The following is a 144,179-nucleotide window of genomic DNA, read 5'->3' on the forward strand; positions in this document are numbered from 1 at the left end:
TTTCATCTGAAAACTGCACCATGTGGCAATGTGTGTGTGTGTGTGTGTGTGTGTGTGTGTGTGTGTGTGTGTGTGTGTGTGTGTGTGTGTGTGTGTGTGTGTGTGTGTGTGTGTGGTGTGTGTGTGTGTGTGTGTGTGTGGTGTGTGTGTGTGTGTGTGTGTGTGTGTGGTGTGTGTGTGTGTGTGTGTGTGTGTGTGTGTGTGTGTGTGGTGTGTGTGTGTGTGTGTGTGTGTGTGTGTGTGTGTGTGTGTGTGTGTGTGTGTGTGTGTGTGTGTGTGTGTGTGTGTGTGTGTGTGTGTGTGTGTGTGTGTGTGTGTGTGTGTGTGTGTGTGTGTGTCCTTTAGAGCTGCAGACAGTAATATTGTTTGGGTTGTTAAATGTCAGAATGTAGTGATGTCTTCAAATGTCCAAAGAGATTCACTTTCAGATCAAAGAGAGTACGATACGGAGAGGAAAGCAGATTGTATTGTCTGAACGTTAAAATACTTTTATCGAGCACGAAAGATTACCAAAATAATTTATGATTTTTATTTTCAGCTTTTTTGAGATTCCTCGCTTCAGCTTCAGTAATTCTGAGATTTAAGTCTGACTTTTTTTCCACTTAAACAGATTTAAGTATTTTTTTAAAGCCCGAAATCCTAAAATCAATGGAGCATTCACAAGAGGAAGAGGATAGCTTGATTTAAATGATAAATATGATTTGTTTGGTTTTAATTCCCTTCTTTCCTGTTTAATCATGTCGTGATTAATCAGATGTATTTATTTAGTCCTGTTCTGCTGAACGAGGTCACTAAAGACAAAACATCCAAACTCAAAGAGAATCCCATCTAAAGTGCAGTTTGCTGTCCACATGCTTTTGGCCATATAGTGCATGTTTTCAATAGTTTGCCACTTGTGATGGAGACTCTGATGATGTGTGTGCGTGAGCTTTCATGTTGAAGGTCTGAGGACGTCAGCACAGAATGTTTGCCAAGAGATTCAATATATATTTTTTATTTTCCACTGTCGTCCTGAAGTGAAAACACATGATTTTATTTGAATGTTCAGTTGTTCTGATCCTGTGTCTGCATCATTAATGAGGGGGAAATATGACTTTGCATTAAAAACAACTCATTTTTAACGACTGTCTCTGACTTCCTGTTGATTCATTTTAATTCATGCATCCCACTTGATTTATTTTGTTTCTTTAAATACATTTCTGACATTTGAAATCCTCTGGAGCAGAGAGAGGAGCTGTGGGTTGTTGTTATTGATTAATGCATCAGTTGTTTGGCTTTTTAAATGTCAGAAACTGAAAATAAATGTCCATCAGTGTTTCTTAAAGGTGGGGTAGGTAATTTTGGAGAAACCAGCTGGAGTGCACGAGAATTTGAAAATACACAGCCGGAAAAAATCACTTCCTCACAGAGCCCCTCCTCCAACACACACGAACGCACACATGACCAATGAGGGCACCAGATAAGTGTGTGCACAGATGGAAGGCTGACAGGCAGGTAGGCCATCCAGTTATTTTAGCCGGGCCGGCTCAGATGATTGGTCGTGCTTTTTACAGAACTACAGCTTCCACAGATGATATTTATTAATGGATTTATTGTCAAAGCACTTCTGATATTCATTGCTATCGGGATGTTAAGAGCATTCCATGGAATATAACAAAAAGTGTTTCTCAAGCCGGTTTCTCAAACTTACCTACCCCACCTTTAAATCCCAATATCATGACATCAACTGAAATATAGTCAGATATTTTAAAGTAAGTAAAGAAATATTAACTTTTAAGGACTTTTCAGACTTATTTTTCCACAATATACTGACTCAAACTAAAACGTTTTTAAATGTAATATCCATAATAATAACTTATCTGTTGCTTTTTGTTTAAAATGTTAGTTATATCTGCAGTGTCTCCTCTATATCTTGGCTCTGGAGTACGGTGGCCCACAGGTACAAAGAAATATATGAAAGAACTCATTTACAAAAATGGCAGAAAAAAAGTCTGCTATTTGCCGAGATTAAATTCACAAAAGGAGGAGAGAAAAAGGTAAAGTTCTGGGTGAATGGTCAGTGTGAGAAGGGGTGTAGTTCTGCTAGCTGTCCACTAGGTGCTGCTAACTGACCCTCTGATGAAACACAGGTCAGGGTGAATGGTCAGTGTGAGAGGGGGTGTAGTTCTGCTAGCTGTCCACTAGATGCTGCTAACTGACCCTCTAATGAAACACATCAGGGTGAATGGTCAGTGTGAGAGGGGGTGTAGTTCTGCTAGCTGTCCACTAGGTGCTGCTAACTGACCCTCTAATGAAACACAGGTCAGGGTGAATGGTCAGTGTGAGAGGGGGTGTAGTTCTGCTAGCTGTCCACTAGATGCTGCTAACACCCTCTAATGAAACACAGGTCAGGGTGAATGGTCAGTGTGAGAGGGGGTGTAGTTCTGCTAGCTGTCCACTAGGTGCTGCTAACTCACCCTCTAATGAAACACAGGTCAGGGTGAATGGTCAGTGTGAGAGGGGGTGTAGTTCTGCTAGCTGTCCACTAGATGCTGCTAACTGACCCTCTAATGAAACACAGGTCAGGGTGAATGGTCAGTGTGAGAAGGGGTGTAGTTCTGCTAGCTGTCCACTAAGTGCTGCTAACTCACCCTCTAATGAAACACAGGTCAGGGTGAATGGTCAGTGTGAGAGGGGGTGTAGTTCTGCTAGCTGTCCACTAGATGCTGCTAACTCACCCTCTAATGAAACACAGGTCAGGGTGAATGGTCAGTGTGAGAGGGGGTGTAGTTCTGCTAGCTGTCCACTAGGTGCTGCTAACTCACCCTCTAATGAAACACAGGTCAGGGTGAATGGTCAGTGTGAGAGGGGGTGTAGTTCTGCTAGCTGTCCACTAGATGCTGCTAACTGACCCTCTAATGAAACACAGGTCAGGGTGAATGGTCAGTGTGAGAGGGGGTGTAGTTCTGCTAGCTGTCCGCTAGGTGCTGCTAACTGACCCTCTAATGAAACACAGGTCAGGGTGAATGGTCAGTGTGAGAGGGTGTAGTTCTGCTAGCTGTCCACTAGATGCTGCTAACTGACCCTCTAATGAAACACAGGTCAGGGTGAATGGTCAGTGTGAGAGGGGGTGTAGTTCTGCTAGCTGTCCACTAGATGCTGCTAACTGACCCTCTAATGAAACACAGGTCAGGGTGAATGGTCAGTGTGAGAGGGGGTGTAGTTCAGCTAGCTGTCCACTAGGTGCTGCTAACTGACCCTCTAATGAAACACAGGTCAGGGTGAATGGTCAGTGTGAGAGGGTGTAGTTCTGCTAGCTGTCCACTAGATGCTGCTAACTGACCCTCTAATGAAACACAGGTCAGGGTGAATGGTCAGTGTGAGAGGGGGTGTAGTTCTGCTAGCTGTCCACTAGGTGCTGCTAACTGACCCTCTAATGAAACACAGATCTGAAAAAATGAAGAACTTTACACAGAAAAAACTCTTAAATTGGCTTGAGATAAAGTCACACATTTAGGAGATTTTCATTCATAGATACAGCTGTAAATATCAAAATAAAAAGTGAGGTTTTCATAAATACAGCCACAAATTTACAAGACAAAATAAATGTTGCTTAAATAAAATTCACAAATGAATGAGTAAACTACCTAAAAACAATAGTGAGGTTTTGGTCAAGGAGCCAGTTCGCTCTCTTGCAAATTAACCTGTTAAGTCCTGAGCCTGTTTTTCAGGTCTCAGGCTCGAAAATGACATTCCCAGAACAAATGACCATATCTTCCCTTCTAAAAGGGTTAAATTAATAATCTTTTTTCTCAAAGTAATGATAAACCTGTGAGTTGGATGTAGAAAAGTCAGAATCAAAATAGATGTTTTTAATTTTAAAGAAAATTCAGATTGAACATAGTAAAAAACTGTAAATTATAGTGTCCGTCCAAAAATTCTTTTTTACTTATAGTGAAAACTACCCTTGGATGATGGTAAGGTAGACTAAAAGCTTTAGGAATCCAAAGTACAACATATAATAAGTACCCTGTATCAAGATTGATGCAAAACAAGAGACATTTGACCTTTTTAGAGAGATTTAGCAAAAATAAACCACTTCTGGGGTCATTTGGGTGGATTTTCCATATCTCTGGCCCCCCTTGCTCGATTTTGATGGTTGACACCTCTTTCTGACCGTTAGAGCCAATAGAATCGAAGGGGGAGTCCACCACACACACACGTTGTGAAGAGAAAAGGTGGGGGCTTTGCGCATGCAGTTTTGCATCAGAGTGAGCCTATCTCTCGCTCTGACATCTGGAAACGGAAAAGCAGTTTTATTTCTTATGGATTATGAGAAATCATTTCAAAGGGACACAGACACATTGGATTAACCTATGGATTAACTTCAGCAGCGTTTTTATCATTTTAATGCCATTGAAGACCACTTTGGAGAGACTACAGAGACAAGGTAAAAATGTTAGCATTTTTAGCTACCTAGCGTCACCTGTTTTGATGTCTGTTTTTGCTTATAACGTCGCCATTTCGTATAATTCAGTGAAAATGAGGGTACCCATAGATTCTGTGTCACCTCACGATGTGAAACGATGTCATGGATGTGGAGAAGAGATAAATATAAGGTTTTGTGAGTGATTTTCGGTGCAGTAATCTGTTAGCATTTTTCGCTCGTTGCTAATTCAGAGGCTCAGTGTTAGCATTGTGGGTTTTATTTCGAAAAATAAATAAAAATGATCAGTTAGATGAGTTTCTTCCCGTTACATGGATATAAAACATTCATTGTTTATTAACCTGTTACGCACCTTCCGCCCGGTACCGGGCGGATAAACGCGTCATTTGCAGGAAACAACGTCTAAGGAATCTTAATATTTAATAAAACTATGAATGTGTTATATCCATGTAACGGGAAGAAACTCAGCTAACTGATCTTTTTAATTTTTTTTTTCAAAAAAAACCCACAATGCTAGCACTCAGCCTCTGAATTAGCCACGAGCGAAAACATGGAACGTAATGCGGCACTTAAACTCACTAATAACTCCCTTATTACTTATCCTAGATGCACAACCAAACACTCTTTTTTGGTGTCCTGGAGACACTGAATCTAACGGTGCCCTCCTCAACACTCAGTGATAAACATTCGCGACGCTATAAACGAAAGCGTACATCATCACATGTGGAGCTAAGTAGCTAAACATGTAAATATGGCTTACCTTGGTCAAAAGTGGTCTTCAATGGCATTAAAACGATAAAAAAACGATGCTGCAGTTAATCCATAGGTTCATCCTATGTGTCTGTGCCTTCTTTGAAATTATTTCTGATAATCCATAAGCAATAAAACGGCTTTTTAATTTCCAAATTCCAGAAGGAGACATTCCTCCACTTTGCTTTCGATTTCCACACGCGAAGCGCCCACATTTTTTCTTTACAATGTGTGTGTATGTGAGCCTCCCCCTTCGATTCTATTGGCTCTAACGGTCACAAGGGTGTGTCAACCAACCAAATCGACCAAGGGGGGCCAGAGATAGGTCAAATCCACCCAAATGACTCCAGAAGTGGGGGTTTTTGGCTAAATCTCTCTAAAAAGGTCAAATTTCACTTGTTTTGCATCAATCTTGATACAGGGTACTTATTATATGTTGTACTTTGGATTCCTAAAGCTTTTAGTCTACTAACCCATCATCCAAGGGTAGTTTTCACTATCTGTAAAAAATAATTTTTGGACGGACACTATAATTTACAGTTTTTTACTATGTAAAATCTGAATTTTCTTTAAAATAAAAAACATTTATATTGATTCTGACACTTCTACATCCAACTCACAGGTTTATCATTACTTTGAGAACAAAGATTATTAATTTAACCCTTTTAGAAGGGAAGATATGGTCATTTGTTCTGGGAATGTCATTTTCGAGCCTGAGACCTGAAAAACAGGCTCAGGGCTTAACAGGTTAACAGGTTAACAAGAAATGTAGTGCCTTTACAAAGAAACACGTCTAAAGTTCCCTGAGATTAAATACAAAATATACACAAAACACCAGGAAATGCTGAGATAAAGTCACAGGAGAGAACAATCAAAATATAACAAAAGAAAAGTGAAGTTAAAGCTTAAATAAAGTCACAAATTGACAAGACATTTTGTGTATTTACAAAAAAATAAATATGAAATAAAAAAATATTGCAGAAATAAATATGAAATAAAAAAATATTGCAGAAATAAATCTGAAATGTTATGTTTATATTTTGAAAAGTCATTCTCCCTCTCGTTTCAGGTCGCTGTGCTCCCTGCCCCCATGCGTCTCCAGCGTTTGTGATTGTCTACCCTGCCCTGATTGTTTCCACCTGTGCCCCTTACCTTGTGTGTATATATTGTCCTAGTCTCCCCCTGTCCTGTGCCAGTTGGTCTTCTCCCATGACTTGACAAGCCAGCGTACCTTCTAGCCTGATCCACGTCCATTGTTTTGCTTCAGCTCCTTTTCATAGTTATTAGTTTTCCTCGAAAGAGGGATTTTGTGTTTTTCCATAGTTTAGTTACGTTGCCCTCTTGAGAGTGTTTTTTTGTTCTCTACTTTGTTACTGTGTTTATATCCAGTAATATACTTGATTTTTGAATCGTCTGAGTCTGAGTTGTGCATTTGGGTTCATGCCTCTGAGTTCGCCCCTTGACAGCTTGAGATCAAGTCACACATTTTGGAGATTTTCATTCATAGTGAAAAGGAATCTAACTTCGATACAACCAACGTTAATATCTAGGTCGGCTCCGATACCGAGCTCCGATGTTGATAAGGCTCCGGAAAACGTCCGTCCTACCTTTAGGACTAAACCCCCCAGAATCTACACGCAAGATCACCGTAATCTGCTTAGGGGGGCACTAACAGCGTGGCCTCTAACACCAGCTGCCCGTCGTATCACTTCTTTCAGGCACTAAAGCATCGGATGTCTGACCGCCAGGATAGCAACTGAGTGTGTAGTGTGTAGGTGTTGGTGGGCTGGTAGAACCGGTTTTATTAAGGTTTTCACAAAAATAGAGGATTACAAGAATCCAAAAAATAACTTAACAAAGATACAAAAGTTTTACAAGGACACAAGGTCAAAGTACAAAAGCAACATGTTCCCAATGAACCCCCTAGAGCGCTCTAAAAGAGCCCAAGCTCTCTCCCCTCCTCCCTCTCTGCATCAGGTGGTTTCCCCTTTCCTCTCTTTGAGGGAGAAGGAGGTCACAGGTTCAATTCTTACTTAATGAATCAATTAACAATGTAAAGTTAAAATTAAACAAATGAAGACTATATTAATGATATGCAATTTTAACAAAAGGGAATATGAACATTTTTATGAAAGCAGAACACATTTTCAATGTCATGTTTAGAATTGAGTTTTTCTTTCAACTTCAAAATGTAACAAATATGCAAACTTTATACTTTAATTTATTAACAGAAACAACCTTAACACAACTGTCACTATTGTCTCTAAGATGTGTTGCTCCTGGATGTTGGACCTAAAACCATCAAGTCTGTACACAGTTCACTCTCATCCTGTGTGCATTGTTGTCCTCAATCGTTGTAACCACTCTCAAGGTGTCAAGGTGTCAAAAACCACAACGCCTTCCTAGAATTGTGGTTGGAACTTTTATGCTTTGCTTGCACCTTCTAAAATGCATAATGTGCATAGGTCAAGAGTTCAGGATGTTCTGTCTGGTTTCACATGTCTGGTTTCACATGTCTGATAAGACATTATTGAAACATACATCCTTTCCATCAAACCAAATTATAGCCAATATAGCATTTTTGATCAATGGTAAGCTTAATAGAGGTAGGTGAGGTAAAGGTGAGGTCTGTCACGGCCACTTTAACAGCAGATCTGTCAACAATAGATACAGCTGTAAATATCAGCAGAAATGTTACTGAGGACAACATATACCTCATTCACAACAACGCAACTCCGGTTCAAGCTCCGTGCTAGAGCTTTTCAGGTTCAGAACCGGTTCTTCGGTTTAGCTCCGGCTCTTTTCACACCGCCCAGAGTCCGACTGGTGCTGCGTCATTGCGTCATCGTTTGCGTCATGGGGTAACCGTTTGCGTGCCTGCTTCATAAAGCCAAACCGCGCGGAAACCCCTCACAGCACACACCGACAACAACAACAATGGCCGATTGTGTTGAAGCGCTACTCGTTTTGGTTTTGCTCCCCTCCAGTTTCCTCTGTACCTCTTTGGAAGACCAGATTCCCAGTAGGGAGCTGGTCTCTTCAGTGGACCACTGCTGCTTGTTAAGTTTCTCCATCGTTCTGTACAAACTGGATAAAACGCGGGCTTTTTGTTGTTGTTCAGGAGTTGATCCCGCCCCTGCCCACGCCTCGACGTAAGCGTGACGTATGCGGTGCTTTTGCTCAAGCCGGACCATTTTTTGGTGCTTGAAACGAACCGGATTCCGGAGCTAAGAGGCTGCTCCGCTGCGGTGTGAACAGGAAAACCCGGTGCTTTTCAAGCTCCAGCTCCGAACCGGCCCTGAAACACCGTTGGTGTGAATGAGGTATCTGAGGACACAGCCTTCAAAATAAAAGAATCTCTGAGGACACAGCCTTCAAAATAAAAGCCTCTCTGATAAAAACACTTCCGACAGTAAAGACATAATCAGTGAGCCAGATTTAAAACACCAACCCTTAAACCCAGGACAGGAAGTGATCTCCTCCTACAGAGGACACAGAGACACTGAGGAGTCAGCTGACACTGACCAGAACCCAAACCCAGCATAGAGAGGATCAGTGAAGGTGGTTCTGAAGGTGTGGAGGTGGGTCAGTGTGTCAGAGGAGACTCTGTAGAAGGAGAGAGAGCCAGCAGGATGATCCAGATACACTGCTACTCTACAAGAGGAGGAGGAGGGGGAGGAGGAGGAGGAGGAGATGCGTATTGATGTGTTATTGTGCCTGACTGAGTAACCATAACCAGAGCACTCCAGACTCCAGGACTGATCATTGTATCCAAACCAACAGTCCTCTCCGTCTCCTTTCCTGCTGATTCCTCTGTAAGTCACTGCTATAAAAACCCCTCTTCTCCACTCGACCTCCCAGTAACAGCGACCAGTCAGAGCTTCTCTGCACATCAGCTGTTTCCAGTAGTCAAACCTCTCTGGATGATCAGGATATGGCTGCTTCTCTCCTCTCACACATGTCACCGTCCTGTTGTTGTCAGACAGTTTGAGGTTTCTCCATGCTGTGTTTGAGTCCAGGGTGAGTTCACAGGAATCTGATGAGAGACACAGACAGCAGTTTATCACCAGACTCACCGAGGGCCGGTTCTGACCAAGTTTAATATTCTTATTTTATTGTTGTTGTTCATTTATATCTTATTTTACCTAGTTAACATTTATTTATGCATATTTTATATCAGAGCTACCAGCAAAGCAAAGATCTGCTAAAAACCGGCCCTGGACCCACCTGAAGGCTTTACTCTCTGTTAGTGATCCTTTCTATAATAGCGCTATATAAGTGTCATGTATTATTATTATTATTATTATAGAGTTTAAAGGCGATGCATGCCAGTCATGTTTTAATGAATAAATAGCACCTCCATCATCTTTGTCTTTAGAGAGAAGCTGACTGATCCACACTTACACTTCCTCAGACCTGGTTTTAACCTCTGCTCTCCACCATGGTCCAGCCTGGAGGAAGAAACACAGTCAGGATGATGTTTTTTACAAAGTGAGTCCACTTCTCACAGGTTGGAGTAAATTGACCAATGTATGATTGACAGATGCTGTTATCTTTCCCATATTATAAATATCCATTGAGATGTCCATCCATCCATCTTTTATAATAGTTTTCCACATTTTAAGAGAACATTTCACCCATGGATTTTCAATAATGTTTATGAAATTGTGTAGGTTATTGTCAGCTATAATTGCCTGTATGGGAGTACACCTTCTGTTCTATATGTTTCCATTGAGCATCATATGCTGGGTTACTCCAGCATATCATTGTTCTTATTTGTGTTGTGAAACAATAATCTCTGAGAGAGGGTAAACCCCATCCCCCTTCTTCTTTGGCCAGTTGTAAAGTTTTGAGACGAACCCTCGGTCTTTTACCTTGATAAAATGTTTTCCCATTCATAAATCATTTTAATCGATTCAATTCTTGAAGAAATATTAAAGAAAGGAATTAGGTTCCATCTTGCTATATCTTCCTTAAAGGACACCTATCATGCTATATTTGAACAATATATTGTAGGGCCATACCTATATAAAGTATATAAATATAGGTATTTTTTCAAAATACCAAACATCCTGCATTTTAGCCAGCCTCATTTCGCTCCATTTGCTCTTTCCAGCACTATTTTTGCAGGGGGCGGATTCTGTGAGCTGCAGCTGACCACGCCCCCCTGCAGGAGAGGGGAGCGTGCTCTGAACAGCTGCTGGGCTGTCAGAAGAGGGGGGAGATCTCCGTCCTCCGTGTTTTATTATATTATTATATAGAGTCGTTATTCATTTGTTTTAAAGCTCAATAAATAACAAAGAAGACCTTTGACCGGCACTTTTCTAATTTTGTCTGGAAGATTTCAACTTTAACGGACATCTTGACCGGCGAAAAAACTGAAACTCTGCCGCACGGTCCCCTCGTTCCTTGGAAGAGGCGGAGAGGTGGGTGTTTGTCATCTGCTGGTGGACTAACCGGAGAGAATTACAGTGCTTGCCTCGACGGGGAGGGATTGCATTGAATTAAAGCAGCGGGAGCAAACGCTTGCCTCGGGGAGGGAGAAAAAAAGCCACATCGGAGAATAAACAGAAGGGTAACCATGGTAACCATGCGCGGGAAGTCTTCTTCGCTGCTTTTGTGGCAGACTACAGCGCCACTTACAGGCCTGGCATATGTACTACAGCGTCTCCAGCGCTTTCGAGCGGCAATGGCCGGCTGTGGCCCAACCCCACATTCCCCTGATAGGTGGAGAGTTGGCCCAATAGCCGTAGCGCCACCGTCCTGACGTCAGGACAGTGTTCAAATCTGGATCAGTTTTTATCAGATCCGTTGCAGCCCCTTTTTTAGAGATTTGGGTATGGAGGAAAATAGAGAGGGTTGTGTTTTCTGACACTTGGTGAGTTCCCTGGAACACCGGGGACACATATTCATGTAGAAAAGATGTACAAAAGTGCATTTTGCATGACAGGTCCCCTTTAATTACTTGCTGTACAGGTAGGAAATTGCATTCGAATAATTTTGAAAGATCTTTAGGGATGTTAATGCCCAAATACTTGATGGATTTTGTGTGCCATATCAATGGGTATTTATTCCTAATGTCTTCAGGTGGATGGGACTTGTCTCCTGAAGGAAGTTTCTCCCTGATATTCCTCCCTCGCTCCTCTCCTCCCACCGTCTCCCAGGCGGACAGCTGCTCAGCCTCTCTCTCGGTGTGATCACGGTGACGGCAGTCCTCTGTCCTTCACGTCTCAGGATGCTTCCACAGCAGTCTGGTACAGCCTCGCCCCGTCCTCCTAAAATACTCGTAGTTTAGCAGGGAAAGGGGTCTGGAAGTGAATATTTCTCTGCCTTAGCACTCGCTTTGCCTCGGAGTAGTCTTTACGTTTTTGCAAAATAGCTGGTGGGTAATCTTGGTCGAAATATATCTGTCTCCCGTTCAAAAAAACTTGTTTTTCCCATGGCTTGCGTATAATATCGTCTTTAGTTGAGTATCGGAGTAACTTGATAATTATTGGCCGCGGCTTGTCCTTGTCACGATCTTGGTGTTATGTCACGGTCACTGGTAAGCCTCAGCCCCCTTGTTAGTTTCCCCCTTTGGATATAGCCCTGTGTGACTGTTTTTAAATTGTATTTTTACTATTGTACAAAACAAACTGTTCTATTTTTGATAATTGAAACATGTCTCTTGTTCCATGAGTAACCGAACCTGTGTGTTCTAGTGATTTAAAACTTGTTATATTTCCCTGGGTGAAATTCCCGGGGTGGCGTCTGTCTGTCCATACCTGAGAGTGTCCAGTGTCCAGAGTGGATCCTCACGTCCAGCAGACAGCAGCTTCTCTCCTGAGTCTCCTGGATGATTGTAGCTCAGGTCCAGCTCTCTCAGATGGGAGGGGTTGGAGCTCAGAGCTGAAGCCAGAGAAACACAGCCTTCCTCTGTGACCATACAGCCTGAGAGACTGAAACCAGGGAATACAGTAAACTCAGTGTTTTGAAAAGCAGCAGGAAAATCATACAGAGGTTGATGAACTTTATTACCTTGAACCAGAATCTGGGTTAAAAGGATTCAAAGTTAAACTGCTTAAAAATAAAATCCTGACCTGAGAGTCTCCAGTTCACAGTGAGGACTCTCCAGTCCAGCACACAGCCGCTTCACTCCTGAATCCGGCAGGTCGTTGTTACTCAGGTCCAGCTCTCTCAGACTAGAGGACTGGGAGCTGAGGACTGAGGACAGAGCTTCACAGCTTCTCTCTGACAGGTTACAGCCACTCAGCCTGGGGAAGGATTAGCATTGAACACAATTTATTTTATTTATCATTTAAAAAAACTGATCAATGTTGTTTGTATCTCCACTTACAGAGCTTTCCTGGAGGCTTTGACCACTGGCAGCAGCCTCAGAAGAGCTTCCTCTGAAGCAGAGTATTTCTTCAGGTCAAAGACGTCCAGATGTTTTCCTGATGACAGTAAGATGAAGACCAGAGCTGACCACTGAGCAGGAGACAGTTTATCTGTAGAGAGACTTCCTGAACTCAGGGACTGTTGGATATGCTCCTCTAGAGAACCATCATTCAGTTCATTCAGACAGTGGAACAGGTTGATGCTTCTCTCCGGAGACGGGTTCTTTCTTATCTTCTTCTTGATGTACTCAACTGTTTTCTGGTTGATCTCTGAGTTACTTCCTGTTTCTGTCAGCAGGCCATGTAGGAGTTTCTGATTGGTCTGCAGTGAAAGACCCAGGAGGAAACGAAGGAACAAGTCCAGGTGTCCGTTTGGACTCTGTAAGGCCTTTTCCACAGCTCTCCGGTAGAGATGTTTGAGTTGAGGCTTGTCTCTGAAGACTTTAGGCAGCCAGGAGGTTGTTGGTTCTTCTGCCAGCAGGTTGACTCCAGAGTTGATGAAGGTCAGATGGACATGAAGAGCAGCCAGAAACTCCTGAATGCTCAGATGGACGAAGCAGAACACCGTGTCCTTGTACAGTCCGCTCTCCTCTCTAAAGACCTGTGTGAACACTCCTGAGTACACTGAGGCTTCTGTGATATTGATGTCACACTCTGTCAGGTCGGACTCATAGAAGATCAGGTTGCCTTTCTGCAGCTGCTCAAAGGCCAGTTTTCCCAGAGCCTCCATCATCTTCCTGGTCTCTGGACTCCAGTGTGGATCTGTCTCCCTTTTTCCATGATACTTGACGTTCCTCACTTTGGACTGAATCACCAGGAAGTGAATGTACATCTCAGTCAGGGTCTTGGGCAGCTCTCCTCCCTCTCTGGTTTTCAACACTTTCTCCAGAACTATAGCAGTGATCCAGCAGAAGATTGGGATGTGGCACATGATGTGGAGGCTTCGTGAGGTCTTGATGTGGGAGATGATGGTGCCGGCCTGATCCTGATCTCTGAATCTCTTCCTGAAGTACTCCTCCTTCTGTGGGTCAGTGAACCCTCGGACCTCTGTCACCATGTACGCACACTCAGGAGGGATCTGATTGGCTGCTGCAGGTCGTGTGGTTATCCAGATGCGAGCGGAGGGAAGCAGCTTCCCCCTGATGAGGTTTGTCAGCAGCACATCCACTGAGGTGGACTCTGTGACATCAGTCAGGATGTCAGTGTTGGGGAAGTCCAGAGGAAGTCGACACTCATCCAGACCGTCAAAGATGAACACAACCGGGAACTGATCAAACCTGCAGATTCCTGCGTCTCTGGTTTCAGAGAAGAAGTGATGAACAAGTTCCACCAAGCTGTAATTTTTCTTCAGCCTATTCAGCTCTCTGAAAGGTAATAGAAATGTGAACTGGATGTCCTGGTTGGCTTTGCCTTCAGCCCAGTCCAGAGTGAACTTCTGTGTTAAGACTGTTTTCCCGATGCCAGCCACTCCCTTTGTCATCACTCTGATGGGTGCATCTCTTCCAGGTGAGGCTTTAAAGAGTTCTTCTTGTCTGATGGTTGTTTCTGGTCTGTCTGGTTTCCTGGATGCTGTTTCAATCTGTCTGACCTCATGTTCTTCAGCTGTAGTTTCTCCCATGGTGATGTAGATCTCCGTGTAGATTTCATTTAGAGGTCTTGAATTACCCGTTTCTATGATTTTCTCAATTTTTTTCTTCAGGTTGAATTTAAGGTTCCCTTGGCACTGAGTGAGAATCTCTGAATGAAGAAAAAAAATAATCCCTCAATTGAGACAATGATACTTTCCACATAAAATAACCATCACAAGTTTGGTTCCTAATTTTACAAATGTTTGACAAGACGGTAGATTATTTTCCTTTGATCAAGACGCCCTATCTTGTTGCTTTCCAAAAATGTTTTCGAAACCAGAATGAACAATCTGTTGTCCCCAGAGAACCATGGCCCTACACCTGACCGACTCTTATTCCTGCTGCTGGAAGACGAGGCACGACCCTGGCAGATCGACCTCTGAGGATGTGGACTCAGCTCTCACTCCAGTTATACAGGAAGTGGATTGCTCTTAGTAATTGTCCCAATACTGCATAATCCTGCAATAGCCTACTATCAACAAGACACCCTGGGGGTCACAGTAATAATCTTTCCCTTCATCCATAAGACAGGGTGGATGGAAAACTCTATTGACCCCTCCTAGCACATGTGGAGCCCCAGCCTAACTACTGAACGTATCCCCAGCTGGTGCCCTGACCCAGAGACTGCAAGAGAGCAAGTTACTCTGAACTGTTGGTCGACTTAACAGTTTCAGACGATTATAGAACAATATCAGTCTTTACACATCATAACAATTGAACAGTTTTAAAGTTTCTCTTTCTTTCCCTCTTATATTGCAGTCCCTCACTCACTTCTTTTTAATTCAGTGCGAGAATTGAGCTTGAGCTTGTCCTGCCAGGAGTTTAGATCTGGGCTGAAATGGTGTCAGGGCCATTCTCATACACACATGCAGGTGCTCATTGGTTAGCCTCGGTTAGCCTGCCCTGGAACGATATTTAGTTTTAATTTTGATCCTGGTGGACTGATCATTTCGGGCTCTGAGACTGCTTATTTTTTGTGACCTCAGTTCTGACTTGAGAGGGAATGTTTGGTCAAACACTTTGTGTTTTGTCTCATAGTGGCGTTTTGGCACTTTTAATCAGGGTTGGGAGGGTTACTTTGTAAATGTAATCGGTTACTGAATACTGAATACATGGCTCTGAAAGTAATCCGAATACAGTTACAGTTACGTGTCTTAAAAAACGTATTCAGATTACTTTTAGAATACTTTTGGAATACTTTATTTTTCCATAACAGATGGGTATGTTTTGGTGAACAGGAGACACTTATTTGACTGTTTTAATGGCTTATCAAGAGCACAACTCAAACACAACATCTTGGTGTCATTCTGGACAGCTCCCTCTCATCTGCACCCCACATAAAAAACATCACCCGGACTGCATTCTTTGTACTCTCTTAAACCTTTCCTTAGAATATGTTATGAATTGTCAGGTGTCCTTGGGTGCTTTGAAAGGCGCCCCTAAATAGAATGAATTATCATTATTATTTATTATCTGAAACGACGTAATAACTTTTAAAACTGTTTCCAGTCACTTGCCCCATGCATTCAGCAGCAGCAGGCCATTCACTTTGATTTGATCCCGTTATGAAATGTCATCATTTCGACAATAAAGAAATGCTACATAAACGTTATCTTGCACATTTTATCGAACCATCTCCGTTTCTAACTTTCAATATATTTTAAAAGAGATCTCTCTCTCTGATCTGCGTGCGGGGCCTCACAGACACGCTGCATCTCTCTCTCGCTCACAGACACGCTGCAGCGCTGTGCAGTGTGCACACAGTTCTGCTGGTAATGACTATTACATTTTATGAGGAAACTTTTCCACCAATAATTCCCATAAGTATTCCAAAATGTATTCACTTCAGGTTTACGAAAGTAACTGTAATCAGATCACTCGTTTTTCAAATATAACGCGAGCTGAATACAGTTACTTGATTTTTGTATTCTGCTTGAGCGCCACGGTCAATGAACAAATGAGACACACTGGCTCTGTGCTCCCAGTGGGCAGGATGAACATGAATGAGTCCGTCCACTCAGGGTTAAAAGCTCTGTTCTCACTTTCCTCTTCTTGGAGAGCGCCATGTGTCATTATTTGTCTCTCCCTGTCTGCCGCTAACACGCCTGTTCACTCTCCTCTCCGCTTCTCTGCCTGTATCGCTAATTATTCTCTTTACTCACTTTCCTCTCCGCTTCTCTCTGCCGCTCTCTCATCTCTTCTTCTGTGTTTCTCTCCCTGTATCGTTCACTCGTCTCTTCTTCTGTGTTTCTCTCCCTGTATCGCTCACTCGTCTCTTTCGCCCCGTCGGCAGCGGTTAAAATAGAATCGCCCCGTCAAAATTGAAATCCCCTATTAATGTATTGATTATAGGTCCGTGTCCGTATAGGTCGGCGTCTGGGTCCGGATCCGGACCGCGGTCCGCCTGTTGCCGACCCCTGCTCAATGCATTCAAACTTTATGGTCAATATTTTTATTGATTTTATGCATTCAAACTTGAATCAAAGCTTCACGCAGCGTTGAACGGGCCCTCACCCCCCCTGCACTCGTTGGCGTGCGCACCAGTCACCTTTACTATATTTTCCACTCTAAAAAGGCGTTGCTAGGACTTAGTCTGGGCATTGATGCTTGGGTAGCCTCAGGACTGGACCCTCATGTAAGATTTGGAGCAGTTTAGACAATGTTTAGCTGACGAATGTAAATTGTAAAAAATGGTTTGTTCTCTTTTGACCTACAAACTTGTCGTTTGAGCTACAGACTATTAATTTGCGATTTAGAGTTACATTTGAAATGGGGTTATTCCCTCTGAATACTTCTTTATTTCCGACCTACCCTCTAGGAAGAGTTCGTATTTGTTTGCTTTTGCCCGTTTCTAATGCTATTCAACAGAAATGTACACATTTTCTGAACGTTCTATTAAAGGTCATGAGTTGTGATGTGTGTACGCAGTTTAGCGTTTGTAGCTTATTCTAGATCAGGGGTCGGAAACCCTAGGCACCCTACCGTAACCAGTGGCACTCTAGGAATAAGTGGAATAAGTGTGCAAAATATTTAAATTATATTTTTGGATCCTGAACAAGACCGCCGCCAGAGCGCGTCTCACCGTTACCTGCAGAAGGAAGTCATGCACGCAACTCAGCGCAGAAGGCTAACTTCTAGGCCCTGCTAGCTTTTACTCCAGTCGACTTTCTGCTGCTTTCCTCTGTGGTGAAACGATCAGGGGTGTAGTGCTGCCGGAGCGCACCGGAACGCCGCTCTGGCACTTCACAAATTGCTATACACATTCTGCAGTTTTTGCGTGGCTGTGTCTTTAGGCAGTGGCGATCTGCCCATCTGTCATCAAAAATAATATGCTACAGTGCAGTACAACTATTTGTGTGTCATTCAAGCTTGGCATTGTGTGTGAGTGAGCAAACGAGCAAGAGAGAGAGAGAGAGAGAGAGAGAGAGAGAGAGAGAGAGAGAGAGAGAGAGAGAGAGAGAGAGAGAGAGAGAGAGAGCGAGAGAGAGCGAGAGAGAGAAAGCATGCACCGGTACCAGGGATTGTTGTTATTAGCATCTGGTTAGCTAGCTATGCTAAAGGATATAAGGAGCTTTTTCTACAACCAGGTGGAAGAGAGCTCTCTCCTGACAGACTGAGAGGCTCAAATAACCTCAGCTCAGTGAGGTAAAGGCACACCTTTATATGATCATTATAGTTATCAAAAAATAAGAGAATAAATGAAAAACAGATATGAAATCAGAGTTCCCGTTAGCCGGTAATTACCGGACTATGACCGGTAAAATATGCTGAAGACCGGCAAATCTAAATCTCTCCGGTCAAAATGTCCGGTCAAAATAATTTCCCCTTAGCGCAAAATCAGTTGCGCCACTTATGTGACAGACAAGAAGAGTATGTGACAGACAAAAATAGTCAATTCTAATGTCTAACATTTAATGTGGAGAAAGAGATGTCCTGCATGGGTTGATTGTGCGTTGATCTGTTGGTAATGCCTCTGGGTTCCGGTGGGCATGTAAACAAATGCATAATGCTGCGCTATACTTTGTGGCCTCACCCCGTTGCATAGCGACGCTTATTGTTTAGGTGTCTTTTAATAAGCAGGTAGTCATATCATTAGCTAGAACTAGCTAGATCTGATCGATATGGACATAAACGCGAGTGAAGTCTAATCTGACGGGAGAGAGAGATCAGCTGCTGCTGACGAGTCGACACGCAGCTCTGCATGATCACCTGCAGCGGTGAGCGGAGCAACACACACTTCAGGTTAGAACATCACACGTAGCTATTTTAATTCTCAAACTACCTAAACTAGTTATAGATACCTTTAGTTTTTCTGTCGGGTCACTCATTATTGGATTCGCGAGCTGCATGATACTGGCGGGCTGTCAGTAGAGGGGGAGGGCGCTCCGTTTATTATTCCCGTGTTATTGTAAGTTACTGTACACTTTTGAATAGTTAATTAATCTACTATAATTAGTTTGTTTAATATCGAATCATATCAATTTGTTTTAAAGCTCAATAAATAACAAAGAAGACCTTTGACCGGCACTTTTCTACTTTTGTCCGGAAGATTTAAACTGTAACGGACATTTTGACCGGCAAATAATTATTCTAATGGGAACTCTGTATGAAATACTATATAACAGTAAAACAAGAATAGTTTAAAAGTGGAGTGATTTATAAAATATCCATAAAGAAAAATAAAATCTGTTTACAGTTCTGTTTTATATGGGTGTTGAGAGATGTATCCATAGATCTCTTAATTTTGCTTTCAAAGTGCACCAGATTGATGCTTTAACCTCTTAAGCCCTGAGCCTGTTTTTCAGGTCTCAGGCTCGAAAATGACATTCCCAGAACAAATGACCATATCTTCCCTTCTAAAAGGGTTAAATTAATAATCTTTTTTCTCAAAGTAATGATAAACCTGTGAGTTGGATGTAGAAAAGTCAGAATCAATATAGATGTTTTTTATTTTAAAGAAAATTCAGATTTTACATAGTAAAAAACTGTAAATTATAGTGTCCGTCCAAAAATTATTTTTGACTTATAGTGAAAACCAGTGGCGTTTTCTCCCGGAGGCCAAGGGAAGCCAGGCTTCCCCTGTTTTTTCAGATTGTAGTTATAATTTAAATAAATAAATAAAAACACTTTGTTTTGTTTCGATAATTCTCCTTTGCTGTGTGTTGCTGCCGGCCCGTCTCTCCCCCACTCTCATTGAGTATTTATTACAAAGAGTGAAACAAACAGCGCCCCTCTAGATGTTATGGTGAAACAGTAGATTGCATTCACTGTTGCGAGAGGAGGCCAGTCAGATCGGGCTTCCCTTGGTGAAAAAAAATTGAGGGATTGACCAATCAGATGAGGCCCACGTGATGCCCCTGCCAACCTGTGATTGGCCAGGGCCATGCCAAGGGAAGCCAGCCGCCTCTGGCTTCCCTTCAGAGGCAGCTGGTGGCTGGCGATTTGATTGGACACTGCCATCCAATCGATCACCTGAATAGATGAGATTGTTTCTATTTTTTAGTTACTTTTGGACTACGGACTGAGCCAATTACAGAGACGAGGACTGTTGCTGCACTTGCCGTGTGTTAGAAAGGGAAGGGAAGAGAAGGTGGACTATCACATGCAAATGTTTCTGTACATAATTGTTTTTGAATTCATGTGTTTCATACACGCCTACTGATAACGTAAAACTTTAAAGGTCTCCTGATTTACTTTGTGAATGAATGCTTCTTTTTTATTCATTACCGAATCTGCATTGAGCGGCTGGTATTGCATTTGGGGGGGGGGGGGGGTTGTGTCTGCATAAATTAATAAGAAAATGCTTAAATTAATAAGACGAGAGAGTTTCGGCTGGAGAGTGCGTGCGGACCTGTCGGTTAGATAACAGGCGTGTGCAAGTCCTGCATCTGTGTGATACAAATATGTGTAAAATGATACCGGGCGCTGTAATCACTAATCTGGTTACGTTATTGACCACCCCCCCCCCCCCCCCCAACCCAAAAAAATGGGCTTCCCCTAAATTTTTCCCCACGCCACGCTACTGGTGAAAACTACCCTTGGATGATGGGTTGGTAGACTAAAAGCTTTAGGAATCCAAAGTACAACATATAATAAGTACCCTGTATCAAGATTGATGCAAAACAAGTGACATTTTACCTTTTTAGAGAGATTTAGCCAAAAAACCCCACTTCTGGGGTCATTTGGGTGGATTTGACCTATCTCTGGCCCCCCTTGCTCGATTTTGATGAATGAAATTTCTTTATAACCGCTAGAGCCAATGGAATCGAGGGAAAGTTATATACACACCAACACGTTCACAAATAAGGAGTGAGAATGACGCGTTACCAAAACCGGAAGCTGCATACACTCTGGTGGCTACCATTAGCAGCTAACTTTTCCGCTCCGATTTTTACATAAAAAATGGAATTATGGATTATAAATAATTTTTTCAAAGGCACAGGTACATTATCAACCTATGGATCAACAGTTGTAGACTTTTTTTTTTTCATTTTAATTCCATTGAACACGTCTTTTGACCTAATTGACAGCTACGGTGAGACGATCTGCCGTAAAAGCTCCGTAAAGGTACGTGTTGTGATGTCTGTGTTTGCTTCCCCTGTCGCAAGTTCGGATCGCTCAATGATGATACTATAGCTAAATAATCAGTGGAGTCTCAGCTTTAATCCGCTATATTGTATGTGCAGCTACGATAAGTAATAAGGGTATTTTTATCTTGAATTGTGTGCCGCAGTGCGTTAGAATCTTTTCGCTCAGGGGTCATTTAGACCCTTCTTATGAGACTTGTGTTTTGTTTTGGCAAAAATGGTTCATATCTTCAGTTAGCTGAGATTCTTCCCGTTAATCTGGTGCTACACATTAATAGTTTCATAAATGTTAAGAAGCCCTGAGACATTATCTCGAAAAAAAAACGGTGGGAGGGGTCCAATGGGGGGACCGCCGTGCTTAAGAGGTTAACAAAAAAAAAGCCTGCCTGTTGTGTGATAAATCGGATGTGGATGTTTTCATATCGATGGGAGTATACTTGGTGCTCATGTTTCTGTTTGTTACATTTAATTCACCCGTTTGACATTTGCTGTTAACACATTGCAAGTTTATTGCTGAAGATTGGTGCTTAATCATCATTGGTGATTAGTGATTTCAACTCAGATGTGAATGTTTTCATGAGCCAGAGGTACCGGTGGACCTGCGTCGCCCACGTCGCAATCCGCGCCTGCGAGACTGCGACTGCCGCGCACAGGGTAAGTGCAGTGCTAGCCGCCTTACCAATCTCCTCAGCCTCCACTGAGGACATGGTTTCGGACTGCTCAGATATTTTCACCATGGAGTTAGACAGCAACGCTATATTGTTTGCCGCCGCTGACGCCTGGAAAGCACAAATGTGCATCCGGTCAGTCTGTCGGGCGATAAACTGATCTCTGGGTTAGCCAACATGGGTCGCCGTCCGGCAACCGTGCTGGCCTGCTTAACCCCAAAGAATACCGTGAGGTTCGGCTCTAGAGGAGGTACGGTCGGAAAACCCACATCCGTAAATCCCTCCACCTTCTGAAGTAAAAAGATATGATTCTACACTGTATTGAAGTAAACATGTATTATTTTGAATTGTATTTTAGTGAACATGTATTGTTTGAACTGTTTTAGGTAATCACAACGGGTTTTGATAATCACTTAGAATAGGAATGTTATTCTCACTTTTAAACTCACTGACCCAGAGATCTTGTGTTATACACACACATGTCCCCTTCACCTCCACATACAGATGTTGTTTTAAGGTCGTTATGGACCTCTTTATATGGGTGCACTAAAGTTAAAATGTCGGAGGAGGGATGGTTTATGTGAAAAAACCCCATGGGAAGGGAATGTAGTGTAGATAGGGTGGAGATAAACGTTGACTTTTGACCTGGTGAAACTTAGGATCTCACGTTCTGGTCAGAACTCTGATTGAACCCGATCAGATGTGAATCCAACCAGTAAGAACACTTGGGGGAGGTGAGCAGTTTACACAGCTCCTCCCCAGGGGCTCTCTAATTCGCTGTCGAATAAAAGGGGGAGGGAACAAGTCAACACATCTCCGCCCCAAAATAGGGATAGGTATACTGTTGTTTTTGAGTGTAAAATGCTTTTTGGTTTGGTGAGTTGGTTGGTCCTGATATCTGTGTCCGCATCGCATCACAAACCTGAAGTCAATTTCTTTTTGTTTGATGAGTTGGATGGTCCTGACACCTTTATCCGCATCGCATCACAAACCTGAAGACCGGAGTACTCGAGTACTCTGTATAACTTGTATATGTGTTTGGTTTCCTACCAGAAGTAAACTCAGATAATTTGTTATAACTTTGATTCCGGTGTTTTCAATTCCTTTCTTAATTTAATAGAGATCCAGCCTCATCCAACGAACGGCGCGTAGCAGAGGTGTTCTGCTCCAACAAATGGTGACTTGCCCGACGTGATGAGAGCTGGTCTCTAGGAAGGGACACCGACAGCCAGGGGACGGAATCCAGTCCAGGGGGAGGACAAAGAGACACTGTTGACAACTGAATCAAGCGCGCTATACACAAAAGGTGAGCAGACACCTGTTTTGAATATCAAAAATCTGTGATTGATTATACTAAAACTTTAGAGTTGTCAGCAGCGTTCTCACTGTTCTTAGTCACGGTGGGAAATACAATACATATTCCAAGTTGGGGATATTGGGGAAGTGCTTAGAGAAGGGTATTCAGTCCTGGACCTAGAGCAAAAATAGTGTTTGAGAGAGGCGGGTAGGTCAGTCCCGGCCCTTCACTCACTAAGTACGAACGCTGCAACGCTCTAAAAGATGTATGGGTTAAATTCCCCGTAAGTCAAAATAACATTGATTAATACGGTTAGCTTGCAATGCTTCTATTAAAGGCTGCAAAAGGTGTAAAAAACAGATGGGTTAAATTCCCCGCAGATCATGATAAGATTGATTAATGCGGTTACCTTTCGTGGTGCTTTAAATGTATAAAATTACTGTAATTGTTATATGGTGGGTGATACAAGAGGAGAGAGACGCGACCTCCAACTAATTATTTGGAACGACCGAATCTCATCATAACTCTTGTTGTGGGGTTAATCAGGCTCATTAAACGTGACGATAAAGAGATTTTGTTGACTGAGTTTTGACTCCTGGCCTGAAGCCGCAATCGCCGTGAGGGGTTTGTAGAAGCTTGCTTCAGGAAGTCACGCTATCTGTTGAAATATACATCGCACAATAAAAATTTGCCTGACTGTACGTATGAATATATGTAAAACTGCAATTTTTTAAGTCAAATCTGTGTAAAATCCAGTAAAAAGAACTGTGGAGATACATATGTTGCAGACATAGAGACAGAGGCACTTCATTCGTGGTCAGCTGCTGCCCTCTGGTGGCGAACAGGGAGTGCTACAACATTCTGAAAAATTACGTATTGAACATTTAGAATTAAAGCAATAATTGCCCAGTATATTAAATAAATACAAACGAACACGTATCAACATAAGTCAGATAATATAAACGAGGTCAATCATGGAAGAAGGCTGACATTTAATGCCTGATATATAAGTAATAATAATATATGATATATAGCTGATATTAAATAACTAATGTATAAGGCTCGATATTTCTGAAAATAAGAACACCGTTAACGGCGTTCTATTTCAGAAGAAGGGGGAAAAGGATAGGATATACATCAGACAATATGTATGTGAGATTATTACGTTTTTAGGAGAAATTTATCAATTTAAAATACTAGCTTTGGCGATTTTTTGTTTTGTTTTGTTTTGTTTGTTGCTTTTAAGAGAAATTGATACATTTGAAATAATCTAGCTTTGGTTATTTTTCGTTTTGTTAGTTTGTTCCTTTTTTGTTTTATTTTTGTTCTATTTTTTATTTTGATTTATTTATTTTTTTTTTTTTTTGTTTATTATTTTCTGCATAGTCTCTTGTCCACACTCCAGTCTAGTTGGTGCCGCCAATAAACACTAAAGAAGTAGAAGAGATGATTTCAAAACCATATTTCCAGCAACTTAAGGGCTTGGTATGAGACTTCTCCACACAGGTTGCTGACGCCAAAGGGGGACCTGAGAAACACAAGGCCAACACAGCAGATTACGTCTGGTTGAAGGGGACCTCCCATGCCGTCCGCCTAGATGGAAAGGGAGACAACTGGTACCACTGGAGCCAGTGTGCGGTCGGGAAAAACAGCCGCGAGGACCCTAGACGACATCAGGACAGATTTGGCCCTCGTCGCGAGGACCCTAGACGACATCAGAACAGATCTGGCTCTCGTCAAGGCAGTCGACCCAGGAGGCGCCATCAGCGGACCAGAGGAGGAGGATCGGGAGGACATCTCTCCAGCAGTCGACCCGGAAGCCGCCATCAGCGGGCCGAAGGAGGAGGATCGGGACATCTCTCCAGCATCGACCCGGAGGCCGCCATCAGCGGGCCGGGGGAGGACAATCAGGCCACATCTCTCTAGCAGGCACCCCAGAAGCCGCCGTCAGCGGGCTGGGGGGACGAAGACATGGCAAACCAAGACGGCACAGGGAACTCCATTTCCCGCTGAAACAGGTTGATATAGCCGGTGTGGAACTTTGTCTGAAGAATCCATTTTTTGGAGGAACTTTCAACTTTATTTTTATATCCCATAATTTAAGGGATTTGTATTTTTTATTCTACAGAACTATGTGTTACCAAAAGAGGGAAAAGTTTAATAATGTCTTTTCTAATTTCTGTGGCTACTTTTATTGCCATTTTGGTGACATGTGGTTGTTGTTGTGTGCCTTGTATCCGCTCATTGTGTGTTAGACTCATCAGTTCCACCATTGAGGGAAAAGCTGCCCCTCCCCCTTCGTACCAGATGCCCTTGTTGGCCTATGCGTCGGAGGGGGAAGCGTACTATGACTCAGCTGACAAGGACTTTGCTTTTTAGACATGTTTTATTCTCCCTCCACTGTCATAAGAAGTTGTTGTTGTGGACTGTTCCTAAAGGTTTAAAGTGCTCTATATCCCAACTTCTGATGGGTTTATATAAATGTTGGGACAGACACAGTAAGAAAAAAATTGACAGTGGTAATGTTTCAAATGCTATATGTTGATCTCGTGAGGTGAGATCAAAAGAGGGATTGAAGTAAAAAGATATGATTCTACACTGTATTGAAGTAAACATGTATTATTTTGAATTGTATTTTAGTGAACATGTATTGTTTGAACTGTTTTAGGTAATCACAACGGGTTTTGATAATCACTTAGAATAGGAATGTTATTCTCACTTTTAAACTCACTGACCCAGAGATCTTGTGTTATACACACACATGTCCCCTTCACCTCCACATACAGATGTTGTTTTAAGGTCGTTATGGACCTCTTTATATGGGTGCACTAAAGTTAAAATGTCGGAGGAGGGATGGTTTATGTGAAAAACCCCATGGGAAGGGAATGTAGTGTAGATAGGGTGGAGATAAACGTTGACTTTTGACCTGGTGAAACTTAGGATCTCACGTTCTGGTCAGAACTCTGATTGAACCCGACCAGATGTGAATCCAACCAGTAAGAACACTTGGGGGAGGTGAGCAGTTTACACAGCTCCTCTCCAGGGGCTCTCTAATTCGCTGTCGAATAAAAGGGGGAGGGAACAAGTCAACACATCTCCGCCCCAAAATAGGGATATGTATACTGTTGTTTTTGAGTATAAAATGCTTTTTGGTTTGGTGAGTTGGTTGGTCCTGATATCTGTGTCCGCATCGCATCACAAACCCGAAGTCAATTTATTTTTGTTTGATGAGTTGGATGGTCCTGACACCTTTATCCGCATCGCATCACAAACCTGAAGACCGGAGTACTCGAGTACTCTGTATAACTTGTATATGTGTTTGGTTTCCTACCAGAAGTAAACTCAGATAATTTGTTATAACTTTGATTCCGGTGTTTTCAATTCCTTTCTTAATTTAATAGAGATCCAGCCTCATCCAACGAACGGCGCGTAGCAGAGGTGTTCTGCTCCAACACTTCGTGAGGGGAACGTATGTAGACACCGGAGCCAGTGCCCCAGGTTACACCGCCGCCCCCTCCTGGTACTTCCCAATGGCCAGGCGGCGTGGCCAGATCGGGTCACCCTCTGTACCCGGGAGAACACCCCGGATATGTCATCCGGAGGCGAGCTCTCCTGAGCTGGGGGAACGGGGAGATCTCGCCAGGCGGCTGCCTTAGAGATGATCTCCGGGAGTTCCAGGAGAATTCCGCCACTCGATGGCAGAGCCGTGAAGGCAGAAAGAGGGACCACCGGTTCGTCTGCCGGACCGACACCGGGACCCATCTCTGTCTCCTCCGTCCGGAGGAGAGAGAGGATGGGGGAACCACCTGGTGATCCATGAATGGGAGGGAGTCATCCGACTCTTGCCCGCCACTCGGATCCAGGAAGTCAAGGGATTTGTTCACGGAGTAAGACTCCTGGACGGGCCAATCATCCTCGGCCGCAGCAGCAGCGAGAGCGTCCGCTCTCTGCTGTCTGAGGGCCAGAGGGAGACGGACACACTGTGGGCATGACAACTGGGGAGTGAGAGCCGCGTTTGCATGCTCTAATCCCAATCAGGACTCACACTCACACATTTTATCAATAGAAACAAAGTTTTTAGAGGAGGAATGTTTGCTTTCTAGTGTGCAGCTCTGAAAAGAGCTTGTGCCTGACAGTGCTTCTGCTACTACGGAGTGCTGAAGAAAAGTGGGAGCAGATTGTCGGGCCTCCTTCCTATTTATACGAAAGTGAGTTCGTAGGTGGGGCCCACGTCGTAGGTGGGGCCCACGTCGTAGGTGGGCGTGGATTAAGTCTGTCAGTGCTGCACATGCGCAGTGGGATTACCCAATAGCGATAGCCTTAGAGGGCAAAGCCTATACAATAGAGAACACACACACACACACAGCTGAGCTTCATATCACATTATTTTTGTGTCATTATTGTATGATCAGTATGACCGATGAACATATCCTGGCCTCGTCAAAGTTGTGTTTTTGGTTAAAATAACTGCTGCTAATTCTTTTTGACTGACCATGTCCTCTTCCAGCAACTCTGGCTCCGCCCCCGGGTCTTCTGGTCTGCTTTCTGTCCCCAGAACCAGAACTAAACCTGGAGAAGTTCAGTTATTATGCTCCAAACATCTGGAACAAACTCCCAGAAACCTGCAGGTCCTTTTAAATCCAGGCAGAAGACCCATTCCCCCGCGGGCGGGGGAGAAACCACAACATCTGCAAGCAACAGCGTCTGAGGGCTTCTTAAGATTTAATAAACTATGAATGTTTCATATCCATGTAACGGGAAGAAACTCAGCTAACTGATGATATAAACAATTTTTAGCAAAAAGAAACACAAGACTAACGCTAAGCCTCTGAATTAGCCCTGAGCGAAAAAATGCTAACGCCGTTAGCACAGAACTCACGGTATAAAACCCTTATTACTTATCGTAAATGCACATCCAACCCATCGATTAGCATCGTGAGATTACACAGATTCGATAGGTATCCGTATCATCACTCCATGATCAAAACTCGTGACATGAGAAACAAAAACAGACATCAAAACACGTGGCATAAGGTAGCCAACACGGCAATATGTCTTACCTTTGTTGTTGTCTGATCAAAAGTTGTCTTCAATGGCATTAAAACGATAAAAACGCTGCTGAAGGTTAATCCTTAGGTTAATCCAATGTGTCTGTGTCCCTTTGAAATGATTACTGATAATCCATCATCAATAAACCTAGTTTTAAGTTTTCAGATTTCAGAGCGGAAGATAGGTTTCACTTTGGGCAAACTGCGTGCGCATAGCTCTGACTTCTCAATGGTGTGTGTGTGTGTATGTGGAAATTCCCCTTCGATTATATTGGCTCTAACGGTTCAAAAGAGATGTCAATCAGCAAAATCGATCAATGGGTTCCAGAGAAACGGCAAATACGCCCATTTCCACCCAAATGACCCCAGAAGTGTTTTTTTTTTTTGCAAAACCTCTCTAAAAAGGTCAAATGTCACTTGTTTTGCATCAATCTTGATACAGGGTACTTTTTATATGTTGTACTTTGGATTCCTAAAGCTTTTAGTCTACTAACCCATCATCCAAGGGTGGTTTTCACTATAAGTAATGGTTTTTTTTTGACGGACACAATCTGTTAAATATTTCTTTAAAATAAAAAACATCTATATTGATTCTGACTTTTCTATATCCAACTCACAGGTTTATCATTACTTTGAGAAAAAAGATTATTCATTTATGGTCATTTGTTCTGGAAATGTCATTTTCGAGCCTGAGACCTGAAAAACAGGCTTGGGGCTTAACAGGTTAATTGAACTATTCATATCTCACACTGCACTGTAACTGTTATTCATGTATTTTATACCTGTGTTGTTCTATATTAGCTTTTTTTATGTTTATTTAATTCTCTTTGCTTTTTAATGACTGTTTTGAAATGCTATTTTATAATGTGTTTCCACTGCACTATTTCTTAATGCTCTTAATGTCTTTCATTGTAGTAACAGACTCCTGTGGGAGGGTCCTCACCTGCTGAGCTCTCTTCAGGTCCACAGAAACCCTGCTGATCTAGTCCTCCTCAGTCCTGGTTCTGCCTGCTATTCCCTTATATCTCCTTTTATTCAACAGTTTGAACACCAACTGTCGCAGATGTGACTCACGTGAAAGAGGAACTCGGTACTTCCGCTCTGAGTGTCAGAGGAAATGGGGGGGGGGGGGGGGGGGGGGGGGGGGGGGGGGGGGGGGTTGAAGTGCTGCATCCACTCAGGAGGAACTTGTACACAAAGAGAAACGTATGATATGAGAGTGAGGTCTATGTCTTCAGCACTGACTGTCATTATATCTGTTTTATTCACCCACATGCCTTTGCTGATAAACACTCTGTTTCTAAACTGAGTTGTTCTCAGGACTGCAAAGATTCACTTCAGAGTGACTGAGCCCAGTCAGTGTGAGAGGGGGTGTAGTTCTGCTAGCTGTCCACTAGATGCTGCTAACTGACCCTCTAAAGCAGGGGTGGGGAACCTTTTTCTTCTCAAGAGCCATTTTAAAATGTTCAACATCCTCCGAGGGCCGTACAAATTATTGACCTCTGCTTAAAAATACTAAAATCACAGCCCATTCATTTGGCCTTTCTTTCATGCTGTGCAAGCAACCTCTTAATCCAGATATCTTACCATGCATTCACGTGCACGGTGTGGCATGACCCCAAAACAGAGAGATATGGACACAAGGTGTGTGCAAATGTATTTAGTTTCCTATCCATGTGAACATGATTTAAGTGGGGGGGGGACCTAACATCCTCTAGGGGGTCCGGGGGCATGGTCCCCCGGGAAGATTTATTTTTTCAAGTTGAAGTTAAAAGCATCAATCTGATGCACTTTGAGAGCAACATTAGGAGATCTATGGATACAGCTCTCAACATCCATATGAAACAGAACTGTAAGCAGATTTCTTTTTCTTTATGGATATTTTACAAATCACTCCTCTTTCAAACTGTATTCTTGTTTATTAATAACAACTTTTTTTTACTGTCATATAGTATTTTATACTATAATGATCATATAAAGATGTGCCTTTACCTCACTGGTTGTAGAAAAAGCTTCTTATATTCGTTAGCATAGCTAGCTAACCAGATGCTAATAACAACAAAGTTATTGACTGTATGATCAGTATGACAGATGAACAGATCGCCACTGGGCTTTCAGCTAAAGACACAGCCACGCAGAAACTGCAGCATGTGTACGGCTCCTTATGGGTACTGCATTGTTTTAAGTGCAGGAGCGGCGTTCCGGTGCTCTCCGTATAAATTACCTCGATGGCCGTATCAAATGGTCTCGCGTGCCGTATACGGCCCGGGGGCCGGAGGTTCCCCACCCCTGCTCTAATGAAACACAGATGAGGGTGAATGGTCAGTGTGAGAGGGGTGTAGTTCTGCTAGCTCTCCAGTAGATGCTGCTAACTGACCCTCTAATGAAACACACAGTGGCGACTGGTCATTAGGGGCACAGCCCCACCTAGTGTCAGCAGAAAGTATTACAAATAATGATTACAAAAAATGCAAAAAAAAAATATATATATATATATATCTAAAATATATTTTAAGATCATGTTTAATCATCTGATTCGTCTGTACATTGCTGTTTTAGTCTGTGTTCTTCTAATTAGTGTGTCTACAGTCACAGTGTGTGCCTATTGAGCTGTTTAGAGCCATGTGGGACAAAACCTGATCATGCCCCTCCCTCTCACTGTGAAGTGAACGGTGACTGTAAAAACTACACTGCGCATGCTCAGAGTATTTTCCTATTTAATGTGTGTGGCAAAAAAATAATGACCATAGGGGTACTGAGCTGCCATCCCCACCATACGTCATCTCACATCATTCAGAGCTGATTGGCTGTAAGTACGTGTGCCGCGAAAAGTGTGGTGTGTGAAGAGGAGACGAGAGAGCTGCAGTGACGCGTCCTAAAACCAGGAAGTAAGCTGCGCATGGCTTCCCTCGAAAAAAAAAGCAATGAGGTTTCTCCATAGGATTTTAGAAAATAGCTCGAAATAAGATCTGTGGGAAACGTACCTGTTAATCTATCGATTGGATTTATGATAGACTTTTGAAACTACAAGAAGATAAGGAGGACTTTTACAAAAAGGTTATAGAGATTTTTGTCCAGAAGGATAGCATGGACTTCATCTTCAAGTCAAGGTAAGACCGCAATTTTATTGAAAATGGGATCTTACTAAGATAAGGGAATGCTCTGGTTTTTGGACAAAATTAACATGGGATCACTCCCGTCACCGGACGTACTTCGTCTCACTGGAATAGTAACGGTCATAGTGAATATAAAATCGTCCCCATGTATCCGGCCAATGACGGGAGAGTTTTGAAAGAGACAAAACACTGTTCCATACATTTAAAAACACTTAAACAATTAAACAATGTTTACCTGCCAACAAGCAGCAGTGTGCTGTCATTTCAAACATGTTACCCCACTGTTTAACACAGTTTTACCTGTGTTTTGAAGACTCTTTCCTGGGTCAATGTGTCCTCTTTCTCCCCCCCCTGGGTGTGTGTGAGACAAGTCAAGTGAGTCAGCCTGCCAACCAGCAGCAGTGTGCTGTCATTTCAAACATGTTACCCCACTGTTTAACACAGTTTTACCTGTGTTTTGAAGACTCTTTCCTGGGTCAATGTGTCCTCTTTCTCCCCCCCTGGGTGTGTGTGAGACAAGTCAAGTGAGTCAGGCTGCCAACAAGCAGCAGTGTGCTGTCATTTCAAACATGTTACCCCCACTGTTTAACACAGTTTTACCTGTGTTTTGAAGACTCTTTCCTGGGTCAATGTGTCCTCTTTCTCCCCCCCTGGGTGTGTGTGAGACAAGTCAAGTGAGTCAGGCTGCCAACAAGCAGCAGTGTGCTGTCATTTCAAACATGTTACCCCACTGTTTAACACAGTTTTACCTGTGTTTTGAAGACTCTTTCCTGGGTCATTCTGTGCTCCAATGTGTCCTCTTTCTCCCCCCCTGGGTGTGTGTGAGACAAGTCAAGTGAGTCAGGCTGCCAACAAGCAGCAGTGTGCTGTCATTTCAAACATGTTACCCCACTGTTTAACACAGTTTTACCTGTGTTTTGAAGACTCTTTCCTGGGTCAATGTGTCCTCTTTCTCCCCCCCTGGGTGTGTGTGAGACAAGTCAAGTGAGTCAGGCTGCCAACAAGCAGCAGTGTGCTGTCATTTCAAACATGTTACCCCACTGTTTAACACAGTTTTACCTGTGTTTTGAAGACTCTTTCCTGGGTCATTCTGTGCTCCAATGTGTCCTCTTTCTCCCCCCCTGGGTGTGTGTGAGACAAGTCAAGTGAGTCAGCCTGCCAACAAGCAGCAGTGTGCTGTCATTTCAAACATGTTACCCCACTGTTTAACACACTTTTACCTGTGTTTTGAAGACTCTTTCCTGGGTCATTGTGTGCTCACCAGGGGCACGAGAATACCCTCCACAGAAGGGGTCGTGGTTCCGTGAAGAAGGCCGAATTTGGGTGCTCATAGGCAGCCTGCTGCAGAGTCATTTTCAGGCTCCTCTCCACAATTGTCCCCCTAAAATGATTTAAAATCATTATTTTTGCATTTAAATGCATTTATTCTATCATTTATATGGTTCCCCAACACAATGCACATAGTCTGGAGCTCACTGGGGTCCTGCATATAATTTAATCAGGCGTTTTAACACTTTTTCCCATGAAAATGATTTTTAATCACTATCATGGGGCTATGAAAATAAAATTCCGGGTAATGCAGAGCACAAGTGCACCTTTTACTATTTAAATGTATTTGTATTATATATATTTGGGCTAGAAAGGTGACCTCTCTGGGTGATTTAGTCAGTTTATGGAGCTTAGCCCACAAATCCTGGATGATCCAGGCCGAATTTGGGTGCTCATAGGCGGCCTGCCAGGCGCCCCCACCCGTGGAAAGCAAAAAAAATTGAAGAAAACGCTTAATTATAACTTAAAATAATCAAAAATGAAGTTTTGAAAAATTGTCAAAAAAATGACAGAGTGCCAACGGGAGAAGGGGCCAGACTATTGGCGCTTCAGGCCGATTTTTCCCCTTCTCCGATGGTTGGTACAACGGAGAAGGGGAAAAAGTCCCTGGGCTTCATTTCCACTTCTCTGTCAAAAAGATTCATCCATACTTTTCAAACTACCGTCTGCACGAAATCGGAAACCCAGTTTTTGGGTGCACTCAGAAAAATAACGGCTGTTGCAAATCATGGAAGAATGTATCCGCTCACCAAGCACTTTGAGTGGGCCTAATTTTGTGGCGCAAGGACCCCCCAGCCTGGTTCTCTCAATACTTAAAGTTTGACATGGAGGAATGCGAGGGCACTTTGCAGGTGACTCTACCCGATTATGAGACACTATTTTGGGACGTATTTTTTACATTTCTCTGGTTCTCCAAATAGTTTAAGTTCGACATTTTGAGCCATGGAGGAATGCGAGGGCACTTTGCAGGTGACTCTACCCGATTTTGAGACACTATTTTGGGGCGTATTTTTTACATTTCTCTGGTTCTCCAAATAGTTTAAGTTCGACATTTTGAGCCATGGAGGAATGCGAGGGCACTTTCCAGGTGACTCTACCCGATTTTGAGGCACTATTTTGGGGTATAATTTTTACATTTTGACCCCTTTGCCCGGTTATCACCAAAGTTGAGTTGGATGATTTCGACCATGGAGGAATGTCAGGGGAGTCCGCGGGGGACTCCTGCGGGGTCATGAGGCACTATTTTGGGGTACAATTTTTACATTTTGACCCCTTTTCCCGGTTCTCACCAAAGTTGAGTTGGATGATTTCGACCATGGAGGAATGTCAGGGGAGTCCGCGGGGGACTCCTGCGGGGTCATGAGGCACTATTTTCGGACACTTTTTTCCCATTTTCCCCCCTTTTGCCTGGTTCTTTTTATTTTTATTTTTTTTCCTGTTTTGGCCCGTTTGACCCGGTTCCTTCTGCCGGGGGCACTGCCCGGTCCCGGGTGCCCCCCCCAGGGCTCGCGTACAGCCGTTTCACCCCCCACATTGACGGATTTTGACCCCTTTGCCCGGTTCTCACCAAAGTTGAGTGTGATGATTGCTGAGTCATGATGCACTATTTTGGGGTACATTTCCCCCATTATCAACACGGACTAGAGATGTCTCGGAGATGGCTCGGAGCCCACACCCTGGTTCTATGTAACCCTGGAGGAATGTCACATGAGTCGACAGGGGACTGCTGCTGGCTAATGAAGGACTATTTTGGGGTACATTTCCCCCATTATCAACACGGACTAGAGATGTCTCGGAGATGGCTCGGAGCCCACACCCTGGTTCTATGTAACCCTGGAGGAATGTCACATGAGTCGACAGGGGACTGCTGCTGGCTAATGAAGGACTATTTTGGGGTACATTTCCCCCATTATCAACACGGACTAGAGATGTCTCGGAGATGGCTCGGAGCCCACACCCTGGTTCTATGTAACCCTGGAGGAATGTCACATGAGTCGACAGGGGACTGCTGCTGGCTAATGAAGGACTATTTTGGGGTACTTTTTTTTCATTTTCACCCAAATTTCCCTGGATGAAATATTTTTTAGTTTTTTTAGTTTTTAGCCCAGTTTTGGCCACAGCGTTGCCTGGAGGATAGGACCGAGATATGACAGACTCTCTGGCCGCCTCACAAGTCACTATTGTCGGACACTTTCTTTGCTTTACCCCGGTTCTATCACTCTTTCCTCCTTTGACCATACAACCCGTTTCCTGCTGGGGTGGTGCCTGGTTCCGGGGTACCCCAAACCCTCTCATGGTCGGGGCACCATGTATTGATGCATCGGACCCAATGTTGCCATCACCAGCCCCGCGTTGGTGCGGAAGTGGGACCATCTGACCCGGTGGTAACCCAATACTTCCCTTCGTCCATGCACCATGAATTGATGCATCGGACCCAGTGTCGCAACCACCGCTCACGCTAACGCATATAAACGGAGAACTATAACATAATTTTGATCAAAATCATTATGTGTGTTTCAGGAAGGATGTCATCTGAATGCCCGGTGTGCAGACTCTTCTATCTGGCATTGAACAAACACCTTAAGCACAAGCATGCAGTGCGGAACTTGGAGGAGAGGGGAATCCTCCTGAAAATAGCCAGTGGAAGGATAAATGTTCGGACCAAACCCTGTCCCATCGCTGGGTGTTCGTACGCTGGGAAGAGACTGGACCGTCATGTAAAACATGACCACCCTGAGTTGTCCCGACATAAGGCACATCAGGTCATGGCAAGGCTGAAGCATAGTGTGGCACTGCAGTTGCTCCATGACCTCCGTGAGACTAACCCCATCATTGGAATGGCTACATCATTGGATATAGACAATGAGGAGGAATACCCCGGGCACCCTCCACCCTTCTCCCCACATACCGAGTGTGACAACGAGGACTGCAGGCAGGTGATGCTGGAAAATGTGGCATTGAGGGCTCAGAAGGATGCCCTCAATGATGAGGTGAAGACCCTGCGCTCCAGGCTGAAAAAGGAGCTAAAACCCAGGAAGCAGAGTGCTGCTGTTCTTGAGGAAGAGGACGAATGTATACGATTTAAGGGCCTGGCAATCCCAAATACCTCCGGCATAAACACAGTAGCCTCAGGCAGCAATACCCCTGTGAAGAGCCCGGTGAAGACTGTCATGCAGTCCCCAGTAACCTCCGGTAGCGAGACCCCTGTGAGGAGCCCGGTGAAGACTGTCATGCTTGCAGTAGCCTCCGGTGGGAAGAGACCGGTCAAGAACCCTGTGAAGAGCCCAATGAAGACTGTCATGCTTGCAGTAGCCTCCGGTGGAAAGAGACCGGTCAAGAACCCTGTGAAGAGCCCAGTGAAGACTGTCATATTACCAGTTTCCTCCGGTAGCGAGACCCCTGAGAAGAGCCCGGTGAAGACTGTCATGTTTGCAGTAGCCTCCAGTAGCGAGACCCCTGTGAAGACCCCGGTGAAGACTGTCATGTTTGCAGTAGCCTCCGGTAGCGAGACCCCTGTGAAGACCCCGGTGGAAACTGTCATGTTTGCAGTAGCCTCCGGTAGCGAGACCCCTGTGAAGACCCCGGTGGAAACTGTCATGTTTGCAGTAGCCTCCGGTAGCGAGACCCCTGTGAAGACCCCGGTGGAAACTGTCATGTTTGCAGTAGCCTCCGGTAGCGAGACCCCTGTGAAGACCCCGGTGGAAACTGTCATGTTTGCAGTAGCCTCCGGTAGCGAGACCCCTGTGAAGACCCCGGTGGAAACTGTCATGTTTGCAGTAGCCTCCGGTAGCGAGACCCCTGTATGCCGGAAGACCCGTGCCTCTAAGCTGGCTAATGACTTGCCCTCTCCCTCAAATTACTGGTCCACTGGGTGTGGACGGGGGAATACCATGCGTGAAATCACGTTGCCTAGAAGCATGGAGGCGTACCTTCAGACATACTTGGATCACTGTTTGGGTGTCGCTCCGACAGTAAAACAGAAAGACAATGTTGTGTCGAAGATCAGCCGGATAAAGAACTTCATAGTATACATGGCCCATGGTGTTAACCGCCTGTCAGACTGGCTGTTCCTAAGAAACATGAAGATGATCCGTGGCTGGAGCGAGTATATTGTAAAGCCGGGCCGGGCAGTCACAACATCAGAGTTCTTCCTGAAGAATGTGCACCAGTTCATGGGGTACATGTCTGAGTCAAAGCCCCGGGGGTGCAAGCTCACCCAGTCTGATATGACCCACATAATGAGAGAGGTGAAAGCCAACATGAAACACTTGAATAAGGCAGTCACTCTACATCAGTTTAAGGTGAAGAGGAACAAACTGGATCGTCTGCCGAGCCAGGCGGAGCTTCTCGCCGCCATGGCGGCCGCTGAGAAGCGCATCCCGGAGCTCCTCGACCTGATGGCCGGCACGCCGACCTCAACCACCCAGAAGCTTCTCTATGGCTATCTCACCCTCCATTGGAGCCTCCTGTATGGCCACCGTACGGGCGTGTACGCAAACATGAAAAACAGTGAGGTCTTAGAGGCAGCCATAAGGGGAACTGCTGAGGGCTACATCATCCATGTGCAGGATCACAAGACGGCCAAGACATATGGCGAAGCACAGCTGGCGCTTACAGTAGAGGAGTTTAGCTGGGTCATGCGGTGGATGGGGATTAAAGAGGCATTGCTGGGTCCTCAGAATGAATTCTTCCTTTTCACAAGGGGGAATCGGGCCTCCAAGAACCTGAACGCTCACTTGAAGAGGGCATGGGCTGATGCTGGGCTAGAAACAGCCGTCACCTTCACAATCCTGCGCACTGCCCTGGCTGACAATATCAAGCATCACCAAGATCCAGAAAGCCGGTCGATTCTCGCCAGGTTTATGTGTCACGACGTAACCACGGCGGACCGGTTCTACGCGAATGCGCCAGGTATAAAGGAGGCATTGAGAATCCGCTCCATGTTCAGGGCGTCATCAGATGCGGCAGCAGCTGCATCATCATCAGAAGGATGTCTACCGCTGTCAGATGGGGAGACCTCCGAAGAGGGCTGCTATAACAGTACAGCTCTATCATCTTCACCTGATGGGTCATTGGAGCGGCAGCAGCAGCGGAAGCGGAAGCGGGAGGGAAAGAGGCCAATGAAGTCGGGACCGGGGCTGGTTGACACTCCTGATGATGGGGCAGGGGCCGTGGACTCAACCTGTTTGCCCTGGTGCACCGTAAGAATTAGACGCCTAATTTGGTCCCCTGAATCCCGCTAAACATTGTGAATATGTATACCGTGTATATAATTATTATTATAATCCTGTGTATACATTTTGTAAATAGTACAATATCTCCAGGGCGCATAACTGCACTTTACAAGCCAGGAAAGGTGCCAGAATCCTGGGCATACATTTTGTTAATAGTGCAACACCTCCAGGGCGCATAACTGCACTTTAAAACGTAGGTTAAGAAATTTAGTAGTACTGTTATAGTAGCAGTAGTACGTGTAAATAGTTTATGTTTTAGCCTCTCTGTACTGTCAACTGTGTTTTTTGTTCAAATAAAATAAAAAATAAAAAAAAAACAATAACCTTGATGGTTACCAGGGGCAGAAAAAGTGCCACTTTCCATCAGCACCGGGGAGGCACTCTCCTTGGTGCTGAACCCTGTGATGAGCGCTCAAGTGTTGGCGGAGGAGGTGTAAGCCAGAGGAGGGTGAACAAAAGTTAAAGTGTTTGAACCTCCAGCCCAGAAGGGGGGGTGATGCCGTGAAGAAGGCCGAATATGGATGCTGATGGGCGGACACAGAAGCACCATAAAACCACCCCCTTGTAAGGTCACCAGGGGCACGAGAATACCCTCCAGCCCAGAAGGGGGGGGTGATGCCGTGAAGAAGGCCGAATATGGATGCTGATGGGCGGACACAGAAGCACCATAAAACCACCCCCTTGTAAGGTCACCAGGGGCACGAGAATACCCTCCACAGAAGGGGGGGTGATGCCGTGAAGAAGGCCGAATATGGATGCTGATGGGCGGACACAGAAGCACCATAAAACCACCCCCTTGTAAGGTCACCAGGGGCACGAGGTTCTGGTGGGTGTGAATACCTGTGTTTAGTCCGTGGGGGAGTGCTTAACTGTGGGGGGCCCGGGGACTCAGGGTGTGCAAGGTTATGGAGGTCCCACTGTTAGGGGCCCATGCTGGAGGTAATTAGTCCGTCCTTGGGGCTCTGTGAGCGGGCAAAAAGAGGTGATTTCCCCCTGGTCTCTGCTGGAGGTGCAGAGTCCCACTGTTAGGGGCCCATGCTGGAGGTAATTAGTCCGTCCTTCGGGGCTCTGTGAGCGGGCAATGAGAGGTGATTTTCCCGGTCTCCGCCCTGGAGGTGTGAAATAAACAGAGTCCCCCTGTTAGGGACTGGTGCTGGAGGTCTCTAGTCCGTCCTTCGGTGCTCTGTGAGCGGGCAAAAAGAGGTGATTTCCCCCTGGTCTCTGCTGGAGGTGCAGAGTCCCACTGTTAGGGGCCCATGCTGGAGGTAATTAGTCCGTCCTTGGGGCTCTGTGAGCGGGCAGAGAGAGGTGATTTCCCCCTGGTCTCTGCTGGAGCTGTGAAAGAAAACAGAGTCCCACTGTTATGGGGACATGCTGGAGGTAATTAGTCCGTCCTTGGGGCTCTGTGAGGGGGCAGAGAGAGGTGATTTTCCCCTGGTCTCTGCTGGAGCTGTGAAAGAAACAGAGTCCCACTGTTATGGGGACATGCTGGAGGTAATTAGTCCGTCCTTGGGGCTCTGTGAGGGGGCAGAGAGAGGTGATTTCCCCCTGGTCTCTGCTGGAGGTGCAGAGTCCCACTGTTAGGGGCCCATGCTGGAGGTAATTAGTCCAGTCCTTGGGGCTCTGTGAGCGGGCAGAGAGAGGTGATTTTCCCGGTCTCCGCCCTGGAGGTGTGAAATAAACAGAGTCCCCCTGTTAGGGACTGGTGCTGGAGGTCTCTAGTCCGTCCTTCGGTGCTCTGTGAGCGGGCAAAAAGAGGTGATTTCCCCCTGGTCTCTGCTGGAGGTGCAGAGTCCCACTGTTAGGGGCCCATGCTGGAGGTAATTAGTCCGTCCTTGGGGCTCTGTGAGCGGGCAGAGAGAGGTGATTTCCCCCTGGTCTCTGCTGGAGCTGTGAAAGAAACAGAGTCCCACTGTTATGGGGACATGCTGGAGGTAATTAGTCCGTCCTTGGGGCTCTGTGAGGGGGCAGAGAGAGGTGATTTCCCCCTGGTCTCTCCTGGAGGTGTGAAATAAACAGAGTGCTACATTTTGTAAATAGTGCAATATCTCCAGGGCGCATAACTGCACTTTACAAGCCAGAAATAATGTTTAAATGGTCGGGGAAAGTATTTTTAAATGTCTGGAAGAGAGTTTTAGACAGTCATTTTGCACGAAATCATTTAACATAGACGCTCTCCTGAAAATGCACAGAATATGTGCTTTTTCAGGAGACCGTCAATGTTAAATGATTTCGTGCAAAATGACTGGCTAAAACCTCGGAATAAGTGTTTGAAAAGCGGGGAAAAGTTGTTTAAAATAGTCTGATACCTCCAGGGCGCATCACCAAAAATGTACAAGCCAGGGAAGATGCCTGAATCCCGGATACTTTAGGTCTGTCACTTAGGGTGACCGCACCACTCCGACGCTCCCGAGAGTGGACGTCCATTGTTTGTAAGGCACCTAAGAGGGAGAGAACAATTCAATATTTAAATGATAAAATTACATTTTTTGGGTATCCTTTTGTTGAACTGTCTGTTTAAAATTAATCGAAGCATCAGACAAAAAAAGCTTTTGAAAATAATATAATATTTTGGTTTAGGTCAAAATATAATATTTGTAAACCTGAAGAGTCAGTGCCAGTGCCTCACCAGCCATGAACCTCACTGCACAAGCTTATATATAGACATCTAAGTTTTTTGTGCCCCACCACTTTTGTACATGTAAAAACGCCACTGGAAACACAGATATGAAAAAATGAATAACTTTACACCAAAAAACCCTTAAATAGTCTTGAGATCAAGTCACACATTGAGGAGATGTTCCTTCATAGATACAGCTGTAAATATCAGCAGAAAGGTTACTGAGGAAAACACAGACTCTCCACACCGCGAGTGTTTCAGGTGAGAGTCACTTTTTAAAAACACAAGGTCAAATCAATCAGATCTTCTGCACTTTAAAGGGTTCTGCTGATGTTCAGGTGTATGTAACATTGCTCTGTAACACTCAACACACGATCACATGATGTATGTAGAAGGTTCTTTTCAATGAGGAGTAAAACATAGAAGGAACACAATCTGAAGTTGACGCCATTTTATTAAACATTAAACAACACTTTGGGCCCTCAGCTAATTCAGACAGTATAATGAGATATGGCCCACAGATTAAACTTGTCATATATTGTACTACTTCAATATATATGTACAAATATATATCACGGTATTCATGTGTGCCCACCTTTCTTTCTATCTGCTCTCATTATAATCACTCTGAAGTTTCTGTTTGAAGGAATGAGCTGCTAACTCAATAAAGTAAACCCTCTGGAGAGCTGAGATGAAGGCTGTTGTGTTTCTTAAAGCATTTTCAAGAATCAACAATCATTGACCTTTTGATTCATCTGTCCAACTTATAACTGAACTGATGAGGAGAGATTCATCACCCAATGAAAGACTCTCTGGGGACACAGCCTTCAGAATAAAAGACTCTCTGGGGACACAGCCTTCAGAATAAAAGTCTCTCTGGGGACACAGCCTTCAGAATAAAAGACTCTCTGGGGACACAGCCTTCAGAATAAAAGACTCTCTGGGGACACAGCCTTCAGAATAAAAGACTCTCTGGGGACACAGCCTTCAGAATAAAAGCCTCTCTGATAAAAACACTTCTGACAGTAAAGACACAATCAGTGAGCCAGATTTAAAACACCAACCCTTAAACCCAGGACAGGAAGTGATCTCCTCCTACAGAGGACACAGAGACGCTGAGGAGACACCTGACCATAACCATATCCCAAACCCAGCGTAGAGAGGTTCAGTGAATGTGGTTCTGAAGGTGTGGAGGTGGGTCAGTGTGTCAGAGGAGACTCTGTAGAAGGAGAGAGAGCCAGCAGCATGATCCAGATACACTGCTACTCTACCAGAAGAGGAGGAGAAGAAGGGGGAGGAGGAGGAGGAGGAGGAGAGGGGTGTCTTTCTCTTATTGTGCATGACAGAGTAATCATAACCAGAGCACTCAAGACTCCAGGACTGATCATTCCCTCCAAACCTACAGTCATCTCTCTCTCCTCTCCTGCTGATTCCTCTGTAAGTCACTGATATAAAAACCTTTCCTCTCCACTCGACCTCCCAGTAACAGCGACCAGTCAGAGCTTCTCTACACATCAGCTGAGGCCAGTAGTCAAACCTCTCTGGATGATCAGGATATGGCTCCTCCTCTCTCACACGTGTCACCTTCCTGTTGTCCTCAGACAGTTTGAGGTTTCTGTTCACTGTGTTTGAGTCCAGGGTGAGTCCACAGGAATCTGATGAGAGACACAGACAGCAGTTTATCACCAGACTCACCTGAAGGCTTTACTCTCTGTTAGTGATCCTTTCTATAATAGCGCTATATAATTGTCAGTGGCGTAACAAGGTTGTGATTGGCCCCGGTGCAAATATTGTTTTGGGCCCCCCATCGCCCCCAAACATAAGCACACGCTGATGCACTCACACACGCACGGACATACACTCTCTTTTGTCCTTTCTCTTTTGAGCGCCGCTCTTCTGCTTTGGTTTGCTGTACATTATAAATGCAAGCTATTACATTTTTTATAATGCTGCCGAACTTGCTGCTGCTAGCTACAGTACAGACATTTTTGAACATTTTAAAGTAAAATGCTTCAATCTGGTGCACTTTGAGCAGAATTACTAGAGACTAGATCTAGGGGGTACAACTCTAAAACACCCATATGAAAAAGATCGGTTTACATTTTAACCTGTTACGCACCGCCCCCCCCGGTACCGGGCGGATAAACGCGTCATTTGCAGGAAACAACGTCTAAGGAATCTTAATATTTAATAAACTATGAATGTTTTATATCCATGTAACGGGAAGAAACTCAGCTAACTGATCTTTTAAAAAAAAAAACACAATGCTAACACTCAGCCTCTGAATTACCCACGTGCGAAAAATGTAACCTAAAACTGCACCTAAACTCACTCATAACTCCCTTATTACTTATCCTAGATGCACAGCCAACCCATCGATTAGCATCTCCTGGAGACACGGAATCTGTGTAAAAAACCTCAACACTCAGTGATAAACATTTGCGACGCTAAAAACGAAAGCGTACATCAGGAAATGTGGAGCTAGGTAGCTAGAAACGCTAACATGGCTTACCTTGGTCAAAACTGGTCTTCAATGGCATTAAAACGATAAAAAAACGATGCTGCAGTTAATCCATAGGTTAATCCAATGTGTCTGTGTCCTCTTTGAAATGATTTCTGATAATCCATAAGCAATAAAACTGCTTTTTCGTTTCCAAATGTCAGAGCTAGAGATAGGTCCACTCTGATGCTAAATTACATGCGCGAAGCCCCCACCTCTTCTCTTCACAACGTGTGCGTGTGGGGGCCTCCCCCTTCGATTCTATTGGCTCTAACGGTCAGAAAGAGGTGTCAACCATCAAAATCGACCAAGGGGGGCCAGAGATATGGAAAAAAAAACATTTTCACCCAAATCACCTCAGAGGTGGGGTGGTTTTGGCTAAACCTCTCTAAAAAGGTCAAATGTCACTTGTTTTGCATCAATCTTGATACAGGGTACTTATTATATGTTGTACTTTGGATTGCTAAAGCTTTTAGTCTACTAACCCATCATCCAAGGGTAGTTTTCACTATAAGTAAAAAAGAATTTTTGGACGGACACTATAATTTACAGTTTTTTACAATGTAAAATCTGAATTTTCTTTAAAATAAAAAACATCTATATTGATTCTGACACTTCTACATCCAACTCACAGATGTAACCTTGCTTTGATAAAATAAAGTATTCATATAACCCTTTTAGAAGTTAAGTTGTAGTCATTTGTTTTGGGCATGTCATTTTCGAGCCTGAAACATGAAAAACAGGCTTGGTGCTTAACAGGTTAATAATCAAATAAAGTATGTGAACATAACCAATAACAAATAAATGTTAAATAAATAAATATTATTTTTATTGTTATTTTGTTGTTGTTGTTCATTCATATCTTATTTTACCTTGTTAACATTTATTTAGTAATGCACTTTTTTAGATAACTTAGACTAAAGTTAACTATCTAAACACTCAAGAGTCCTTTACCTCACTGAGCTGTAGTTATCAGCCTCTCAGTCTGTCAGGAGAGAGCTCCCCTCTGTGAGCTGCGGGCGCCAGATAAGCCAACATCCCCCACTTTCATCACTTACAGCGCCCATCGTACAGGACAAATGAAAAGTGTAACCGGGGTGAACAGGGTGTTACATTTACTTAACCTGTTAAGCCCTGAGCCTGTTTTTCAGGTCTCAGGCTCGAAAATGACATTCCCAGAACAAATGACCATATCTTCCCTTCTAAAAGGGTTAAATTAATAATCTTTTTTCTCAAAGTAATGATAAACCTGTGAGTTGGATGTAGAAAAGTCAGAATCAATATAGATGTTTTTTCCAGGTCCAAACATTATTTTTTACTCATAGTGAAAACTACCCTTGGATGATGGGTTAGTAGACTAAAAGCTTTAGGAATCCAAAGTACAACATATAATAAGTACCCTGTATCAAGATTGATGCAAAACAAGTGACATTTGACCTTTTTAGAGAGGTTTAGCAAAAACAACTCCACCTCTGAGGTGATTTGGGTGAAAATGGGGGTTTTACCGTTTCTCTGGAACCCATTGGTCGATTTTGGTGATTGACATCTCTTTCTGACCGTTACAGCCAATAGAATCGAAGGGGAATTTCCCCACACACACACATGGTAAAAAAAAAAGGTGGGGGCTTCGCGCGTGGAGTTTTGCATCAGAGCGAACCTATCTCTCGCTCTGACATCTAGAAACGGAAAAGTAGTCTTATTGCTCATGGATTATCAGAAATCATTTCAAAGGGACACAGACACATTGGATTAACCTATGGATTAACTTCAGCAGCGTTTTTATCGTATGCCATTGAAGACCACTTTTGACCAGACAACGACACAGGTAAGCCATGTTAGCGGTTTTAGCTACCTAGCGCCACATGTTTTGATGTCTGTTTTTGTTTATAAAGTCACGAGTTATTATCATAGAGTAATAATGTATGTACCCATCGATTCTGTGTCATCTCACGATCAGATCGATGGGTTGGATGTGCAGAAAAGATAAATAATAAGGTTTTATGAGTGAGTTTCCGTGCAGTAATCTGTTAGCATTTTTTGCTCGTTGCCAATTCAGAGGCTCAGCGTTAGCATTGTGAGATTTTAAAAAAAGAAATTAAAAAAAAGATCAGTTAGATGAGTTTCTTGCCGTTACATGGATATAAAACATTCATAGTTTATTAAATGAACATGCCCTCAGACACTGTTTCCTGCAAGATGTTGCGGGAGGGCCCCGGTACCGGGGTCTCTCGGGCTTAACAGGTTAATTATGAATGTTGTTACATCAAGGCCGAAAATTAGGATGAGCACCAACGGTCAAAAATGTTTTTCCCCCTCCCAGAGCTACCAGCACAGCGCCCCCCAGATCTGGCGCCCTAGGCGAACATCTATAACGCCAATGCTAAGGACCGGCCCTGCATGAAAGGGAGCAAGGTCATTGGACAGACAAATTACTAATTAATTTAGGTTGCTTGGTTACTTTGAAGACTGCGTGAACCGGTCAATGCCATTGGGGCCCGCAAAAATCTTTTTTCTTTTGCATGGGCCCCTGGCCGGCAGTGGGCCCCCAATTTGCTGCCCGAGGCAAGACATTAGCTTAAAGTTGTCAGTCATGTTCTAATGAATAAATAGCACCTCCATCATCTTTGTCTTTAGAGAGAAGCTGACTGATCCACACTTACACTTCCTCAGACCTGGTTTTAACCTCTGCTCTCCACCATGGTCCAGCCTGGAGGAAGAAACACAGTCAGGATGATGTTCTATCCAACATGAGTCCTAGCTGCTGGTACCTCGTGGAACAGAGTTTACTTTCTTAGAGCAAGCTTTTTTATTCTAATTTACTTTTTATTGGCATTTAGTGTCAAACATTGTCACAGCATATTGTACATTGCATCTTTACATGAAGGACATACATCTGTTCATAGCTCTTTTCAGCAATATACACATGATGACACAAAAAACACAGAGGAGATATTTGATACCTGGACAGTCCCAGAATACATGGAAGTGGTTTGCATTCTGGTCACCACAGTTCCTCCAACATATAGGGGGGGTCCTATCATAGTGGGACTTCTGAGAGGGCGGAATATAATATCCTATCAGGTTCTTCCAGGTATATTCCCTCCAGTTCTCCAGCTGGTACATTTCCATTGATATCTCCACATTGTTACCCATTCTTCCCCAGATATATGTATCCCTCCTTCCTGCTCCATCTTCTTTATTATGTAAGTGAGTGTTTTTTAAGGTTTGTCAATCCTTTGTATACACATGATACGGTTCTACCGTTAACATCTGCGTTATATGCTTTCCTAAACATTTCTATCAAACCTACACTTGCCTCTGACACTTTTTCCACTTTCAAATGAACATAATGCCGTACCTGAAGATATCCATAAAAGTCCTGTTTCTCCAAAGTGTATTTCTCTTTGAGGGTATCCAAACTGAGCAATGCTCCCCCTTTCATCAGCTTGCACAGAGCTGTTAGACCTTTTAGAGCCCAGTCCCTAAATCTAGTATCCAATCTGTTAGGCATGAAATCTGAGTCATATGCACACCATTTGAGAAAGAAACTTTTCCCAGTATAGTTCCAATATAGTTCCGAAGATTTGCGTTCACACCAAAAAAATCCGGAACTAGAATTGATGGCGCATTTCCACTACACAGCCCCGCTCGGTATGGCTAGGCCTCGTTAGGACTGGCTCACTTTATGGCGCATTTCCATTACAGTTTAGGAACTGGGGTAGTAACTATAGTAACGCAGTGTAGGCGGAGCCGTGACGTCATCTTCAATGAGAACCACAGAAAAACAACACAGCCGTTAGCTGTTAGCACTCAGAGCTCACAGCTCCTCATATCTGTTCAGAAACTAGACAAAAGTTAAACAAGTACAAACCACAGACTGCCTGTGTCATGGTGAATACAGTCGCTGCTTTATTTATGTCTGTAGGCCGTTGTTGTGAGTGTGGACGGTCGGAGCATATACAACGTTAGCTTAGCCGATCTCCATTTAGACAACACGCATTTTAAAAGGTTTTTCGCCTGCCGTCTGTCTGCAAACTTGTCAAAGCATTAATTCATGGTTTTTACTAACCGGTATCAGTATGTTGTTACTTCGGCATCATTTTGAAACGTGTATTACAATTAAATCACGGTCAAATATGTTCATCTTGTTGTAGTTGTAGCCCCCTTGCCAGCGATTCTCTCTCTAGTTTAGCATACTCAGCCCGACTCAGCCTGGTTGTCTCTGGCCCTAGAACCACGATTTTATGGGGCCAGAAAAACTGTGAATTAGGACCCGCCAGCCGGTACTAGGTCAAGTGGAAACGCAACCAAAAACGGGCCGCTGACGTCACAGCTCTCTTAAACGGGGCTCCGCGCTGCAGTGGAAACGCGCCATTAGTTAATGAGAACCTTTTCACCCCCTTTTCAGTCCCTGCTAGAGAGCAGGTACTTTCATGGGAGAAAAAGGTTCCCATTTCTGATTGGCTGAGCGGATTGCAAACCACGCCCCGTAAAACTCCCAAAAAGTTTTGTGAAGCCGCCATTTTATTCTCCTCGCATTAGCATTATTAGCATTAGCATTAGCCCAGCGCACAAACGGAGAGAGACTAACTTATGGCAACACAAAAGAAAACATGGGAGCGGTGGAGATGAGGAGGTGTCGGCGTTTCTGGCGATTTACTCGGAAGGCAGCAGCTTCTACTGAAGCCAGTCCCCAACTCCGGGGATTTCCGGCCGGGGACTTCGGGTGGCAGTATACGCCGTGAAGTTGTTTGCGGCCTGCCAGTAAACCCAAAGCAGAAGAAGAAGAAGTGACGTCAGCGGCTTCATTTGCCTAATCCTCCCTCAGGGACTTATTCCGGTGTGAACGCGATCTGCTTTAGTTCATCAGAACTAAAGAGTTCTGATGTACTAAGTTCTGATGAACTAAGTACGGCAAAGTACTTGGTGTGAAAGCACCTATTCTCCAATTTGTATTCTTTTATAATAGTTTTCCACATTTTAAGAGAACATTTCACCCATGGATTTTCAATAATGTTTATGAAATTGTGTAGGTTATTGTCAGCTATAATTGCCTGTATGGGAGTACACCTTCTGTTCTATATGTTTCCATTGAGCATCATATGCTGGGTTACTCCAGCATATCATTGTTCTTATCTGTGTTGTGAAATAGTAATCTCTGAGAGAGGGTAAACCCCATCCCCCTTCTTCTTTGGCCAGGTGTAAAGGTTTGAGACGAACCCTCACTCTTTTACCTTGCCATATATATCTTGATATCATTTGATCTCATTCATTAAATTGACTTTGGTTGATCTCTATAGGTAGGGTTTGGAATAGATATAATAATCTAGGTAGTATATATTTTTTAACCCATTCAATTCTTGAAGAAATATTAAAGAAAGGAATTAGGTTCCATCTTGCTATATCTTCCTTCATTATGTTCTCTACAGGTAGGAAATTGCATTTGAATAATGTTGAAAGATCTTTAGGGATGTTAATGCCCAAATACTTGATGGATTTTGTGTGCCATATCAATGGGTATGTATTCCTAATGTCTTCAGGTGGATGGGACTTGTCTCCTGAAGGAAGTTTCTCCCTGATATTCCTCCCTCGCTCCTCTCCTCCCAGCGTCTCCCAGGCAGACAGCTGCTCAGCCTCTCTCTCGGTGTGATCACGGTGACAGCAGTCCTCTGTCCTTCACGTCTCAGGATGCTTCCACAGCAGTCTGGTACAGCAGTCCTGGCTTGTGTATAATATCGTCTTTAGTTGAGTATCGGAGAAACTTGATAGTTATTGACGCGGCTTGTCCTCCCTCTCTCCGGAGGCCCTCGCGACGAGCGCCCGGTGCGCTCTTTCAATGCCGAGCTCCGTGGTGGGGGGGATCTCAAGTGCCTCTTGTAGTAAACTCTTCACCAAGTCAACCATAGATGACCCCTCCGCTCCCTCTGGGACATTATAAATCCTTATATTCTCCCGTCAGGATCTTCCTTCTTCGTCAGTCAGTTTATTTTCTTGCTGATTCATTACCTTTATCATCCTGCTCAGCACCTTCCACATTTTCAATTCTCATTTCTGCCTCCTCTATTTTAACGTTGACGTTGGTAAGCTCGGATTTCATTTAGTTTATTTGTTGTTTTGTGTCTTTGCGGAAGTCCCGTATCTCCTCCAGAACTTTGGCTAAGCTAGCCACGTGCGGCTCTGCGCTAGCTTCATCATCATCGACCTGTGCAGGCGAGTTGTTCGTTGTATTTTCTTTGTTGGTAGACTCTGAGCCAATGTTTTTCTTTTGTCCATCCTTTCTTCCCATCTTCGCCCCGTTAACTATTTCTAATTTTAAAGATACATTTCTTATTTGGCAATTAAACGAGGCAAAATTAATCTCTTACCGGGGGAGAAGCTGCCATTCGGTATGGTGACGTCACCGGAACCATGACCATCATTTTCAAGTCAATAAAAACATCTGAATTCATATCAGGAGTCAAGTAGTTAGTTTGTTTATCATGTAGCCGTGTAATAAGCGTGATGATGTGCAGCAAGGCATCCCGTACACATTCAACTGCTAACAGCTACCTGCTAAAGGCTAACTGCTAACAGCTACCTGCTTACAGTCAACGGCTAACGGCTAACAGCTAACGGCTTAGTTTACCAGCTCTCCTCCTGCTGATATCAACATGAATGTGATGTTCATGATGGCATTATGAGGAGAAAAAAGGATGCTCACCTGGACGTGTCGATCATAAGTTTACGTAATAAAGAATCACAAAAAGTCAATCTCGGTTTCCCATCAGCGACTAGGTAATATGCTGATCATCGGCCAAAGCAGGCCAGTAAATAATCAAGATACAATTATAACACATAACTGGCAGATTGTGTTGTAAACCTGTAACCTCTGAACAGAACCTCTGAGTCCTGCTGTGAGTTTAGCTCTGTTAGCCGTTAGCCGAACACAGTCAGAACTATCCAAACTGAACCGCTGGTGATCACTTGCGTCCGTTATAGAGTAGAGTGGACTCAGCCGTCAATGAGGGTGTAAAAACTCAATGAAATATAATTTAAATATTTGTGTCATAAATGAGAAGAAGAACAGGACATTTGAGATATTGGAGACACGTTCAGTCTGTCTGTCCATACCTGAGTGTCTCCAGTCTCCAGAGTGGATCCTCACGTCCAGCAGACAGCAGCTTCTCTCCTGAGTCTCCTGGATGATTGTAGCTCAGGTCCAGCTCTCTCAGATGGGAGGGGTTGGAGCTCAGAGCTGAAGCCAGAGAGACACAGCCTTCCTCTGTAACCATACAGCCTGAGAGACTGGAACCAGGGAATACAGTAAACTCAGTGTTTTGATTATGTCAGCATGGAGATACAGATGTTGACCAACTTTATTAACGTGAACCTGAAGCTGGAAGAGCAGGTTTTAAATTAAAACTATCAACAACAAAAAAACCTGTGCTCTGACCTGAGAGTCTCCAGTTCACAGTGAGGACTCTCCAGTCCAGCAGACAGCCGCTTCACTCCTGAATCCTGCAGGTCGTTGTTACTCAGGTCCAGCTCTCTCAGACTAGAGGACTGGGAGCTGAGGACTGAGGACAGAGCTTCACAGCTTCTCTCTGACAGCTTACAGCCACTCAGCCTGGGGAAGGATTAGCAATGAACACAATTTATTTTATTTATCATTTTAAAACTGATCAATGTTGTTTGTATCTCCACTTACAGAGCTTTCCTGGAGGCTTTGACCACTGGCAGCAGCCTCTGAAGAGCCTCCTCTGAAGCAGAGTATTTCTTCAGGTCAAAGACGTCCAGATGTTTTCCTGATGACAGTAAGATGAAGACCAGAGCTGACCACTGAGCAGGAGACAGTTTATCTGTGGAGAGACTTCCTGAACTCAGGTACTGTTGGATCTGCTCCTCTAGAGAACTATCATTCAGTTCATTCAGACAGTGGAACAGGTTGATGCTTCTCTCCGGAGACGGGTTCTTTCTTATCTTCTTCTTGATGTACTCAACTGTTTGCTGATTGATCTCTGAGTTACTTCCTGTTTCTTTCAGCAGGCCATGTAGGAGTTTCTGATTGGTCTGCAGTGAAAGACCCAGGAGGAAGCGAAGGAACAAGTCCAGGTGTCCGTTTGGACTCTGTAAGGCCTGGTCCACAGCACTCCGGTAGAGATGTTTAAGTTGAGGCTTGTCTCTGAACACTTTAGGCAGCCAGGAGGTTGTTGGTTCTTCTGCCAGCAGGTTGACTCCAGAGTTGATGAAGGTCAGATGGACATGAAGAGCAGCCAGAAACTCCTGAACGCTCAGATGGACGAAGCAGAACACCGTGTCCTTGTACAGTTCACTCTCCTCTCTAAAGACCTGTGTGAACACTCCTGAGTACACTGAGGCTTCTGTGATATCGATGCCACAGTCTGTCAGGTCGTGATCATAGAAGATCAGGTTGCCTTTCTGCAGCTGCTCAAAAGCCAGTTTTCCCAGAGCCTCCATCATCTTCCTGGTCTCTGGACTCCAGTGGGGATCTGTCTCCCTTTTTCCATGATACTTGACGTTCTTCATTTTGGACTGAATCACCATGAAGTGGATGTACATCTCAATCAGGGTCTTGGGCAGTTCTCCTCCCTCTCTGGTTTTCAACACTTTCTCCAGAACTGAAGCAGAGATCCAGCAGAAGACTGGGATGTGGCACATGATGTGGAGGCTTCGTGAGGTCTTGATGTGGGAGATGATGGTGCTGGCCTGATCCTGATCTCTGAATCTCTTCCTGAAGTAATCCTCCTTCTGTGGGTCAGTGAACCCTCGGACCTCTGTCACCATGTCGACACACTCAGGAGGGATCTGATTGGCTGCTGCAGGTCGTGTGGTTATCCAGAGGCGAGCAGAGGGAAGCAGCTTCCCCCTGATGAGGTTTGTCAGCAGCACATCAACTGAGGTGGACTCTGTAACATCAGTCAGTATCTCAGTGTTGTGGAAGTCCAGAGGAAGTCGACACTCATCCAGACCGTCAAAGATGAACACAACCGGGAACTGATCAAACCTGCAGATTCCTGCGTCTCTGGTTTCAGTGAAGAAGTGATGAATAAGTTCCACCAAGCTGTACTTGTTCTCTCTCACCACATTCAGCTCTCTGAAAGGTAATGGAAATGTGAACTGGATGTCCTGGTTGGCTTTGCCTTCAGCCCAGTCCAGAGTGAACTTCTGTGTTAAGACTGTTTTCCCGATGCCAGCCACTCCCTTTGTCATCACTCTGATTGGTGCATCTCTTCCAGGTGAGGCTTTAAAGATGTCTTCTTGTCTGATGGTTGTGTCTGGTCTGTCTGGTTTCCTGGATGCTGTTTCAATCTGTCTGATCTCATGTTCTTCAGCTGTAGTTTCTCCCATGGTGATGTGGATCTCTGTGTAGATTTCATTTAGAGGTCTTGAATTACCCGTGTTTATGATTTTCTCAATTTTTTTCTTCAGGTTGAATTTGAGGTTCCCTTGGCACTGAGTGAGAATCTCTGAATGAAGAAAAAAATAATCCCTCAACTGAGACAATGATACTTTCCACATAAAATAACCATCACAAGTTTGGTTCCTAATTTTACACATTTCTGACAAGACGGTAGATTATTTTCCTTGGATCAAGACGCCGTATCTTGTTGCTTTCCAAAAATGTTTCTTTGAAAAAAAATATTTTCGAAACCAGAATGAACAATCTGAATAAACAACCAGAATGAACAACCAGAATGAACAACCAGAGAACCATGGCCCTAAACCTGACGACTCTTATTCCTGCTGCTGGAAGACGAGGCACGACCCTGGCAGATCGACCTCTGAGGATGTGGACTCAGCTCTCACTCCAGTTATATAGGAAGTGGATTGCTCTTAGTAATTGTCCCAATAATGCGTAATTCTGCAATAGCCTACTATCATCTCCATGAACCTCAAAGATGACCTGTATAACTCTGGAAAAGCAGAGAGTCTAATCCCTATCCAGGAGTTTCTTTCCAGAGCCGGTTCAATGTGTAGAGGTGAGCCCAACTTTGTCTAGTTGGTCCTGCTCCACCTCCCACACCAACACCGGATCCTCCCCAGCAGAGGGGTGTCGGTTGTTTGAAGTTTGTATACCATGTTCCTCTCCTTCACCTACAACCCAACTGGCATTGATTGGACCCTTAGACCCAGTGGTGTGTAGACCCCGGTGCCTGGCTGCAGGATGAGGACCTGGTCTGCCTAATAGGGTTGCTTTTTTTGTAAGTAGCTGATCTAAAAAGTGACCCTGCCAGAAACTATTGACCCTGACCACTGAGCTTTCAGGGTCATGGGGGTACCTAATCCCTGACACCATATACAGGTGGTGTTTCTCTGTGTTGTATATCAGGAGGACACATCCAATTCATGTTATCATTGTGATTTACCTGACCTCAGGTTCCCTATTTGTAAAACTATTTGTTAACTAATGACTTACCTGTCGGTTCTGATGTGATTTCTGATAATTTCTCCTGCAGAAGATTCTGATTCATCTCCTTCAAAACGTTTCTGGTCACTTTAATAGTGTTAATGCAGTAGTTCAGAAACATATGGTCCACAGTTTGTGTCCGACATGCATCCTCTAGTCGACTCTTTGGGATTCCTTCAAATCCTAGGACCTTCTGCTGCAGGTGCCACTTGAATTCTTCAAAGTCCTCTTTCCCCAATTGTTCTAAAGTACTGAAGATGATCTTTTTCAGTGTCGCCATATGTTCTCCCTGCAGAGATCCAAAAGATACCAACAGAAAATATTATATAATCTTACATCTGAAATAACATGGGTTTATGCAAAAAAATACTTGCTTTGTCTTCCAAAGGTCCAGGTCCAGGTCCAGCTTCAGGTCCAGGTCCAGGTCCAGCTTCAGGTCCAGGTCCAGGTCCAGCTTCAGGTCCAGGTCCAGGTCCAGGTCCAGGTCCAGGTCCAGGTTCAGCAGGTTCAGGTCTAGCTTCAGGTCCAGGTCCAGGAGAGTGTGTGTCCTCTGGGCTGGAACACAACACAGAGCTTTGAGTGAAGTGCTGAGCTGTGACATGGAGAAGAGTCATGGACAGTTGGAGATCTCACCTCTGAGCTTTAGTCTGGCTGTCATGTTCCCCACACAGAGAGGGGGGGGCTCCCTCCTCTCTGTCCTCACACTGATCCATAGCAGAGCCTCCACCTTCACACAAACACAACAACATGCTCATCACAACAAGAACATCACAGGACACATTAGTGCCCCTCCTCTCAGATGTCCCACAGCCCCAGGCCCACACAGAAACTCAGTCTGTTGACCCCTAAATATGATTTTGTGATTGTCAAGACTTATTACAGCACACCCAGAAGTCACCACATTTCTCAGTTTTAAACATGTGGTTAACTTTGTTCATTGAAACAAAACTAAACACACACGCATCAAAACCACTTGGTTATGTTTAGAAAAAAAGATAACGGATTTGCCTAAAATGTGTACGTTTGTTACTCTATGCGTTCAAACTTTAATCAAAGCTTCACGCAGCGTTGAACGGGCCCTCACCCTTCTTTTTGTAAAGCGTCTTCAGCTCAATGTGTGTACCACATTTCAATCAATCAGACTTTTGGTGCGAGTTGTGTGGCCTTTCAAACATTCTACCTTGGTGGCGCTAGAGAGCCTGCTGGTCATGTCAGAATGCATTCACTAGAGGACCTCAGAACGTTTACCATTCCTGACGTCTGTGCAATGTTTTACAAATCTCTGAGCATGATGAGTACCTCAATAACTGGCTTTACCTGCAGGGACTGGCAGCAACATTAAGAGATCTACGGATACATCTCTCAAGACCAGTGGCAAACCGTGTCTATCACGGCGTTATAATGTCCATCTTTTCACTGAATTGTCGTATTGAAAAGGGTACTCACAACAATTCCGCAACAACTTCATCTGGAACCGAGGGAAACTCTGAAAGAATACGCCCATTGGCTACAAATGAATATATGATTGGTTGATCAAACTGTCAGTCCAAACGTACGCTCTCATTCAGTGCAACGGCCAGGGCATTCTATCAAGGATATAGAATACCTTGGTTGAAGGATATTCTACCCAGAGACCCAGAACAAGATCTGATTGGTTGCTTTCTTTTCTAACACAAAACCACTGAAATGCGTAGTGCATGGTCCGAGAAGGACAAACAAATCAACGTAACACTGTAATATTACAGATCAACAACACAGATACGATTCTCATTTATTCATTTTATATACATTTTATTACATTTTATTTATATAATTAAATCGATTTTTTGTTTGTTTTATCTGAGTGTTCCAGCGTATTCTCTGAATACCTTGAAGGCCCTGACCAAGGGCGCCGGAAGTGGGGGGGCCAGGGGGCCATTGGCCCCCCCACTTTTCAGCCCTGCCCCACATTTTCGCAGCGGCCGATGCCGTGGAACACTGTACAAATCCCGTTTCAATAATTCCCCTCTACTCTAAAGTCGCATCTAAAACGCGATCTGATATAGCTGTGTATATTTTGTTATGTTTGATTGTTTTATTCAATCTCATTAGCTACAGGCATTTTTGAAGCTTGTAAAGCTCTCACTCGCCACTCTGCTGTTCCACAGCGCCGCTTCCCCTCCCTCCGCTGAAATTATGAATGTAAGGCGTATAGTAATCATAGATAACACGGCAGGGTCCGTTACAGTTTGTTTTTATCTGATTTCAAATAAACAAAGTCTTGGCTTTCAGAATATTAAACTTGTTTTGGCAAATTCAGATGATAAATACAACTTTGAAGCTTGTAACGGCATAATTACAAGCAACGGAGTAACTTTACGTCACTGCAGGCATAACAGCCGGTGTTTCTCGTGAGTGTTTTCCCCGGGAAACAAACACAATACACACAAACGCAAAAATACACAAACACACACGTATACACACACACACTCGCGGGCTTCCCCTATCTTCCCTTCATACTATTTTGATCATTTGCTCCGCTAATAATCAATCAGATCGATCCAGAGAAGAGGAAACTTTAAAGGCCTTTTTCTCAAAATGATGACTCTGTAACAGTCATTATATAATGTGACATATTTTGCTTAATATTTGGAGTAGCCTACAACAACAATCCTGATATCATTAGAAAGTTATGAATCTCCTCTTTCCAACAGTGTATACAACTCAAAATGTGTCTTCGGGTCAATGCGACTGATTTCGATGGAGCAGGTCACTTTGCATTAGGTAAAATAAAGCAGGCAGACATAACAGGAAGAATATGTACATTTTAACCCAATCAAATAGGACATTGTCACACCATTCAAATGTATCCATGTAAATTACAACCAATAAAAAAGCTTAGATTTGTTTATTCGTTACGTTGTTTACTTTATTTGTTACTGTGTGTGTCAGTCAGCCGTTAACCTAGATAGAAAAAATATATACACTTGCAAACACGTCAGAAGAACCAGCGCAGAAGAAAACTGCAGTCAATCTAAACTTAAATTAACAACTGGAAGGTCACATCCCTGACATCCACGTCTCCGGAGCCTGGACCTTCATCAATCATAGAACCAGCGAAGCCAGATGAACCCAAAAGCAGCAGCTCTGCGGCCGCAGAGACTGTCAAAACCACCGCCACCGCCGTCGTTGAATCGAAACAGGCTGGTTCCGACTGCATGGAGGTTTGTTGTCGGGACATTGAGACGGGTAAAGCTGCAGCTAACTGACCGCTAGATTATTTGGGCAAAGAGAAAGGTACTTCAACGCAGAATGGTACAAAAACAGAGAGTGGTTAATTCTTTGCAAAACCACTGAACGGACCTTCTGTGAAATATGCAGATTTGCTGTCAAACGGCTTGTAACTTTCTCAAAATGTGGAGATGATAGCTTTGTTAATATCGGAGTTAATAACTGGAAAAAGTGCCCAAGCCTCCTGGACAGCCACGAAAAGTCTCATTTCCACAGAGAGTGTATTAAAGTGCGCTTTCTTCAGTCAAACACCAGTCAACATACAGCTTGTCAAACAACAGCGTATTGAGCAGGGAAAAAGAAGAGATGGAATGATGGAGCAACTGTGCTGTCTGCAGTTTCTAACCCGACAGGGCCTAGCAATCAGGGGCATAATCAGGGCGGATAAGGAGAGCAATTTCCAAAAGAACTCGGAGCTGAGAAAAACCCCACTCTGAAGAGCTTCATGCTCACCGGGAAATATGCATCAAGAGACAATTAATGAACTTATAAATCTAATGTATCGGGAGTCTCTCACCACTATATTAACTGAAATTTAAAAGCAATGCAAAACATGCAGTTATTGTGCTTCCAGCAAACATCCACTGATAAACTGCGATGTTAACAACCTCATGATAACCTCATATTTTTTTAACTTAGGATCTACCTGTGTTTAGTCTAGAAAAAGGTAAATGTGTGCATTTTATTATAAAGTTGTGTATATTTACAGACTGTTGCAAAAACTAAGAAACTTATAAACATCAGGTTTAAAACTAAAAGAGCTTTACAAAAAAGTAACACAATTAGAGATGTTTGGAGTTTTATTTTAGTTATTAATTTACATTTTTTGTCAAAGAGATGCTGATTTGATACCGTTGATACAGTTACGGCATTTCCTGTTTCTGCCAGAGAGAGGGGAGTTTGTCCCAAAGCTTGCCGCTGTGTTTACTCCCTCCATCTGACAGGAGGGAGCCTCATGTGTCACTCCACAGAGTTCACTCCGTCACGGAGGGGGAGTGTGTAGGGGTAGGGTGTAGAGCGTGGTTTGGGATTGGGCCATACACACACACTTTTTTGGCCCCCCCACTTCTAAAATGAATCCGGCGTGCCTGGCCCTGACGGTTCGCCACTGCTCAAGACCCATATGAAACAGTACTGTATATATTTCAACAGTCAAAAAACCATTAGAATATGACCACAACCAACAACATAGCAAAGCCAATAACAAATAATTTAAACTTGTTTATTTAACGATTAGTTTATTTAAAGTTGTGAGTGTGTTTGGGCTCCTGAATCTCAGAGCCTCTCTCTCTCTCTCTCTCTCTCTCTCTCTCTCTCTCCTTACTAATCACTCTCGTTTTAAAACTGTATGTTTGGTTTTCTGTCCTATAGTATTTCATATCTGTTATTATTTATTCTGTAATTGTTGTATTACTATAATAATTATATAAAAGTGTACCTTGGAAATACTTGTTTACCTAAATGGTGACCAAACCACTGATAACTGAGCCTCTCAGTCTGACAGGACACACACACACACACACACACACACACCCACACACACACACACACACACACACACACACACACACACACACACACACACACACACACACACACACACACACACACAGGTCCTTTTAAATCCAGGCTGAAGACTATCCCTTTAATTGAACTATTCATATCTCACACTGCACTGTAACTGTTATTCATGTATTTGACTGTTTTTAAATGCTATTTTATAATGTGTTTCCACTGCACTATTTCTTAATGCTCTTAATGTCTTTCATTTTAGTAACAGACTCCTGTGGGAGGGTCCTCACCTGCTGAGCTCTCTTCAGGTCCACAGAAACACGGCTGATCTCGTCCTCCTCAGTCCTGGTTCTGCCTGCTATTCCCTTATATCTCCTTTTATTCAACAGTTTGAACACCAACTGTCACATGTGACTTCCGTGAAAGAGGAACTCTGTACTTCTGCTCTGAGTTGCAGAGGGGGGAAGGGGGCGGAGTTTGAAGTGCTGCAATAGTTTTCCACTCAGGAGGAACTTGTAAAGAAAGACAAACGTATGATATGAGAATGATGTCTGTCTTTGTGTTTAGCACATTATATCTGTTTTGTTCACCCACATGCCTTTGCTGATAAATACTCTGTTTCTAAACTGAGTTGTTCTCAGGATTGCAAAGATTCACTTCAGAGTGACTGAGCCCAGTCAGTGTGAAAAGTTCCACTTTTGTGGAATTAGCTTCCAGTGTGTGTTCGGGCGGCCGACAGCCTATCCGCTTTAAGAGTACGCTTACGACCTTCCTTTTGATAAAGCTTATAGCTGATATAATAATCTAATAAGAGTGCATTGACGTAGATACGCTGTGCATCTTCACCTACATTTTGGTTCTTGCTCTTTCACTGAAATCCTAAAAATGTGGATCTTATATTGAAAAATAAGGTTATTACTACTACTCATTCTTCTAAATCTTTTCTCTCACTACTTCTCATACTCTCTACTCCTGTAATCGATTCTTTCTATCCTCTCTTTATCTAAAACCTTTTCCCTCTCTAACCTCTCCAGGTTTTATTAGAGGGAAACAGGTTTGCAGAGAAGCTTATCCAGGCAGGGGAGTGTTATGTCGTAGACACAGCGTACCTCCCTATCTCTCACCAATTTCCAACTAAGGCTCCAGTGGGGACCTTGTTCCCTGCGTGTGCCTCTCCACCTCTGTTTCTTACGGCCCGTCCACACAGCAGCGTTAAAAAAATCTTGGAGGTGGGCGTATCTGAAGCTTGGGGATTTTTTGCGAGCAAGGCACCAACAACCAATCACATGAATCTCCCGCCCCCGACATACGAAGCAAAAAAGCCCGAAGTAAAGTGGATATAAACTCCCCAAACAGGAGAAAACCTACCACTGTCTCTGCCACCTCCCTCCATGCCTGGCTCCTCCGGTTTGTATCCCGGTAGGTAAATAGGGACTGGTCATAAACCACCGGGTGATTCCCTACCGCTCATTTCTCCTCCATGTTTTGGAATATGAGGAAATGACCTGCGGTATGTCTCTCCCAGCATACACGCGGTTTCATTGGCTAGAGCTTGAACTGTCAGATTTGCATACACGGGATTTGATTGGCTGACGCTTCCACCTCAGCTTCAAAAGTTGAACATTGCTCAACTTTGAATCCTGAAAATCCTGAAAATCTCCGCTCTGCTTCCCACAATGCAGTTCGGCGAAAAGTGAGGCAAAGTGACGTCACCCCATTCAAAGTGAATGGGCAGAAGCGTTTCAAGATTTTTTAACGCTGCTGTGTGGACGGGCCGTTACTCTCTTACTTGCTACCCTTTTCCCTTAACTTATCCTAAGGGAGTGCTTGTTCTTCCTTCTGTCTGTCTGTGTCTGTGTATTCTCATGTTCAGATTAACCCAGCCACATTTTTCTTCTTTTGTGTCTATATTGACACCGGGATCCTGAGTCGAGGCTGATCCTCTTGCTGTGGTCCTGTGTCCTGGATCCTCTATCCTGAGTTCTGGATTAAGTCGTGGACTTCGGGTCGTGGCTGAACCTGTCTCTGCGGTCCTGCCTGACTCTCATCATGCTGCTTCCCTGAAGGCTCCCACAGGATTGTTGTTGACGTCCTCGTGGATTCATCTCCTTATTATAGACACATGCATTTCCAAACATTCGGTCTACCTACGCTGTAAAATGTATTATCTCTTCGATTTACACACGGCATCTATTGCACGTCTGTCCGTCCTGGGAGAGGGATCCCTCCTCTGTTGCTCTCCCTGAGGTTTCTCACATTTTTCCCTTTAAACTGTGGGTTATTCTCTGGAAGTGTTTCCATGTACGATGTGAGGGTCTAAGGACAGAGGGTCTAAGGACAGAGGGTCTAAGGACAGAGGGTCTAAGGACAGAGGGTCTAAGGACAGAGGGTGTCGTTTTTCTCATACTGATATTCTGAACAAACTGTGCTGTTGTATTTGCTGTAAAGTGTCTTTACTGTAGGGTATTTTTATTATATGTACAGCACTTTGGCTCGACCAAAAATCGTTTAAAAATGTGCTACATAAATAAAACTTGATTTGATTTGATTTTAGTTCTGCTAGCTGTCCACTAGATGCTACACACTGACCCTCTAATGAAACACAGATCAGGGTGAATGGTCAGTGTGAGAGGGGGTGTAGTTCTGCTGATGTTCAGGTGTATGTAACATTGCTCTGTAACACTCAACACACGATCACATGATGTATGTAGAAGGTTCTTTTCAATGAGGAGTAAAACATAGAAGGAACACAATCTGAAGTTGACATAGCCGCCATTTTATTAAACATTAAACAACACTTTCGGCCCTCAGCTAATTCAGACAGTGTAATGAAATATGGCCCACAGATTAAACTTGTCATATATTGTACTACTTCGATATATATGTACAAATATATATCACGGTATTCATGTGTGCTCACCTTTCTTTCTGTCTGCTCTCATTATAATCACTCTGAAGTTTCTGTTTGAAGGAATGAGCTGCTAACTCAATAAAGTAAACCCTCTGGAGAGCTGAGATGAAGGCTGTTGTGTTTCTTAAAGCATTTTCAAGAATCAACAATCATTGACCTTTTGATTCATCTGTCCAACTTATAACTGAACTGATAAGGAGAGATTCATCACCCAATGAAAGACTCTCTGGGGACACAGCCTTCAGAATAAAAGCCTCTCTGGGACACAGCCTTCAGAATAAAAGACTCTCTGAGGACACAGCCTTCAAAATAAAATACTCTCTGAGGACACAGCCTTCAGAATAAAAGCCTCTCTAGGGACACAGCCTTCAGAATAAAAGCATCTCTGAGGACACAGCCTTCAGAATAAAAGCATCTCTGGGGACACAGCCTTCAGAATAAAAGCATCTCTGGGGACACAGCCTTCAGAATAAAAGCATCTCTGGGGACACAGCCTTCAGAATAAAAGCCTCTCTGGGGACACAGCCTTCAGAATAAAAGCATCTCTGAGGACACAGCCTTCCGAATAAAAGCATCTCTGAGGACACAGCCTTCAGAATAAAAGACTCTCTGAGGACACAGCCTTCAGAATAAAAGACTCTCTAATAAAAACACTTCTGACAGTAAAGACACAATCAGTGAGCCAGATTTAAAACAGCAACCCTTAAACCCAGGACAGGAAGTGGTCTCCTCCTACAGAGGACACAGAGACGCTGAGGAGACACCTGACACTAACCGAAACCCAGCGTAGAGAGGTTCAGTGAATGTGGTTCTGAAGGTGTGGAGGTGGATCAGTGTGTCACAGGAGACTCTGTAGAAGGAGAGAGAGCCAGCAGGATGATCCAGATACACTGCTACTCTACCAGAGGAAGAGGAGGAGGTGGAGGATGAGGAGGAGGATATGCTTGTTTCTCTCTTATTGTGCCGGACAGAGTAACGACCATCAGAGCAGTTCAGACTCCAGGACTGATCATTCCCTCCAAACAAACAGTCATAACGGTTTCCTCTCCTGCTGATTCCTCTGTAAGTCACTGATATACGAACCCCTCCTCTCCTCTCGACCTCCCAGTAACAGCGACCAGTCAGAGCTTCTCTGCACATCAGCTGAGAACAGGAGTCAAACCTCTCTGGATGATCAGGATATTTCTGATTCTCTCTCACACATGTCACCGTCCTGTTGTTGTCAGACAGTTTGAGGTTTCTGTGCGCTGTGTTTGAGTCCAGGGTGAGTCCACAGGAATCTGATGAGAGACACAGACAGCAGTTTATCATCAGACACACCCAGGGCCGGTTCTGACCAATTTGCTAAGAGTATAATAAATATGTATAATATCGGTTAAAATAAGTGCTTCAACATAGTTAACTTTGCAGGAAAGTTGATGTTAAACGTTAAGTACTTTATCAGGCTTAATATAGATACCCCCAAAGCTTTTTGCTTACATGTATTTAAAAGAAGACCTTAACCTAAAGTATTATTTAATGTTTAAATAAAGCCTAATTAGTTTGTCTGTTTTGCACATCCTCCTATTAATATCTTTGTACATCCGGCACTAAACTGTTTTATTCTAGATACCATTTACTGTATCTTCTTGATATTTTCTATTCTATATTTCTATCATTGACCTTCTACTTTCCTCCTATTTTGTATATTAATATTTAAATGAACGACATTAAGAAAAAGGCATTTTAAACAGTCATTAAAAAGCAACCCAATCTACCTGCATTGCAATTACTCTAAACGTGTAATAACGTGCTTTAACCAGTAGGAGGTGCGGGTTAAAAAGCTGTCAAGTTTACAGTGTTAACAAAATAAAATATACTGCTGTTTCTGGTTTAGTTTACGACGGATATATTTAGTTATTGTTTTGATATTTGTAACACAAAAGCGATGTAAAAAACCCACAGCAACACAGAACAGATGGTCTTAACATGACCCAGCGGTCTAGTAGTTAATAAAAAACAATAATATCAAAACAAATTATTACTACTAACTTTATTGTGAAATTAAAACCGAACGGTAAAAGAATAGTTTCCGGTCTATTCTGAGGCCCGATCTCTGTAGATAAATAAAGAACTACGACAGATGTGTAATATTTAATGCAGCCGAACCATTTATTACAATGCATTCATGTGATGACTTTCAAAGAGTAAAGCAAGCACTGCTGAATAAAGTATGATTTGATCTTTTACGAAACGTTTTTTTTCATATGGAATGCAGTTGGAGGTCAACCAATCACAGAGCTTGAGAACTAATCACGGGGTTTGTCAAACAGAGCACATGGTGTAGTCCTAAACGATAGCTGGGGATTCTGGGTAGTGTAGTGTCTTCTGCCATTCTAAACTCCGAAAAAATATTTGTTTCTCCGAATCGAAGGGGGAAAATCAAAAGCATTGCGCACAATTTAAACCAATCAATGTTTTGTAATTAACAAGGATAATCTGGTGTTTTTGAGTTGATGAGTAGTGGAGATATCACTGTCAAATCAATCGACAGTAAGGAGAATACTTACTTCCGGGTGTACAATTCTCCGTTATCCAATGGGAATGGACGCTCAGATTGCCTTTAAATGCCGCCGACACAAACGAATGCCGTGCTTCCATGAGCGTCAAATACCGCCGCAGATGGGAATACATTGCAATCAGTTGAAAGCTATTTGCGTCTGTTTATGAAGCTGAAGGAGCCTAGGAGCGTCCCAACTGCACGCCTCGGGACCCTGACCAAGCGTCGCTCCTGGACGTTTATGGAGTGAGAGTGTGTTGCCTAACCCTAACCCCAGACCCACCTGACGGCTTTACTCTCTGTTAGTGATCCTTTCTATAAAGCTTCACGATGTCATGTTTTAATGAATAAATAGCACCTCCATCATCTTTGTCTTTAGAGAGAAGCTGACTGATCCACACTTACACTTCCTCAGACCTGGTTTTAACCTCTGCTCTCCACCATGGTCCAGCCTGGAGGAAGAAACACAGTCAGGATGATGTTCTATCCAACATGAGTCCTAGCTGCTGGTACCTCGTGGAACAGAGTTTACTTTCTTAGAGCAAGCTTTTTTATTGTTATTTACTTTTTGTTGGCGTTTAGTGTCAAACATTGTCACAGCATATTGTACATTGCATCTTTACATGAAGGACATACATCTGTTCATAGTTCTTTCCAGCAATATACACATGATGACACAAAAAGCACAGAGGAGAAAGACATAAAGAAAAGAAATAGAACAACAGTGAACAATTAGGGAGTAGACATTTCTAGTCTTTGAGACCTGGACAGTCCCAGAATACATGGAAGTGGTTTGCATTCTGGTTACCACAGTTCCTCCAACATATAGGGGGGGTCCTATCATAGTGGGACTTCTGAGAGGGCGGAATAAAATATCCTATCAGGTTCTTCCAGGTATATTCCCTCCAGTTCTGCCAGCTGGTACATTTCCATTGATATCTCCACATTGTTACCCATTCTTCCCCAGATATATGTATCCCTCCTTCCTGCTCCATCTTCTTTATTATGTAAGTGAGTGTTTTTTAAGGTTTGTCAATCCTTTGTATACACATGATACGGTTCTACCGTTAACATCTGCGTTATACGCTTTCCTAAACATTTCTATCAAACCTACACTTGCCTCTGACACTTTTTCCACTTTCAAATGAACATAATGCTGTACCTGAAGATATCCATAAAAGTCCTGTTTTTCCAAAGTGTATTTCTCTTTGAGGGTATCCAAACTGAGCAATGCTCCCCCTTTCATCAGCTTGCACAGAGCTGTTAGACCTTTTAGAGCCCAGTCCCTAACTCTAGTATCCATTCTGTTAGGCATGAAATCCGAGTCATATAAACATCATTTGAGAAAGAAACTTTTCCCAGTATAGTTCCGATATAGTTCCGAAAATTTCCATTCACACCAAAAAAATCCGGAACTAGAACTTAGTTCATGAGAACCTTTTCACCCCCTTTTCAGTCCCTGCTAGAGAGCAGGTACTTTCATGGGAGAAAAAGGTTCCCATTTCTGATTGGCTGGGCGGATTGCAAACCACGCCCCGTAAAACTCCCAAAAAGTTATGCCATTTTATTCTCCTTGCATTAGCATTATTAGCATTAGCATTAGCCCAGCGCACAAACGGAGAGAGACTAACTTATGGCAACACAAAAGAAAACATGGGAGCGGTGGAGATGAGGAGGTGTCGGCGTTTCTGGCGATTTACTCGGAAGGCTTCAGTAGAAGCTGCTGGGAGTCCCAGCAGCTTCTACTGAAGCCAGTCCCCAACTCCGGGGATTTCCGGCCGGGGACTTCGGGTGGCAGTATACGCCGTGAAGTTGTTTGCGGCCTGCCAGTAAACCCAAAGCAGAAGAAGAAGAAGTGACGTCAGCGGCTTCATTTGCCTAATCCTCCCTCAGGGAATTATTCCGGTGTGAACGCGATCTGCTCTTTAGTTCATCAGAACTAAAGAGTTCTGATGAACTAAGTTCTGATGAACTAAGTACGGCAAAGTACTTGGTGTGAAACCACCTATTCTCCAATGTATATTCTTTTATAATAGTTTTCCACATTTTAAGAGAACATTTCACCCATGGATTTTCAATAATGTTTATGAAATTATGTAGGTTATTGTCAGCTATAATTGCCTGTATGGGAGTACACCTTCTGTTCTATATGTTTCCATTGAGCATCATATGCTGGGTTACACCATCATATCATTGTTCTTATCTGTGTTGTGAAATAGTAATCTCTGAGAGAGGGTAAACCCCATCCCCCTTCTTCTTTGGCCAGGTGTAAAGTTTTGAGACGAACCCTTGGTCTTTTACCTTGCCATATATATCTTGATATCATTTTTTCCCATTCATTAAATTGACTTTGGTTGATCTCTATAGGTAGGGTTTGGAATAGATATAATAATCTAGGTAGTATCTTCATTTAAACCTGTTAAGCCCCAAGCCTGTTTTTCAGGTCTCGAAAATGACATTCCCAGAACAAATGACCATATCTTCCCTTCTAAAAGGGGACAATTAATAATCTTTTTTCTCAAAGTAATGATAAACCTATGAGTTGCATGTAGAAAAGTCAGAATCAATATAGATGTTTTTTATTTTAAAGAAAATTCCGATTTTACATAGTAAAAAACTGTAAATTATAGTGTCTGTCCAAAAATTCTTTTTTACTTATAGTGAAAACTACCCTTGGATGATGGTAAGGTAGACTAAGCTTTAGGAATCCAAAGTACAACATATAATAAGTACCCTGTATCAAGACTGATGCAAAACAAGTGACATTTGACCTTTTTAGAGAGGTTTAGCAAAAAAGACTCCACCTCTGGGGTGATTTGGGTGGAAATGGGCGTTTTTGCCGTTTCTCTGGAACCCATTGGTCGATTTTGGTGATTGACATCTCTTTTTAACCGTTAGAGCCAATAGAATCGAAGATGAATTTCCACATACACACACACGTTACCAAAACAGAGATTTATTTTGGGAGTGCTGTGGGGTAGCTTGACGTTTCATAGAGGGTGCTCAAACATTTAGGGTTTCCCATTAATGTACCGGTCGCTACAGTGGAATGTTCTACTGCAACAATCCCCACGCACATACACAATGTACCCGCGACTGTCACAATGAAGGCTCGATAATCAGCTCACGGCATATAGGTGTAAGCAGGGGTAAAGTGCTATTTTTATAGGTGGTGTGTGGACCTCACATAGGGGGGTCCGGGGGCAAGCTCCCCCGGGAAGATTTATTTTTAAATATTGAAGTTAAAAGCATCAATCTGGTGCACTTTGACAGCAAAATGAAGAGATCTATGGATACCTCTCTCAACACCCATATGAAACAGAACTGTAAACGGATTTACTTTTTCTTTATGGATATTTTACAAATCACCCTTTTAAACTTTATTTTTTTTTTACTGTCATATAGTATTTCAAACCTGTTTTTCATTTATTCTCTTATTTTTTTATAACTATAATGATCATATAAACGTGTGCCTCGGAAATAATTGTTTACATGAATGGTGACCAAAACGTTTGAGACCCACTATCTAACTATCTATATCCGTTAGCGTAGCTCGCTAGCACCAGAAGCTAACAACAACGATCTCCGGTACCGGTGCGCTCTCTCTCTTTCTCGCTCGCGCACGCACACAAAATGGCTCGTTCCACACACACACAGAGCTGAGCTTTAATGAAACACAGAGACTCAGACGTACTTGTACTGTATCATATTATTTTCGAATCAATAATCTTTCAAATTATGACTTTTTTTTTTTAATCTTTATTTAATTAATTTTTTTAATAACCATTTTTCCTCCTGGTCTCTCGCGCCCCCCCTGTCATGCCTCTGTGCCCCCCAGGGGGGGCACGCCCCCCACTTTGAGAACCACTGGTTTAACCTATGGATTAACCTTCAGCAGCGTTTTAACGTTTTAATGCCATTGAAGCAGAGATGGAGTACTCGAGTCCTGGACTCGGACTCGAGTCGGACTCGAGGGCTGATTTTTGGGACTCGTGACTCGACTTGGACTCGCGCACTGATTGACGCGACTCGGACTTGGACTCGTGAATTCTCGCGCACGATGACTTGGACTCGGACTCGGACTCGTGAATTATCGCGTACGCTAACTTGGACTCGGACTCGGACTCGTGAATTTTTCCCCCCACGATGACTCGGACTCGACTTGTGCATTGACGCTCCGACTTGGACTCGGACTCAAGCAAGTTTTCTGTGGAGTCTGATGTCCTCTATCCTGGCATGTGCACCGGCTGCGAGGCGAGTTCACGTACTGGGCCCCGCTATTCCAGTCTAAAGATGTCTAGAGACACACCCCGCATCGTGCTGTATGCTTTCACACATTCTGCTTCCACATTGGAAAAGAGCAGCGCAAAATGCTCTATGTGGAAACAATATTGAAGAGAAGGCTCCGTAACACATTACTCTAAACATCGAGTTCAGACATATAGGCTGTCTTGAACACTATCATCAGAGTAACGTGATCTAATCAATAAATAAAGATTCAGCCGATAACACGAAAGCACATGGCTACTTAACATGCAGAATGAGCTTTCTGGGGCTAAATCTTTATCAGTAAACCGATTTAACCGGTAAAAGTTCCTTCAAAATAAGAGTCCCGATCTTATTACTATCAAAATAAAAGTGCAAAACGAAAACTTTACCATAGGAAAATATTGGCATACAAATATAATCACTTCTCTAAAAGGTAACTAATTTTAAACATAGTTTATTTATATATAATAATAATAATATTAATATTAGTAATAAGCTTTATATTTGTATAGCACCTATTACAAGAATTGTAGCCAAACTGGCTTCACAGCAGTTCAATAGACAGATTAGTATAACATGACAGGATGAAAGCAATGTAGAGGAGCAGCTACATTTCAACACATATATCCACGAAGATTAATACATGAATACTTGTGACTCGGACTCGACTCGGACACTCCTTGGGTGACTCGGACTTGGACTCGGACTCGAACACAGGTAATGATGACTCGGACTCGGACTCGACTCGGACACTCCTTGGGTGACTCGGACTTGGACTCGGACTCGACTACGACTCTCCCTTGGTGACTCGGACTTGGACTCGGACTCGAAGAGTGGTGACTCGAGAGTGACTTGGACTCCTGAATTGGTGACTTGACTAGAACACTGCATTGAAGACAACTTTTGATCAGACAACGACAAAGGTAGGCCATATTGCCATTTTAGCTACCTAGCGCCAAGTGTTGTGATGTCTGTTTTTGTTAATAAGTTTGCGAGTTCTTATCATGGAGTGATGTACTTATCGATTCTGTGTCACCTCACGATGCTAATCGATATGTTGGATGTGCAGCTACGATAAGTAATAAGGGTGTTATGAGTGAGTTTCTGTGCAACCGCCGTTAGCATTTTTTCGCTTGTGGCTAATTCAGAGGCTGAGCGATAGCTTTGTAGGTTTTTTTGCACAAAAAAAAAAAAAAGATCAGTTAGCTGAGTTTCTTCCCGTTACATGGATATAAAACATTCATAGTTTATTAAATATTAAGAAGCCCTCAGACGATGTTTCCTGCAGATGACGTGGTTTTCCGCCCGCCGGCGGGGGGATGGGGTTCAACAGGTTAATAGATTCAATTCTTGAAGAAATATTAAAGAAAGGAATTAGGTTCCATCTTGCTATATCTTCCTTCATTATGTTCTCTACAGGTAGGAAATTGCATTAGAATAATGTTGAAAGATCTTTAGGGATGTTAATGCCCAAATACTTGATGGATTTTGTGTACCATATCAATGGGTATTTATTCCTAATGTCTTCAGGTGGATGGGACTTGTCTCCTGAAGGAAGTTTCTCCCTGATATTCCTCCCTCGCTCCTCTCCTCCCAGCGTCTCCCAGGCAGACAGCTGCTCACCCTTATGAAACAAAAATATATTGTAATATATTGGTAAATATAATACAATATACTGGATCATACATTTCCATATATGGGAAAGTAGTCCTTATATTTTTAAATATATTGCAATATATGCATGGACCATGTATGGCTATATATTGATACATATAAAAAAAATATATTGCAATGAAAACAAAAACTGCACTATACATTTATATGTAATAGTTTTATTGAAACACTCAAGGTTCAAGGTTCTTTATTGTCAATCTGACATAGCTACAGAGTAATTATGCAGTTGAAAATCTTATGTCACAGGCTTCTCCAACAATGCAACATAATAACATAACATAATAACAATAAGAGCAAGAGCAATACAAAAATAATAATAGTTATAAAAATGAAATAAAGTTATGATGTGGAATAGTGCAGTATGAGTCTATATACAAGTTATTGGAATGATATCTTTCATGAGTTACACAAGTTTACATAAAATTGAACAGATATTCATAAACAGTTATCTCACTTCGTTTTGTATAGTTACCCACTTTATATATGAACATATGTTTGATGGTAGCCTATATATAAAAAAAGTACAAATTGTCCATTGAATGATGGAAAATAATATACAGTTTATAAATATATATAGACACACACATATATGCACGCATATATATATGCATATATGCACGCATATATATATATATATATATATATGCATATATGCATATATATATGCGTGCACCATGCGTCTTGGTCACCATCCAGGGACCAAGACATCAGATATAAGAACATCCATTAACACAAGAATTTGTGAGTAAAGGCACGAAAAAAACAAGATTGACGATCAAATAGGGTACAAGACTGTTTTTTTGGCCCTGTTCCGGACCTTGTTTTAATGAGTGATCAGCTCATGTTTAAAGTTGTCACCAGGTGAAACAAAAAACAAGATTGTTAAATAGGATAACAGACTGCTCTTTTTGGCCCTGTATGAAATAACAATGCATCATTTATTAACTATACCTATACAAAATGTAATACATTTTCCCTTCATTATGTAATAACACCTCCTTTTGTAATAATTTGCCCATTATGTAGTAAACAAGTTCAATGCAAATATGTAATACATGTCGCCACATTTTGAAATATATTATTACTAGGGCTGTCAGTCGATTAAAATATTTAATCGCGATTAATCGCATGATTGTCCATAGTTAATCGCGATTAATCGCAAATTAATCGCACATTTTTTATCTGTTCTAAATGTACCTTAGAGGGATATTTTTCACGTTTTTAATACTCTTATCAACATATGAGTGGACAAATATGCTTTATATGTTTGTTTATTATCATTTGAACAATGACAAATATTCTCATGAATATTAAACACAACAACCTCTGAACATTACAAATATTCGCCTCAATTCAACCTGGAACCTCTCTCATACAATAATACAGTGTGTGTGTGTGTGTGTGTGTGTGTGTGTGTGTGTGTGTGTGTGTGTGTGTGTGTGTGTGTGTGTGTGTGTGTGTGTGTGTGTGTGTGTGTGTGAGAATGTTGAGACACTGTGATGGATCGTTGGAGCTATGTGCAGCTCAAGGCATATATGCTCCAACGGGAGCTGCCTGGATGCTGCAATCATGTTGCGCGTACTATCCGTGCTGAGTGTGCTGACTTTTCGTACAATGTCCCACTGTCTGGCTACCTGCATAAAGTCAAGTGCTCGGCGCAGTTGTCGGCGAAATGTCATTGAAACAGCTCCTTATATCTGTTAGCGCAGCTAGCTAGCACCAGATGCTAACAACAACAACACGTAAGGTGTGCCTCGCGCGAGTCGCGCCACACATACACACACCCTCCCGGTCCTCCCGATGGCCAGTCCGGGCCTGCCGGTGGGCGTGGAAGTGTGGTCTGCCACAAGCGGGCGGCAGGAGCGGGGCTGTCAGCATCAGCTTGTAGATGGTATTTTAAACTCGATGCGCTCTGAAACTACGGGGCGGCCGAGGACAAAAAATACACAAGCATTAATCGCGTTAAAATAATTAGTGGCGTTAATTTTTTTTTGCGTTAACGCGTTATTAACGCGTTAACTTGACAGCCCTAATTATTACATATTGCTGTGGTTATAACAAAATGAGTTGCAAACAATAACATTACAACTGTTTATTTATTTATTCAACCATGAATCATCCTTACTCATAATTTAAAAATATTTCAGTAGAATATCTTTCATTGGCCAAAACTAGATCAAGTGTTACCATATTCATTAGCCAACATGTATATCAACATCAATTTTGGGATATATTTACAGTTCTGTTATGGTTACATAATGTATATTACAGTTTTTTAAAAGGGCAACTCACGCATTTTGTAATAACCATTGCAAAATGTAATAATTTATTACAAAATGCAGGGAAATGTATTTTATATTGCGTTCAGGCTGTTACAGACTGCAGCAGATTATTACAAAATGTGGGTTTTATTACATAATTACATGAAAATGTTCTTGAGTCATTACATAATGTGTTGTTTATAGGCCTTTTCTTTTATTCTTTCCTTGTCCTTCTTTTAATGAGTATTTTGATAACTGTTACACATTGATAGAAAAAAACAAATTAAGCTTCTCATTATTCAGACTCAGCTCTCAGCGCTTACGGTTCTTTTAAATGTTGATAAAACCAAGGTAATGCTCTTTTCAAAAACTAAAAAAGACACCAGAGCCTGTTTTAGATATTGTAATTACACAAGGAATAAAACTTGAAGTGGTTACCTGTTACAAATACCTTGGTATCTGGCTTGATGACTGTCTCACTTTTAAACTTCATGTCAATAACCTGCTTAAAAAACTGAGGGTTAGGCTAGGTTTCTTTTCCAGGAACAAGTCCTGTTTCTCACTTGAGGCCAGAAAAAGGCTAGTCACTGTGACCTTTTTACCTGTACTGGACTATGGTGATCTGATCTATATGAATGCACCTGCCAATTGCCTGGTCAAGTTAGATGCCGCCTATCACAGTGCACTGAGATTTGTGACAAACTGTAAAGTATTAACCCATCACTGTACCCTGTATGCAAGGGCAGGTTTGCCTTCACTAACTGTACGGAGGCTCAGTCACTGGTACATTTTGATATACAAAGCCATGTTAGGGAAACTTCCTTCCTACATCTGCTCCCTGATCTCACGGCGAATTGTAAGTGGCTACTGCCTGAGATCGAATGTTGTGATTTTATTCAATGTGCCAACTGCTAGGACTGTCTTAGGGGAGATAGCATTTAGATGCGCAGCTCCGCTAACTTGGAACAGTCTGAGCAATTTGGTTCCACTAAATGTTTTTAAAGCAAGGATAGATATTATCCAATCGGAAACTGTTGGAACCTGTAAATGTTACTAGCTATGTAAACTGTAGTCACTGTAAATATGCTGTATGATGTCCTTTTTTGTTTTTCTGTTATGTGTATATGTATTCATGTGGAACCTACTTGCAGCAGGTCACCCTTGAAAAAGAGATCAATGATCTCAATGGGATTCACCTGCATAAATAAAGGTTTGAAATGAAATGAAAGATTTTTTTTATCAGAACATGCATTTCTCCTCATTGTGAACATATATTGCACTCATGTTCAGAATATATGGTACGTACATGGTCTTTTATAAATCTGAATATATATAGTGCATACATGTCCCCATATAATTGTGAATATATAGCGCATACATGTCCCCATATAATTGTGAATATATAGTGCATACATGTCCCCATATAATTGTGAATATATTCTACATACATGTCCCCATATAAATCTGAATATATAGCGCATACATGTCCCCATATATTTGTGAATATATATAGTACATGTCCCCATATAATTGTGAATATATTCTACATACATGTCCCCATATAAATCTGAATATATAGTACATACATGTCCCCATATATTTGTGAATATATATAGTACATGTCCCCATATAATTGTGAATATATTCTACATACATGTCCCCATATAAAACTGAATATATAGTACATACATGTCCCCATATATTTGTGAATATATATAGTACATGTCCCCATATAAATGTTAATATATAGTAAATGTATGTTCACATATATACACAACCAATATATTATATATATTTACATATATTACTCAATATATGGAAAGCGGCAATTACTGATGTATTATCACATATATTATAATATATTATCACAATATATTATTCAATATATCAATATATTGTAATATATTAACACAATATATTATTCTATATATCTTCAATATATTTTCAATATATTTTGTAGATATGAATAAATATGTTTTTCATGTTGATTATTAATCAGTATCACTTGGTGTAGCCAACAGCAAGATTTCCTTTATTAAATCTTTTCAATTAACAAGTAAATCAGAAAACAAAATAATGCAATATATTGACAGTTAATATATGGGGAAATATATTTTCTTTGCGTAAGGGCAGCCTCTCTCTCGGTGTGATCACGGTGACAGCAGTCCTCTGTCCTTCACGTCTCAGGATGCTTCCACAGCAGTCGGTACAGCCTCGTCCCGTCCTCCTAAAATACTCGTAGTTTAGCAGGGAACGGGGTCTGGAAGCGAATATTTTTCTGCCTTAGCACTCGCTTTGCCTCGGAGTAGTCTTTACGTTTTTGAAAAATAGCTGGTGGGTAATCTTGGTCGAAATATATCTGTCTCCCGTTCAAAAACACCCTTTTTCTTGCGTATAATATCGTCTTTAGTTAAGTATCGGAGAAACTTGATCATTCTTGACGCGGCTTGTCCTCCCTCTCTCCGGAGGCCCTTGGTACGAGTGCCCGGTGTGCTCTTTCAATGCCGAGCTCCGTGGCGGGGGGGATCTCAAGTGCCTCTTGTAGTAAACTCTTCACCAAGTCAACCATAGATGACCCCTCTGCTCCCTCTGGGACATTATAAATCCTTAAATTCTGCCGTCGGGATCTTCCTTCTTGGTCAGTCAGTTTATTTTCTTGCTGATTCATTACCTTTATCATCTTGCTCAGCACCTTTCACATTTTCAATTCTCATTTCTGCCTCCTCTATTTTAACGTTGACGTTGGTAAGCTCGGATTTCATTTAGTTTATTTGTTGTTTTGTGTCTTTGCGGAAGTCCCGTATCTCCTCCAGAACTTTGGCTAAGCTAGCCACGTGCAGCTCTGCGCTAGCTTCATCATCATCGACCTGTGCAGGTGAGTTGTTCGTTGTATTTTCTTCGTTGGTAGACTCTGAGCCAATGTTTTTCTTTTGTCCATCCTTTCCTCCCAACTTCGCCCAGTTAACTATTTCAAATTTCTTATTTGGCAATTAAACGAGGCAAAATGAATCTCTTACCGGGGGAGAAGCTAGACTAGGCTGCTATTCGGTATGGCCATAATTTTCAAGTCAATAAAATCATCTGAATTCATATCGGGAGTCAAGTAGTTAGTTTGTTTATCATGTAGCCGTGTAATAAGCGGGATAATGTGCAGTGAGGCATCCCGTACACATTCAACTGCTAACAGCTAACTGCTAAAGGCTAACTGCTAACAGCCAACTGCTAACAGCTACCTGCTAACAGCTACCTGCTTACAGTCAATGGCTAACAGCTAACGGCTTAGTTTACCAGCTGTCCTCCTGCTGATATCAACATGAATGTGATGTTCATGATGGCATTATGAGGAGAAAAAAGGATGCATACCTGGACGTGTCGATCATAAGTTTATCAGCGACTAGGTAATATGCTGATCATCGGCCAAAGCAGGCCAGTAAATAATCAAGATACAATTATAAAACATAACTGGCATATTGTGTTGTAAGCCTGTAACCTCTGAACAGAGAATCTGAGTCCTGCGGTGAGTTTAGCTCTGTTAGCCGTTAGCCGAACACAGTCAGAACAATCCAAACTGAACCACTGTTGATCACTTGCGTCTCTTAAAGAGTAGAGTGGACTCAGCCGTCAATGAGGGTGTAAAAACTCAATGAAATATAATTTAAATAACTGTGTCATAAATGAGAAGAAGAACATGACATTTGAGATATTAGAGACACGTTCAGTCTGTCTGTCCATACCTGAGTGTCTCCAGTCTCCAGAGTGGATCCTCACGTCCAGCAGACAGCAGCTTCTCTCCTGAGTCTCCTGGATGATTGTAGCTCAGGTCCAGTTCTCTCAGATGGGAGGTGTCGGAGCTCAGAGCTGAAGCCAGAGAGACACATCCTTCCTCTGTGACCATACAGCCTGAGAGACTGGAACCAGGGAATAGAGTAAACTCAGTGTTTTGATTATGTCAGCATGAAGATACAGATGTTGACCAACTTTATTAACATGAACCTGAAGCTGGATGAGCAGGTTTTAAATTAAAACTATCAACAACAAAAAAACCTGTGGTCTGACCTGAGAGTCTCCAGTTCACAGTGAGGACTCTCCAGTCCAGCACACAGCCGCTTCACTCCTGAATCCTGCAGGTCGTTGTTACTCAGGTCCAGCTCTCTCAGACTAGAGGACTGGGAGCTGAGGACTGAGGACAGAGCTTCACAGCTTCTCTCTGACAGCTTACAGCCACTCAGCCTGGGGAAGGATTAGCATTGAACACAATTTATTTTATTTATCATTTTTAAAACTGATCAATGTTGTTTGTATCTCCACTTACAGAGCTTTCCTGGAGGCTTTGACCACTGGCAGCAGCCTCTGAAGAGCCTTCTCTGAAGCAGAGTATTTCTTCAGGTCAAAGACGTCCAGATCTTTTCCTGATGACAGTAAGATGAAGACCAGAGCTGACCACTGAGCAGGAGACAGTTTATCTGTGGAGAGACTTCCTGAACTCAGGTACTGTTGGATCTGCTCCTCTAGAGAACCATCATTCAGTTCATTCAGACAGTGGAACAGGTTGATGCTTCTCTCCGGAGACGGGTTCTTTCTTATCTTCTTCTTGATGTACTCAACTGTTTTCTGGTTGATCTCTGAGCTACTTCCTGTTTCTGTCAGCAGGCCATGTAGGAGTTTCTGATTGGTCTGCAGTGAAAGACCCAGGAGGAAGCGAAGGAACAAGTCCAGGTGTCCGTTTGTACTCTGTAAGGCCTGGTCCACAGCACTCCGGTAGAGATGTTTAAGTTGAGGCTTGTCTCTGAACACTTTAGGCAGGCAGGAGGTTGTTGGTTCTTCTGCCAGCAGGTTGACTCCAGAGTTGATGAAGGTCAGATGGACATGAAGAGCAGCCAGAAACTCCTGAACGCTCAGATGGACAAAGCAGAACACTGTGTCCTTGTACAGTTCACTCTCCTCTCTAAAGACCTGTGTGAACACTCCTGAGTACACTGAGGCTTCTGTGATATCGATGTCACACTCTGTCAGGTCGGACTCATAGAAGATCAGGTTGCCTTTCTGCAGCTGCTCAAAGGCCAGTTTTCCCAGAGCCTCCGTCATCTTCCTGGTCTCTGGACTCCAGTGGGAATCTGTCTCCCTTTTTCCATGATACTTGACGTTCTTCACTTTGGACTGAATCACCAGGAAGTGGATGTACATGTCAGTCAGGGTATTGGGCAGTTCTCCTCCCTCTCTGGTTTTCAACACTTTCTCCAGAACTGTAGCCGAGATCCAGCAGAAGACTGGGATGTGGCACATGATGTGGAGGCTTCTTGAGGTCTTGATGTGGGAGATGATGGTGCTGGCCAGCTCCTGATCTCTGAATCTCTTCCTGAAGTAATCCTCCTTCTGTGGGTCAGTGAACCCTCGGACCTCTGTCACCATGTACACACACTCAGGGATCTGATTGGCTGCTGCAGGTCGTGTGGTTATCCAGATGTGAGCAGAGGGAAGCAGCTTCCCCCTGATGAGGTTTGTCAGCAGCACATCCACTGAGGTGGACTCTGTGACATCAGTCAGTATCTCAGTGTTGAGGAAGTCCAGAGGAAGTCGACACTCATCCAGACCGTCAAAGATGAACACAACCGGGAACTGATCAAACCTGCAGATTCCTGCGTCTCTGGTTTCAGAGAAGAAGTGATGAATAAGTTCCACCAAGCTGTACTTGTTCTCTCTCACCACATTCAGCTCTCTGAAAGGTAATGGAAATGTGAACTGGATGTCCTGGTTGGCTTTGCCTTCAGCCCAGTCCAGAGTGAACTTCTGTGTTAAGACTGTTTTCCCGATGCCAGCCACTCCCTTTGTCATCACTCTGATGGGTGCATCTCTTCCAGGTGAGGCTTTAAAGATGTCTTCTTGTCTGATGGTTGTTTCTGGTCTGTCTGGTTTCCTGGATGCTGTTTCAATCTGTCTGACCTCATGTTCTTCAGCTGTTGTTTCTCCCATGGTGATGTAGATCTCTGTGTAGATTTCATTTAGAGGTCTTGAATTACCCGTGTTTATGATTTTCTCAATTTTTTTCTTCAGGTTGAATTTGAGGTTCCCTTGGCACTGAGTGAGAATCTCTGAATGAAGAAAAAAAGAATCCCTCAACTGAGACAATGATACTTTCCACATAAAAGAACCATCACAAGTTTGGTTCCTAATTTTACACATTTCTGACAAGACAGTAGATTATTTTCCTTGGATCAAGACGCCGTATCTTGTTGCTTTCCAAAAATGTTTCTTTGAAAAAAAATATTTTCGAAACCAGAATGAACAATCAGAATGAACAACCAGAGAACCATGGCCCTAAACCTGACGACTCTTATAACCTCAAAGGTGACCTGGGTAACTCTGGAAAAGCAGAGAGTCTAATCCCTATCCAGGAGTTTCTTTCCAGAGCCGATTCAATGTGTAGAGGTGAGCCCAACTTTGTCTAGTTGGTCCTGCTCCACCTCCCACACCAACACCGGATCCGTCCCCAGCAGAGAGGTGACGGCTGTTTGAAGTTTGTATACCATGTTCCTCTCCTTCACCTACAACCCAACTGGCATTGATTGGACCCTTAGACCCAGTGGTGTGTAGACCCCGGTGCCTGGCTGCAGGATGAGGACCTGGTCTGCCTAATAGGGTTGCTTTTTTTCTAAGTAGCTGATCTAAAAAGTGACCCTGCAAGAACCTATTGACCCTGACCACTGAGCTTTCAGGGTCATGGGGGTACCTAATCCCTGACACCATGTACAGGTAGTGTTTCTCTGTGTGGTATATCAGGAGGACACATCCAATCCATGTTATCATTGTGATTTGCCTGACCTCAGGTTCCCTGTTTGTAAAACTATTTGTTAACTAATGACTTACCTGTCGGTTCTGATGGAATTTCTGATAATTTCTCCACCAGAAGATTCTGATTAATCTCCTTCAAAACGTTTCTGGTCACTTTAATAGTGTTAATGCCGTAGTTCAGAAACATATGGTCCACAGTTTGTGTCCGACTTGCATCCTCTAGTCGACTCTTTGGGATTCCTTCAAATCCTAGGACCTCCAGCTGCAGGTGCCACTTGAATTCTTCAAAGTCCTCTCTCCCCAATTGTTCTAAAGTACTGAAGAGGATCTTTTTCAGTGTCGCCATATTTTCTCCCTGCAGAGATCCAAAAGATACCAACAGAAAATATTATATAATCTTACATCTGAAATAACATGGGTTTATGCAAAAAAATACTTTCTTTGTTATTCAAAGGTCCAGGTCCAGGTTCAACAGGTCCAGGTCCAGCTTCAGGTCCAGGTCCAGGTTCAGCAGGTTCAGGTCCAGCTTCAGGTCCAGGTCCAGGTCCAGCAGAATGTGGTATGTCCTCTGGTCTGGAACACAACACAGAGCTTTGAGTGAATAATGAGTGCTGAGCTGTGACATGGAGAAGAGTCATGGACAGTTGGAGATCTCACCTCTGAGCTTTGGTCTGGCTGTCATGTTCCCCACACAGAGAGGGGGGGTCTCCCTCCTCTCTGTCCTCACACTGGTCCATAGCAGAGCCTCCACCTTCACACAAACACAACAACATGCTCATCACAACAAGAACATCACAGGACACATTAGTGCCCCTCCTCTCAGATGTCACACAGCCCCAGGCCCACACAGAAACTCAGTTTGTTGACCCCTAAACATGATTTTGTGATTGTCAAGACTTATTACAGCACACCCAGAAGTGACCAAATGTCTCAGTTTTAAACATGTGGTTAACTTTGTTCATTGAGACAAAACTAAACACATAGGCAACAAAACTACTTGGTTATGTTTAGAAAAAAAGATAAAAGATTTGCTTACAATATGTAAGTTTGTTACTCTATGCATTCAAACTTTAATCAAAGCTTCACGCAGCGTTGATCGGGCCCTCACCCCCCCCTGCACTCGTTGGCATGCGCACCAGTCACCTTTACTATATTTTCCACTTTGAAAAGGCGTTAATAGGACTTAGTCTGGGCATTGATGCTTGGGTAGCCTCAGGACTGGACTTGGAGCAGTTTAGACAATTTTTAGCTGAAAATTGTAAAAAATGGTGTGTTCTCTTTTGACCTACAAACTTGTCATTTGAGCTACAGACTATTAATTTTCAATTCAGCGTTACATTTGAAATTCCATCTGAATTATTTTTTATTTCCGACCTACTCTCTAGGAAGAGTTCGTATTTGCTTGCTTTTGCCCGTTTCTAATGCTATTCAACAGAAATGTACACATTTTCTGTACCTTCTATTAAAGGTCATGAGTTGTGACGTGTGTACGCAGTTTAGCGTTTGTAGCTTATTCTAGATCATGGCAAATTAAGAAAACGTCATAGGCCACGCCCACATTATTAAATCACCACGATACATGAGATCTTATTTAATACTCGCCCCCAGAGCATGTATTTATAATTTTCTTAATTTCTGTTAGAAAGTGACACATTTGTGTTGATCTTAGCGGCCCCTCTGGGTCGGTATCAAGTTTGAGCATATCCAATGAGGTACGAGCATTTATTTCCATTTCGATTTATGGCGAACATGTTTTTTGACTGATCTTGCTCATTTTGAAGAGTAATGTGTGTGACTGTCCCCGAATGTTTTATACAAAGTAGTGTGTTGACAGATTCAAAATGGAAAAGTTTGTAGTCATTAAACTGCTTTCACATTATGCTAATGAGCAACACATCTGAGTGGGCGGAGCCTGGTAGTTCTTTTTGTAAAGCGTCTTCAGCTCAATGTGTGGACCACACTTCAAGTCAATCGGACTTTTGGTGCGAGTTGTGTGGCCCTCTTGTGTGGCCTCGTGGCGCTAGAGAGCCTGCTGGTCATGTCAGAATGCATTCACTACAGGACCTCAGAACTTTTACCATTCCTGACGTCTGTGCAATGTTTTACAAATATGAGCATGATGAGTGCCTCAACAACTTACCTGGACAGGCAGCAACATTAAGAGATCTATGGAGACATCTCTCAAGACCCATATGAAACAGAACTGTATATATTTCAACAGTCAAGAAACCATTAGAATATGACCACAACCAATAACATAGCAAAGCCAATAACAAATAATGTAAACTTGTTTATTTAGTGATTAGTTTATTTAAAGTTGTGAGTGTGTTTGGGCTCCTGAATCTCAGTCTCTCTCTCTCTCTCTCTCTCTCTCTCTCTCTCTCTCTCTCTCTCTCTCTCTCTCTCTCTATCTCTCTCTCTCTCTCTCTCTCTCTCTCTCTCTCTCTCTCTCTCTCTCTCTCTCTCTCTCTCTCTCTCTCCTTACTAATCACTCTTGTTTTAAAACTGTATGTTTGGTTTACTGTCCTATAGTATTTCATACCTGTTATTATTTATTCTGTAATTTTTGTATAACTATAATAATTATATAAAAGTGTACCTTGGAAATACTTGTTTACCTAAATGGTGACCAAATCGTTTGAGACCCACTGAGATAACTGAGCCTCTCAGTCTCACAGGAGACACACACACACACACACACACACACACACACACACACACACACACACACACACACAGGTCCTGCAGGTCCTTTTAAATCCAGGCTGAAGACTTTCCCTTTAATTGAACTATTCATATCTCACACTGCACTGTAACTGTGGAGGAAACTTCTGTGTAGTAATGCATGGAGTCACCAACTCAGGAAGGAGACACGGTGAGAGTTGGAGCTTTGATGTCAAACACTGATGGGTTTATTCAGAGTATTCGGCCGGAGGATTCACATCACAAATCAAAGAGTCAGAGGTTCTGACCACACGGTAGAGTTGCCACGTCAATTCTCAAGAACCTCTCTATGCTAGACCTTTTAACTGGTTCACAGAGAGAAATCAACATCTCTGAAGGAGTAGACTAAACACTGAATCATCTGCGTCCGACGCTCATGGCCTCAAGGATTTCACATCCTAGAGCCCACAAACATCGATAAAGAAGTGCCTCAGTGTTCTCACAACAATTACCCTTCGTGCCGGTCAAGTTGACCGGTCTCACACTGGTGACAACAACACATATGGCACCAAGGCCTTTCCTTAAAGGAGATAACACATGTCAGAGTAAAAGGTTAGATATCTAGAAGAATTATTCCTTAACAGTAACTGTTATTCATGTATTTTATACCTGTGTTGTTCTATATTAGCTTGTTTTATGTTGATTTAATTCTCTTTTCTTTTGACTTTGACTGTTTTTAAATGCTATTTTATAATGTGTTTCCGCTGCACTATTTCTTAATGCTCTCATTGTCTTTCATTGTTGTAACAGACTCCTGTGGGAGGGTCCTCACCTGCTGAGCTCTCTTCAGGTCCACAGAAACACGGCTGATCTGGTCCTCCTCAGTCCTGGTTCTGCCTGCTATTCCCTTATATCTCCTTTTATTCAACAGTTTGAACACCAACTGTCACAGATGTGACTTCCGTCAAAGAGGAACTCGGTACTTCCGCTCTGAGTCTCAGAGGAAATGGGGGGGAGAGGGGGGGGGGGGGGTTGAAGTGCTGTAGTAGTTTTCCACTCAGGAGGAACTTGCCCTTACGCAAAGAAAATATATTTCCCCATATATTAACTGTCAATATATTGCATTATTTTGTTTTCTGATTTACTGGTTAATTGAAAAGATTTAATAAAGGAAATCTTGCTGTTGGCTACACCAACTGATACTGATTAATAATCAACATGAAAAACATATTTATTCATATCTACAAAATATATTGAAGATATATAGAATAATATATTGTGTTCATATATTACAATATATTGATATATAGAATAATATATTGTGTTAATATATTGCAATATATGGCATAATACATCAGTAATTGCCGCTTTCCATATATTGAGTAATATATGTAAATATATATAATATATTGGTTGTGTATATATGTGAACATACATTTACTATATATTATCCTCACCACTGTGATCTGGCTCCTCTGTCCTCGTGTCTTTTGGGTCTGATTCCTCACTACTGATGTCTGCCTCTCTGCATGGGCCCTCTCTCCTTATTTATTCTGCCTCAGTCACCACTGCTATCTGGCTCCTCTGTCCTCTTGACTTGTGGTTCTGCAGGCTTCGTTCGACCTATGAATTTCAACAATGCTCCTGTAAAATATATAGATATATAGTATTATGGGTCAACATTAAAATAACATACACTGGAGAGCAAAATGTGAAATTCCATTGACTGTAGGCTACATATTATCCACACAATTGTCAGCAGTGGCAATAACAACTAAAATGTGAACTAACTTGAATGCATTAGTCCACAACACATAATGTTAGCCTACATAGTTACTAACATCAGAACACATAGACTAACTGTGGTTACATTACTTAACTAGCTCGTCATCTTCACCAGTCAGAAAATGTCCGTTAGCCGCGGGGCTGGTTTCCGCTATGTTAAACTCCATTGACTTATGCTAAAATGTTAGCGATCTAAAGGTCCGCTATTTTTGGCTGTTTTGGGTCGACTTCAGTTGACTGTAACATCGAAAATCTTCTAAATTGAATGTTCACAAAGCTGCAGACCCGTTACACACTCATACACGAGGGAACTAACATAGCTAATTTAACTAACGTTAGCTAATGTAGCTGTTGTAGTGCCGAGAGACGGGACATACGGATTAAGCAACTAGACTACTTGTAGTGTACATGCAGAATTATTTCAATTTAAAATAGTTTTAAATGCTCACACACATACCTGACTCTCGTGCTGTATTTTCCTCTCGTTTCTTTTTAATTTTCCGTTTCGAAGCACCTGATGAATGCTTTCTCTTTGACACTCAGCGACAGAATCAACAGACAGAGGCGGCAATGCAGATTTGAATCTGCCAATCAGATCAATCTATTGCTGGAGAGGGGGGGGGCCTCCCCGAAATCTGTGAGATTGATTGGTGATGATCACTGGCACGTAATGTGTCCAATAAGAACGTTAACACGTTTTAGAGAGTTATGTTTAGCGAAGACGGAGGTCAGCCACTGTCAGCCGGAAGTGGCGCATTCGAATACTGTTTGGGCTGTCTGCCGTGGATGGGCTGCATTCCACTCCAAATAGCCGGTCGGCCGTAATATATGCATATATATATATGCGTGCATATATGCATATATATATAAGTAGTATTACCAATGCTGTTTCAATCACATTAGTATGCATAAAAAGTGACAGGTCACACCTACCTCATCAGTACTACTACTTATGCTAATGAGCCCCTTTGATATGCTAATGAGCCCCTTTGTTCGAGGTGTTATCACATGTAGGTGTGATATTCCCCCATTGTAGTAGATCCTTTGTTGTGTAATCTAATTAGCCTTTGATGTCTGATCCCTTGATGTCTATCCTTTGATGTGAGGGGTGAGGTGTTTGTAACATGTAGGTGTGAACTCCCCATTGTAGTAGATCCTTTGTTGTGTAATCTAATTAGCCTTTGATGTCTGCCCCCCTTGATGTCTATCCTTTGATGTGAGGGGTGAGGTGTTTGTAACATGTAGGTGTGAATTCCCCCTTGTAGTAGATCCTTTTGTTGTCTAATCTAATTACCCTTTGATGTCTGATCCCTTGATGTCTATCCTTTGATGTGAGGGGTGAGGTGTTGTGACATGTAGGTGTGAATTCCCCCTTGTAGTAGATCCTTTTGTTGTCTAATCTAATTACCCTTTGATGTCTATCCTTTGATGTGAGGGGTGAGGTGTTGTGACATGTAGGTGTGATATTCTCCATTGTAGTAGATCCTTTGATGTCTAATCTAATTAGCCTTTGATGTATGTCCTTTGATGTGAGGGTGGTGAGATGTTGTAACATGTCTCGCACTCCATCCCCCTCGCACCCCGTCCCCCTCTCACCCCTTCCTGTCACCCCATCCCCCTCGCACCCCGTCCCCCTCTCACCCCTTCCCCCCTTCCTTTTGCTGTGATGTCAGAAGATAGAGGTGGGGATGGAGCTAGGTAAAAAAAAGAAATCCGTGCAAACTAGATAAAAAGCCAGTCATTTCCACTCACCAAGTCACCTAAACTTTCAAAAACGAAAATGGCAAAGAGACGCATCGATATGGGTTTAATCAGCGAGACGCCTGTGACAACTTACCGCCATCCGTAGGGAGCTCTAGTCAAGAAACGGACGCAGTATCTGTGCCGGGTTCAGACCCTCCGTCGGAGGCTCTTCATGAAAAATGGAGTCTGGATGTGTGAGACTGTCTCCCCTCACACCCCCTCCCACCCCTCCCCTCCCCCCTGCCCGTCACCTCCTGATGTGGCTATCAGCCATTAATTTTCACTCACCAAGTCACCTAAAACGTTTATTGTCCTCTCTAAATTAGATTAGTTTTAATATGATTTGTGTTAACTATGGATGTGCTCTTAAGTTGTAGGGCTTGTGAACTAATGTTTAATTATTTTACTAACTACAACAAAGTCTCTTTGAGAGGAAAATAATAATTTAAAGATCTTAATGACCCCCTGATCTTGTCTTTTTATTGTTTAATTACTTCACACAACTATTAATGAATCCCTATATGAAGTTACATGAGGCTACATTTACTGGTGTTGAGCCCTGGATGATGAAAATAATCTAAGTGTCATGTTAGGGGGACATTACGGAACTCAGGAGCCCGCCCTTGGAGGCTTGGAGAGCGGATAAAGAGAGCTGTATTTACTGGTGTTGAGCCCTGGATGATGTAAATAGTCCAAATGCCATGGTAGGGGGGCATTACAGAACTCAGGAGTCTGCCCTTTGAGGCGTTGTTAACATTAATGCTTTTGTTTTTGTTACTAAGGTACTTTTTTAGATACACTTTTGAAGTGAGCAACACTTTACAACTGGTAGAAAGTTAAGTACTTTTGTATGGAATTGGGTTTTCTTTAGAGCTGTTTTCAGTGAGACAATGCAGTTTCTGATAATTTTAAGTTTCAAGTTTCAAGGCTTTATGGCATATGCCCATTAGCTACAGTGTAGATATGTCAATGAAAAACATAGGTCACAGGCTCCTCCAACAGTGCAACAAATTATATATATATATATATATATATATATATATATATATATATATAGAGCACATAAAACAGATAAAATACTGCAATTTGTGCGTAATTCTCTCACAAAGGAACTGTAAGATACACGTTTATGTATGGAAAACTTTATAACTTGGTAAAATATTCATTCATTTGTAATGAATTACTTGACTAACATTACTTTTTTTTAAATATATGTTTTTAGATACTTTACTTTTGATTTCTTTCATGTTATTTTAACACATTACTTTTTTCATATTTTTCAACATACTGTGATATATATATATTTTTTTCTCTCCATTATATTTTTGAATATACAGTGATTTTTATCAAAATACAACATGCAACTATTACATTATACAATATTACGACTTTTTGCGATATTTTCAACACAATATACTTTTTTGTAGGGCTTCAGGATATTTGGCATGTCATGCATAAAACCGGTGTCATCTTTCCTGAAACTGACGTGCTGTCCGTTTTACAAACAAGTTATCTTTCTGCTTCTTCACCCTCTGAATTGTCCTCCCCCGTCCCTCTTCCTTCAGCCATCACAACAACAATTAAGTCAGATCTGTGAAATTAAACACCTCTTTCCCAAAGCGTGACTTCCCTATTGAGGGAGTGGGGCAGTAGGGCCTAACCCGATTGGCCAAATATACTAACATGCAGAACGTATGGTATGTTTGAAAAAAGACTAACCATCTATCCAGTTCAAGCTGTCTTTAAGATGTGACATTGCGCTCTGACTTTTTCCCCGTAAAATCATGACAAACTATTACTTATTCTTAAATTTGACCTCTTGCTGCTTGCTTGAAAATGATAGATGAAAAATAACTTTTTAAAAAGAGTCAAACAGCGAGGGACATTATACGGGTGAAAGAAACTCTCATTTCTACAGATGACTCCCCCACTCAACGCAATAAGTCCCACCCCAATCAGCAAATCATCCAAAACTAAGGACCCCCCTAAGACGACCGTTGAAAACTAGCCATGGATCTGAGAAAAAACAAGTCTGATGTAGCCTACCCTTATTATCACCAGGATAACGGATATGGGCTTAATGACTGGATGTTACAAAGTAAGGGAGAGGATGTTCCCGAAGAAGAGCTTCCCTCTATATCATATCCGTGTAAGGTCTTTAGGACAAAAGAGGACTATGATAAAATGACATATGAAGAATACCTTTCTTTAAAAGATGGTATTATAGATAACCTTTATAGAAACAATATATCTCATACTACTCGCCAAGATCGCAAACGACAATTAGCAGAAAAGAAAAGCAAAAGTAAAGAAAACCGAAGAAAAAGAAAAAGCAAAATGAAAAGGAGAAGAAAAATGAAAAGCAAACGCAGATTGTGAATGAAAAGAAAAGGGACAATAGGACGGAAAAAGACAAAAAGAAGGAAGGTGAAAAGAAAAAGGAACAAAGTGAAGAAATTTCAACTAACTATAGAGGATGCTGATAGTGTTGTAGAGCCATTACCGGATCATAATAATCTTATAGATCATCTACCGCTAACCGACTGCTGTGAATGTGTTGAACAAATACCAAAAGCAATGGCAGAGCTTTGCTTCAATATAATGAGATACTATGGAATTGCCCAAATTGGCGACAGTGCCAGAACATGTATTAAAAGACTGTTGGAGGATCTCTATTCTAGTATCGGTTGTCATTACAGCGAAGGATATGCCAAAACGTGTGATGACATAGACAAAGCTTTTGAAGACAATTATATGGTACCCGTCCTTACAGCTAAACAAATCCTATGCCAGGTATTCAACAGACCACAAGAAGCACAAGAAGCCCCAGAAAGGATTACATTCAGAGCTAATAATGGTGAAACCGAAGAAGAAGCAAAGCAGATTATAATCGTTGCGGGTGAAAGGATAGAGAATTTGCAAGTGATGTTAATGCACTTATCTGATATAAAAAATGCATTCATTTACTTCCAAGAGACCCCTAAACATCTACGTGGGCAATGTGAATTGAACGATAAACCGATCACTGTAAATGAAACGCGGAGAGAAGCAGCAGTGCAAATCGTTAAGTCTATTACCTTGTATGCACTACGACATTAACTTGGTCAAATGTAATATGTCTTTCTGAAAATGTGGCGAATGGTATGTTTTTCAATTAAGCAACCATAACAAATGAAAATGTGTTTTATTTTTGCTTTCATATATAGTAATAGTATTAACTCCTTTGACTAGACTGTACTAAAATAAGACGTTTCACTGTTAAATAAAAATGGAAGTAGAAAATCGAGATAATGATGAGGTTCGTTATGTATCCAGTAACTATGAACAGCAGTTGAAAATGTTATTTAACCCTTTAACTTTTAAAAACACTTGTACAGTTAAATAATGTATAAATTTTAGTTATTTTCAGCTACCAAGATACTTTTTTGATACACTTTAATGTAGGAACATTTGGCAACTGGTAGAATGTCAATTATTTTGTAATAAAATGTATTTTGACTCTAAAAGGGGAAGTTTTATTTTTTTTCTCCCGTTGTCTATCACTTACTTTTTGGATACAGTTTTATGTATGACAACTTTACAACTGGTAGAAAGTTAAGTACTTTTTCTGAACAGATTTTCTTTAAGACTGTGGCTCTTAAAGGTAAGACAATCCAGTTTTATGGAAGTAACTTAAATTATTTTTTTGTTTTTTCTCCTACAAAGATACTTATAGTTACACTTTAATGGGTGCAAAACTTTATAACTTGGTAAAATATTCATTATTTTGTAATGAATTGAGTTTTCTTTTTTTCTTTTTGTTTTTCAACATACTATTGTACACAATGACTTTTCCATATATATATATATTTTTTTTTTCAGACAAACTATACTTTTGACTTTTTCCGTAAAATCGTGACAAACTATTACTTATTCTTACATTTGACCTCTTGCTGCTTGGTTGGAAATGATAGATGAAAAAGCTACAAAGCTTAAAGAACTTTTCTAAAAACTCTCAATTCTACAGATGAATCCCCCCACTCAACGCAATAAGTCCACCCCCCATTCAGCAAATCATCTAAAACGAAGGACCCCACTAAGACGCCCGTTGAAAACTAGCCAGGGATCTGAGAAAAACCAAGTCTCCCCCCGCGAGTTGCAGCCAGGAACAAACTCCTGGACTACTATCGTCACCACCATTGTGGACACCCAAATCTTGCAATACTACAGCTGCTGATGTTACTCCTGGGGCCAAGACGTCTCTGTTTTTGAACATAGTGAAATCGGAGTTGGTTGATATTCTGGAGAGGGGTGCTGCATCGGTACAGAGAAAAAATCTGCAATGGATGCCGAGTCAGTCACCCCGGCCAGAGGCAACACGATTGTGTGAATGACATTCCAGAATATTTCTTCAGAAACAATTACAACGCGTTAATGAAAAAGACTTTGGCTCGCCGACTTCATTACTGCGATTGACCAGAGTCTTAATGATATAAACATTTACACGGCTGAATGGAGGATCCAAGGCGCTTCGGAGGCTTTTCTGCACAATCTCAAAACTGCAGACGCCTCAAGGAGAGACTTGAAAAGATCCATGCCGAGCTGGATGGAGAGGAAGAAGACAAATAACCAGCGGTTGATTGAAGCCGGGGATTTTTTTTTTTTTCGATACTTTGACTTTTCTTTAAACTAAGATAAAAATGGGTAACTACTATGGAAAACAATCTGTATTTATCTATCAGAATGCAGTCAATACCTGTTTAATAAGTGTGTTGTTGATGACGATTGAAAACAGAATGAGTAGTGATCCCCGTGTAAACAGAACGGCTGAAGTTTGTAAACTAGAAGACATTTTGGATATCGTTCATTCTGGCAGTACTATTCCGGGTCATTGGGAAACGATTGTAAACGAAACATTTAAAGTGGTACTGGAATCTTCATTTTCCGAAACATTCTGTAACATTACCGAAGAAATGAAACAAACACCAAAAGTGTATCATGTGCTCGCATTGTATGCTCTGTTTGTAGATGTAATGCATCTTTGTGTCAAAAACAGCATACACATGAATACTTTGGCCGAAGTGCAAAAACTCCATTATAATATTTCCCTTCATCTGGGGGATTCTGTGCTGGAGAAGATCCTGGGGATGTTGCAATCAGTATAAATGTATTATTGATTCCTATGGGGTGAAAACAATAAATTGTAAATATGAAATTCTGTAAATAAAAAAAGTGTTTTTTACATTTAAAAAAACTGTTGTCTTCAAATCATAGTATAGTATTTCCTACATATCATTTTTTTTAAAAGAGTCACAGTGTAGAATGTCCAAACATTTAATTTAAAAGTACTAGTATAGTATGTTAAAAGTATCTTGAAAAAAAGTCCAAGTATAGTATGTAGTTAAGAAATATATTATATAGTTTTGTCTGCAATGTCAGTATAGGATCTCTAATAAAAAAAAAATGAGAAAGTCATAGTATAGTTTGACAAAAAGATCCTGAAAAAGTCATGACATTGTGTGTTGAAATGGTTTTGAATAAACACATCAGTATTTTAAAAAGTAAAATTGTATCAAGTGCATCAGACAACTCAAATTACTCCATTTGAACCATATTATAAATAAGTAAAGAATGGTCATAGTATATAGCAGGGCTGTTTAATAGTTTTCTGTGTGTCAGTGTTTTTGTGTTTCAGTGTTTTGTGTTTGTGTGTCAGTGTTTCAGTGTTTTGTGTTTTTGTGTGTCAGTGTTTCAGTGTTTTAGTGTTTTCAGTGTTTCAGTGTTTCAATGTTTCAGTGTTTTGTGTGTCAGTGTTTCAGTATTTCAGTGTTTTGTGTTTTTGTGTGTCAGTGTTTCAGTGTTTCAGTGTTTTAGTGTTTTCAGTGTTTCAGTGTTTTGGGGTGTCAGTGTTTCAGTGTTTTGTGTTTTTGTGTGTCAGTGTTTCAGTGTTTCAGTGTTTTTGTGTTTCAGTGTTTCAGTGCTTCAGTGTTTCAGTGTTTTGTGTGTCAGTGTTTCAGTGTTTTGTGCTTCTGTGTTTTTGTGTGTCAGTGTTTTCAGTGTGTCAGTGTGTCAGTGTGTCAGTGTCTCAGTGTTTCAGTGTTTTCAGTGTTTCAGTATTTCAGTGTTTCAGTGTTTTGTGTGTCAGTGTGTCAGTGTTTCAGTGTTTCTGTGTTTCAGTGTTTCAGTGTTTTCAGTATTTCAGTGTTTTGTGTTTCAGTGTTTCAGTGTTTTGTGTTTCTGTGTTTTTGTGTGTCAGTGCTTTCAGTGTTTCAGTATTTCAGTGTTTTGTGTTTCAGTGTTTCAGTGTTTCAGTGTTTTGTGTGTCAGTGTTTCAGTGTTTTGTGTGTCAGTGTGTCAGTGTTTACAGCCTTTCTTTGCTCTGATCAATCCCCAGGGATCCTCCCCTGGAAGGAATATAGCAGGATGAGAGAAAAACATTTAAAAAACGTATCTTAGAAGTGGCTATAGCATTTGATGCAATTCTAAAAGATAGTCAGATTCCTAAAAAGTTACAAACGGATGCTGGAAAAGAATTATTTGTTTCTTCAGCAAGGCTTCAAAAATCTTGTTAAATAATTCAATTAAACACACAATGTCATGACTTTTTCAGGATCTTTTTGTCAAACTATACTATGACTTTCTCATTTTTTTTTTATTAGAGATCCTATACTGACATTGCAGACAAAACTATATAATATATTTCTTAACTACATACTATACTTGGACTTTTTTTCAAGATACTTTTAACATACTATACTAGTACTTTTAAATTAAATGTTTGGACATTCTACACTGTGACTCTTTTTTAAAAAATGATATGTAGGAAATACTATACTATGATTTGAAGACAACAGTTTTTTTAAATGTAAAGAACACTTTTTTTATTTACAGAATTTCATATTTACAATTTATTGTTTTCACCCCATAGGAATCAATAATACATTTATACTGATTGCAACATCCCCAGGATCTTCTCCAGCACAGAATCCCCCAGATGAAGGGAAATATTATAATGGAGTTTTTGCACTTCGGCCAAAGTATTCATGTGTATGCTGTTTTTGACACAAAGATGCATTACATCTACAAACAGAGCATACAATGCGAGCACATGATACACTTTTGGTGTTTGTTTCATTTCTTCGGTAATGTTACAGAATGTTTCGGAAAATGAAGATTCCAGTACCACTTTAAATGTTTCGTTTACAATCGTTTCCCAATGACCCGGAATAGTACTGCCAGAATGAACGATATCCAAAATGTCTTCTAGTTTACAAACTTCAGCCGTTCTGTTTACACGGGGATCACTACTCATTCTGTTTTCAATCGTCATCAACAACACACTTATTAAACAGGTATTGACTGCATTCTGATAGATAAATACAGATTGTTTTCCATAGTAGTTACCCATTTTTATTTTAGTTTAAAGAAAAGTCAAAGTATCGAAAAAAAAAAAAATCCCCGGCTTCAATCAACCGCTGGTTATTTGTCTTCTTCCTCTCCATCCAGCTCGGCATGGATCTTTTCAAGTCTCTCCTTGAGGCGTCTGCAGTTTTGAGATTGTGCAGAAAAGCCTCCGAAGCGCCTTGGATCCTCCATTCAGCCGTGTAAATGTTTATATCATTAAGACTCTGGTCAATCGCAGTAATGAAGTCGGCGAGCCAAAGTCTTTTTCATTAACGCGTTGTAATTGTTTCTGAAGAAATATTCTGGAATGTCATTCACACAATCGTGTTGCCTCTGGCCGGGGTGACTGACTCGGCATCCATTGCAGATTTTCTCTCTGTACCGATGCAGCACCCCTCTCCAGAATATCAACCAACTCCGATTTCACTATGTTCAAAAACAGAGACGTCTTGGCCCCAGGAGTAACATCAGCAGCTGTAGTATTGCAAGATTTGGGTGTCCACAATGGTGGTGACGATAGTAGTCCAGGAGTTTGTTCCTGGCTGCAACTCGCGGGGGGAGACTTGGTTTTTCTCAGATCCCTGGCTAGTTTTCAACGGGCGTCTTAGTGGGGTCCTTCGTTTTAGATGATTTGCTGAATGGGGGGTGGACTTATTGCGTTGAGTGGGGGGATTCATCTGTAGAATTGAGAGTTTTTAGAAAAGTTCTTTAAGCTTTGTAGCTTTTTCATCTATCATTTCCAACCAAGCAGCAAGAGGTCAAATGTAAGAATAAGTAATAGTTTGTCACGATTTTACGGAAAAAGTCAAAAGTATAGTTTGTCTGAAAAAAAAAAATATATATATATATGGAAAAGTCATTGTGTACAATAGTATGTTGAAAAACAAAAACAAAAAAAGAAAACTCAATTCATTACAAAATAATGAATATTTTACCAAGTTATAAAGTTTTGCATCCATTAAAGTGTAACTATAAGTATCTTTGTAGGAGAAAAAACAAAAAAATAATTTAAGTTACTTCCATAAAACTGGATTGTCTTACCTTTAAGAGTCACAGTCTTAAAGAAAATCTGTTCAGAAAAAGTACTTAACTTTCTACCAGTTGTAAAGTTGTCATACATAAAACTGTATCCAAAAAGTAAGTGAAAGACAACGGGAGAAAAAAAATAAAACTTCCCCTTTTAGAGTCAAAATACATTTTATTACAAAATAATTGACATTCTACCAGTTGCCAAATGTTCCTACATTAAAGTGTATCAAAAAAGTATCTTGGTAGCTGAAAATAACTAAAATATATACATTATTTAACTGTACAAGTGTTTTTAAAAGTTAAAGGGTTAAATAACATTTTCAACTGCTGTTCATAGTTACTGGATACATAACGAACCTCATCATTATCTCGATTTTCTACTTCCATTTTTATTTAACAGTGAAACGTCTTATTTTAGTACAGTCTAGTCAAAGGAGTTAATACTATTACTATATATGAAACCAAAAATAAAACACATTTTCATTTGTTATGGTTGCTTAATTGAAAAACACACCATTCGCCACATTTTCAGAAAGACATATTACATTTGACCAAGTTAATGTCGTAGTGCATACAAGGTAATAGACTTAACGATTTGCACTGCTGCTTCTCTCCGCGTTTCATTTACAGTGATCGGTTTATCGTTCAATTCACATTGCCCACGTAGATGTTTAGGGGTCTCTTGGAAGTAAATGAATGCATTTTTTATATCAGATAAGTGCAATTAACATCACTTGCAAATTCTCTATCCTTTCACCCGCAACGATTATAATCTGCTTTGCTTCTTCTTCGGTTTCACCATTATAGCTCTGAATGTAATCCTTTCTGGGGCTTCTTGTGCTTCTTGTGGTCTGTTGAATACCTGGCATAGGATTTGTTTAGCTGTAAGGACGGGTACCATATAATTGTCTTCAAAAGCTTTGTCTATGTCATCACACGTTTTGGCATATCCTTCGCTGTAATGACAACCGATACTAGAATAGAGATCCTCCAACAGTCTTTTAATACATGTTCTGGCACTGTCGCCAATTTGGGCAATTCCATAGTATCTCATTATATTGAAGCAAAGCTCTGCCATTGCTTTTGGTATTTGTTCAACACATTCGCAGCAGTCGGTTAGCGGTAGATGATCTATAAGATTATTATGATCCGGTAATGGCTCTACAACACTATCAGCATCCTCTATAGTTAGTTGAAATTTCTTCACTTTGTTCCTTTTTCTTTTCACCTTGCTTCTTTTTGTCTTTTTCCGTCCTATTGTCCCTTTTCTTTTCATTCGCAATCTGCGTTTGCTTTTCATTTTTCTTCTCCTTTTCATTTTGCTTTTTCTTTTTCTTCGGTTTTCTTTACTTTTGCTTTTCTTTTCTGCTAATTGTCGTTTGCGATCTTGGCGAGTAGTATGAGATATATTGTTTCTATAAAGGTTATCTATAATACCATCTTTTAAAGAAAGGTATTCTTCATATGTCATTTTATCATAGTCCTCTTTTGTCCTAAAGACCTTACACGGATATGATATAGAGGGAAGCTCTTCTTCGGGAACATCCTCTCCCTTACTTTGTAACATCCAGTCATTAAGCCCATATCCGTTATCCTGGTGATAATAAGGGTAGGCTACATCAGACTTGTTTTTTCTCATATCCATGGCTAGTTTTCAACGGTCGTCTTAGGGGGGTCCTTAGTTTTGGATGATTTGCTGATTGGGGTGGGACTTATTGCGTTGAGTGGGGGAGTCATCTGTCGAAATGAGAGTTTCTTTCACCCGTATAATGTCCGTCGCTGTTTGACTCTTTTTAAAAAGTTATTTTTCATCTATCATTTTCAACCAAGCAGCAAGAGGTCAAATTTAAGAATAAGTAATAGTTTGTCATGATTTTACGGGGAAAAAGTCAGAGCGCAATGTCACATCTTAAAGACAGCTTGAACTGGATAGATGGTTAGTCTTTTTTCAAACATACCATACGTTCTGCATGTTAGTATATTTGGCCAATCGGGTTAGGCCCTACTGCCCCACTCCCTCAATAGGGAAGTCACGCTTTGGGAAAGAGGTGTTTAATTTCACAGATCTGACTTAATTGTTGTTGTGATGGCTGAAGGAAGAGGGACGGGGGAGGAAAATTCAGAGGGTGAAGAAGCAGAAAGATAACTTGTTTGTAAAACGGACAGCACGTCAGTTTCAGGAAAGATGACACCGGTTTTATGCATGACATGCCAAATATCCTGAAGCCCTACAAAAAGTATATTGTGTTGAAAATATCGCAAAAAGTCGTAATATTGTATAATGTAATAGTTGCATGTTGTATTTTGATAAAAATCACTGTATATTCAAAAATATAATGGAGAGAAAAAAATATATATATATCACAGTATGTTGAAAAATATGAAAAAAGTAATGTGTTAAAATAACATGAAAGAAATCAAAAGTAAAGCATCTAAAAACATATATTTAAAAAAAAGTAATGTTAGTCAAGTAATTCATTACAAATGAATGAATATTTTACCAAGTTATAAAGTTTTCCATACATAAACGTGTATCTTACAGTTCCTTTGTGAGAGAATTACGCACAAATTGCAGTATTTTATCTGTTTTATGTGCTCTATATATATATATATATAATTTGTTGCACTGTTGGAGGAGCCTGTGACCTATGTTTTTCATTGACATATCTACACTGTAGCTAATGGGCATATGCCATAAAGCCTTGAAACTTGAAACTTAAAATTATCAGAAACTGCATTGTCTCACTGAAAACAGCTCTAAAGAAAACCCAATTCCATACAAGGTACTTACTTTCTACCAGTTGTAAAGTGTTGCTCACTTCAAAAGTGTATCTAAAAAAGTACCTTAGTAACAAAAACAAAAGCATTAATGTTAACAACGCCTCAAAGGGCGGACTCCTGAGTTCCGTAATGCCCCCCTACCATGGCACTTGGACTATTTACATCATCCAGGGCTCAACACCAGTAAATACAGCTCTCTTTATCCGCTCTCCAAGCCTCCAAGGGCGGGCTCCTGAGTTCCGTAATGTCCCCCTAACATGACACTTAGATTATTTTCATCATCCAGGGCTCAACACCAGTAAATGTAGCCTCATGTAACTTCATATAGGGATTCATTAATAGTTGTGTGAAGTAATTAAACAATAAAAAGACAAGATCAGGGGGTCATTAAGATCTTTAAATTATTATTTTCCTCTCAAAGAGACTTTGTTGTAGTTAGTAAAATAATTAAACATTAGTTCACAAGCCCTACAACTTAAGAGCACATCCATAGTTAACACAAATCATATTAAAACTAATCTAATTTAGAGAGGACAATAAACGTTTTAGGTGACTTGGTGAGTGAAAATTAATGGCTGATAGCCACATCAGGAGGTGACGGGCAGGGGGGAGGGGAGGGGTGGGAGGGGGTGTGAGGGGAGACAGTCTCACACATCCAGACTCCATTTTGCATGAAGAGCCTCCGACGGAGGGTCTGAACCCGGCACAGATACTGCGTCCGTTTCTTGACTGGAGCTCCCGACGGATGGCGGTAAGTTGTCACAGGCGTCTCGCTGATTAAACCCATATCGATGCGTCTCTTTGCCATTTTTGTTTTTGAAAGTTTAGGTGACTTGGTGAGTGGAAATGACTGGCTTTTTATCTAGTTTGCACGGATTTCTTTTTTTTACCTAGCTCCATCCCCACCTTTATCTTCTGACATCACAGCAAAAGGAAGGGGGGAAGGGGTGAGAGGGGGACGGGGTGCGAGGGGGATGGGGTGACAGGAAGGGGTGAGAGGGGGACGGGGTGCGAGGGGGATGGGGTGACAGGAAGGGGTGAGAGGGGGACGGGGTGCGAGGGGGATGGAGTGCGAGACATGTTACAACATCTCACCACCCTCACATCAAAGGACATACATCAAAGGCTAATTAGATTAGACATCAAAGGATCTACTACAAGGGAGAATATCACACCTACATGTCACAACACCTCACCCCTCACATCAAAGGATAGACATCAAAGGGTAATTAGATTAGACAACAAAAGGATCTACTACAAGGGGGAATTCACACCTACATGTTACAAAACACCTCACCCCTCACATCAAAGGATAGACATCAAGGGGGGCAGACATCAAAGGCTAATTAGATTACACAACAAAGGATCTACTACAATGGGGAGTTCACACCTACATGTTACAAACACCTCACCCCTCACATCAAAGGATAATTAGATTAGACAACAAAGGGGTCAGACATCAAAGGCTAATTAGATTACACAACAAAGGATCTACTACAATGGGGAGTTCACACCTACATGTCACAAACACCTCACCCCTCACATCAAAGGATAGACAACAAAGGGATCAGACATCAAAGGCTAATTAGATTACACAACAAAGGATCTACTACAATGGGGGAATATCACACCTACATGTGATAACACCTCGAACAAAGGGGCTCATTAGCATAGCAAAGGGGCTCATTAGCATAAGTAGTAGTACTGATGAGGTAGGTGTGACCTGTCACTTTTTATGCATACTAATGTGATTGAAACAGCATTGGTAATACTACTTATATATATATATATATATATATATATATATATATATATATATATATGCGTGCAAATATGCATATATATATGCGTGCATATATGTGTGTGTCTGTATATATTTATAAACTGTATATTATTTTCCATCATTCAATGGACAATTTGTACTTTTTTAATATATAGGCTACCATCAAACATATGTTCATATATAAAGTGGGTAACTATACAAAACGAAGTGAGATAACTGTTTATGAATATCTGTTCAATTTTATGTAAACTTGTGTAACTCATGAAAGATAAATGAGTGTTTCAATCAAACTATTACATATAAATGTATAGTGCAGTTTTTCTTTTCATTGCAATATTTTTTTTTTTATATGTATCAATATATAGCCATACATGGTCCATGCATATATTGCAATATATTTAAAAATATAAGGACTACTTTCCCATATATGGAAATGTATGATCCAGTATATTGTATTATATTTACCAATATATTACAATATATTTTTGTTTCATAATAGAAACGTATGATATGAGAGTGAGGTCTATGTCTTTAGCACTGACTGTCATTATATCTGTTTTTATTCACCCACATGCCTTTGCTGATAAATTCTAAACTGAGTTGTTCTCAGGTCTGCAAAGATTCACTTCAGAGTGACTGAGGCGCCGTTTACACGAGGAGAAAACTGCTTGTATCTGCATAGTTTCGCGTGCGTATAGCCCTATTATTTACACGAGGCCGATAGAAACTGACCCCACAAACGATAACGGGTCCCAAGGTGGATAGATTTGCAAACGAAACGCTCTGGGGGGTCAAACGAGTCCGTGTAATCACCTCTATACGAATATGTCCTGAAAAAATAACGATAGCCCCACCTTTCCCCACCTCTCCTGCTCACTGCTGTAGCATGGCTGTGTTAATTAAACGCACAAGGGGTTCTTGAATGAAATAATATTATAAAAGGCAAACCAGAATTGTTAACGCCCAATATACTCCTTAAACAAAATAAACAGAGTCAGATTTCATGCATTGATCCATTATATTGACAAAGGAGGATCTCACCCGGTGTTTGTAGAGAATATCTCTCTGAGCGAGTCCTCTCCACGGAGACATGCTCCTCCTCCTGTCAGTAGCTACTGCTAGTGCTACTGCTACTGACCATGCTACAGATATTAGTGCAAACATATACAGCTCCTCTACCACAACCATCAGCAACAAGTGGACATGGAGAATTACATGAACTACATGTTGCTAAATCCACGGCGGGGCGTAAACAGAAGGGTAGCCATGGCAATATTGCTGCGGGGCTGCTGCGGAGTGTTCTTCACTGCTTTTGGTGTATTTTGTGGCGGAAGTTACAGCGCCACTTACAGTCCCGGCATATGTACTACAGCGTTTCCAGCGGTCTCGTTTGAACAGACACGTTAAATGAAACGAATGCATGTGAACGGAAGACTTTTTTGAATATGCATACTGTGCATAAACGCAAACGTTCCCGTGTGAGCGGGGCCTGAGTCCAGTCAGTGTGAGAGGGGGTGTAGTTCTGCTAGCTGTCCACTAGATGCTGCTAACTGGCCCTCTAATGAAACACAGATCAAGGTTCAAGGTTCTTTATTTTTGTCATACGACCATAGCTACAGTGTAGTTATGCCGATGAAAATCTTAGGTCACAGGCTTCTCCAACAGTGCAACACAATAACACAGATAAACAGAAAAATATAGTGCAAGTAAATAGTAAATAGTAAATATAAAAAGAAAATTTGTTTAAAAAAGTGAAATAGTGAAATAGTGCAATAAGAGTCTATATGCAAGTTATGGACGAAGAAGAGCCGCTGTCGAGCTGTTTTGGTGATGGTGGTAATGTGAAGAGTCCATGTCAGGTCCTCAGTGAAGAGTCCATGTCAGGTCCTCAGTGAAGAGTCCATGTCAGGTCCTCAGTGAAGAGTCCATGTCAGGTCCTCAGTGAAGAATCCATGTCAGGTCCTCAGTGAAGAGTCCATGTCAGGTCCTCAGTGAAGAGTCCATGTCAGGTCCTCAGTGAAGAATCCATGTCAGGTCCTCAGTGAAGAGTCCATGTCAGGTCCTCAGTGAAGAGTCCATGTCAGGTCCTCAGTGAAGAGTCCATGTCAGGTCCTCAGTGAAGAGTCCATGTCAGGTCCTCAGTGAAGAGTCCATGTCAGGTCCTCAGTGAAGAATCCATGTCAGGTCCTCAGTGAAGAGACCATGTCAGATCCTCAGTGAAGAATCCATGTCAGGTCCTCACTGAAGAGTCCATGTCAGATCCTCAGTGAAGAATCCATGTCAGGTCCTCAGTGAAGAGTCCATGTCAGGTCCTCAGTGAAGAGTCCATGTCAGGTCCTCAGTGAAGAGTCCATGTCAGGTCCTCAGTGAAGAGTCCATGTCAGGTCCTCAGTGAAGAGTCCATGTCAGGTCCTCAGTGAAGAGTCCATGTCAGGTCCTCAGTGAAGAATCCATGTCAGGTCCTCACTGAAGAGTCCATGTCAGATCCTCAGTGAAGAGTCCATGTCAGGTCCTCAGTGAAGAGTCCATGTTAGGTCCTCAGTGAAGAGTCCATGTCAGGTCCTCAGTGAAGAGTCCATGTTAGGTCCTCAGTGAAGAGTCCATGTCAGGTCCTCAGTGAAGAGTCCATGGCAGGTCCTCAGTGAAGAGTCCATGTCAGGTCCTCAGTGAAGAGTCAATGTCAGGTCCTCAGTGATGAGTCCATGTCAGGTCCTCAGTGAAGAGTCCATGTCAGATCCTCAGTGAAGAGTTAATGTCAGGTCCTCAGTGATGAGTCCATGTCAGGTCCTCAGTGATGTGGACACAGAGGAACCTGAAGCTGCCGACTCTCTCCACCGTAGTCCCATTGATGGCGTTGGGGGCGTGTCCCTCTCCTTGCTGCTTCCTGTAATCCACAATCAGCTCCTTTGTTTTGCTGATGTTGAGATGGAGGTTGTTATCCTAGCACCAAGATGTCAGGTTTTCGACCTCCTCTCTGTACGCCGTCTCGTCGCCGTCGGTGATCTGGCCGATGACGGTAGTGTCGTCAGCAAACTTCACGATGGTGTTGGAGCTGTGTGTGGCCACGCAGTCGTGAGTGAACAGGGAGTAGAGGAGAGGGCTGAGCACGCAGCCTTGAGGGGCACCGGTGTTGAGGATCAGGGTGGAGGATGTGATGTTTCCCACCTGCACTGCCTGGGGTCTGCGCGTCAGGAAGTTCAGGATCCAGTCACAGAGGGCGCTGTTGAGCCCGAGGTCTCTGAGCTTGATGACCAGCTTGGAGGGCACAATGGTGTTGAAGGCTGAACTGTAATCAATGAACAGCATTCTCACATATGTGTTCCTCTGGTCCAGGTGTGAGAGGGCATTGTGGATGGTGAGGGCTATGGCGTCGTCTGTGGACCTGTTTGCTCTGTAGGCAAACTGCAGGGGGTCCAGAGAGTCAGGGAGGGAGGAGGTGATGAATGATTTGACTAACCGCTCAAAGCACTTCATTATGATGGAGGTGAGTGCTACTGGGCGGTAGTCGTTGGGGCAGGTGATGATTGTCTTTTTGGGGACAGGAACGATAGTGGAGTGTTTGAAGCATGTGGGGACTACAGACTGCAGCAGGGACCTGTTGAAGATGTCTGTGAACACCTCTGCCAGCTGAACTGCACGCACCCTGAGAACACGGCCAGGGATGCCATCAGGTCCAGGAGCCTTGTGTGGGTTAACCCTTTCAAAGGATTTACACACATCTGCCCTGTTTAAAACAAAAGGGCAGGATAGCTCCTGGTCCCTCTGTACCTCCACAGCCTGGCTGCTCTCAAAGCGTGCAAAAAAACTGTTTAGCTCATCTGGGAGAGATGCGCACGCAGACACTCCCGCAGCACCCCCCGCTGCTCCTTTGTAGTCAGTCATTGTTCTTAGTCCCGCCCACATGTTCCGGGTGTTACAGCCTTTGAAGTCAGATTCCACCTTCTCTTTGTACTGTCTCTTTGCTGCTGATTGCTCTCCGGAGATCATACCGAGACTTCCTGTACTCCTCCAAATCTCCAGCGATAGTGCACGAGAGTGCGCGCTTTCAGTTTGCCGCGCACCTCGCAGTTTATCCAGGGCTTTTGATTTGGGAATGTTCGTACAGAAACCTTCGGTACCACGTCATCGATGCATTTCCCAATGTAGCAGATGACCGTGTCCGTGTGTGTGTTGATGTTATTGTCCTCAAACACACTCCAATCCGTAGATGCAAAGCAGTGCTGCAGTGCTGAATCTGACTCCTCGCTCCATCGCTGTACTGTCCTTGTCACCGGTCTGTCCCTTTTAAGTTTCTGCTTGTAAGCAGGCAGCAGCAGCAGTGAGATGTGGTCTGATTTGCCGAAGGGAGGGCGAGGGAGAGCCTTATATCAGGGTGAATGGTCAGTGTGAGAGGGGGTGTAGTTCTGCTAGCTGTCCACTAGATGCTGCTAACTGACCCTCTAATGAAACACAGATCTGAAAAAATGAAACCTTTACACCAAAAAACCCTTAAATAGTCTTGAGATCAAGTCACACATTGAGGAGATGTTCCTTCATAGATACAGCTGTAAATATCAGCAGAAAGGTTACTGAGGAAAACACAGACTCTCCACACCGCGAGTGTTTCAGGTGAGAGTCACTTTTTAAAAAACACAAGGTCAAATCAATCAGATCTTCTGCACTTTAAAGGGTTCTGCTGATGTTCAGGTGTATGTAACATTGCTCTGTAACACTCAACACACGATCACATGATGTATGTAGAAGGTTCTTTTCAATGAGGAGTAAAACATAGAAGGAACACAATCTGAAGTTGACGCCATTTTATTAAACATTAAACAACACTTTCGGCCCTCAGCTAATTCAGACAGTATAATGAGATATGGCCCACAGATTAAACTTGTCATATATTGTACTACTTCAATATATATGTACAAATATATATCACGGTATTCATGTGTGCCCACCTTTCTTTCTGTCTGCTCTCATTATAAACACTCTGAAGTTTCTGTTTGAAGGAATGAGCTGCTAACTCAATAAAGTAAACCCTCTGGAGAGCTGAGATGAAGGCTGTTGTGTTTCTTAAAGCATTTTCAAGAATCAACAATCATTGACCTTTTGATTCATCTGTCCAACTTATAACTGAACTGATAAGGAGAGATTCATCACCCAATGAAACACTCTCTGGGGACACAGCCTTCAGAATAAAAGACTCTCTGAGGACACAGCCTTCAGAATAAAAGACTCTCTGAGGACGCCTTCAGAATAAAAGACTCTCTGAGGACGCCTTCAGAATAAAAGACTCTCTGGGGACACAGCCTTCAGAATAAAAGACTCTCTGGGGACACAGCCTTCAGAATAAAAGACTCTCTGGGGACACAGCCTTCAGAATAAAAGACTCTCTGAGGACACAGCCTTCAGAATAAAAGACTCTCTGGGGACACAGCCTTCAGAATAAAATACTCTCTAAGGACACAGCCTTCAGAATAAAAGACTCTCTGGGGACACAGCCTTCAGAATAAAAGACTCTCTGATAAAAACACTTCTGACAGTGAAGACACAATCAGTGAGCCAGATTTAAAACAGCAACCCTTAAACCCAGGACAGGAAGTGGTCTCCTCCTACAGAGGACACAGAGACGCTGAGGAGACACCTGACACTAACCGAAACCAGAACCCAGCATAGAGAGGTTCAGTGAATGTGATTCTGAAGGTGTGGAGGTGGGTCAGTGTGTCAGAGGAGACTCTGTAGAAGGAGAGAGAGCCAGCAGGATGATCCAGATACACTGCTACTCTACCAGAGGGGGAGAAGGAGGAGGAGGAGGAGGAGGAGGAGGAGGAGGAGGAGGAGGAGGGGATGCGTATTGATGTGTTATTGTGACAGACATCGTAACCATAACCAGTGCATTTCAGACTCCAGGACTGATCATTCTCTCCAAACCAACAGTCCCCTCTGTTTCCTCTCCTGCTGATTCCTCTGTAAGTCACTGATATACGAACCTCTCCTCTCCACTCGAACTCCAAGTAACAGCGACCAGTCAGAGCTTCTCTGCACATCAGCTGAGGCAAGTAGGAGTCAAACCTCTCTGGATGATCAGGATATGGCTGCTCCTCTCTCACACATGTCACCTTCCTGTTGTCCTCAGACAGTTTGAGTTCTCTGTATGCTGTGTTTGAGTCCAGGGTGAGTTCACAGGAATCTGATGAGAGACACAGACAGCAGTTTATCATCAGACTCACCTGAAGGCTTTACTCTCTGTTAGTGATCCTTTCTATAATAGCGCTATATAAGGCCCCGTCCACACGGAGATGATATCAGTTGAATCCGCTAATGTTCTCTATCGTATAGACGGTTCGTCCACACGAGGCCAAAATGGAGCCGTGGATTTGGAGCCCAAATCTGATAGACTTTGATAACGGCTCCCAAAGTGGGTAGGTCTGGGGACGAAACGCTTGCGGCTCCGTGTGTGTACGCCCTATACCAGGGGTGCCCAACCAGTCGATCGCGAGATGTGTCTAAAAATAGAACAACAATATTCTGTTTTATCGTTAATGTCCTATAACATAATCTTCCTGTGCCAGAATAATGCACTTGAACGCATCAAAGCTTTGTGATTGGCCGGCGTGACCCCATGTGTCGGGGCGTGGCTGGTAGGCAGTGGGCAGTGGGCACTAGTTTGCTGTGCAGTCCGCACACACAAGACCGCACTTATGGCAGAAGCAAAAAAGCCCAAAATATATAATTTTCACTCCGAGTGGGAGGATGATTATTTTTGTATCTATTCCAATTCAAAGTCTATCTGTCTCATCTGCAATGCGAGCGTGGCTTTATCGAAGAAGGGTAATTTAGGAGCGGCATTTCAAAACAGTGCACAAACGCTACGAGACGGAATTCCCTCCTAATTCTGCCCTACGCTCCCAAAAGGTGAGGGACCTGAAAGGACAGCTAAATGCACAGCAGTCCATTTTCACCAGGCCCAACAACAAGAGCAAGGCTGCTACCATAGCATCTTATCGTGTCAGTCACGTTCTGCCAAACACATGAAGTCTTTCAAAGACGGCAAAGTTGTGAAAGAAGCATTCCTGGAGGCTGCCGACGCGCTTTTTGGGGACAGTAAAAATAACAGTAGCATTTCAACAGGTTTTTGATATAATAAAAACTCAAGTTAGATACCGTTATTAATCAGCTGTATGTTTTAGTTTGTTTGAACTTATTCATTATAATTATTGTACAAAATGGTATAAGAATGCAAACATGAAGATCTGTTCTGTTTAAATTGATTATAGTCTATTATCAATTCAGGTTGAGAAACTAATGTTGCTTGCATCCTATTTTAAAGGCATTTATTTGTATACTCTACTAAAATGCAGGGTTGCGTTAGTGCTCCAGACGCTACTGACCATGCTACAGATGTTAGTGAACAAATGTACAACTCCTCTACTACAACCACCAGCAACAATAATAATATAATATAATAATAATAATAATCGTCATCGGTCTTATTCGCTGCTTTTGGTGTATTTTGTGGCGGAAGTACAGCACCACTTACAGGCCCAGCATATGTACTACAGCGTCTCCAGCGTTTTCGTGTGGACGGATACGTTTCTTGAGCCGATTCCGTGTGTTTAAATGTGATGCATGCTAGTCCCAGGGCCGGTTCTGACCAATTTTCTGCCGGCAAGACTTTAGCTGGCCTGCCACTCCCTCTCTCTCTCTCTCCTCTCTCTCTCCTCTCTCTCTCTCTCTCTCTCTCTCTCTCTCCTCTCTCTCTCCTCTCTCTCTCTCTCTCTCCTCTCTGTGTGAGCTGCGGGCGCCTGAATGTTGTTACATCAAGGCCGTTATGAGCGCCAGCCATCAAACATGTTTTTTTCCCCCCCAGATCTGCTAAAAACCGGCCCTGTACCCACCTGAAGGCTTTACTCTCTGTTAGTGATCCTTTCCAGGGCCGTCCCTCCCTACAGTCAGATAACGCAGACTGCGTGGGGCATCACCTTGCGGAGGCGGCCTCAACTGAGCTGCAAATGCGGCGCACCTATTCGCTTATGCGGCGCAATTAGTGTGACGCGGCACGGCTCCACTAGCACCACCCGTCGACGTCGACGCTCGTGAAACAGAGGGCCTCATCATATCACTTTGCGTGGCCTCAAGTTGGCCAGGGACGGCCCTAATCCTTTCTATAATAGCGCTATATAAGTGTCATGTATTATTATTATTATTATTATAGAGTTTAAAGGCGATGCATGCCAGTCATGTTTTAATGAATAAATAGCACCTCCATCATCTTTGTCTTTAGAGAGAAGCTGACTGATCCACACTTACACTTCCTCAGACCTGGTTTTAACCTCTGCTCTCCACCATGGTCCAGCCTGGAGGAAGAAACACAGTCAGGATGATGTTCTATCCAACATGAGTCCTAGCTGCTGGTACCTCGTGAAACAGAGGTTACTTTCTTAGAGCAAGCTTTTTTATTCTTATTTACTTTTTGTTGGCGTTTAGTGTCAAACATTGTCACAGCATATTGTACATTGCATCTTTACATGAAGGACATACATCTGTTCATAGCTCTTTTCAGCAATATACACATGATGACACAAAAAGCACAGAGGAGAAAGACATAAAGAAAGAAAGGAAAATAAAATAGAACAACAGTGAACAATTAGGGAGTAGACATTTCTTTACAGCAGAGTTCTGGATCTGTGGAAACTAAGTCAGGCCTTTAGGGCTTTACAAAGTGAGTCCACTTCTCACAGGTTGGAGTAAATTGACCAATGTATGATTGACAGATGCTGTTATCTTTTCTATATTATAAATATCCATTGAGATGTCCATCCATCCATTTAGAGTCGGGCTATGCTTCGATAACCACTTCCTGGTTAATGCCTTTTCAGCAGAATGTTCAAGAAGTATTTGTCCTTTCTCAAATTCCTAAAGTATAACATCTTGATCTCTAGAGGTATTATGTCTTTGAAAATGTCTTGTAAGGCGTTGTGTATCTCCTTCCAGTAGTCTTTGATACCTGGACAGTCCCAGAATACATGGAAGTGGTTTGCATTCTGGTTACCACAGTTCCTCCAACATATAGGGGGGGTCCTATCATAGTGGGACTTCTGAGAGGGCGGAATAAAATATCCTATCAGGTTCTTCCAGGTATATTCCCTCCAGTTCTGCCAGCTGATACATTTCCATTGATATCTCCACATTGTTACCCATTCTTCTCCAGATATATGTATCCCTCCTTCCTGCTCCATCTTCTTTATTATGTAAGTGAGTGTTTTTTAAGGTTTGTCAATCCTTTGTATACACATGATACGGTTCTACCGTTAACATCTGCGTTATACGCTTTCCTAAACATTTCTATCAAACCTACACTTGCCTCTGACACTTTTTCCACTTTCAAATGAACATAATGCCGTACCTGAAGATATCCATAAAAGTCCTGTTTCTCCAAAGTCTATTTCTCTTTGAGGGTATCCAAACTGAGCAATGCTCCCCCTTTCATCAGCTTGCACAGAGCTGTTAGACCTTTTAGAGCCCAGTCCCTAAATCTAGTATCCAATCTGTTAGGCATGAAATCTGAGTCATATGCACACCATTTGAGAAAGATAGTATCATTCTCCAATTTGTATTCTTTTTAGGGCTGTCAGTCGATTAAAATATTTAATCGCGATTAATCGCAAATTAATCGCACATTTGTATCTGTTCTAAATGTACCTTAGAGGGATATGTTTCAAGTTTTTAATACTCTTATCAACATATGAGTGGACAAATATGCTTTATATGTTTGTTTATTGACAAATATTCTCATGAATATTAAACACAACAACCTCTGAACATTACAAATATTCGCCTCAATTCAACCTGGAGCCTCTCTCATACAATAATACAATACAAAGTCTGTGTGTGTGTGTGTGTGTGTGTGTGTGTGTGTGTGTGTGTGTGTGTGTGTGTGTGTGTGTGTGTGTGTGTGTGTGTGTGTGTGTGTGTGTGTGTGTGTGTGTGTGTGTGTGTGTGTGTGTGTGTGTGTGTGTGTGTGTGTGTGTGTGTGTGTGTGTGTGTGTGTGTGTGTCATACAAAATAATGACTCAAACTCAAAAAATAGTTTATTTGTAATTTAATATCCAACAACTTATCTGTTGCCTTTGTTTAAAATGTTAGTTATATCTGCAGTTTTCTCCTCTATATCTTAGCTCAAACAAATGTTGTTTCAATCATAATAAAGCTGATACTTGTCTGACATGTTGTTTACATATGCCAATGAGGCGTTATGTAGTGCTTACCTTTGTTGAATTTAGGAGAAATCTGCAGACACAAACAGACAAAGTTGGTAAAACAAACTCCTGAATGTGGATTTTGGATGTTTCCTTTCCACTAGTCTGACAGAAAACATCCAAAAGAATGACTAGAGAATAAAAAAACATGTTGTTTTGTGACGGAAAGGAGTTAGAGTTAGGGTCAAACACACTAAACTCACAACTTAAAGTGAAAGTCAGTCGTTATCTGAGTCAAATCTGCAGAAAATAAACAAGTCAGACATACAAACGTCTTTTAAATGAATTTAAAAACATCTGGAAATGTAATATACGCACATGAAGCCGTCATAATATCGTAGTATTATATAGTCTTTATTAAAATATCAACACAACATCAGTACAAACTCTATGCAGAAACAACAACAACAATAATGCCACCATCCTTATTAACTCACACATATTTACACACACAAATTCAAGTTTGATTTTATACAACAAAAGTGCATCAGATATAAATGTGGAAATAATAAACAACATGTGTTCGTAAGACGCATTTACAATGTCCATTAGTGTAAAATAAAATTAAAAAAACAGCCATCTTAGGTAGTCTTGTGTTTTCTCTTTTACATTTTGTATTCATTTTCCTCAGTATTTAATACTTTTTAGTGGTAAATACTGCAGGTTTTTATATTTAGTTTCATCTTCTGCTTTCAGAACCCACTTTATATCACAGGTAGAGTCTCGTGATGCATTCAGGGGATCATTTTCATACATATGGCAGCTGCCTTTACAAATGATGTCTACAAGTCTATCTGTTTACCTGCTGTGCAAAGGATTGTGGGTCAGAAAAGCATGCCGGTATCTTGGCACACTGTGTTTGACAAACTCTGTATTTGGACGCACTAAACCTTTTCTAACAAACTAAATAGTGTCCGAATGAAGTCCAACACCTCTGAGTCTCTGCAGCTCACAGTTTGACCTCTCAGAAGCACTACTCGTGTTTTAAATCTGTGAATTTATGAGTTGAAGAACTGTGACATCACAGCTCCTCTGCTGCCTTCCCATTGGTCGACGGCTGCTCCTCCTCTTCCTGTCTCCGGCGTCTGTTGAAGAAGCCGAGCTGAGAGGAAAACAGAAGAAGTTCAAACATCAAACTGCATGAAGGACAACATTAAACGTATAGACAGCAGGGCTTTTGTTTACACTTAAATGATTTCAAACATGAGTAATACTTTATTATTAAGATAAGATAAGATTGACCTTTATTAATCCCTGTGGGGAAATTCAGTAGTTTAAACAGCAACAGGGTGAGAATGAAAAACAGGACAGATTCACAGATTAGAGATTAATAAATTAAAAATACAATTAAAATGATATACAGTTAAGTAACTTTAAAAAATAAGAAATGAATTAAAATGAACATAGATACATATTTGGGTCATATATCCATATTAAATATATTGACATGTATGTGTGCCGGTAAAAAGTTATTGTGAAAACTGGGGTTACGTATTGTAACCCAGCTTCTATGAGTATAGGCGCAGCCCTCTAAGGCTATTGCTATTGGGTAATCCCACTGCACATGTGCAGCACTGACAGACTTAATCCACGCCCACCTATGACGTGGGCCCCACCTACGGCCTCACTTCCGTATAAATAGGAAGTAGGCCCGACCATCTGCTCCCACACAAACAGCTTTTCTTCAGCTATTCCCGGAGCCAGTGGGGCCCGAACTTTAGAGGGCTGCGCCTATACTCATAGAAGCTGGGTTACAGTACGTAACCCCAGTTCTATATCGTATAGGCTTCGCCCTCTAAGGCTATCGCTATTGGGTTAAGGGCGAAGCAGGATGTAGTCCACGCCCCACTGGTCCGTCCGTTACCAGAAGTACAAAAAACACATCTACTCAATTAATAACCCATGTCCATTGCGCCATGAGGGAATGAAGGTAAATACCTGTCGTTATAAAAAGTAGAGACCAGAGTCCCACTTGTTACAACAAAAAAAGAGGGGAAAAGGGCAGCTCTCTGATTGCCGACAGGCAGGAGAGAGGGCACACAGTTGTGTCCCCGACATTACTCACTCTGACAGGACACTGAGTACTGAGTGTGTCAGAGAGTGATGGGAGACATCCCTCAAATAAAAAACGAATAAAAGAACAGGGGGAAGACCAAGATGCCGCAGTGCAAATGTCTTCCACTGTCATTCCTCCGTGCAACGCCGTAGAGGTTGAAATTCCTCTGGTGCCGTGCGCTTGATGTTCTCCGGGGGATCCACCACAGAGGAGAGATACGCCTGTGACACAGCCTCACACAGCCAGTGTGACAGGCGTTGTGCAGACAGAGGCTGCCCCATTGAGCGCTCTCTGTAATGCACAAACAGACGCTGGGACCTGCGCAACGCAGCCTTGCATGCCGTATAGCATGACAGCGCGCGCACGGGACGGAGGAGATGAGATGTGGCTTCCTCCTCTGATGTGTGAGGAGGAGGAAAAAAAACATTCAAAGTTATCACTCACGCGCATAACAGCTGAGCTGCCATCTCCTTGGATCTGGAGACATGACGGAGCCACAGAGAGAGCAGACAAATCACTCACCCTTTTAGCTGATGTCAGAGCCAAGAGCAGAGCTACTTTGGCTGACAAGAACTTCAGGGGGACCTGATCTAAAGGTTCAAATGGAGCTTTTCTCAGTGCGCGTAACACCAAAGCCAAATCCCATTGAGGCGCCAAAGTGCGTGACACAGGTCTGAGTCTCTGTACTCCCCGTAGAAAATGTTTTGTCAGCGGGTGACTAAACACCGTGCTGACACCAAAACCTACGTGGCAAGATGAAATGGCAGCAGCGTATGTTTTGACTGTGCTATAAGCCAGATTCCTGTCCAGTAACAGCTGGAGGAACGACAGCACGTGAGGCAGGGGGCACGTAACGGGGTCCAGGCTTTTTCCTACACACCAACGGAACGCTGTCCATTTGGCTGTGTAGGATGCTCCGGTGGACGCGGCCCTTGGACATGAGGTCTGCCCCTCTGTTCAACTCGCCGGGAATATACACTGCTCTGATAGAGAGCAGCCTATACGTGTGTTTACACCCAGCACAGCAGCCGCCTGGCTGTGTTCATCAGCTGCGCTGATCGTACACCTCCCTGGCGATTTATGTAGGCCGCCGCTGCGTTGTTGTCTGTTCGAATCAACACATGTTGACTGTACAGCAACGGGGCGAAGTGCTGGATTACTCTCCATACGGAGAGTAATTCCAGCACGTTTATATGGAGAGACATGCGAGCCGGCCACTGTCTCCCCACTGCCTGTGACATGCAAGTTCCTCAGCCTGCGAGAGATGCGTATGTGAACACTGCGGTGTGTGACGTCACTCTGCCCAGGGGCACCCCCACTGACAGGACGTGGAGATTTTTCCAGTAGGTTAAAACCAAACCCACGGAAGGAGGAATGTACACCATGCGTCTCGTCTGACGCACGGGGTCGATGCGCAGGCGAATAAACCACCTCTGGAGTCTCCTCATGTGAAGGAGACCCAGGGGGATCACCACGTGACCAGCTGACATCATGCCTAACAGCTGCATCACGGAGAGGGCTGTCACCGCCCCGCGGGGTGTGATGCGCCGGAGGAGAGCTGTCACTTTCTCCACTCTCTGCTGTGAGAGTCGCGCTCTCTGCTGTGAGAGTCGCGCTCTCCGCTGTGAGTCGCGCTCTCATGCGGGCTGAGTTCAATTCCACTCCCAGTTAAATGATAACCTGGGAGGGAAGAGGACAGCTCTTCTTCCAGTTGGTAATGAAACCCAGGCTTGACAGATGAGATACGAGCTGTATCGTCTGTAAAGCCGCTTCCTCCCTGGAGCGAGTCAGCCACAGCCGGTCGTCCAGGTAAAATAACACTCTCATCCCCATTCTGTGCTGCTCCAACCGTCTCCACCCACTTTGAAAAAGTGCGTGGAGCCAGGAATGAGAAACGCAATTTGCTGTGTTTCGGGATGATGGTTACGTGGAGGTAAGCATCCTTCAGGACTATGGATGTGAACCAGTCTCCCTGGTGAACACACTCCAGCACCTGTTTGATCGTCAGCATGGGAAAAGGCCATTCCCTTGTTGAACACTGACAGATCGAGGATGGGTCTCATTCCCCCCGCCCCGTCTCCTTCGGGACCAGAAAATAGCGGGAGTAAAAACCCATGATTTTCTTCCCCTTGAGGAACCCTGGAAAAAGGCTTCCTTTAACAAGAGTTCCTGCCGCTCTGCACGGAGCGCGAGACACTGTTCCTGGGATGACAGGGTTCCCTGTATCCCGTAGAACTGCGGGGGGGAGAGGCGAACTGCAGAGACTACCCTCTGCCCATCCGCCTGCTCATCCATCTGTCCATCAGACACACGCACTGCCACCCTGAGTAATACTCTGATAGCGCCAGGTGTACATCCTCTGGATGTGCTGTGGTTGGTGGCAAACCACGCCAGAGCCCTCCACACGCTGCATTTCACACAGGCTCTCATTATGTCGCAGTTTCGGAGAAAACTCGTAAACCGCGCGTTCACGCTAAACACCACTAAGGGATGAGCGGAGGTTTGTGCAGTGCTGTCCCCACGAGGCATAATAATGGCCCCCGTGGGCTCATTACGACCGTGGGTAGGAGGTACGTCTGAGACAGAGGAAAAATCCATGCTGCCAAACCCCAAAAAGGTTTAAGGTAGACGGATTGAATAGTAAGCCCTGCTGTTTATTTAACCGATAAGTTAAAAACCCAGCCGGCTTAAGCAGCGAGCCATGCTGCATATTATCTTCCATCTGTCCATCGAACACACGCGCCGCCACTCAGCGCGCGAACCTGCTCTGGATGTACTGTGGTTGTCATGGTGACGAGCCACGCCACAGCCCTCCAGACGTTGCATTTCACACAGGCTCGCCTTATGTCGCGTTTAGGAGAAGGCTCGTAAACCGGACATTGAGGTGCGTTCACGCTCAACACCCCTGAGGGATGAGCGGAGGTGTGTGCAGTGCTGTCCACACTGTAATAATGGCACTCGTGGGCTCATTACGACCGTGTGTAGAAGGTAGGTCTGGGACAGAGGAAAAAAAACCGAGCTGCCTAAAAACCAATAGGTTTTAAAGACAGCCGGTTTATGCAGCGAGCCATGCTGCCTATAACCGACAGGTTAGGGGCAGCCGGCTTACCCGGTGGGCCTTGCTGCTTATTATTATCCATCTGTCCATCGAACACACGCGTCGCCACTCTAATACTCTGAGAGTGCGCGACATGCTCTGGATGTGCTGTGGTTGTCTCGCCGCCGTTGCCCGTGAAGCAACCCAAGAGGGGCCCGGACCGAAAAAGCTGCGAGGGGGCCTCCACACGCTGCATCTCACACCGGCTCTCATCCTGTCTCTGTTTAGGAGAAGGCTCGTAAACTGGACATTGAGGCGCGTTCACGCTCAACCCTGCTGAGGAATGAGCGGAGGTGTGTGCAGTGCTATTCACACAGTGCGTAATAACAGCCCTGGGCTCATTACGACCATGTGTAGTAGGCACATCTGGGACAGAGGAAAAACCGGGCTGCCTATAACCGACAGGTTATAAGCCGCCTGTTTAAAGGTCAAGCCCTGCTACCTGGTTAATTACAGCTGGCTTGTGCCGCGAGCCCTGCTGCCTGCTAACTGACAGGTTACAGCCGGCTCAAACGGCGAGCCCAGCTGTCTGTTAACCGACAGGTAAAAAACAGCTGGTTTATGCACCTCCACACGCTGTATTGCACAGCGGCTCTCATCATGTCGCCGTTTAGGAGAAGGCTCGTAAACCGGACATTGAGGCGCGTTCACGCTCAAACCCGCTTGAGGAATGAGCGGAGGTGTGTGTAGGAGGCACATCTGTGACATAGGAGACAAACCTGTGCTGTCTAATAACCGACAGGCTATGAGGCAGCCGCTTATACAGCTTTTTTTATGACATCCGGAGGAGAGCTCTCCTGAACCGGGGGGACGGGGAGATCTCATTAGGCGGCTGCCTTTCCGATGATCTCCGGGAGTTCCTGGAGAATACCGACGTGAGAGCCGTGATGGCGGATAGAGGGACCCGGTGACCCGGGACCCGGTGTCAGCCCGGCAGCCGAACCTAGGCTCGCTGCCGGGCTGACACCAGGACCCCGCCCTGTCTCCAGAGGGAGACGGACACAATGAGTGCACGACACCTGGGGAGTGAGAGCCGCGTTTGCGTGCTCCAATCCCCGGCAGGACTCACACCGTGAGCGCCGGTCGTAACTCATAAGTCGGGTTTGACACCGGGCCCCCGCCCTGTCTCCCCCGTCCGGAGGAGAGGGAGGATGGGGCCGGGGGAACCCCATGGTGATCCGTGAATGGAGGGGAAGGAGTCGCCTGACTGCTGCCCGCCACTCGGATCCCATAAATCAAGGGCTTGGTCCACGGAGTAAGACTCCTGGACTAGCCAGTCATCCTCGGATGAAAGGCATACATACGAAATAATACAAGGTACACAAAGGCTATGGACAGACACTAAAGCATAGAATAGGTAGATCTCAAACTGACTCGAAAGCGAGGGAAAAGAGGTGGGTCTTTAGGCGGGACTTAAAAGTTTTGAGGGTGGGCGACAGTTTGACATGAGGGGGGGGGGGGGGGGGGGGGCAGGTCGTTCCAGAGCCTGGGGGCTACCGCTGAGAAGGCTCGGTCTCTCCTGGTATTTTTCTTGGTTTTAGGGGCTACCAGCAGCAGCTAATCAGCCAACCTCAAAGCCCTTGAGGGGGTGTCCACCTTTAGGAGGTCGGAGATGTACTGAGGGGCCAGCCCATTAAGCGATTTAAAAACAAACAATAAAATCTTAAAATGAACTCTAAAATGGACAGGAAGCCAGTGCGGGTTCCTGTAAGCAGCCGAGCCGCAGCGTTTTGTACCAGCTGCACGCGTGCCAGCAAGGTCTTGTTTAGGCCGGCATAAAGTGCATTACAGTAATCTAGACGCGTAGAAACAAAGGCATGAATTACACGCTCACAGTAGTCCGTTTGAGTTTTGCCCGTGTGAACGCAAACGGAACCTTCTGAGAAATTAAGCAATGTAACAAACTGTCGTCTGGTGCGCACCAGAGAAGCGGACTACAGGTGTGAATGCAACCTTAGTATATCAGAAAAGATAGTCCCCACTTCCCACATGAAATTGTCTGGACCTCATATTGGTGCATATACAGGAACATGTGTTTGTGTGTGTGCACCTTCCACAGTCCCAGCACCAGGAGTCCCAGCAGCAGCAGCCCCCCCACTGAGCTGCCCACCACGATCCACACGGAGACGATGTGATCCTTGTCCTTCCTCAGCTCCACAATGATCTACACACACACACACACACACACACACACACACACACACACACACACGCACGCTTTCTATTTTGTTACTGTACATTTGTATTGCAACATGTATATTTTCTACTTTTGTAATGCTATTTTATATCTTTTTGAGGTGTTTACATTTTGGATTGTTTATTTATAGTCTTTTAATTTCTCTATTGTACAGTGCCATGTCTTTTTATGCTGCTGCAATGCAAAAACTTTGGGATCAATAAAGTACTTATTTTTATCTTATCTTATTTGCACCTATCATTACTGTAATAATAAAGCCTGACAGCAGAGGGCAGCAGAAGCTCAAAACTACTATCTGCTGCTGTCAATACTAATATATCAAAGTGAAAAGGGAGACCTTTGACAGGCAGTCTGAGCTGTCATTTGGAGTTATAAATACACAGATCTCAGCGCTCTAATATATATATATTGATCCCAGGAGTGTGTACCTGTCTGAGCGGTCTCTCCTCCTGTAGGAACATCGGGCTGGAAGCTTCCAGCTGGACGGAGGCAGACGTCAAAACCTCCAGAGACCGGAAGCTCACCTGCAATCAAATAAACCAGAGGTGGGAAGTAACTAAGTACAATTGTTAGATACTTAACTTGTGTATTTCATTGTTATGCTACTGTGTACTTCTACTCCACTACAGTTCAGAGGTACATGGTGTACTTTTCCTCCACTACATGTATTTAATAGCTTTAGTTACTTCACAGATGTGGATGAATGATGTGAAATATAATCAAGTGTTAAATCAGACTTTAGTTCCACCTGGAGTAAATCCACAAGCTACCCTGCAGTATACAAAGTCATTCAAACTAGCTGCACCTTTACCAGCTTTGAGAACACTTTCATGATCAATCATTATAAAACATATCATAGATATTATTCTGAAATGGACCAATCTGCACAATGACTACTTTTACTGTCTCTACTTTAACTATATTTTGATGATAATACTTTTCTACTTTCACTTGAGGAACATTTTGAATGCAGGACTTTTACTGTAACTGAGTATTCCTACACTCTGGTACTTCTACTTTTACTCAAGTACAAGATCTGAGTACTTCTACTTTTACTCAAGAACAAGATCTGAGTACTTCTACTTTTACTCAAGTACAAGACCTGAGTACTTCTACTTTTACTCAAGTACAAGATCTGAGTACTTCTACTTTTACTCAAGTACAAGACCTGAGTACTTCTACTTTAACTCACGTACAAGATCTGAGTACTTCTACTTTTACTCAAGTACAAGACCTGAGTACTTCTACTTTTACTCAAGTACAAGATCTGAGTACTTCTACTTTTACTCAAGTACAAGATCTGAGTACTTCTACTTTTACTAAGTACAAGATCTGAGTACTTCTACTTTTACTCAAGTACAAGATCTGAGTACTTCTACTTTAACTCAAGGACAAGATCTGAGTACTTCTACTTTTACTAAGTACAAGATCTGAGTACTTCTACTTTTACTCAAGTACAAGATCTGAGTACTTCTACTTTTACTCAAGTACACGACCTGAGTACTTCTACTGTTACTCAAGTACACGACCTGAGTACTTCTACTTTGACTCAAGTACAAGATCTGAGTACTTCTACTTTTACTCAAGAACAAGATCTGAGTACTTCTACTTTTACTCAAGTACAAGACCTGAGTACTTCTACTTTTACTCAAGTACAAGATCTGAGTACTTCTACTTTTACTCAAGTACAAGACCTGAGTACTTCTACTTTAACTCACGTACAAGATCTGAGTACTTCTACTTTTACTCAAGTACAAGACCTGAGTACTTCTACTTTTACTCAAGTACAAGATCTGAGTACTTCTACTTTTACTCAAGTACAAGATCTGAGTACTTCTACTTTTACTAAGTACAAGATCTGAGTACTTCTACTTTTACTCAAGTACAAGATCTGAGTACTTCTACTTTAACTCAAGGACAAGATCTGAGTACTTCTACTTTTACTAAGTACAAGATCTGAGTACTTCTACTTTTACTCAAGTACAAGATCTGAGTACTTCTACTTTTACTCAAGTACAAGACCTGAGTACTTCTACTTTAACTCACGTACAAGATCTGAGTACTTCTACTTTTACTCAAGTACAAGACCTGAGTACTTCTACTTTTACTCAAGTACAAGATCTGAGTACTTCTACTTTTACTCAAGTACAAGATCTGAGTACTTCTACTTTTACTAAGTACAAGATCTGAGTACTTCTACTTTTACTCAAGTACAAGATCTGAGTACTTCTACTTTAACTCAAGGACAAGATCTGAGTACTTCTACTTTTACTAAGTACAAGATCTGAGTACTTCTACTTTTACTCAAGTACAAGATCTGAGTACTTCTACTTTTACTCAAGTACACGACCTGAGTACTTCTACTGTTACTCAAGTACACGACCTGAGTACTTCTACTTTGACTCAAGTACAAGATCTGAGTACTTCTACTTTTACTCAAGTACAAGATCTGAGTACTTCTACTTTTACTCAAGTACACGACCTGAGTACTTCTACTGTTACTCAAGTACACGACCTGAGTACTTCTACTTTGACTCAAGTACAAGATCTGAGTACTTCTACTTTTATAACACTTGTTTATTTGCAGTGAAGATCCTCAGACTCACAGTATTCAGGGCGTGGAGCTGCAGGCGTCCTTTGAGACTGAGCCTGACGTCTGAAGAGGCTGGAAGATTCAATCTGCAGCTCAGCACCTCACTGACTCCTGTACTCTGATTCTATAGAGAGGAGGGAGAGGAAGAGGAGGAGGAAGAACACATATGACTCCTGGAGGTCTCTCATCTTCCTGTTTTAAACTTTATTATAAAATTCATTGATCTCACCAGCTGTGACAGGTGTGTCAAGTCCTCTGCTGCGACCTGATTGGTTGATCTGATCGGAGGCAGCGAGCAGTGAGAGCCGGGCGCCTGAAGAGAGGAAGAGGAGGAGGAGGAAGAGGAGAAAGGGGAGTGGATTATATTTAGTTTGTAAATACATTTCTATAATTTTTTATATTGCCTGGGATTTAAGAAGCCCTGAGACACAGTTTCGTGAGAAAAAACTACTTTCTATTTTATATTCTGAGGTTTTGACAACTTATTAATTTATATTATATAATTCATGATATTGTAGTACCTGTAGGACGCTGTAGTCGGTGATGTTCAACAGCTGGTTCCCGCCCCGCGTCACAGCCCAGATCTCCGCTCTGAACAGGACGTCCGGCAGCGGGAAGACACCCGAGTTCTGGATCTGCACGAAAAGTAACGTTTTAAGGCAAGGCAAGGCAAGTTTATTTATATAGCACCTTTCAACACAAGGCAATACAAAGTGCTTTACAAAAATGGAAGACATTAAGAAAATGGCATTTAAAATCAGTCATTAAAGTGAAGTCGAAAACATTCCGGAACACGGTGACATCACTACGTCACACTTGGCTAACTCTCTCCGACACATTGTACGTTGTTGAACTCACATTATACGTGAGGTTGAAGGTGTCCGCTTGATCCCCGGAGGAAGAGGAGGAGGAAGAGGAAGAGGAGGATTTGATTTGAAATCGACGAGGGTTCGGGTCTCTGAGAGGAAGAGTTTGTTTAATTAAATTAATTACAAAACTTATTTTCATTTCACGTAAGATATGAATTCGTCGTTCCTCACCTGGTGAAGAGGAGGTCGGTTTGGTACTTCAGAGGGAGGAAGATGTCTTTGATGTTGTCGTCTGGGAAACCATCCTCTCCCTCACTGACACACATACACACACACACACACACACACATACACACACACACACACACACATACACACACACACACACACACACATTGCAATAACAACATTAGCATGAATCACTCCCTCCCTCTGGAAAACAGTAAGGCTGTGTGTATTGTACATTTCAGGCTTTTATTGTGAAGGGTAAGAAGGAAAGGTTGAAAGACGTAATAAAGTTTGTTGTCATGTTGTTGTTTTCTAATTGTTGTTTATAAAATGTGATTAGTTGATGCCCAGTGCAACGGCTGAGGACGTTTTTTTTCCTGCAAGATATTCAGAAGTTCTATTAAGAAATATATTTACTGGTGACATAATTGCAAAAAAATAAATGCTCCTGTGTATGAAAGATTTTAATCCTAAAATATAAATTTGGAATAAATGTGATGATGTACACTTTGGGGACCTGGTGTCCGTAAATGGGAGTGGGGTCCCCACAAGCACTGAAAACAGAAACACACACACACATACCTTTACTTCTGTACTTGTGAGGAACCCTAGACTTCACCATTTTAACCCTAAAACATATTTTTAAGATGCAAAACTTTCCTAAAATGTTATTTTATAATGAATAAACTGACATTTAAAACATTCAACATTACCGGACAGCTAGTTTTAATAACAATGTTGTAAATAAAAGGCATAATTTAGCAAATAATAGCCCAAAAAATACAAATATTTTATGTTCCTGTCTCTCCAGAATCAAATGAATTTTTCTTCCTTTAATAATAACCTCTTATCGCCGAGCATGTGGTAATGATATCCAAATTTAATCAAATTTTTTAAACAATGTTTCCCCAACAACCCTCTCATCCAATCAATGTCTCTTTAGTCAATAGACCAATCAGGTTGTGAAGAATGTACTAATTATAAAACAACAAACCAAAACAACTTTATTACCTACTTAATGCAGAAACATTAACTTTTGTATAATTTTGTATTTTATTGAAATGATCTCAGGTGTTTTACCTGCTGGTTGCCATGAGGACGCGGATGTGATCCAGAAAAACCGAACGGCTGAACTCAAACTCCAGATGGAAAGACACCTGGACAGGAAGAGAGCACGCTGCTTTTCAAATTAAAACCCACAATCCTGCAAATGTTTATTCAAAAAGTCAAGGTCAACTTTATTGCCAATCTTTCAGTTTATGTATACAGAGAGATCGAAATACGCTTTCCCACAATCCAGAGGAATAAAAAATACAGGTAACACTTTATATTAAGGTACACATATTAACCATCAACTAGTTGTTAATTAACATGCATATTAGCAGTATATTGGCTCTTTATTAGTCATTATAAAACACTTATTAATGCCTTATTCTACATGACCATATTCTACAAGTAATACGCCATTAGTTGAGAGTTTTTCCTCAATAACCCTCTAATTAGTGCTGATTTATTGCAAGTAAGGAAGTTGTTGCACATGAGTTTTGGTCTTAACCTGTTCAGCCCTGAGCCTGTTTTTCAGGTCTCAGGCTCGAAAATGACATTCCCAGAACAAATGACCATATCTTCCCTTCTAAAAGGGTTAAATTAATAATCTTTTTTCTCAAAGTAATGATAAACCTGTGAGTTGGATGTAGAAAAGTCAGAATCAATATAGATGTTTTTTTATTTTAAAGAATATTCAGATTTTACATAGTAAAAAACTGTAAATTATAGTGTCCGTCCAAGAATTCTTTTTTACTTATAGTGAAAACTACCCTTGGTGGTAAGGTAGACTAAAAGCTTTAGGAATCCAAAGTACAACATATAATAAGCACCCTGTATCAAGATTGATGCAAAACAAGTGACATTTGACCTTTTTAGAGAGATTTAGCAAAAATAAACCACTTCTGGGGTCATTTGGGTGGATTTTCCATATCTCTGGCCCCCCTTGGTCGATTTTGATGGTTGACACCTCTTTCTGACCGATAGAGCCAATATAATTGAAGGGGGAGTCCCCCACACACACGTTGTGAAGAGAAGAGGTGGGGGCTTCGCGCATGCAGTTTTGCATCAGAGCGAACCTATCTCTAGCTTTGACATCTAGAAACGGAAAAGCAGTTTTAATGCTTATGGATTATCAGAAATCATTTCAAAGGGACACAGACACATTAGATTAACCTATGGATTAACTTCAGCAGCGTTTTTATCGTTTTAATTCCATTGAAGACCACTTTGGAGAGACTACAGAGCCAAGGTAAAAATGTTAGCATTTTTAGCTACCTAGCGTCACCTGTTTTGATGTCTGTTTTTGTTTATAACGTCGCAAATACGTATAATTCAGTGATAATGAGGGTACCCATCGATTCTGTGTCACCTCACGATGTGAAACGATGTCATGGATGTAGAGAAAAGATAAATAATAAGGTTTTGTGAGTGATTTTCGGTGCAGTAAGGTGTTAGCATTTTTCGCTCGTTGCTAATTCAGAGGCTCAGTGCACTGTGGGTTTTCTTTTGAAAAAAAAAAAAAAATCAGTTAGATGAGTTTTCTTCCCGTTACATGGATATAAAACATTCATAGTTTATTAAATGAACATGCCCTCAGACACTGTTTCCTGCAAGATGTTGCGGCAGTGCCCCGGTACCGGGGTCTCTCGGGCTTAACAGGTTAATATGCGCTGCTCAATATGGGCCTAATAAGGCAGCAGTACCACAAGAATAGTAATTCTCCCATAATAACACTTAACCCTCTGAGACCCACATAGGACATTTCCGTTTTTGTATATTTGTGTGTTTTGCCTTTTTTACATTTTCATTTCTTTACAGTATAATCAAGTTTTACACATCCCAGAAATCAGCAAAACCTCGGCTCATGATATATGTCACTCATTAGAGACTGATATACAATATAATAGGGGATATTTGCCGATAAATAAAAATAAAAATAAATTAGACTACACATGATATATATCATGGCAGTTCCTGTCCACAATCACACATGGCATGCTGAGCAGATTCATCTGAAGTTTCATCAACATCGTCCCCTTGAAAAATCAGCTCCAAAGCCTCAGCTGTAGGAAACGTCCTTGCCGTGCCTCAGTCTACTTTTAAGACACTAAAAGAACATATTCCAACTTTTATTTTGTTTTCGCGGGTGGAATTATACCGGGTCTCGTTTCAGTACACAAAACAACGGAACTGACTCTGAATCAGACTCCAATTGGCTGTGACTGCATCCACTCAGAGTGTCCGATTCAGAAACATGACTCTTACACTCTTTACCTCACAAACAAAGATGGTGGATGAGAATAGATCTATACAAACAAACAGAAAACGATAAGCAATGCGCCAGAATCAAGGTGAGACTATCCGCATCTTTTAAAACTTTACGCACATTCGTTTCACCGAAATAAGTAAACGCCTCTCAATGAAAAACTTAGTGCCGAGTTGTTTAGTGCCGTTTCTGTAGTTTAAGAGGAAAAATACGGCATATCTTTGGCTCAAACAGCTGAGAAGTTATGACGCTTTGAACACAACGTGATATTTGGGATCGTATGCGGCCCCGTGGGTCTCAAAGGGTTAACAAATATGATCTATTCTTATGTAACAAGATATGAAACTAAGTGTTAATTGTGTCTAAATAACTGTATACACAATCAACAGGAGGTTCACATCTAATAAATGTATAAAGAAATGCATTAGAAATGGAACATAGCTTTGTTTTTTCTCAGTATTAAAAACTATGTCCAGTTATTGCAATCTTTTTTATTTTGTCATGACATGTCTAAACACAATTCATAACTGGAAGATAAATATTTAAGCGTCCATCTGTCAGCATCAGGTGTGAGTTTATGATCTAATGGATGTTTAATGTCTCAGACGGTTTCCTCCTGCAGCCTCGTTAAGATCCTGGACCAATTACCTTCATTCAGACCCTCGGGGGGGGGGGGGGATTCTGTCTGTTTAACCACTATCATTAGTCTGACTGTAAAACAGCTGCATTATAACACCTGTTGCTGCCTGTCTGCGGCTGTAATTACTGACAATCCATTTTTTTTAAAGGGTTGAATCCGCATATTCTGTGTGTTTTATGTTTAGTGAATTATATTATGAAATATTCTAAAAAAACACACTTTTGGAGAGTCAAAAATAATGATTATTCACCATCGTGTGACCGTATTTTTGTACCATTTACCAAGAGCAAGGGCTTAAAGAGGCCCTATTCTGCTTTTTGGGACCTCCCTTTCCTGTAGTGTGTTCTATAGGTTTTAGTGCATGTCAATGGTGTGCAAAGGCTAAAATCCCTGTGTTTCTCTCCCCCTGTGCCTGCAACACCTCCATTGGTCTCCTTTGTCTACTTCTGTGACATAGTGACATCATTATGTAACACTCACGCTCCTATTGGCTAGCGCTCCCACACATTGTAAGTGATAGGCTAAGGGGCGGGACATCTCTAAGCGGTTAATCATTTAATAATCTGTGGTGATTAACATCAGTACAGGTGTGCAGGCCAGGTGCAGAATGTACCTGAGACAAAGACTTCATGAACGGAGCGCTGATGGTACAGCTCCTCTGATTGGCCAGTCTGTCCTCAGAGTGGCACTCGATCTGAATATCTGATTGGTCCTGAGGGGAAAGGGGGAGGGGCCAGGGTCACAGAGAGTTTATTTAACCAGAAGTGGCCGATTGAATGTCTTTCTTCAAAGACCTGAAGCCTTTATTTACACTGTTAGTCTATTTCTATTTAACAATATGCGCGGAAATGTGAGGTAGGTAGGTAGGTAGGTAGGTGTAGGTAGGTAGGTAGGTAGGTAGGTAGGTAGGTAGGTAGGTAGGTAGGTGTAGGTTGGTAGGTAGGGTAGGTAGGTAGGTAGGTAGGTAGGTAGGTAGGTAGGTAGGTAGGTAGGTAGGTAGGTAGGTAGGTAGGTAGGTAGGTGTAGGTTGGTAGGTAGGTAGGTAGGTAGGTAGGTAGGTAGGTAGGTAGGTAGGTAGGTGTAGGTAGGTAGGTAGGTAGGTAGGTAGGTAGGTAGGTAGGTTGGTAGGTAGGTAGGTAGGTAGGTAGGTAGGTAGGTAGGTAGGTAGGTAGGTAGGTAGGTAGGTAGGTAGGTAGGTAGGTAGGTAGGTAGGTAGGTAGGTAGGTAGTTAGTTAGGTAGGTACCTTGACGATGAGGCTGGAGAACACGAGGTTGGAGGAAGTGGAGATTTGGACGGACGCTCCGTAAGCGTTTTCTCCCTGATTCTCCAGCCGGGCGAACACCACCACCCTCCTCCGTCCAGCCTCCACCACGTGCAGCGAGCCTTGCGGCGTCCCCTGCTGGCTGCACAGAGACCAGGACGCCCCCTCCCTGGAGCCGCAGAACTGCCTTCAGGCACAACACAGAACATTAGCATTATAAAGAGTTAATTCATACAGTAGATAGATACATCAATTTAATGTGGCGTTCCACAGGGATATGTACTGGGACATTTTTATTTTGGTCTGACTTGGTTTCATATTGAAAAAGCAAATATTACAAATAAGTTAAAAAAACATGAGTTAAACAACAAACAAATAACAAATTAATTAATTAATAAAAAATGTAATATACACATATCAGCAGTAGAAAGTTGTATCTCTATAAAGTATCTATAATATAAAATATACAGAAGTAAGAATACACAAATAAAAAGTGTGAAAAGTTGAGGCAGAGTGAGTTTTATATGTGCAAATTGTGCAGGGTTATGAAATAAAAAATATATAATAATGAAAATAATAAAAAAAGAAATGACAAAAAAAGTTATAATAATAATAATAATAATGCTTGTGTGTGTTTTTGCACTCACTGAGCGCTCATCAGGTCGGTGTGGCTGTGCAGGATGAGGTCGGGGACGCAGACATCTTCCTGCTCACAGCCGTTCCAGAAGGGAAGCTGCAATAAATGATGATATCGCATCAAAATAAAAATAAAATTCCATTAAAGCGTAATGTTGCCCAATATTACAAATCAAACTGTACTGTAATTCTGTACAATCCACATTAGGCAACATGCAAAGCAACACATTTTACATAATTGTTTTAGTTGCCTTATAAAGAACATGTATTTCACGACAGCCTTGAATTTTGTATATGTTTGTATATTTTTCACCCAGCAGATTTGATCACATTTTCAGGAGAGCCATAATAAATTCATAAAAGAACCAAACTTCATGATTTTTGTTTTGTGACACAAAATGATGTGCTCCAATAAGTCTATCACAGAAAAATAAGAGTTGTAGAAATTATTGAAAAGTCAAGACTGCCATGACATACATGTTCTTTACAAGTGTATGTACACTTTTGACCACAACTGTCTAACTTTCTTAAAGAAGAAGCCTCCTCTGACGGTAATGACCCCTCACCTCGGCCCTCAGGACGTTCGGCCAATCAGGATCCAGCACCGGCCCGTCGTCCGGACTCTGCAGCCCCGTCTCCAGAAGCACCGCCAGGGGGCGCCCGTAATCTGCCGTCTCCTACTCACAAAGACTCAGACTGGTTAAAGCTCACCTAGAATGCTATATTTGAACAATATATTATAACGCCAGATCTATAGAAAACATGTCTCTGCAGTGTTCTGCTCCAAACCCCAAACAGATCCTTGTAGCCCCCCCCCCCCCTCTCTTCCAGCTGTTACTAAGGAGCTGACTCTGGGTCAGTAGCTTTAGAGAGAGAGTAGATCTCATCAGGAGAACTCTCCCAGCAGAAACTCAGCTAAATGCTGCCGTGACTAAACTCCATATCATGTTCCAAACCACATGAAGGATTCTCTCTGAAACAGTATGGAGCTCAAACTCTTTCTCTCTCTCAGGTTTACCACAAGGTGACTTCCTTTTGATTTCCTGCTTCTTCACACATGCTCTCTCCAGTACAGGTTAGCTCTGAGTGTTAGCATGCTAATGTAAACACAGACCATATTACTTCCAGAACACGTCTCATTGTTTCTCACAGCAACATTTCTGATTGGCCCGTGGGTTTAAAGCCCGCCCACATTTTAGTAATGTGGTCATGACGCAGCAAATCTGGATCAGCTCCGTTGTTCCCCCGTTTTTAGAGATGTGGGTACGGAGGAAAAGAGAGAGGGGTTTATTTCTGACACTTTGAGAGTCTCCTGACACACCGGGGACACATGGTGATGTAGAGAAGACATCACTTTGTGAGTCTCCTGACACACCGGGGACACACCGGGGACACATAGTGATGTAGAGAAGACATCACTATGTGAGTCTCCTGACACACGAGGGACACATAGTGATGTAGAGAAGACATCACTTTGTGAGTCTCCTGACACACCGGGGACACACCGGGGACACACCGGGGACACATAGTGATGTAGAGAAGACATCACTATGTGAGTCTCCTGACACACCGGGGACACATAGTGATGTAGAGAAGACATCACTTAGTGAGTCTCCTGACACACCGGGGACACATAGTGATGTAGAGAAGACATCACTTTGTGAGTCTCCTGACACACCGGGGAGACACCGGGGACACATAGTGATGTAGAGAAGACATCACTATGTGAGTCTCCTGACACACCGGGGACACATAGTGATGTAGAGAAGACATCACTTAGTGAGTCTCCTGACACACCGGGGACACATAGTGATGTAGAGAAGACATCACTTTGTGAGTCTCCTGACACACCGGGGACACACCGGGGACACATGGTGATGTAGAGAAGACATCACTTAGTGAGTCTCCTGACACACCGGGGACACATGGTGATGTAGAGAAGACATCACTTTGTGAGTCTCCTGACACACCGGGGACACACCGGGGACACATAGTGATGGAGAGAAGACATCAAAAAGTGCATTTTGCATGATAGGAGGCCTTTAACCCTTGTCCTGTTAGAGGAGGTGTTTCTCACCTGGATGGAGAATCCGATCCTCTGGCAGCTCCGACCTCCGCCCTGTAGGACCAGGATCCTCGGCTGCTGACGCTCAGACTCATCCAGGACGGCTCGGGGGGGGAGAACGCCTCTCGTCCAAAACCAGACTGAACCACACAGCTGCAGGGGGGGGGGGGGGGGGGGGGGGGTGGGGGGGGAGGGGGTTAAAGGACGAGAAGATTGACATGTCATTTACATATTGTGTTTTGTTTTGTTTTGCTACGTATTTTTCTTGTACGCAAGATCTGAGTACTTCTACTTTTACTCAAGTACAAGATCTGAGTACTTCTACTTTTACTCAAGAACAAGATCTGAGTACTTCTACTTTTACTCAAGTACAAGATCTGAGTACTTCTACTTTTACTCAAATCGCAAAAAAAAGGAGGCAAAGTTTTACATGTCCTTCAGGTGATGTGATTTAAAGTGGACCTATGATGCTATATTATAATAATATAGTGTAGGACCATACCTATATAAGGCATATTTATACTTTTTTTTTTTTAAATACCAAACAGATCATGCATTTTAGCCATGCCTCATTTTGCTCAATTTGACATTTTTTTGATCTGTTTTAGCAAGGGCTGATTCAATGAGAACAGCACCACCTACAGGCCTGGCATATGTACTACAGCGTCTCCAGCGCTTTCTAACGGCAATGGCCGTGGCTGTCTCCTCCTGATTGGTGGAGTTGGCCCAATAGCCGTAGCGCCACCGTCCTGACGTCAGGACAGTGTTCAAATCTGGATCAGTTTTTATCAGATCCGTTGCAGCCCCTTTTTTAGAGATTTGGGTATGGAGGAAAATAGAGAGGGTTGTGTTTTCTGACACTTGGTGAGTTCCCTGGAACACCGGGGACACATATTCATGTAGAAAAGAAGTACACAAGTGCATTTTGCATGATAGGTCCCCTTTAAAGCGACGTAACTTTCTTACCTCGTTAATGCAAACTAAACCTGTTATGTTTCCAAAGGTTTTCTATCTGAACGTTGGCAAAGAGGACATGAATCATTAGTTTTTCCATTCACTAATCTTATATGAGGATGTATTACACACGATTACACAACCATCCACAAGTCACACTTTCCACTCTGGGTTGACACATAATCGATGTCCCTCTTTGGAAACAAGCAAGTAATCACTCACTAAGTGAAACAGGAGGATCATGCAGTGCCTGTACGGGCTGTATCTAACAGATAGAAGACAAGGTAACAGGAGTGGGAGAGGACTGGCTTCTTCTGCAGAGAAAACAGCCGCGTTTGGAAGGACACTCCTGCGTGGACAACCCTCAGCAAATATTATTTCCCCAGTCAAAAGAGAAATGACTCAAAATCTAAAGCACATTTATTGTATTTTTTGTATCCACTATTTGTTCCTATGTCTTAGTACCTATCTGTGATTCACCGTGTTTTCTGGGAGTGGTTGAGAGCACTCTAAGAAAAGATCACGAGGAAAAAACATTTCACCGTCCACAAACCTGTCCAACTGAGGAATCATACTTTGAAACATAAAGAAACCAAGAGACTAAGAGCGTGTGATTTTATTATTGTCGTAAAAAGCAGCGGCACGTTTCTCTGACAAACTGCACTAACTTGTGTTCCTAATTACTTTTGAAATGGGGTAATAATGACTTCTTCTGTGTTTCTGATTGATAAAGTAAAGCTTGTTCTGCTTCTTGTTAGTTTTTTGGATGCAGAGTTTTTATTCTCATCTGTGCAGCAACTGGAGTTCAGATTAACGACCGAGCCGAGAGCCACGTCTGCACAAGAATACTTTTTACTTTGACTTCTTACATTTTGAACACAAATACCTGTACTTTCTACTTCTTACATGTTGAACACAAATACCTGTACTTTCTACTTCTTACATGTTGAACCCAAATACCTGTACTTTCTACTTCTTACACGTTGAACCCAAATACCTGTACTTTCTACTTCTTACATGTTGAACCCAATACCTGTACTTTCTACTTCTTACATGTGAACCCAATACCTGTACTTTCTACTTCTTACATGTTGAACACAAATACCTGTACTTTCTACTTCTTACATGTTGAACACAAATACCTGTACTTTCTACTTCTTACATGTTGAACCCAAATACCTGTACTTTCTTTACTTCTTACATGTTGAACACAAATACCTGTACTTTCTACTTCTTACATGTTGAAACCCAAATACTGTAACTTTCTACTTCTTACATGTTGAACCCAAATACCTGTACTTTTCTACTTCTTACATGTTGAACACAAATACCTGTACTTTCTACTTCTTACATGTTGAACACAAATACCTGTACTTTCTACTTCTTACATGTGGAACCCAAATACCTGTAACTTGTCTACTTCTTACATTGTTGAATACAAATACCTGTACTTTCTACTTCTCACATGTTGATCACAAATACCTGTACTTTCTACTTCTTACATGTTGAATACAAATACCTGTACTTTCTACTTTCTTACATGTGAACACAAATACCTGTACTTTCTACTTCTTACATGTTTGAACACAAATACCTGTACTTTCTACTTCTCACATGTTGAATACAAATACCTGTACTTTCTACTTCTTACATGTTGAACACAAATACCTGTACTTTCTACTTCTTACATGTTGAATACAAATACCTGTACTTTCTACTTCTTACATGTTGAACACAAATACCTGTACTTTCTACTTCTTACATGTTGAACACAATACCTGTACTTCTTACTTCTCACATGTTGAATACAAATACCTGTACTTTCTACTTCTTACATGTGAACACAAAATACCTGTACTTCTACTTCTTACATGTTGAACACAAATACCTGTACTTTCTACTTCTCACATGTTGAATACAAATACCTGTACTTTCTACTTCTTACATGTTGAACACAAATACCTGTACTTTCTACTTCTTACATGTTGAACCCAAATACCTGTACTTTCTACTTCTTACATGTTTGAACACAAATACCTGTACTTTCTACTTCTCACATGTTGAATACAAATACCTGTACTTTCTACTTCTTAAATGTTGAACCCAAATACCTGAACTTTCTACTTCTTACATGTTGAACACAAATACCTGTACTTTCTACTTCTTACATTTTGAACACAAATACCTGTACTTTCTACTTCTTACATGTTGAACCCAAATACCTGTACTTTCTACTTCTTACATGTTGAACCCAAATACCTGTACTTTCTACTTCTTACATGTTGAACACAAATACCTGTACTTTCTACTTCTTACATGTTGAACCCAAATACCTGAACTTTCTATTTCTTACATGTTGAACACAAATACCTGTACTTTCTACTTCTTACATGTTGAACCCAAATACCTGTACTTTCTACTTCTTACATGTTGAACACAAATACCTGTACTTTCTACTTCTCACATGTTGAACACAAATACCTGTACTTTCTACTTCTTACATGTTGAACACAAATACCTGTACTTTCTACTTCTTACATGTTGAACCCAAATACCTGTACTTTCTACTTCTTACATGTTGAACACAAATACCTGTACTTTCTACTTCTTACATGTTGAACCCAAATACCTGAACTTTCTACTTCTTACATGTTGAACCCAAATACCTGTACTTTCTACTTCTTACATGTTGAACACAAATAGCTGTACTTTCTACTTCTTACATGTTGAACACAAATACCTGTACTTTCTACTTCTTACATGTTGAACCCAAATACCTGTACTTTCTACTTCTTACATGTTGAACACAAATACCTGAACTTTCTACTTCTTACATGTTGAACACTAATACCTGTACTTTCTACTTCTCACATGTTGAACACAAATACCTGTACTTTCTACTTCTTACATGTTGAACACAAATACCTGTACTTTCTACTTCTTACATGTTGAATACAAATACCTGTACTTTCTACTTCTTACATGTTGAACACAAATACCTGTACTTTCTACTTCTTACATGTTGAACACAAATACCTGTACTTTCTACTTCTCACATGTTGAATACAAATACCTGTACTTTCTACTTCTTACATGTTGAACACAAATACCTGTACTTTCTACTTCTTACATGTTGAACCCAAATACCTGTACTTTCTACTTCTTACATGTTGAACACAAATACCTGTACTTTCTACTTCTCACATGTTGAATACAAATACCTGTACTTTCTACTTCTTACATGTTGAACCCAAATACCTGAACTTTCTACTTCTTACATGTTGAACACAAATACCTGTACTTTCTACTTCTTACATTTTGAACACAAATACCTGTACTTTCTACTTCTTACATGTTGAACCCAAATACCTGTACTTTCTACTTCTTACATGTTGAACACAAATACCTGTACTTTCTACTTCTTACATGTTGAACCCAAATACCTGTACTTTCTACTTCTTACATGTTGAACACAAATACCTGTACTTTCTACTTCTTACATGTTGAACACAAATACCTGTACTTTCTACTTCTTACATGTTGAACACAAATACCTGTACTTTCTACTTTCTCACATTTCCCAAACAGGCTGGTTCCTTTAGTTTGAATGTGTGTTTGGTGGCGTGATCATTATTATTTAGAGTCATTGCGTGCCTATTGATTTGAACACGATCCGTGTATCCATCATTTCCTGGTCTTCTCTAAAGAAGAGGGACCAATGAAAACGTTGTCATGTTGCCGTTGTTCAGCATGGAAACATTCATTAGCTAACAATGACATTATTGTTCTATTAATATAAAGGGAGGTCAGGTACTCTTTAAAACAGCTGCTAGTTATGGGTACTTTTTACTGAAGTACATTTCAAAGCCCTCTTTACTTTGACTTGAGTAAAGAAGTTTAGTCAGTACTTCTACTTTCACCAGAGTATTTTTAAACACGAGTATCTGTACTTCTACTCCATCTCTCCACCTACCCACATCCTGGCTCTTGGTCCCTCTCTTGGTCCGTGAGTCCAGGCTCAGACAGACGGACACGGACATGCAGGTCACCTCCTTCCCCCCCCGCAGGCAGTCCTTGTTAAACATGTTCACTTTCTCCGGTTCAAAGGTCAGCGTGGCCTGAATCCGCACCACGCCCCGAGACCTGAGGGGGAAACGTTGAGTGTTACAACAGCAAGAGTATAATGTAGATTAGGTCAAAAAGGGGAGGCTGACATTTTATATAAATAAGTATGCACACGTTATTAATAATTAAAAGAACAATAATACAATGTTTACATACAGTGTTTAGCCATAGGTTCATGTTGGGGAGTATGTTACCCTTAAAACCTTCCCCCTTGAGATAAACATGGCAAAAACATCTTGTTGTATTTAACGGACCGGTTATTCATCTGACAAAGCATGTCTTCTTTCACACTAGTGGGTAAGGTTGGTGTGTGTGTGTGTGTGTGTGTGTGTGTGTGTGTGGTGTGTGTGTGTGTGTGTGTGTGTGTGTGTGTGTGTGTGTGTGTGTGTGTGTGTGTGTGTGTGTGTGTGTGTGTGTGTGTGTGTGTGTGTGTGTGTGTGTGTGTGTGTGTGTCTCACCACACGATGACAGCAGCTCCCAGAGCTCCCACTGCCAGGTCCACCAGTCCGTCTCCGTTAGCGTCCAGAACTCCATGGAGGCTCTGCCCGAAGTACTGGAGACCGGAAGAGAGTCCGGCTGCAGAGACGCGCTGCGAAAGGGTCATTCATTTATCTATTTATCGAAATTCTGACTTTAGTCACAGAAGTCAGAGAAACGATCAGAGTTCTGAGAAAACATTTGGGAATTCTATAACTAGATTTCCGAATAATGTTCTTTTGGTCAGATGTAAAAACAAATTCACATCCTATTCCGTAGATTTTGGATTCTGAGAGAAACTTTTAACATCTGGAAAAACGAGAAACCACATGCTGGTCCTTATGATTGTTTAATCGTTAACAGATATTACCGTTTCCTGTCTGTACTGGTGTTGGACGGTTCTGTAGATGGACTTTATTGAAACGGGAAACACATGCAACTGGTTCTGATGATTTTTAAATATTTACCCAGAGATGGCAAAAGTACATCCTTTACTCAAGTAGAAGTACAGATACTCGTGTTTAAAAATACTCTGGTAAAAGTAGAAGTACTGACTAAACTTCTTTACTCAAGTAAAAGTAAAGAGGCTTTGAAATGTACTTCAGTAAAAAGTACCCATAACTAGCAGCTGTTTTAAAGAGTACCTGACCTCCCTTTATATTAATAGAACAATAATGTCATTGTTAGCTAATGAATGTTTCCATGCTGAACAACGGCAACATGACAACGTTTTCATTGGTCCCTCTTCTTTAGAGAAGACCAGGAAGTGATGGATACACGGATCGTGTTCAAATCAATAGGCACGCAATGACTCTAAATAATAATGATCACGCCACCAAACACACATTCAAACTAAAGGAACCAGCCTGTTTGGGAAATGTGAGAAGTAGAAAGTACAGGTATTTGGGTTCAACATGTAAGAAGTAGAAAGTACAGGTATTTGTGTTCAACATGTAAGAAGTAGAAAGTACAGGTATTTGAGTTCAACATGTAAGAAGTAGAAAGTACAGGTATTTGTGTTCAACATGTGAGAAGTAGAAAGTACAGGTATTTGTGTTCAACATGTAAGAAGTAGAAAGTACAGGTATTTGTGTTCAACATGTAAGAAGTAGAAAGTACAGGTATTTGGGTTCAAGTCGTCAGAAAAATAAGTAGTGGAGTAAAGTACTGATACCAGAAATATGTACTTAAGTACAGTAACAGAGTATTTGTACTCCACTACTTCCCACCTCTGTATTTACCAGAGATGAGCGTTTCCTGTCTGTACTGGTGTTGGACGGTTCTGTAGATGGACTTTATTGAAATGGGAAACACATGCTGGTCCTGATGATTGTCTAATATTTATATTATATTATCAGAGATGAGCGTTACCTGTCTGAAGCGGTGTTGGAGGGTCTTCTGGTGTCCGTAGAAGACGTACAGCGCCCCCTGGTGGTCGTCCTCCAGCGGCGCGCCCACCACCAGTTCCCTGAACCCGTCCCCGTTCATGTCGGGAATCTGAGCCAGCGCTGAGCCGAGGCGGGCGTTCTGAGAGCGGTCGGACACCTGCAGCGCCCCCTGCAGGACGAACGAGGTCTGCAGGGACAGGGGTCAATCTGTTCTGAATATCTGCTCTTGAATATGCTTCTGTAGTGTGTACTTGCGTGTATGCAGCTGAGCCTTTGTGTGTGTATGTGTGTGTGTGTGTGTGTGTGTGTGTGTGTGTGTGTGTGTGTGTGTGTGTGTGTGTGTGTGTGTGTGTGTGTGTGTGTGTGTGTGTGTGTGTGTGTGTACCTGTGGTGTGACAGTGTAGATGTAGACCCTCCCCGTCTCCCAGCCCTGGCTGTAGAACATCGGCGCTGCGACCACCAGGACGTCCGTCTGTCCGTCATCGTCTACGTCCATCGATATCAACACACTGCCGAAATATGAGCCGATCTGAAAAAGGAAAGAAAACTTCAGAAATAAATCAACATTAACATTACGTTAACACTTGTTAACCCCAAAGCCCCCGTCGGCGGGTCTTTTTTATTCACAAATTTTTTATTTTTTTTTTATTAATTTTTTTTTTTTTTTTTTTTTTTATTTGGATGGAATGAATACCTATGGTGATAATTCAATGTAATTCATCATTTTTATAGTCTGGTACCTGAAAAAGGTCAAATGGCACTGATGGAACCAGATGTACCCAAATGTGCCGAAAGCTTATTCCGCCTGGAACTGTTTTTTGGCTAATCCTCTCTAAAAAGGTCAGATTTAACTTGTTTTGCATCAATCTTGATACAGGGTACTTATTATATGTTGTAGTTTGGATTCCTAAGCTTTTAGTCTACCATCCCATCATTCAAGGGTAGTTTTCACTATAAGTAATGTTTTTTTCTTTAGGCGGAGGTAAGAATTTACCTTTTTTTACTATGTTCCATCTGAATTTACTCTGACTGAGAACATCTATATTGATTCTGACACTTCTACATCCAACTCACAGATGTAACCTTGCTTTGATAAAATAAATTATTCATATAACCCTTTTAGAAGTTAAGTTGTAGTCATTTGTTTTGGGCATGTCATTTTCGAGCCTGAAACCTGAAAAACAGGTTCGGGGCTTAACAGGGTAATGTATGTATACTGTTTATAAGAGTGACGTTCAGTCGTTGGAAACGTACCTAAAATGTTGAATGTTCTTATTTTAACAATGTGATCACATGACTCCTTCTGATGTTACAGATCTGCTGTAAGCTAACTAGCTAACGTAGCTCGGCTGTCACAAGGACCGATACAGGAGAACTGCCCACTGCAATAAATCACCTCTGGCTGGAAGAGGAGAACTCTCTGCTCCATAGCTTCTCTTGGAACAAAACCATGTTGTACATTTTACATTTATATAATCTGTTCAATATTTAATATTTAATATGAATATTCCTTCTGTCATATATTTATGTATATATATATTTGTATAAATTCAACATGTATATTTTGTACTTTCTTGATTATTTCTAGTCTTTGAATTGTTATTGTATCGTGCATTGCCTTGTCTTCTTATGCTGCTGTAACACAACAATTTCCACCTTATCTTATCTTATCTTATCTTAGCTAACCTAGTAATTTCAGATATACTGATGAACACTTACAGTTATGAGACGACTAACTCTGAGACAGAGACAGTTGCTTTATAATCCCCCCAAAATATTTTTTTGTCAACTTTTCTTTTCTCGCCAACAGTGTCCCTTGGTCTCCGTTGTATTTTGAGCTTCATGCAGCGCTTTGTATTTGCACCTGTCGGCCACCGTAGTTTGGCTCTTTCACTGTCAACACTAAACTTTTTTTCTGGACTCTTTGAAGTTCAATATTATCAAATATTTCACTTCATGAAATGTACAGAACTCTCAGGGAGAACACCCTCATTCTGGAGACAACCATGTGTCGCACATATGTGAATACAAAAATGTGTGTGTGTGTGTGTGTGTGTGTGTGTGTGTGTGTGTGTGTGTGTGTGTGTGTGTGTGTGTGTGTGTGTGTGTGTGTGTGTGTGTGTGTGTGTGTGTGTGAGACCTGCTCTCCCAGTAGCGCCTGTAGGATGGTCAGGTTTCCGGTGTTTTTCAGCGTGAACACGATGACCTTCCCGGTGTGGTTGAACCTCGGTGCTCCGGCCACGTAGAGCTGAGCGCCGCGAGAGGAAATGAGGGAACCAACCGAATAACCTGAGACCAGAACACGCACACAAAGACCAAGAACATTATTCATATGTTTCTTTCCCTTAGGTTTTCCAGTTACCCCATAATACTGAAGTACAACTAGTTGAAAAGTGCAAAGAAAAACAATTTCACGTTCTTTGTTTGGCTTTTCAATATTTTCTGGTACGCATATTTTATTTTTCGTATGTTTTTCGTATGTTTTCAAAAATGTGTCTCCCAAGTGTTTTCATAGTTAACTTGAATTTTGGATGTGCCTTGCTAGCCAATTTAGCCGGCTAGCTGTGGCGTTAGCTGGTGACATATTGTTTGCAAAGCTAATGGTTCTTTGGTCCTACCTCCTGCCAAGCTCTACCCTTTTGTCGAATAATTTATGCCCCAAAGAAACTCAATTTTGAAGTTGGAAATACCAAAGAAACTTCAAAACGGTCGTCTACAGACCAATGGATGACGTCATGTTGGCTTCATCAGTCAGTCTGTGGTTTTTGCAGCTGGACACACACATATATATATATCACTTTTTACAGACAGTTTATGGGAACTTCACAGAAGGTGCAGCAGAGGTTTGTTACCCAGATAGGCTCCATGGTTCTTCAGCTCTTCTGGAAACTCGTCCTTATAGGAGGACTTTGGTGGAACCACCTTCCCGTGTTTGGTTTCTTTCAGCACGGCACCGTTCCAGTCGTAGGCGCCAACCGCCCCGAGCAAAACGCCATCCTGAGGGAATACAGATCTGTTAATGAACTCAAAGAGAGACCTGTTCTTTCTGTATAAATAATCTGTCTGTGACTCAAAGTTTGGACCTAGTTTGGGAACGTCACTCTGGCGCTCGTTAAATCCAGAAATGAAAGTGCGTTGAGTCATGCTCTCTACGGGCCTCAGTAGATGACCCAATCTTTGGCGACTTTCTGCAGGATCTGACCCTGGATCTGCAGACTCACTGTGAAATATGACGTGTCGTCATGCTGCAGGAGGGAGAGGAGGATGGATCTCCTGCACAGTGACTCTTCCAACAATTCGTCTGTTTTCCACATCAGTCTGACTCTGAGTTCTTACCTTTTAATCCCTCGGAGCAGGAAACACATTGCATATTTGTCTGTGTGTGTGTGTGTGTGTGTGGTGTGTGTGTGTGTGTGTGTGTGTGGTGTGTGTGTGTGTGTGTGTGTGTGTGTGTGTGTGTGTGTGTGTGTGTGTGTGTGTTGGCAGCTTCACGTTCAGGAAAACCATCTGCTCTGTGTTACACATAGAAAGTTTCCACGACACCATTTAATCTCCCTGACGTTGGCGCTGAGACAAATATGACTTTCCCTGGACCAGAAGCAACAGAAGTATTTCTAGAAGCTTCTCATCCTGCAGCTTCAGACTTCTGCAAGACTCAAACTGAGAGAGAAAGTTTAGCGTTCAACTGTTTCTTTCTCCTGGAGTCAGATTCAATAAATACACGACTCGTCGCCTGCTGACTTTCATTGGATCACAGTTTGTTTCACTGAAGGAAACTCTGTTTATTTGACCAGCATCAAGTATAAACCTAAACTGGCCAATACTCTGTCCTATAGAAATACAGTTAAATCTTGATCTTGGGAATAAAAGATGATACAATTATCAACTACTAAAGAAAACTCTACCCAAAGAAGGAGTCCAATTTAGAAAGAACAGTGAGTTAGAAACATCAAGAGAATCTCTGAGATCTGAAACACAGATTTCAGACACCAAATCAAATCACACATGGAGGTACACCAACCTTTACATCGATCAATAGTAGAAATAAATTAAGATTAGCATGGTTATCACATCACCTTAAAAACACAGCAACTGTAAGTTAGTGATACCCTTACATAAGGACGTACATTTGACCATGATTTCACTCACTTTGACTAAATGTGAGGAGAAACCCGCCTGAGCCATCTGCAGACCGAACCGTCGACCCTGACTTCCTGCAGAACAAAAACAGACAACATCGTTCTGTAACTTTCACATTTTAATAATAATAATAATAACTTTACATTTAAGAGCTTTAAGAGCTTTACATTACATATCTTACATATATTAGACATGTAACAATGAATACTGAATGAATACCCACTGGAGCATATTAAAGGGGACCTATCATGCAAAATGCACTTGTGTACGTCTTTTCTACATGAATATGTGTCCCCGGTGTTCCAGGGAACTCACCAAGTGTCAGAAAACACAACCCTCTCTATTTTCCTCCATACCCAAATCTCTAAAAAAGGGGCTGCAACGGATCTGATAAAAACTGATCCAGATTTGAACACTGTCCTGACGTCAGGACGGTGGCGCTACGGCTATTGGGCCAACTCCACCAATCAGGAGGAGACAGCCACGGCCATTGCCGTTCGAAAGCGCTGGAGACGCTGTAGTACATATGCCAGGCCAGTAGGTGGTGCTGTTCTCACTGAATCTGCCCAGAGCTAGAAATTATCAAATTGAGCAAAATGAGGCATGGCTAAAATGCATGATCTGTTTGGTATTTTGAAAAAAAAAAGTATAAATATGCCTTATATAGGTATGGTCCTACACTATATTATTCAAATATAGCATGATAGGTCCATTTTAAGTTAAAGGTGGGGTAGGTCATTTTGGAGAAACCGGCTCGAGATCGCTAGAATTTGAAAATACACAACCAGAAAAAATCTGCCACTTCCTCACAGAGCCCCTCCTCCAACACACACGAACGCGCACATGACCAATGAGGGCACGAGATAAGTTTGTGCACAGATGGAAGGCTGACAGGCAGGTAGGCCATCCAGTCATTTTAGCCGGGCCGGCTCAGATGATTGGTCGTGCTTTTTACAGTACTACGGCTTCCACAGATGAATTTTCTTTATGTATTTATTGTCAAAGTATTTAATATATCCATTGCTCTCGGGATGTTAAGAGCATTCCATGGAATATAACAAAAAGTGTTTCTGAAATAAATTACATACCCCACTTTTAAGTTAATAAAACTCTTTAAATGGTCACACCAGTAGTGCCGATCCCACTGAGGATCAACAGCTCGTTGCAGTTCTAAGTTTCTGTTTTGGTATCTAACTAACTTCTGTACTTTCTGCAATATTCCAAAATCACATGGAGAAATCCCATTGGACCAGGGAGATGCTGCCTTCAGGGTGGGATACAAGCTGGTTTAGTATTTCAGAATCACATCCCTAACTAGAGGTGGGAAGTATTGGAGTACAAATACTTTGTTACTGTACTTGAGTACATTTTCTGGTATCAGTACTTTACTCCACTACTTATTTTTCTGACGACTTTTTACTTTTACTTCTTACATTTTGAACCCAAATACCTGTACTTTCTACTTCTTACATGTTGAACCCAAATACCTGTACTTTCTACTTCTTACATGTTGAACACAAATACCTGTACTTTCTACTTCTTACATGTTGAACACAAATACCTGTACTTTCTACTTCTTACATGTTGAACCCAAATACCTGTACTTTCTACTTCTTACTGTGAACACAAATACCTGTACTTTTCTACTTCTTACATGTTGAACCCAAATACCTGTACTTTCTACTTCTTACATTTTGAACACAAATACCTGTACTTTCTACTTCTTACATTTTGAACACTAATACCTGTACTTTCTACTTCTTACATTTTGAACACAAATACCTGTACTTTCTACTTCTTACATTTTGAACCCAAATACCTGTACTTTCTACTTCTTACATGTTGAACCCAAATACCTGTACTTTCTACTTCTTATATTTTGAACACTAATACCTGTACTTTCTACTTCTTACATGTTGAACACAAATACCTGTACTTTCTACTTCTTACACTTTGAACACAAATACCTGTACTTTCTACTTCTTACATGTTGAACACAAATACCTGTACTTTCTACTTCTTACATTTTGAACACTAATACCTGTACTTTCTACTTCTTACATTTTGAACACTAATACCCTGTACTTTCTACTTCTTACATGTTGAACACAATACCTGTACTTTTCTACTTCTTACACTTGAACACAAATACCTGTACTTTCTACTTCTTACAGTTTGAACACAAATACCTGTACTTTCTACTTCTTACATGTTTGAACACTAATACCTGTACTTTCTACTCTCTTACATGTTGAACCCAAATACCTGTACTTTCTACTTCTTACATGTTGAACACAAATACCTGTACTTTCTACTTCTTACATGTTGAACACAAATACCTGTACTTTCTACTTCTTACATGTTGAACCCAAATACCTGTACTTTCTACTTCTTACATGTTGAACACAAATACTGTACTTTCTACTTACATGTTGAACCCAAATCACCTGTACTTTCTACTTCTCACATTTCCCAAACAGGCTGGTTCCTTTAGTTTGAAGTGTGTTTGGTGGCGTGATCATTATTATTTAGAGTCATTGCGTGCCTATTGATTTGAACACGATCGTGTATCCATCATTTCCTGGTCTTCTCTAAAGAAGAGGGAGTATTTTTAAACATGAGTATCTGTAATTCTACTTGAGTAAAGGATGTGTGTACTTCCTGTCTGTATCAGCACATATTCACCATGCAGAGGATCGACTCACCTTCCAGAGAGAAGATCCTCTCTCCCAGCGCGTCCACGATATCCTTCAGCGAAGACTCGTCCGACACGTTGAAGAAGTGCTGCTCATCCGGGTCGCTCGCAATAAACTTTATTTCCTTCAGGAAGGCTTCAGGGTTGATCCCCCGGCGGTTGTAATAACCCAGAACCTGGAAGAGATGCAGAGGAAACCCTTTTTCAAACTAAAATATGAAACTTTCCAGCATTAAAGTGTCGGAAAATGTCTGAAGACTACAACTCCCATGATCCCACACTTCACAACCATTACGGCAAACTTTTTAATTACTGTTCAATGACGAGATTGGCAGCAGAATATAAAAAAGGGGCCTATGGTGCATAAGCGAGGAGAAAATGGGAGAAGAAAGAGGAATACATTCCAAGTTCTCAGGAACAGAAAGTTGATTGAGTAAAACAGGATTCTGATTTCAGACAGGAAGTCAGACAGGAGGTCGGACAGGAAGTCGGACATGAGGTCGGACAGGAAGTCGGACATGAGGTCGAACAGGAAGTCGGACATGAGGTCGGACAGGAAGTCGGACATGAGGTCGGACAGAAAGTCGGACATGAGGTCGGACAGGAAGTCGGACATGAGGTCGGACAGGAAGTCGGACATGAGGTCGGACAGAAAGTCGGACATGAGGTCGGACAGGAAGTCGGACATGAGGTCGGACAGGAAGTCGGACATGAGGTCGGACAGGAAGTCGGGACATGAGGTCGGACAGGAAGTCTGACATGAGGTCGGACAGGAAGTCGGAAATGAGGTCGGACAGGAAGTCGGACATGAGGTCGGACAGGAAGTCGGACATGAGGTCGGACAGGAAGTCGGACAGGAGGTCGGACAGGAAGTCGGACATGAGGTCGGACAGGAAGTCGGACATGAGGTCGGACAGGAAGTCGGACATGAGGTCGGACAGGAAGTGGGACATGAGGTCGGACAGGAAGTCGGACATGAGGTCGGACAGGAAGTCGGACATGAGGTCGGACAGGAAGTCGGACATGAGGTCGGACAGGAAGTCCGGACATGAGGTCGGACAGGAAGTCGGACAGGAGGTCGGACAGGAAGTCGGACAGGAGGTCGGACAGGAAGTCGGACAGGAGGTCGGACAGAAAGTCGGACATGAGGTCGGACAGGAAGTCGGACATGAGGTCGGACAGGAAGTCGGACATGAGGTCGGACAGGAAGTTGGACAGAAAGTCGTACAAAAGTCGAATATGAGGTCGGAAAGGAAGTTGGACAGAAAGTCAGAGAATAAGTCAGACAGAAAGTCGTGCAAAAGTCGAACAAGATTTCGTACAGCGATTCAGACAGGAAGTCCGTAGGGTATTTGGGTCTTGAAGGACTCACAGCGATGGCGTACATGGTGACGTTGTCTCTCTCACTGTCGGCGACCGCCTGCACCAGCTGCGGACTGTCATGAGATTCTCCGTCTGTGATCACGATCATCACCTTCTTCGCGCCGGGTCGACCGCCTCGCTTGAACCCTTCGGACCTGAAGACCAAGGAAGAGTTAAACTGCGTCAGAGATCCTGGTTGTGGTGTTAAGACCTCCTTTCGTGTTCGAGTCAAATCTGAGTACTACTTTCATCAATCATAAATACTGTGTCTTACATTTGATTGCCTCAAGGCCTTATGATATCCTCCACAGTAAACATGTGACATTGCTGATCACCACTTCATTGAATTTTGAGTTTTATTCAACTTTGTAACATCTATTGTGCTCCCAGTAAACAAACGACCACTATATGAAATGAATGGGTTTCCCTAGATTGTGTTTAAGCATCAGAGAGTACACACCCACAAATGTTGATTTGGGAATACATTTACAGTGTCTATTTCTTGTATATTCACTGCATATTCATCCAATAGTCTGAGACATTGTTTACAGCTTAAAAGGGTTCATGTAGGAGCAGTTAAAATAGAACAGTCAAAATGGACCGGAAACACAAAAGTAAGGGAGGAGAAACAACAAGGGGGGGTTTTAGAAACAAGAGACTTCTTTTGGTGCCGTACCGCCCCACGTTGATGCCAAGGGCCGTCCTGGTCTCCTCGCCCCCCCGCTGGTCGATGCCCCGGGCAGCCTGTACCACCTCCTCCACCGTCTGGTACTCCCCCAGACCGAACTCATGGACCACCTTGGAGCCGTACTGAACCACACCCACCTGCAGAGGAAGCACTCCACATGAACCAATGCACCTGAAGGTATCACAACACTATAGAGCGGTGCAGGGATGACGTATTTTTGTAGCCCGACCCTGAAGGAAGCTGCTGGTTCCCTCGACAAAAAGCGACGGGATTTCTCCATAGGATTTTGGAATATTGTAAAAAATAAGATCTGTGGAAAACGAACCTGTTTGATAAATGTTTTGTTCAGGATAATCTCCACATGTCTACCCTACTTTTATAATGTCAGAATCATAAATCTAATGTCCAGAAGCAAAATGCTAACGTTATGGTATAAAGGAACTACAGGCGAGTTCAGCAGCACAACTTCAACGTCACGCCAACTTCAGATCCATATTCAAACATACAGATTCTAAATGGAACGAGTTGAAGCGTTTGTTTGAACAGTTAGCAGGAGGCAGGGACTTGCTTTCAAGCAGAACAGGGCAAACTAACTTAGAGGAGTGTTTACGTGTTTGGCGTAATGACGTACAACGACCTCCACGACTTCTGTAGTCCTATCCAGCCACTTGGTAACAACCATCGTTTTTCAGACACATCAACTCTTCAGAAATCACCAGTGGGGTCACTGCTGATGGATTTAATGTCCTAGAACAAAACGTGATCCGTCTCTTACATGTGTCTCAACCACAGACCTTATTTACAGATAGTTTCCTAAATCCTATGGAGAGATCCCATTGGTTCAGCATTGATCCCACTGGACTTCTTTTAATTCAGCGATGAACCGACCTGCGTCTGACCTGGGCCGATGTAGAACTTCTGCAGGATGGTGATGAGGAAGTCCTGCACCTCGTACCACGGGTAGATGGAGTTAGAGCCGTCCAGAACGATCACAATGTCCATGAACGTCTCACACCCTGCAAGATAATTACCCAGAAAAATCTAATTTAATTAATCATAATTTAATTAAACACACTGTATGTGTTTACTGTATATTTTTCGACTTTTTAATGCTGTTTTAATTCTATTTTGACTTTGATTTTGAGATAAATGGAATGATGGATGTATGTATAAATGGATTTATGAATGGACGGATGATTCATAGATAGATGATGGATGGATAGATGTGTAACTAGATGAATGGATGGGTACAGATGGATACATGATGTAGATATTCAGATGGATGGACGGTTATATGTATAGATTGAATTATATTGGATGGGCCAATGTGAATGTCTCACTCTGCAAGACGAGGGCTGGATATACTTTATATTCAGAGATGGGAAGTAGTGGAGTACAAATACTTCGTTACTGTACTTAAGTACATTTTTCTGGTATCAGTACTTTACTCCACTATTTATTTTTCTGACGACTTTTTACTTTCTACTTCTTACATGTTGAACACAAATACCTGTACTTTCTACTTCTTACATGTTGATCACAAATACCTGTACTTTCTACTTCTTACATGTTGAACACTAATACCTGTACTTTCTACTTCTTACATTTTGAACTCAAATACCTGTACTTTCTACTTCTTACATGTTGAACACAAATACCTGTACTTTCTACTTCTTACATGTTGAACACAAATACCTGTACTTTCTACTTCTTACATGTTGAACACAAATACCTGTACTTTCTACTTCTTACATGTTGAACACAAATACCTGTACTTTCTACTTCTCACATTTCCCAAACAGGCTGGTTCCTTTAGTTTGAATGTGTGTT

General features: G+C 42.2%; 4 protein-coding genes and 1 long non-coding RNA gene across 5 annotated transcripts in view; all 5 read right to left on the minus strand.

The window, feature by feature from the left end:
• Positions 1-8,500: 8,500 nt before the first annotated feature.
• Positions 8,501-58,198, minus strand: LOC117496415 (NLR family CARD domain-containing protein 3-like). The gene is made up of 6 exons (XM_034148077.1): positions 58,060-58,198; positions 12,513-14,289; positions 12,256-12,429; positions 11,941-12,114; positions 9,581-9,627; positions 8,501-9,212 (listed from the first exon to the last, which is right to left on the minus strand). Exons 2-6 carry the CDS (start codon positions 14,168-14,170, stop codon positions 8,659-8,661), a joined length of 2,607 nt encoding a protein of 868 aa, XP_034003968.1. The 5' UTR covers positions 14,171-14,289; positions 58,060-58,198; the 3' UTR covers positions 8,501-8,658.
• Positions 41,008-53,282, minus strand: LOC117496413 (NLR family CARD domain-containing protein 3-like). Its single transcript, XM_034148075.1, has 6 exons — positions 52,997-53,282; positions 50,267-52,046; positions 50,012-50,185; positions 49,690-49,863; positions 45,240-45,286; positions 41,008-41,734 (listed from the first exon to the last, which is right to left on the minus strand). The coding sequence occupies exons 1-6, from the start codon at positions 53,265-53,267 to the stop codon at positions 41,175-41,177; spliced, it is 3,006 nt and encodes a 1,001-aa protein (XP_034003966.1). The 5' UTR covers positions 53,268-53,282; the 3' UTR covers positions 41,008-41,174.
• A 2,949-nt stretch (positions 58,199-61,147) lies between the features above and the next one.
• LOC117496414 (NLR family CARD domain-containing protein 3-like) lies at positions 61,148-78,677 on the minus strand. The gene is made up of 6 exons (XM_034148076.1): positions 78,288-78,677; positions 75,736-77,512; positions 75,480-75,653; positions 75,158-75,331; positions 63,625-63,671; positions 61,148-61,960 (listed from the first exon to the last, which is right to left on the minus strand). Exons 1-6 carry the CDS (start codon positions 78,556-78,558, stop codon positions 61,413-61,415), a joined length of 2,991 nt encoding a protein of 996 aa, XP_034003967.1. The 5' UTR covers positions 78,559-78,677; the 3' UTR covers positions 61,148-61,412.
• A 20-nt stretch (positions 78,678-78,697) lies between these two features.
• On the minus strand, positions 78,698-81,840 carry LOC117496416. Its single transcript, XR_004557282.1, has 3 exons — positions 81,709-81,840; positions 78,870-78,963; positions 78,698-78,785 (listed from the first exon to the last, which is right to left on the minus strand). It is a non-coding gene; the product is annotated as an uncharacterized LOC117496416 (long non-coding RNA).
• A 26,114-nt stretch (positions 81,841-107,954) lies between these two features.
• The window catches only part of LOC117496418 (integrin alpha-11-like), a 60,428-nt gene continuing 24,203 nt past the window's right edge, over positions 107,955-144,179 (minus strand). Inside the window, 26 exon segments of the mRNA XM_034148081.1 lie at positions 107,955-108,726; positions 114,828-114,941; positions 115,403-115,498; positions 117,581-117,691; positions 117,797-117,880; positions 118,089-118,202; positions 118,426-118,525; positions 118,608-118,691; positions 119,685-119,761; positions 123,171-123,269; positions 123,802-124,006; positions 124,467-124,552; positions 125,022-125,132; positions 126,533-126,637; positions 126,639-126,673; positions 131,448-131,617; positions 132,058-132,188; positions 133,448-133,651; positions 133,850-133,993; positions 135,605-135,753; positions 136,317-136,461; positions 137,614-137,678; positions 140,310-140,475; positions 141,672-141,816; positions 142,338-142,486; positions 143,238-143,365. Of these exon segments, the coding sequence (XP_034003972.1) occupies positions 108,646-108,726; positions 114,828-114,941; positions 115,403-115,498; positions 117,581-117,691; positions 117,797-117,880; positions 118,089-118,202; positions 118,426-118,525; positions 118,608-118,691; positions 119,685-119,761; positions 123,171-123,269; positions 123,802-124,006; positions 124,467-124,552; positions 125,022-125,132; positions 126,533-126,637; positions 126,639-126,673; positions 131,448-131,617; positions 132,058-132,188; positions 133,448-133,651; positions 133,850-133,993; positions 135,605-135,753; positions 136,317-136,461; positions 137,614-137,678; positions 140,310-140,475; positions 141,672-141,816; positions 142,338-142,486; positions 143,238-143,365 (3,098 nt within the window). The 3' untranslated portion in view covers positions 107,955-108,645.

The sequence above is a fragment of the Trematomus bernacchii genome, unplaced genomic scaffold (genome assembly GCF_902827165.1).
Source record: "Trematomus bernacchii unplaced genomic scaffold, fTreBer1.1, whole genome shotgun sequence".
Lineage (NCBI taxonomy): Eukaryota > Metazoa > Chordata > Actinopteri > Perciformes > Nototheniidae > Trematomus > Trematomus bernacchii.

Bases quoted from the DNA above. Each gene is read 5' to 3' on its own strand.
- LOC117496414 (XM_034148076.1), bottom strand. From the start codon at position 78,558: ATGGCGACACTGAAAAAGATCCTCTTCAGTACTTTAGAACAATTGGGG. The intron at 77,513-78,287 runs GTAAGTCATTAG...TTCTTCATTCAG, and splicing joins AATTCCATCAGAACCGACAG to AGATTCTCACTCAGTGCCAA. The intron at 75,654-75,735 runs GTAAGTGGAGAT...ATCCTTCCCCAG, and splicing joins AAAGCCTCCAGGAAAGCTCT to GCTGAGTGGCTGTAAGCTGT.
- LOC117496413 (XM_034148075.1), bottom strand. From the start codon at position 53,267: ATGGCGACACTGAAAAAGATCATCTTCAGTACTTTAGAACAATTGGGG. The intron at 50,186-50,266 runs GTAAGTGGAGAT...ATCCTTCCCCAG, and splicing joins AAAGCCTCCAGGAAAGCTCT to GCTGAGTGGCTGTAAGCTGT. The intron at 45,287-49,689 runs GTATGGACAGAC...TTCTTCCTCCAG, and splicing joins TGGAGACTGGAGACACTCAG to GCTGGACCATGGTGGAGAGC.
- LOC117496415 (XM_034148077.1), bottom strand. From the start codon at position 14,170: ATGGGAGAAACTACAGCTGAAGAACATGAGGTCAGACAGATTGAAACA. The intron at 12,115-12,255 runs GTCAGGATTTTA...CCCTGGTTTCAG, and splicing joins TGTGAACTGGAGACTCTCAG to TCTCTCAGGCTGTATGGTCA. The intron at 9,628-11,940 runs GTATGGACAGAC...TTCTTCCTCCAG, and splicing joins TGGACACTGGACACTCTCAG to GCTGGACCATGGTGGAGAGC.